Source organism: Xiphophorus hellerii, chromosome 3, assembly GCF_003331165.1.
Source record: "Xiphophorus hellerii strain 12219 chromosome 3, Xiphophorus_hellerii-4.1, whole genome shotgun sequence".
NCBI lineage: Eukaryota > Metazoa > Chordata > Actinopteri > Cyprinodontiformes > Poeciliidae > Xiphophorus > Xiphophorus hellerii.
The window spans coordinates 25,127,414-25,271,592 of NC_045674.1; the positions used below are offsets into that span (position 1 = coordinate 25,127,414).

General features: G+C 40.2%; 6 protein-coding genes across 9 annotated transcripts; 3 read left to right on the forward strand and 3 right to left on the reverse strand.

Moving 5' to 3' along the window:
- Positions 1 to 23,282: 23,282 nt before the first annotated feature.
- On the forward strand, positions 23,283 to 26,377 carry LOC116714861 (fucolectin-4-like). Its single transcript, XM_032555623.1, has 6 exons — positions 23,283 to 23,393; positions 23,492 to 23,569; positions 23,765 to 23,794; positions 23,885 to 24,167; positions 24,599 to 24,744; positions 24,918 to 26,377. The coding sequence occupies exons 2-6, from the start codon at positions 23,536 to 23,538 to the stop codon at positions 24,938 to 24,940; spliced, it is 516 nt and encodes a 171-aa protein (XP_032411514.1). The 5' UTR covers positions 23,283 to 23,393; positions 23,492 to 23,535; the 3' UTR covers positions 24,941 to 26,377.
- A 695-nt stretch (positions 26,378 to 27,072) lies between these two features.
- Positions 27,073 to 30,661, forward strand: c3h8orf76 (chromosome 3 C8orf76 homolog). The gene is made up of 8 exons (XM_032559015.1): positions 27,073 to 27,320; positions 27,488 to 27,589; positions 28,032 to 28,175; positions 28,744 to 28,794; positions 28,874 to 29,018; positions 29,105 to 29,216; positions 29,811 to 29,943; positions 30,037 to 30,661. The coding sequence occupies exons 1-8, from the start codon at positions 27,216 to 27,218 to the stop codon at positions 30,193 to 30,195; spliced, it is 951 nt and encodes a 316-aa protein (XP_032414906.1). The 5' UTR covers positions 27,073 to 27,215; the 3' UTR covers positions 30,196 to 30,661.
- Positions 30,313 to 35,984, reverse strand: LOC116717544 (protein FAM83A-like). Its single transcript, XM_032559014.1, has 6 exons — positions 34,759 to 35,984; positions 34,565 to 34,681; positions 33,894 to 33,988; positions 33,606 to 33,773; positions 33,359 to 33,483; positions 30,313 to 32,742 (listed from the first exon to the last, which is right to left on the reverse strand). The coding sequence occupies exons 1-6, from the start codon at positions 35,054 to 35,056 to the stop codon at positions 31,551 to 31,553; spliced, it is 1,995 nt and encodes a 664-aa protein (XP_032414905.1). The 5' UTR covers positions 35,057 to 35,984; the 3' UTR covers positions 30,313 to 31,550.
- A 723-nt stretch (positions 35,985 to 36,707) lies between these two features.
- On the reverse strand, positions 36,708 to 48,859 carry tbc1d31 (TBC1 domain family, member 31). 3 transcript variants are annotated; one of them, XM_032559012.1, is made up of 23 exons: positions 48,450 to 48,859; positions 48,116 to 48,256; positions 47,529 to 47,644; positions 47,204 to 47,382; positions 46,400 to 46,551; positions 46,135 to 46,294; positions 44,921 to 45,121; positions 44,661 to 44,831; positions 43,637 to 43,716; positions 43,406 to 43,552; positions 43,172 to 43,305; positions 42,950 to 43,083; positions 42,381 to 42,560; positions 42,050 to 42,282; positions 41,096 to 41,168; positions 40,897 to 40,976; positions 40,676 to 40,811; positions 40,461 to 40,553; positions 39,568 to 39,696; positions 39,231 to 39,425; positions 38,971 to 39,040; positions 38,037 to 38,150; positions 36,708 to 37,915 (listed from the first exon to the last, which is right to left on the reverse strand). In XM_032559012.1, the coding sequence occupies exons 1-23, from the start codon at positions 48,518 to 48,520 to the stop codon at positions 37,773 to 37,775; spliced, it is 3,132 nt and encodes a 1,043-aa protein (XP_032414903.1). In that variant the 5' UTR covers positions 48,521 to 48,859; the 3' UTR covers positions 36,708 to 37,772. The 3 variants fall into 3 exon arrangements, with proteins under 3 accessions (XP_032414903.1, XP_032414902.1, XP_032414901.1); XM_032559011.1 differs by having other exon boundaries at positions 38,037 to 38,189; XM_032559010.1 differs by having other exon boundaries at positions 38,037 to 38,192.
- Positions 48,860 to 50,454: 1,595 nt separating this feature from the next.
- derl1 (derlin 1) lies at positions 50,455 to 56,986 on the forward strand. Its single transcript, XM_032556804.1, has 8 exons — positions 50,455 to 50,607; positions 52,531 to 52,642; positions 52,724 to 52,788; positions 53,354 to 53,380; positions 54,786 to 54,881; positions 55,004 to 55,056; positions 55,168 to 55,278; positions 56,181 to 56,986. The coding sequence occupies exons 1-8, from the start codon at positions 50,455 to 50,457 to the stop codon at positions 56,329 to 56,331; spliced, it is 768 nt and encodes a 255-aa protein (XP_032412695.1). The 3' UTR covers positions 56,332 to 56,986.
- A 920-nt stretch (positions 56,987 to 57,906) lies between these two features.
- zhx2a (zinc fingers and homeoboxes 2a) lies at positions 57,907 to 87,443 on the reverse strand. Of its 2 annotated transcripts, XM_032556784.1 has the most exons (13): positions 86,522 to 87,438; positions 69,938 to 70,350; positions 69,032 to 69,751; positions 67,435 to 67,647; positions 66,456 to 66,707; positions 66,101 to 66,316; positions 65,857 to 65,941; positions 65,551 to 65,736; positions 64,205 to 64,611; positions 62,951 to 63,203; positions 62,702 to 62,858; positions 62,384 to 62,500; positions 57,907 to 60,943 (listed from the first exon to the last, which is right to left on the reverse strand). In XM_032556784.1, the coding sequence occupies exons 2-12, from the start codon at positions 70,034 to 70,036 to the stop codon at positions 62,386 to 62,388; spliced, it is 2,703 nt and encodes a 900-aa protein (XP_032412675.1). In that variant the 5' UTR covers positions 70,037 to 70,350; positions 86,522 to 87,438; the 3' UTR covers positions 57,907 to 60,943; positions 62,384 to 62,385. The 2 variants fall into 2 exon arrangements, with proteins under 2 accessions (XP_032412675.1, XP_032412683.1); XM_032556792.1 differs by lacking the exon at positions 57,907 to 60,943 and having other exon boundaries at positions 62,383 to 62,500; positions 86,522 to 87,443.
- Between the last annotated feature and the right edge of the window lie 56,736 nt (positions 87,444 to 144,179).

Below are 144,179 nucleotides of genomic sequence, written 5' to 3' on the forward strand. Positions count from 1 at the left end.
TGTCCTCTCCCTCTATCTTTGCCCATTTCTTCTCTGCTTCCTGTCAAACACAACAACAACAACAACAAAAAACTAGTATGTACAACCACCGGCCACTTTATTAGGTACACCTGTTGGCTGCACATCCATGATGCAAAATTCGTGTTCCACCACATTTGTCCCATTATAGTTCCTCCCAAATGTCTCATTATAATTCCTCCCAAATGTCTCATTATAATTCCTCAAAAATGTCCCATATTAAATCCTCACAAAGGAATTAATATGGGACATTTGGCAGGAATTATAATGGGAAATTTATGAAAAATCCTCCCATATGTCCCATATTAATTTCTCCTAAATGTCCCATTATAATTCTTCCCAATTATCCCATTATAATTCCTCCCAAATATCACATATTATTTCTTCCCAAATGTCCCATTATAATTCCTCAAAAATGTCCCATATTAAATTCTCCCAAAGGAATTAATATGGGACATTTGGGAGGAATTATAAAGGGATTTTTGGGAAATTCCTCCCAATTATCCCACTATAATTCCTCCCAAATGTCCCATAATAAATCCTCCCAAATATCACATATTATTTCTTCCCAAATGCCACATTATATTTCCTCCCATATGTCCCATATTAAATCCTCCGAAAGGAATTAATATGGGACATTTGGAATTACTTATAATGGGAAATTTGGGGAAAATCCTCCCAAATGTCCAATATTAATTCCTCCCAAATGTCGCATATTATTTCTTCCCAAATGTCCCATTATAATTCCTCCCAAATGTCCCATTATAAATCCTCCCAAATGTCCAAAATTAAATCCTCCCAAATGTCCCATTATAATTCCTCAAAAATGTCCTATATTAAATTCTCCCAAAGGAATTAATATGGGACATTTGGCAGGAATTATAATGGGAAATTTATGAAAAATCCTCCCATATGTCCCATATTAATTTCTCCTAAATGTCCCATTATAATTCCTGAAACATGTCCCATTATAATTCCTCCCACATGTCCCATTATAATTCCTGAAACATGTCCCATTATAATTCCTCCCACATGTCCCATTATAATTCCTCAAAAATGTCCCATTATAATTTCTCCCAAATGTCCAAAATTAAATCCTCCCAAATGTCCCATTATAATTCCTCCCAAATGTCCAAAATTAAATCCTCCCAAATGTCCAAAATTAAATCCTCCCAAATGTCCCATTATAATTCCTCAAAAATGTCCCATATTAAATTCTCCCAAAGGAATTAATATGGGACATTTGGGAGGAATTATAAAGGGATTTTTGGGAAATTCCTCCCAATTATCCCACTATAATTCCTCCCAAATGTCCCATAATAAATCCTCCCAAATATCACATATTATTTCTTCCCAAATGCCACATTATATTTCCTCCCATATGTCCCATATTAAATCCTCCGAAAGGAATTAATATGGGACATTTGGAATTACTTATAATGGGAAATTTGGGGAAAATCCTCCCAAATGTCCAATATTAATTCCTCCCAAATGTCGCATATTATTTCTTCCCAAATGTCCCATTATAATTCCTCCCAAATGTCCCATTATAATTCCTCCCAAATGTCCAAAATTAAATCCTCCCAAATGTCCCATATTAAATCCTCCCAAATGTCCCATTATAAATCCTCCCAAATGTCCAAAATTAAATCCTCCCAAATGTCCCATATTAAATCCTCCCAAATGTCCCATTATAATTCCTCAAAAATGTCCCATATTAAATTCTCCCAAAGGAATTAATATGGGACATTTGGCAGGAATTATAATGGGAAATTTATGAAAAATCCTCCCATATGTCCCATATTAATTTCTCCTAAATGTCCCATTATAATTCCTGAAACATGTCCCATTATAATTCCTCCCACATGTCCCATTATAATTCCTGAAACATGTCCCATTATAATTCCTCCCACATGTCCCATTATAATTCCTCAAAAATGTCCCATTATAATTTCTCCCAAATGTCCCATTATAATTCCTCCCAAATGTCCAAAATTAAATCCTCCCAAATGTCCAAAATTAAATCCTCCCAAATGTCCCATTATAATTCCTCAAAAATGTCCCATATTAAATTCTCCCAAAGGAATTAATATGGGACATTTGGGAGGAATTATAATGGGATTTTTGGGAAATTCCTCCCAATTATCCCACTATAATTCCTCCCAAATGTCCCATATTAAATTCTCCCAAAGGAATTAAAATGGGACATTTGGAATTACTTATAATGGGAAATTTGGGGAAAATCCTCCCAAATGTCCAATATTAATTCCTCCCAAATGTCGCATATTATTTCTTCCCAAATGTCCCATTATAATTCCTCCCAAATGTCCCATTATAATTCCTCCCAAATGTCCAAAATTAAATCCTCCCAAATGTCCCATTATAATTCCTCCCAAATGTCCCATTATAATTCCTCAAAAATGTCCCATTATAATTCCTCAAAAATGTCCCATATTAAATCCTCCCAAAGGAATTAATATGGGACATTTGGCAGGAATTATAATGGGAAATTTATGAAAAATCCTCCCATATGTCCCATATTAATTTCTCCTAAATGTCCCATTATAATTCTTCCCAAATGTCCCATTATAATTCCTGAAACATGTCCCATTATAATTCCTCCCACATGTCCCATTATAATTCCTCAAAAATGTCCCATTATAATTCCTCCCAAATGTCCAAAATTAAATCCTCCCAAATGTCCCGTTATAAATCCTCCCAAATGTCCCAAATGAAATCCTCCCAATTGTCCCACTATAATTCCTCCCAAATGTCCAAAATTAAATCCTCCCAAATGTCCCATTATAAATCCTCCCAAATGTCCCATTATAATTCCTCAAAAATGTCCCATATTAAATCCTCCCAAAGGAATTAATATGGGACATTTGGCAGGAATTATAATGGGAAATTTATGAAAAATCCTCCCCTATGTCCCATATTAATTTCTCCTAAATGTCCCATTATAATTCCTGAAACATGTCCCATTATAATTCCTCCCACATGTCCCATTATAATTCCTCAAAAATGTCCCATTATAATTCCTCCCAAATGTCCAAAATTAAATCCTCCCAAATGTCCCATTATAATTCCTCCCAAATGTCCCATTATAATTCCTCCTAAATGTCGAGCTGGTCAGTTGTCACTTTGAGCCCTACACTGTACTCGTCCCGTCCTTCTGTGGCTTTTTCATAGATGTAGATATACCCATTGCTGCAAACGTCAGCTCCACAGTCGATATTCTCCAGTGATACCCGCTCATCCTCCGCCTTAAACACCAGTTCTCCACACACCAGATATGTATAAAAGCTGCTGGTGTCAGAAGTAGTTTCCTGTCTCCGGCAAATGACGGAGGACAGATGATATAATTGAGTTCCATTTTTTACAGGAACGTCAAGGACTGGGTCAGGTATCACAGGATTTCTGATATCGTCTGGACTGTCTGGCCATGGCAGAATCAGGGTCATCACATCAGTTTCATTAAAAAAGCAATCCCTCTTTTTGTTGGACTTGCAGGTGTCGCAACTTTCTGACATTCCACTCCAATAATTCTCCAGAAGAGTTGATGTGGTGTCATTTTGTTGTTCCTTTGGCAGAGGAATGACAGGACCAAGGTTGCGAATAATTCGTGAACACGTCTGACATTGTTCACAGTAGTCAGTTGTATACAGCTTAGAGTTTGTGTAGATGTCACACTGGGCCAGATAGTGCAACATATAAAACAAAAGTACTCCTGGCTTGTCCTGATGTTTTACATCCTTAATCTTCAGAGTTTCAACGAGTTCATTCTGAACAGCAAAGATCTCATGTGGAGGAAAGTCTCTTCCTGGATGGTACATTGCTGTAAAGAAACACCTCGCAAACAATGGTGTCTCTGCAAAAAGCTCCGAAATCTCCTCAGGATACTGAGCCACAAACCTTCTGACAATAGTCAAGTTCATGGTGCTTTGTGTTGTGGCATTCATCCAGCTGTTAAAAAAGGAGTTGGAGAATTTGCAAAAGTACATTCCTGGGTAAATATTTACATCCATGACGTCTAAATCATCGGTGTCGTTCTGATTTCCATCTTCTGAGTTTTCTTCTTCAGAAGACGATTCCTCTGAAGAAGAAAACTTATACACTTCTCCAAACTCTGTCCACATATCCTCTGCATTTGGGCTTCCAGAACAAACTTCCTCATCCTTAGTGGAAGCATCAACGTCCTTAGCGTAAATGCTATCGTAATGGTCAGGTTCATTTTCAATGTCATCTATAGAGCTTTCTTCATCTGAAGACCATTCTTCTGATGAAGAATACTCAGACACTTCATCAATATGTGACACAACCTTTGCAGCATTTCTGCTTCCAGAGTCAGCTTCCTTAGGTGAATCATCCATATATTTAGTGTCCAGGTTCTCAAAGTGGTCTGTGTAATTTTTAATTTCACCCATTGAGTTTACATCAGGAAAAATGTCAAAACCCAAGTACTTTCCTGTCTTATCCTCTTTGAATTCTCCTGAAATTCCATCGTCTTTTACATTGTCTTCTGCGACAATGTCAAATCCAGAGTACTTAATTCGTTCATCTTCAGATGAGCTCTGTGTAGAAACACCACTGTGTTTTACATTGTCTTCGGCAAAAACTTCAAATCCAGAGTACTTAAATCCTTTATCTTCAGATGGGCTCTCTGCTGAGGCATCACTGTGTTTTTCATTGTCTTCTGCGACAATGTCAAATCCAGAGTACTTAAATTCTTCATCTTCAGATGAGCTCTGTGTAGAAACATCACTGTGTTTCACATTGTCTTCTGCGACAATGTCAAAACCAGAGTACTCTTCAGATGAGCTCTCTGCTGAGGCATCACTGTGTTTTACATTGTGTTCGGCAACAATGTCAAAACCAAAGTACTTAAATCCTTCATCTTCCGATGAGCTCTCTGCTGAGGCATCACTGTGTTTCACATTGTCTTCGGCAAAAACTTCAAATCCAGAGTACTCAAATCCTTCATCTTCCGATGAGCTCTCTGCTGAAACAACACGGTGTTTTACACAGTCTTCAAAGAAATCTTCAAATCCAAAATACTTATGTCGTTCATCTTCAGTTGAGCTCTCTGCTGAAACATCACTTTTTCTTACATTGTCTTTGGCGACAATGTCTAAATCAAGGTGTTTTGTACTTTCGTCAGTTGAGCTCTCTGCTGAAATGTCTTCATCTTTTTTGCGATATCCCAGCAACTTCTCTACTCCCTTTGTGACAAGAAACCCAAGGCCCCAACCGATAGTTAAAATCATTTTGAATGCAGTTGAAATGGTTTCTAAAATCACTGTCCGAAATCGTCTCTCTATCAAAGTGTTGTACCTCCAACGGCGTTGAAAAGCAAACTGAGAATTCTTGTATTCCAAATGATAATAATAATCATTTGAACCTTTATGACATCATCGATGAGAACATCGATGATATGATGATGTCAAATGACCTGTCAGGTTCTTGTTTGTTTTAGTTGCTATGGAAACACCAGGAGTTATGTATGAGATAAGACTACTGTCAATTAAAAATGCATGCGTAGACATCTAAATTTGTGAATTTAAGTCAATAAATGCATAAATTTAAGTTTTGTATTTATTGACTTAAATTCACAAGGTGTTTGTCCTGTCTGTCTCTGTGTTGCCCTGCGACAGACTGACGACCTCCAGGGTGAACCCCTGGAAAGGGTTTTCTCTCGCCTCTCACCTTAAAAGTTAGCTGGAGATAGGCACCAGCACCCCTCATGACCCCACTAGGGAAATCTCAATTAAATCTGTGTTCTCCAAAAAAATCACTCATAAATATGCTCATTTCCATGGACTTATTCAATTTGTAGTCCACCTGTATGTATGTCCAGATAAAGTGTTTCACACAACTGGAGGAAAAGCACAAAGTATCAAGTTCTACAGACAAGATGCTTGGTGTTGCACAATCTGCAGCTCAGCATCAGGAAGAGGAAGCAGCTCAGTGTAAGAGACTAAAGGGAGGAGAAAACACCTTCTTAAGGATCAAGAGAAGATGAGCTGGCCACATCACACAAACATTAACAAAACACAAAGGCAGAAGCTGTTTTTCTTCAGCAGCTATTATATTTTGTCATTGATTCAAAGCTGCTGACCAGAAGCTGGTGCATCATTCAGTGTTGCAACACGCTGCATCATAGCCTGTGCCACTTCCACGCCTATGAAATGAATATTTCCACTTCCAATGACTGGTAAAACTGTTTTTATTCAGCCACTGTTTTATGTGTTGAAATTAATTGTTTCTTTTCACATTAAATTATGAACACTGTTGACAGTGATGTAGTTAGAGATGCAGTTTATTATTTTAATAACTAAATCGTTGAAGTTCAGTCTGTCTATAAAGTCAATATATTTCAATGTGTTGAGCAGTTAGCAGCTGCTTGGTTGCCTGTCAGGCTGACTTGTCTCTCTAAGTTCTCCCTAGGTGTGAGTGTGTGTGTACATGGTTGTTTATCCTGTCTGTCTCTGTGTTGCCCTGAGACAGACTGGTGACCTGTCCACGGTGAACCCCACCTCTCACCCACTGACCGCGGGAGATAGGGACCAGCACCCTTCATGCCCCCAACAGGGATAAAAATGTAAGATCATCGAAGGATGGATGTTAAAATGTGAGCAAAAAGTAATAACTCTGAAACAGGAAGAACAGAGGAGTGAATGACAGCCTTTATTCATGCAACCCCTTCTGCAAAACACAAAGTATTTGCATCTCTTGACACAATAACAAAACAAAAAAAAATAAGACACAGTGCCACATGTCTTATTCTTTTCTGGGAGCTGATGGAAATAAGATGCAAAGGTTTGTATTTGACTGATGCATCTAAAAGTATTTCTATCAGGGAATAGATATAGGTCCTTGCAGCAAGGACCATCTGCTGAGTTTAGAGTGGGTATTACATAAACTGAGTTATTTTTTGTTTTGATGAAGGAGGATGCAGGAACCAGCGACAGTCACCTGTGTTAAGAGCAAATATTCTAACCCTTAAAATTTTTCCTAACCGAAAACAGTGTGAAGTCTTTTATTTGGTAAGCGGCTCACATCATTCACATCTAAGCTGGCACTGTTCATATACAATATTTAAATATTCCAGTAAAACAACCCAACATCTTTAGTTTCACTGTGAGCTTATTCCAGCCTCACTTTGGGTTAATCAGGTTCTTGCTTGAAATGTACCACCTGTATTGATGCAGAGGAAGTAGCAGACCCGCCTCTCCTTAAGAGGCGAGCCTATCTGGAGGAAAGATTTTTGAAACCTAATAGTATGACCTTATGATATTTTCATGAGCTGAAACCTGTAAGTGAGACAAACAGATTGGGATCCTTGATGCAACCGTCTGGGCTCTGATTTCTGATGTTAAGATCGCTGCTGCATGTCCTCTCCCTCTATCTTTGCCCATTTCTTCTCTGCTTCCTGTCAAACACAACAACAACAACAACAAAAAACTAGTATGTACAACCACCGGCCACTTTATTAGGTACACCTGTTGGCTGCACATCCATGATGCAAAATTCGTGTTCCACCACATTTGTCCCATTATAGTTCCTCCCAAATGTCTCATTATAATTCCTCCCAAATGTCCCATTATAATTCCTCCCAAATGTCTCATTATAATTCCTCCCAAATGTCCCATTATAATTCCTCAAAAATGTCCCATATTAAATCCTCACAAAGGAATTAATATGGGACATTTGGCAGGAATTATAATGGGAAATTTATGAAAAATCCTCCCATATGTCCCATATTAATTTCTCCTAAATGTCCCATTATAATTCTTCCCAATTATCCCATTATAATTCCTCCCAAATATCACATATTATTTCTTCCCAAATGTCCCATTATAATTCTTCAAAAATGTCCCATATTAAATTCTCCCAAAGGAATTAATATGGGACATTTGGGAGGAATTATAAAGGGATTTTTGGGAAATTCCTCCCAATTATCCCACTATAATTCCTCCCAAATGTCCCATAATAAATCCTCCCAAATATCACATATTATTTCTTCCCAAATGCCACATTATATTTCCTCCCATATGTCCCATATTAAATCCTCCGAAAGGAATTAATATGGGACATTTGGAATTACTTATAATGGGAAATTTGGGGAAAATCCTCCCAAATGTCCAATATTAATTCCTCCCAAATGTCGCATATTATTTCTTCCCAAATGTCCCATTATAATTCCTCCCAAATGTCCCATTATAATTCCTCCCAAATGTCCAAAATTAAATCCTCCCAAATGTCCCATATTAAATCCTCCCAAATGTCCCATTATAAATCCTCCCAAATGTCCCATTATAAATCCTCCCAAATGTCCAAAATTAAATCCTCCCAAATGTCCCATTATAATTCCTCAAAAATGTCCCATATTAAATTCTCCCAAAGGAATTAATATGGGACATTTGGCAGGAATTATAATGGGAAATTTATGAAAAATCCTCCCATATGTCCCATATTAATTTCTCCTAAATGTCCCATTATAATTCCTGAAACATGTCCCATTATAATTCCTCCCACATGTCCCATTATAATTCCTGAAACATGTCCCATTATAATTCCTCCCACATGTCCCATTATAATTCCTCAAAAATGTCCCATTATAATTTCTCCCAAATGTCCCATTATAATTCCTCCCAAATGTCCTAAATTAAATCCTCCCAAATGTCCCATTATAATTCCTCCCAAATGTCCAAAATTAAATCCTCCCAAATGTCCAAAATTAAATCCTCCCAAATGTCCCATTATAATTCCTCAAAAATGTCCCATATTAAATTCTCCCAAAGGAATTAATATGGGACATTTGGAATTACTTATAATGGGAAATTTGGGGAAAATCCTCCCAAATGTCCAATATTAATTCCTCCCAAATGTCGCATATTATTTCTTCCCAAATGTCCCATTATAATTCCTCCCAAATGTCCCATTATAATTCCTCCCAAATGTCCAAAATTAAATCCTCCCAAATGTCCCATTATAATTCCTCCCAAATGTCCCATTATAATTCCTCAAAAATGTCCCATTATAATTCCTCAAAAATGTCCCATATTAAATCCTCCCAAAGGAATTAATATGGGACATTTGGCAGGAATTATAATGGGAAATTTATGAAAAATCCTCCCATATGTCCCATATTAATTTCTCCTAAATGTCCCATTATAATTCTTCCCAAATGTCCCATTATAATTCCTGAAACATGTCCCATTATAATTCCTCCCACATGTCCCATTATAATTCCTCAAAAATGTCCCATTATAATTCCTCCCAAATGTCCAAAATTAAATCCTCCCAAATGTCCCGTTATAAATCCTCCCAAATGTCGCATATTATTTCTTCCCAAATGTCCAAAATTAAATCCTCCCAAATGTCGCATATTATTTCTTCCCAAATGTCCCAAATGAAATCCTCCCAATTGTCCCACTATAATTCCTCCCAAATGTCCAAAATTAAATCCTCCCAAATGTCCCATTATAAATCCTCCCAAATGTCCCATTATAATTCCTCCTAAATGTCCCATTATAATTCCTCCCAAATGTCCCATTATAATTCCTCCTAAATGTCCCATTATAATTCCTGAAACATGTCCCATTATAATTCCTCAAAAATGTCCCATTATAATTCCTCCCAAATGTCCCATTATAATTCCTCCTAAATGTCCCATTATAATTCCTCCCAAATGTCCCATTATAATTCCTCAAAAATGTCCCATTATAATTCCTCAAAAATGTCCCATATTAAATCCTCCCAAAGGAATTAATATGGGACATTTGGCAGGAATTATAATGGGAAATTTATGAAAAATCCTCCCATATGTCCCATATTAATTTCTCCTAAATGTCCCATTATAATTCTTCCCAAATGTCCCATTATAATTCCTGAAACATGTCCCATTATAATTCCTCCCACATGTCCCATTATAATTCCTCAAAAATGTCCCATTATAATTCCTCCCAAATGTCCAAAATTAAATCCTCCCAAATGTCCCGTTATAAATCCTCCCAAATGTCCCAAATGAAATCCTCCCAATTGTCCCACTATAATTCCTCCCAAATGTCCAAAATTAAATCCTCCCAAATGTCCCATTATAAATCCTCCCAAATGTCCCATTATAATTCCTCAAAAATGTCCCATATTAAATCCTCCCAAAGGAATTAATATGGGACATTTGGCAGGAATTATAATGGGAAATTTATGAAAAATCCTCCCCTATGTCCCATATTAATTTCTCCTAAATGTCCCATTATAATTCCTGAAACATGTCCCATTATAATTCCTCCCACATGTCCCATTATAATTCCTCAAAAATGTCCCATTATAATTCCTCCCAAATGTCCAAAATTAAATCCTCCCAAATGTCCCATTATAATTCCTCCCAAATGTCCCATTATAATTCCTCCTAAATGTCGAGCTGGTCAGTTGTCACTTTGAGCCCTACACTGTACTCGTCCCGTCCTTCTGTGGCTTTTTCATAGATGTAGATATACCCATTGCTGCAAACGTCAGCTCCACAGTCGATATTCTCCAGTGATACCCGCTCATCCTCCGCCTTAAACACCAGTTCTCCACACACCAGATATGTATAAAAGCTGCTGGTGTCAGAAGTAGTTTCCTGTCTCCGGCAAATGACGGAGGACAGATGATATAATTGAGTTCCATTTTTTACAGGAACGTCAAGGACTGGGTCAGGTATCACAGGATTTCTGATATCGTCTGGACTGTCTGGCCATGGCAGAATCAGGGTCATCACATCAGTTTCATTAAAAAAGCAATCCCTCTTTTTGTTGGACTTGCAGGTGTCGCAACTTTCTGACATTCCACTCCAATAATTCTCCAGAAGAGTTGATGTGGTGTCATTTTGTTGTTCCTTTGGCAGAGGAATGACAGGACCAAGGTTGCGAATAATTCGTGAACACGTCTGACATTGTTCACAGTAGTCAGTTGTATACAGCTTAGAGTTTGTGTAGATGTCACACTGGGCCAGATAGTGCAACATATAAAACAAAAGTACTCCTGGCTTGTCCTGATGTTTTACATCCTTAATCTTCAGAGTTTCAACGAGTTCATTCTGAACAGCAAAGATCTCATGTGGAGGAAAGTCTCTTCCTGGATGGTACATTGCTGTAAAGAAACACCTCGCAAACAATGGTGTCTCTGCAAAAAGCTCCGAAATCTCCTCAGGATACTGAGCCACAAACCTTCTGACAATAGTCAAGTTCATGGTACTTTGTGTTGTGGCATTCATCCAGCTGTTAAAAAAGGAGTTGGAGAATTTGCAAAAGTACATTCCTGGGTAAATATTTACATCCATGACGTCTAAATCATCGGTGTCGTTCTGATTTCCATCTTCTGAGTTTTCTTCTTCAGAAGACGATTCCTCTGAAGAAGAAAACTTATACACTTCTCCAAACTCTGTCCACATATCCTCTGCATTTGGGCTTCCAGAACAAACTTCCTCATCCTTAGTGGAAGCATCAACGTCCTTAGCGTAAATGCTATCGTAATGGTCAGGTTCATTTTCAATGTCATCTATAGAGCTTTCTTCATCTGAAGACCATTCTTCTGATGAAGAATACTCAGACACTTCATCAATATGTGACACAACCTTTGCAGCATTTCTGCTTCCAGAGTCAGCTTCCTTAGGTGAATCATCCATATATTTAGTGTCCAGGTTCTCAAAGTGGTCTGTGTAATTTTTAATTTCACCCATTGAGTTTACATCAGGAAAAATGTCAAAACCCAAGTACTTTCCTGTCTTATCCTCTTTGAATTCTCCTGAAATTCCATCGTCTTTTACATTGTCTTCTGCGACAATGTCAAATCCAGAGTACTTAATTCGTTCATCTTCAGATGAGCTCTGTGTAGAAACACCACTGTGTTTTACATTGTCTTCGGCAAAAACTTCAAATCCAGAGTACTTAAATCCTTTATCTTCAGATGGGCTCTCTGCTGAGGCATCACTGTGTTTTTCATTGTCTTCTGCGACAATGTCAAATCCAGAGTACTTAAATCCTTCATCTTCAGATGAGCTCTGTGTAGAAACATCACTGTGTTTCACATTGTCTTCTGCGACAATGTCAAAACCAGAGTACTCTTCAGATGAGCTCTCTGCTGAGGCATCACTGTGTTTTACATTGTGTTCGGCAACAATGTCAAAACCAAAGTACTTAAATCCTTCATCTTCCGATGAGCTCTCTGCTGAGGCATCACTGTGTTTCACATTGTCTTCGGCAAAAACTTCAAATCCAGAGTACTCAAATCCTTCATCTTCCGATGAGCTCTCTGCTGAAACAACACGGTGTTTTACACAGTCTTCAAAGAAATCTTCAAATCCAAAATACTTATGTCGTTCATCTTCAGTTGAGCTCTCTGCTGAAACATCACTTTTTCTTACATTGTCTTTGGCGACAATGTCTAAATCAAGGTGTTTTGTACTTTCGTCAGTTGAGCTCTCTGCTGAAATGTCTTCATCTTTTTTGCGATATCCCAGCAACTTCTCTACTCCCTTTGTGACAAGAAACCCAAGGCCCCAACCGATAGTTAAAATCATTTTGAATGCAGTTGAAATGGTTTCTAAAATCACTGTCCGAAATCGTCTCTCTATCAAAGTGTTGTACCTCCAACGGCGTTGAAAAGCAAACTGAGAATTCTTGTATTCCAAATGATAATAATAATCATTTGAACCTTTATGACATCATCGATGAGAACATCGATGATATGATGATGTCAAATGACCTGTCAGGTTCTTGTTTGTTTTAGTTGCTATGGAAACACCAGGAGTTATGTATGAGATAAGACTACTGTCAATTAAAAATGCATGCGTAGACATCTAAATTTGTGAATTTAAGTCAATAAATGTGCATAAATGTAAGTTTTGTATTTATTGACTTAAATTCACAAGGTGTTTGTCCTGTCTGTCTCTGTGTTGCCCTGCGACAGACTGACGACCTCCAGGGTGAACCCCTGGAAAGGGTTTTCTCTCGCCTCTCACCTTAAAAGTTAGCTGGAGATAGGCACCAGCACCCCTCATGACCCCACTAGGGAAATCTCAATTAAATCTGTGTTCTCCAAAAAAATCACTCATAAATATGCTCATTTCCATGGACTTATTCAATTTGTAGTCCACCTGTATGTATGTCCAGATAAAGTGTTTCACACAACTGGAGGAAAAGCACAAAGTATCAAGTTCTACAGACAAGATGCTTGGTGTTGCACAATCTGCAGCTCAGCATCAGGAAGAGGAAGCAGCTCAGTGTAAGAGACTAAAGGGAGGAGAAAACACCTTCTTAAGGATCAAGAGAAGATGAGCTGGCCACATCACACAAACATTAACAAAACACAAAGGCAGAAGCTGTTTTTCTTCAGCAGCTATTATATTTTGTCATTGATTCAAAGCTGCTGACCAGAAGCTGGTGCATCATTCAGTGTTGCAACACGCTGCATCATAGCCTGTGCCACTTCCACGCCTATGAAATGAATATTTCCACTTCCAATGACTGGTAAAACTGTTTTTATTCAGCCACTGTTTTATGTGTTGAAATTAATTGTTTCTTTTCACATTAAATTATGAACACTGTTGACAGTGATGTAGTTAGAGATGCAGTTTATTATTTTAATAACTAAATCGTTGAAGTTCAGTCTGTCTATAAAGTCAATATATTTCAATGTGTTGAGCAGTTAGCAGCTGCTTGGTTGCCTGTCAGGCTGACTTGTCTCTCTAAGTTCTCCCTAGGTGTGAGTGTGTGTGTACATGGTTGTTTATCCTGTCTGTCTCTGTGTTGCCCTGAGACAGACTGGTGACCTGTCCACGGTGAACCCCACCTCTCACCCACTGACCGCGGGAGATAGGGACCAGCACCCTTCATGCCCCCAACAGGGATAAACATGTAAGATCATCGAAGGATGGATGTTAAAATGTGAGCAAAAAGTAATAACTCTGAAACAGGAAGAACAGAGGAGTGAATGACAGCCTTTATTCATGCAACCCCTTCTGCAAAACACAAAGTATTTGCATCTCTTGACACAATAACAAAACAAAAAGAATAAGACACAGTGCCACATGTCTTATTCTTTTCTGGGAGCTGATGGAAATAAGATGCAAAGGTTTGTATTTGACTGATGCATCTAAAAGTATTTCTATCAGGGAATAGATATAGGTCCTTGCAGCAAGGACCATCTGCTGAGTTTAGAGTGGGTATTACATAAACTGAGTTATTTTTTGTTTTGATGAAGGAGGATGCAGGAACCAGCGACAGTCACCTGTGTTAAGAGCAAATATTCTAACCCTTAAAATTTTTCCTAACCGAAAACAGTGTGAAGTCTTTTATTTGGTAAGCGGCTCACATCATTCACATCTAAGCTGGCACTGTTCATATACAATATTTAAATATTCCAGTAAAACAACCCAACATCTTTAGTTTCACTGTGAGCTTATTCCAGCCTCACTTTGGGTTAATCAGGTTCTTGCTTGAAATGTACCACCTGTATTGATGCAGAGGAAGTAGCAGACCCGCCTCTCCTTAAGAGGCGAGCCTATCTGGAGGAAAGATTTTTGAAACCTAATAGTATGACCTTATGATATTTTCATGAGCTGAAACCTGTAAGTGAGACAAACAGATTGGGATCCTTGATGCAACCGTCTGGGCTCTGATTTCTGATGTTAAGATCGCTGCTGCATGTCCTCTCCCTCTATCTTTGCCCATTTCTTCTCTGCTTCCTGTCAAACACAACAACAACAACAACAAAAAACTAGTATGTACAACCACCGGCCACTTTATTAGGTACACCTGTTGGCTGCACATCCATGATGCAAAATTCGCGTTCCACCACATTTGTCCCATTATAATTCCTCCCAAATATCACATATTATTTCTTCAAAAATGTCCCATTATAATTCTTCAAAAATGTCCCATATTAAATTCTCCCAAAGGAATTAATATGGGACATTTGGGAGGAATTATAAAGGGATTTTTGGGAAATTCCTCCCAATTATCCCACTATAATTCCTCCCAAATGTCCCATAATAAATCCTCCCAAATATCACATATTATTTCTTCCCAAATGCCACATTATATTTCCTCCCATATGTCCCATATTAAATCCTCCGAAAGGAATTAATATGGGACATTTGGAATTACTTATAATGGGAAATTTGGGGAAAATCCTCCCAAATGTCCAATATTAATTCCTCCCAAATGTCGCATATTATTTCTTCCCAAATGTCCCATTATAATTCCTCCCAAATGTCCCATTATAATTCCTCCCAAATGTCCAAAATTAAATCCTCCCAAATGTCCCATATTAAATCCTCCCAAATGTCCCATTATAAATCCTCCCAAATGTCCCATTATAAATCCTCCCAAATGTCCAAAATTAAATCCTCCCAAATGTCCCATTATAATTCCTCAAAAATGTCCCATATTAAATTCTCCCAAAGGAATTAATATGGGACATTTGGCAGGAATTATAATGGGAAATTTATGAAAAATCCTCCCATATGTCCCATATTAATTTCTCCTAAATGTCCCATTATAATTCCTGAAACATGTCCCATTATAATTCCTCCCACATGTCCCATTATAATTCCTGAAACATGTCCCATTATAATTCCTCCCACATGTCCCATTATAATTCCTCAAAAATGTCCCATTATAATTTCTCCCAAATGTCCCATTATAATTCCTCCCAAATGTCCAAAATTAAATCCTCCCAAATGTCCCATTATAATTCCTCCCAAATGTCCAAAATTAAATCCTCCCAAATGTCCAAAATTAAATCCTCCCAAATGTCCCATTATAATTCCTCAAAAATGTCCCATATTAAATTCTCCCAAAGGAATTAATATGGGACATTTGGAATTACTTATAATGGGAAATTTGGGGAAAATCCTCCCAAATGTCCAATATTAATTCCTCCCAAATGTCGCATATTATTTCTTCCCAAATGTCCCATTATAATTCCTCCCAAATGTCCCATTATAATTCCTCCCAAATGTCCAAAATTAAATCCTCCCAAATGTCCCATTATAATTCCTCCCAAATGTCCCATTATAATTCCTCAAAAATGTCCCATTATAATTCCTCAAAAATGTCCCATATTAAATCCTCCCAAAGGAATTAATATGGGACATTTGGCAGGAATTATAATGGGAAATTTATGAAAAATCCTCCCATATGTCCCATATTAATTTCTCCTAAATGTCCCATTATAATTCTTCCCAAATGTCCCATTATAATTCCTGAAACATGTCCCATTATAATTCCTCCCACATGTCCCATTATAATTCCTCAAAAATGTCCCATTATAATTCCTCCCAAATGTCCAAAATTAAATCCTCCCAAATGTCCCGTTATAAATCCTCCCAAATGTCGCATATTATTTCTTCCCAAATGTCCAAAATTAAATCCTCCCAAATGTCGCATATTATTTCTTCCCAAATGTCCCAAATGAAATCCTCCCAATTGTCCCACTATAATTCCTCCCAAATGTCCAAAATTAAATCCTCCCAAATGTCCCATTATAATTCCTCCCAAATGTCCCATTATAAATCCTCCCAAATGTCCCATTATAATTCCTCAAAAATGTCCCATATTAAATCCTCCCAAAGGAATTAATATGGGACATTTGGCAGGAATTATAATGGGAAATTTATGAAAAATCCTCCCCTATGTCCCATATTAATTTCTCCTAAATGTCCCATTATAATTCCTGAAACATGTCCCATTATAATTCCTCAAAAATGTCCCATTATAATTCCTCCCAAATGTCCCATTATAATTCCTCCTAAATGTCCCATTATAATTCCTCCCAAATGTCCCATTATAATTCCTCAAAAATGTCCCATTATAATTCCTCAAAAATGTCCCATATTAAATCCTCCCAAAGGAATTAATATGGGACATTTGGCAGGAATTATAATGGGAAATTTATGAAAAATCCTCCCATATGTCCCATATTAATTTCTCCTAAATGTCCCATTATAATTCTTCCCAAATGTCCCATTATAATTCCTGAAACATGTCCCATTATAATTCCTCCCACATGTCCCATTATAATTCCTCAAAAATGTCCCATTATAATTCCTCCCAAATGTCCAAAATTAAATCCTCCCAAATGTCCCGTTATAAATCCTCCCAAATGTCCCAAATGAAATCCTCCCAATTGTCCCACTATAATTCCTCCCAAATGTCCAAAATTAAATCCTCCCAAATGTCCCATTATAAATCCTCCCAAATGTCCCATTATAATTCCTCAAAAATGTCCCATATTAAATCCTCCCAAAGGAATTAATATGGGACATTTGGCAGGAATTATAATGGGAAATTTATGAAAAATCCTCCCCTATGTCCCATATTAATTTCTCCTAAATGTCCCATTATAATTCCTGAAACATGTCCCATTATAATTCCTCCCACATGTCCCATTATAATTCCTCAAAAATGTCCCATTATAATTCCTCCCAAATGTCCAAAATTAAATCCTCCCAAATGTCCCATTATAATTCCTCCCAAATGTCCCATTATAATTCCTCCTAAATGTCGAGCTGGTCAGTTGTCACTTTGAGCCCTACACTGTATTCGTCCCGTCCTTCTGTGGCTTTTTCGTAGATGTAGATATACCCATTGCTGCAAACGTCAGCTCCACAGTCGATATTCTCCAGTGATACCCGCTCATCCTCCGCCTTAAACACCAGTTCTCCACACACCAGATATGTATAAAAGCTGCTGGTGTCAGAAGTAGTTTCCTGTCTCCGGCAAATGACGGAGGACAGATGATATAGCTGAGTTCCATTTTTTACAGGAACGTCAAGGACTGGGTCAGGTATCACATGATGTCTGATATCGTCTGGACTGTCTGGCCATGGCAGAATCAGGGTCATCACATCAGTTTCATTAAAAAAGCAATCCCTCTTTTTGTTGGACTTGCAGGTGTCGCAACTTTCTGACATTCCACTCCAATAATTCTCCAGAAGAGTTGATGTGGTGTCATTTTGTTGTTCCTTTGGCAGAGGAATGACAGGACCAAGGTTGCGAATAATTCGTGAACACGTCTGACATTGTTCACAGTAGTCAGTTGTATACAGCTTAGAGTTTGTGTAGATGTCACACTGGGCCAGATAGTGCAACATATAAAACAAAAGTACTCCTGGCTTGTCCTGATGTTTTACATCCTTAATCTTTAGAGTTTCAACGAGTTCATTCTGAACAGCAAAGATCTCATGTGGAGGAAAGTCTCTTCCTGGATGGTACATTGCTGTAAAGAAACACCTCGCAAACAATGGTGTCTCTGCAAAAAGCTCCGAAATCTCCTCAGGATACTGAGCCACAAACCTTCTGACAATAGTCAAGTTCATGGTACTTTGTGTTGTGGCATTCATCCAGCTGTTAAAAAAGGAGTTGGAGAATTTGCAAAAGTACATTCCTGGATAAATATTTACATCCATGGGGTCGAAATCATTGGTGTCGTTCTGATTTCCATCTTCTGAGTTTTCTTCTTCAGAAGACGATTCTTCTGAAGAAGAAAACTTATACACTTCTCCAAACTCTGTCCACATATCCTCTGCATTTGGGCTTCCAGAACAAACTTCCTCATTCTTATTGGTGGAAGCATCAACGTCCTTAGCGTAAATGCTATCGTAATGGTCAGGGTCATTTTCATTGTCATCTATAGAGCTTTCTTCATCTGAAGACCATTCTTCTGATGAAGAATACTCAGACACTTCATCAATATGTGACACAACATTTGCAGCATTTCTGCTTCCAGAGTCAGCTTCCTTAGGTGAATCATCCATATCTTTAGTGTCCAGGTTCTCAAAGTGGTCTGTGTAATTTTTAATTTCACCCATTGAGTTTACATCAACTGAAGCGGCTTCTTCTGTTGATGGATTTTCAAAGACTTTTTCAGAATCCATCAGATTTTCCAATCCAATCTCAAATCCTTCGTCTTCAGATGAGCTCTCTGCTGAGGCATCACTGTGTTTTTCATTGTCTTCTGCGACAATGTCAAATCCAGAGTACTTAAATCCTTCATCTTCAGATGAGCTCTGTGTAGAAACATCACTGTGTTTCACATTGTCTTCTGCGACAATGTCAAATCCAGAGTACTTAATTCGTTCATCTTCAGATGAGCTCTGTGTAGAAACACCACTGTGTTTTACATAGTCTTCGGCGACAATGTCAAAACCAGAGTACTCTTCAGATGAGCTCTCTGCTGAGGCTTCACTGTGTTTCACATTGTCTTCGGCAAAAACTTCAAATCCAGAGTACTCAAATCCTTCATCTTCCGATGAGCTCTCTGCTGAGGCATCACTGTGTTTCACATTGTCTTCGGCAAAAACTTCAAATCCAGAGTACTCAAATCCTTCATCTTCCGATGAGCTCTCTGCTGAAACAACACGGTGTTTTACACAGTCTTCAAAGAAATCTTCAAATCCAAAATACTTATGTCGTTCATCTTCAGATGAGCTCTCTGCTGAAACATCACTTTTTCTTACATTGTCTTTGGCGACAATGTCTAAATCAAGGTGTTTTGTACTTTCGTCAGTTGAGCTCTCTGCTGAAATGTCTTCATCTTTTATGCGATATCCCAGCAACTTCTCTACTCCCTTCGTCACAAGAAACCCAAGGCCCCAACCGATAGTTAAAATCATTTTGAATGCAGTTGAAATGGTTTCTAAAATCACTGTCCGAAATCGTCTCTCTATCAAAGTGTTGTACCTCCAACGGCGTTGAAAAGCAAACTGAGAATTCTTGTATTCCAAATGATAATAATAATCATTTGAACCTTTATGACATCATCGATGAGAACATCGATGATATGATGATGTCAAATGACCTGTCAGGTTCTTGTTTGTTTTAGTTGCTATGGAAACACCAGGAGTTATGTATGAGATAAGACTACTGTCAATTAAAAATGCATGCGTAGACATCTAAATTTGTGAATTTAAGTCAATAAATGTGCATAAATGTAAGTTTTGTGTTTGTCCTGTTTTTCAACTCATACGTACGTGTAATTTTACCTATGAGAATACTCGTAAACAAATAAATTAATACAAGTGTTTTTGATAGGTTTTATAGAGAGTAAGTATTTTTCTAGAAGTTAGACACACATCAGTCACATTTAGAAACTGGCTCTAAACCATCTGCTTGATCTATTTTGAACTGGGAGTGAGGAGGATCCTCTTCAACTTATCATGTCTTGCCTTAATTACTTGCTCTGTTCATAAGGAAAACATTTAACGACATCTAATAATTACATTATTTTTTTACATTTGAACTCAGTGAAAAGGATGATTCACCGAGCAGATCAGCCAACGAATTTTATGTCTAATCTCACCTTATTTATTTTTATTTTTTTTCTCATTTTCTAACACCCCCATCTCAGCCTCTTCACTGTGTTTTTATGAATCGTCCCTTTCAGAGATCTTCTGTTTACTCTTACCACTGCAGCATAAAGTGACACCCTACCCAAAACATTTGCAATTTAGATTTTATTCTTGAGTTTAGTTCTTTGGTTGTGTAGCGTCCCGGTTGAAAGGATGGTCTCTCAAACTGATGGTTCACAGTCCTTTATTCTACAGCCTTTGTGTGTGAACACACCATAAGAGCTACAAAATATACAAATAAAATACAATTAGTAACTCAAACAGTGTTGTTCTAACCTTTTACCTTAACATTGAATCTTCTACCTTATGTAATTTCTCATGCTATAATTATGTGTTACAATACACGTATTTATTAAACTCTTAACATCCCTGTGTCATGAAATAAAATACAACGTATTTCAACTGCTGACCGTTGACCAAAGAATATTAGCACCATCTAGTGGCTAAACAAAACCGTCACACTCAATAGCGAACTACAGGTTCCGCAGGAAAACTGAACATATATTTACACAACAAAACACTCACATTGTTCCCTCATCAACTAAGCGCCTATTAACTGATTGTCTACACCTAAATTTGAATTAATCCGTAATGATCTCCCTTTTCGCTCCGACTCGTGCGCGCGCTCTCTCCGCGATGACCGAGCAGTTGTCAGTTTGCCACCTTTCCGTTCCAAGCCCTTTCACAATAAAAGCATAGACTGTCATGTCAACAAATACACCTTATTTACATGAGGAAACACAAAATACTAGTAAGGTCATTTACAGATTGCATTGCAAGACCAGTTAATGTGGTTCTTCCAGGTTAGCTGCGTTTTGTCGCCCTCTCCTGGTCATTGTTGAGTAAATGAGTTTTGGTTTTTTCCCTGTTGTGTTATTAAACATGTACAGTAAAATTATAGCAAAAAGTTAAAGATAATTATGAAATTAACTTAAAGTTGTTAAACTAGATAAAAGTGGATCATTCAACACATTTCTCTGGCACTTCACAGGTCATTTGAAACTCAGCAGACAAAAGATGAGGCTCAATTTGAAAGTGCTGAACTATTGAACTTGATCTTCTACAAATCCTGTTATAGCATTGTAAAAGTGCAGATCAGATCTTCCATTTTCATTGAATTGCATTTAAATAATTATTGAATTACTGTCATTTCCTAACACAAGATGTCTCAAAGCCACGTTATTTCACTGAACAGTGTGTGTTTACTAATGATAATATGTCAGATCTTAAACGGATGTTTGTGTAAATCCTGAATCTGCTCCAAATGTTGCCACGTTTTAAAGTTTCTTCTCCAAACTTATTGTTTTCTCACTGGCTGATCATTTTCAACTTTTTCATTCAGCCCCCGTCCTTTCTCTGTTACATCTGATATATATTTTGTTCCCCTTTTATTCAGACTTAAAAACTTTACTGAGCTGGTTATCTGCATCAGTGTTTGGGTGTAAGAATACTGTTCAGGACTATTTGATGACAATCAGTTGTTTGTTTCACTTTTTCCTTTATTCAGAGCTTACAACGTCACAAAGTTCCAAAAAGGCAAAATAAATGTCTTCAAAATCCCTAAATCAGTGTCCGGGCGTTATATCAGTGTTTTCAGACCAGGTGACACTGACTTCAGGAAGTGATGACTACAGCGTTTCTCCACTAAGCCTTTCAACAGTTCTGAGGAGGATTGGATGTGCTGACCATGTGTGCAGTTCCACCAGTGGTTTGCTAATTGCTGTTGGCTAGTCTGTTGGAGCTGGGTGAGGTTCCTCATCATATAAAGACCTTAATTACTTTATAGCTGTGGAATTACCCAAAATAATTTGAGGGGTTTTGTCCAAGACATCTCCCACCTTCAACATTTGCCGGTTGTTAGGTGTTAATGTTAGTTTCTGATCATTAAAATATTGTTTAAAACCAGAAAAGAAACTACTGGAAAATTTCTAATTGAGAATGTTTCAAGTAACCACAATTACAAATGCAGTCAGATGAAGGTTTGGTTAAAGTTTCATCTTATTTTAATGTAGAAAATAAGATTTCAGTTTCAATTAACTACTTAAGGATAAAATAACCTAATTGAATCAATCAGTCAAGTTTATTTGTATAGCACATTTCAGCAGTTCAAAGAGCTTTATGTCGTACAAAAACACAATAAATTATTGCTCAATAAATATAAGTCATGTTTGTTCATTTCTACTTTGTACTACATTTCTATCCAGTCTGGCAGCGGTGGGCCGTGCAATTGGTTCATGGGCCTTCAGAGGGACCAATTTAAGTCACCACTGTAATAAATTGTTAATTACACAAGTCAAACATTTATGCAAATTCAGGTGCACAGCATTTTTGAGGCCACTGTTGGAGGTTGGTATGACAATTGTGATTTGCAGAATTCAGATTCCCAACAACTTTAGGAGAATTTTTTAAAAATCTCAAACTTTGAAAACATGGGACGTTGCAATTTAGGCTGCAGGTTACTTCAATTTAACATTTAACTGTGATTTCTACAGGAAAGTCAACCCTCGGTACAAGCCCTGTTTTAAAAATGTTTGAAGTTACAAACATTTTTAACGTTTCTTTGGTGGTACATGTTGTAAAAATATGAGAACCTCTGTTGCAGATGGAAAGATATAGTCTACCAAAGGCTCATCTATCCGAAACATAATCGCAGAAAAAAAAATGAATGAAGAGCTCTCTGTTTAAAGAGTCTCTTTGTCAACCAGCCAGGACAAATTTACATCTCTTCATGACAGGAAAATGTAGACGAGTCATGAACAGCGGCACTGTCATTTGTTTCTTTTTCCACTTATGGAAATCAGATGCAAACATTTTTTTTATATATATATGTACTTCTGAAGTAAAATATCTATATTTGGATCAGGTTGGACTAGTAGACAACATTCTGTTCCGGCTTAGAAACATTTACAAATAAAAGCCGAGGCGAGAGTGAGAGAGAATCATAAAACAGCAGAGAGTGATCGACGTCGTCCCAAAGGTGAGTGAATTCAACATGACTAGATGAGACAGCTGTTCTTGGTTTCATAATGGAAAAGGCATTTGTACAAATAACTTTTTTCCTCATATCTTATTCAGTCCTGCGATTCACTTATGAAGAACAAATTCAGAAACCACCTAAGATGATGTGGAGACTGTTACCCATCTTACTGATTGGTGAGTTGCTCATTTCATCCATAGCATTTCTATATTTTTGGAGATAATGTGTTTAAAAAAGCATTTGTACAACAGGACAGAGGAAATATATAAATGACACAGCTAAGCAGTGAAAACCAGAGAAGTCAGGATTTTGTCGTTATAAACTAAAAGTAGTTAAGCAATTAAAAATGAGACTTTTACCACACTTCACAGGAAGGCTGTATGTAACTCAGCAGACAACAGGTGAGACCAAATAAGTCACCTTAAGTTTTTTTTTTATTATGTTATGAAATTTTGAAAGAACGGGTCTGATCGTCTCTTTTTTCTTTATAGATTGCTGCAACCAGCCAATGATTGATTTGACTGACAAAAACGCATCTCAGTCTTCGAGCTCCACTAATGAGTACAGCCGACTGACCAACGCTGACAGGGCCTCTGACGGGAATCGCTCCACATGTTCTCTCACCCTGATTCAATCTAACTCCTGGTGGAGAATTGACCTGCAGGGCGTTCACAACATCTCCTGTGTCTGTATATACAACAGGAACTGCTCGAGTCTGAACTTAAATGCTGCCGAGATCTACGTAGGAAACTCTCCAAAGAACAACGGCAAACTGTGAGAGCCTCGTGTTTCCTCGATGTGTTTGCATTTCACATGTTCAGGCTTTAACACGATGTAAAATGCAGGTACAATTCAAAACAATTGTATTTTTCGTCATTTCAGAAAGTGAAACTAATGGAAAAAAATATAGATTCATTACACCAGTGAAATCTAAAGAGGTTATGTCTTGTAATTGATGATCATGGATTATAGATAGTAAAAATATGTGTCTCAGAAAATGTAAATATTGTCAACAAATTTTTTTATAGCATATTTATAGACAGTAGAGTGAATGAAAAAATCAGTTGGGAAAAGGTGGGGGTTTTTTCCACTCCCAACACTTGAAAACAGGTTTCCTAGGTTTTTCTGCATCACTGTTTGGGTGTTTCATTGTTGCTCAAATTGTTTTGATGTTGGTCAGCTGATACATTTTGTCTTTTACTCAGAGCCTGCAACATCACAGAGTTCAACGAAGGCCAGATAAACGTCTTCAAGTTCCCCAAATCGGTGTTTGGGCGCTACGTGACGGTGTTCAGACCAGGACAAAAAGCCATGGTTCTTTGTGACGTGAACATCACTGGCACAGCGTTAGGTACGTTAACGCTGAAATATGGTGTCACACATTACTTGATAGCAACGCTGCTAATGAATAGGTTTTTTAAAATTTAGTTTACTTGTATGTATTTCCCATCACTTCTCCAAGCGGATTATGTATTTCATGTTGACTGGATTTACATGAGGAAACTTTTTTTTTTCTTTTTCAAGAACCTCCATTCTGTGATGACTGATTGTTGTGAAGAATCCCTGAAAAACTGAGGAGAAAATCAGAGATCGGTTCTGAATCCTGGATGGACAGAGGCAGACAGAACGGCCCTCTGTTTGAAATGTTCGTTTTTATTTCTGTCCTTTTTTTGGGTGGTTGGTTTGATTTTCCTTCTTTGAGCAAAACTTATTATGTCATAGTAATATTTATTTGAATTTGTATCGGAAGGTTCTGGGTTTGTATAGTGTCATTCTCGCTGATATTATTATGAAGTATTTGTGACGTTTAATGCTATAAAGCTTGCTGTAAATGACCGCTGATGACCATTGCTTATTAGGTTGTTTTACTGTTTTATCAGAATAAATGGAGAAGTACAGTAAATGTTTATTTTTCATTAAAGTATCAAACATCACAAAGTATTTTACACTGAAATAAATGTCCAATTTTTGAAATTCTGTACGTCACTCATTTAGAGAACTGATTTAGCAGCTTTGAGTGCTTTTTTAATGGTAAAGAGACGATTTCAAACAGTGATTTTAGAAATTACTTCAACTGCAGTCAAAATTATTTTTGCTATCTGTTGGGGCCTTGGATTTCTTGTCATGAAGGGAGTAGAAAAGTTGCTGGGATATCGGATTAGAGATGACGTTTCAGCAGAGGGCTCACCTGCTGACGATGAAAGATTTAAATACTTTGGTTTTGACATTGTCGCCAAAGACAACGTGAAAGACGATGGCATGCTAGCAGAAAGCAAAGAGGACTGGAGATGGAAATACTTTGGTTTGGATGACATTGTCCCTGAAGATCAACAGGACATGGAAGCTTCCTCTAACTTTACCATCAATATGGATTTGACAGTCAAGACATCTGAAGACACTGTTGCTTTGGAAAGCGACTGTGTTCCTGAAATCAAAACGGAGCTGCACTTGGAACATGTGATGAAATCTTTGAGGATTCATCAGAGGAAGAAACCTCTTCAGTTGACGCAAACTCAAACGATGAAGATGAAGCTCTGTCTTACTGCAGAGGCAACCACAGAGATCTGGCCTCCATCTTGAATGAACAGATGCAGACCTTTGCTGAGCTGGAGGCTGAGAAAGTCAACAGTCCCTTCATTTGGATCGGACTTCGCTACACCTGCACTCTGGACTTCTGGTTCTTCTGGTTCTGGGTTGATGACAACGTTGTAAAGTTTAATTGCTGGGATTGGGATGATTATAAAGAAGACTGTGACATGAGTGGAGGCATGGAGAAAGAAGGAGACCATCGCTGGTTCAGCAAGTCTGACTATGAAGAGTTTAATTTTATCTGTCAGTACCAGTGAGATTTAGGACTTCTACTTTATTTCAATTGTGGTATTCCTTTGTGACCCGGTTTTTGTTTTTAAGAATCTAAAACGTTCAAATTAAAGATAAAACCAAGAAAAACAAATAAATCAATAAAACACAAATTTGACTTAAAATACTGAGTGGACATGTTTGTCTGATATCTGCTGGTAGATTGTTCAATAATTTTGATGTCTAATATGAAAAGAAAAAAAAATCATAGTAATGTAAAATAAAATCTTCCATGCCGAAACATCGTCAGTGACCCCTCACACCCCCACCATGGACTGTTCTCCCTGCTGCCCTCTGGAAAGAGGTTCCGCAGCGTCCGGTGCAGGTCCACCAGGTTCCGAAACAGCTTTTTCCCACTTGCTATCAGACTGCTGAACTCTTAACTGGACTGCACTTAAAATCTGGTCTCCACTTTATACCTTGCACATGTACAGAGCTAAGTAACTTCCTTTTTACTGTCAGTCCTGCACTTTATATTTTATATTTATATTTATATTCATATTTTATACTGTATTTTATTTTATTCTGGAGTAACCTCACAACATTGAAAGCTCAAAACACTGTCCTGAGCCGTATGCAACGAAATTTCGTTCTGTATACACCCTGTGCATGCAAAATGACAATAAAGTCAGTCTAAGTCTAAGTTGTTTTATGGGGGGAAAAAAGAAGCAATCCAAAGATTACCACACCAAAGGGTTCAAAATTTACTATAAATAAATAAATAGTGTTTTAACAGAGCTGTTAACTTAGTCCGTACTGTCCTTTATTTATTCGTCCCTGCCCCCTTACTCCCGGGAATCTTTCGTCCCGGAACTATAGAGTTATCAAGTTTTCCGTCGGAGCAGCTCATGACGGACCGAGTGACTGTCGTCAAAAACAAACTCGTGAAGCGTTGTTGAAATATTTGGATCAATTTTTTTTCCCCGTTGGAATAGCATATTTGATGAGGCTTTTTGCTTCTGGATGGAGATATTCGGCAGCACCTTTGATGACTCCGTGTTTTCAGAGGCCAGGGAGCGGGTGTGCGAGTCTCTGTCGTCTTACAACGCCAAACTGTGCGAACCACAGGTGAGACTATCTGCCAGAGGATGATTGTTAACTTTATGCTGGTATTTTGCGTCACAAAACCTGTTATTAAAACGACTGGTAAGCTTGGAGAAATACGGGGAAAAAAAATAGATTGTGGCGCTACATGCTTTCATAATTTCATAACGTCCTCCTGTTTCTCCTCGCAGTGGTTTTGTGAGAGCGCCGCTCTGGATACGGACGATTCCTTGGAGAAGCAGAAAGTGTTCAAGTTCAGAGGTGACCTGGCTTTGAGACAAGGGAACTATCAGGTAACTGGAGTTCTTCAGTTTTCTTTCACTCAAGTGTGCATTTCTCTGCAGAGTTTGCAGAACTCAACTGCAGCTGGAACTGAAATCTGCGTGTAATGTGACAGCATTCTGATGAGGAATTTTCCAAAACTCTTTTTTTTTTTTTGGCTCCTAATTTGAATAGAATAACAGACAGGTGACAGGTATATTTCCATAATATTTAAATAGGTGCTTATGTACAAAAATACAGGATTTATTCTGCATCACACAAAGATTTTTTTTTTAATCAGGCCAAACTGGTTTGCAATCCCTAATCACACACCTTTAACTCTTCTAATTTAAATATGTGAAGTGATGCTTTAGATGTTTTATGCTTTTACTGCAGTAATGCTATCAAATCCAGCAGCTGTTTAAAGCCGAATCATTGCTTGACCTTCATTGTGCCTCATGCCGCCTCGTTCAGAGAGCCCTGGATGCGTACAGCAGCTGCCTGCAGTGGATCGCGGACAACAACTTGACCATCAGGCGCGACGTCCTGGAGGGAATGGCTCGATGCCGCACCAAGCTGGGACAAAGGGAGCAGGCGCTGGAGTTAGCTGAATTGCTGGTGAAGTTCTTTTCCTGCAGGTTTTTCCTAAAATTACCTGTTATAGTTATTCACAAAAAAAAAATAACATCTCTGAATGATCATGGGGTTGGTTTCGATGATTTAAGTCAAGAACAGTTATAAAATACAATATATTTTTGATAGAGCATGAAAAAAATCAACTAGTTTGAACTTTGTATGTGGAGAAGTTTGAATATTAAATAAATCCACTGGGTGAAAACCATAACTGATCATGACATATATGTGCCAGTAAGGTAAATATCTGTTAGAGTTTTTTTTTATCTTTTAAATTAAGGTAGTTATGTCTTCCAGGACATAGAGAAAATTAAATATCTACTTATCTTCATCGGTTGACAGACATTTTAACCAGATTATTTCATGTGCATTGTCACACACCTACAATTCCTAAACTCATCAGGCATCAAGGCATCAAACATTTTTACAGGAATTTGAATACTTTATGAACCCCTGCATTCAGGTCCATCTGGTGTAAAATATGACACATAGTTGTAAGCAGGTATCTCATGTAGTAAACTGCGTTCCTCACACTGCGTTCGGTTTTCTGCAGAACAAAGAAGCCTCCAACACCTGCCACCTGACCAGCCTCCTGCTGCTCAAAGTCTGTATCGAATAAAACCTTTTTGTTCATAATTCAGATTGGTGTGAGTGCTAACTTTAAATCCGAACACGTCCTGAAGGTCAGCATCTACCAGCACTTTGGCTGTGTGGGGCCTCAGAGGTCCTGTCTGCAGCAGCTGTGCAGCCTGCTGCCCTTTAACCCCTGGCACTGGTTCAACCTGGGTCAGACGTGTTTACAGCTGCTGGACTGCGACTCAGACATGGGTACAATTACCTTCTGCAGATAAAATATTTGTATCTACATGTATTTAGTTCAATATTTATTCAGACTATGTGCTTCTGTGTACCAGAACGTTCATCAGAGGCTGTGAATGGGGAGTCTGAGGAGGACCTGGAGGGGGCAGCAGAGCTCACTGAGGACCGGGTCTGGCTGAGAGCTTGCATGTGTTTCATCCGAACACGGTAACGCTTTCTGATGAAGCTGCTGCTTTAACATAGGCTAAATCACGCCCAGCTAACGAGACATTAACTTAAGGCTGGACGATATGACTGAAAAACATATTACAATATAAGCATTTCATATCAGTCGTTATTGATAATCATTGATTAGGTTTGTGTGTTTTCATTCCACACAGTTTATTTTTACGCAGTTGTGAGGCACAGTGGGGAAACCTTAAAATGCTGCTGCGCAAGTTACTCAACAGGTTGTTGCTTGGTAACCGTAGTGAGTTAGTTAACTGATGATACCAATCTTGCTTAGCTGGCAAAGCCTTTGCTCTGCCTACATCCTCCAGAATGCTGTGCGGTTCTGGATTGGAATTCAGCAAAATGATTGAACATTCTATCAGTATTATCTATTGATATTGATCACGTCTGTCGCGGTATATATTGTTATTGATTTATTGTTCAGCCCTACATTAAACACATAAAAACAATCTGAAAACAAAGTCATTTGTCATGTAGCAGCAGCAGGCGACATGAAATGACAGATTTCCTTGGTTTTAGTGTTTATGTGTAAATCATGCACCTATTTTATGTTTTTTTTTTTTCTTAAAGGCTCTTGTTGAGAATCCTGCGCCAGCAGCAGTCCTCCTTTGTGTTGCAGCGCAGTTTAAAGACTCTCCAGATCACAGAAGAGGCTCTGCAGCGACTAAATCCTAAAGAAGCAACGCTGCAGGCTCTCACCGAGGTGAGCCGGATGAGTTTTCACTTTATTCCCAGAGAGTCTAGACTCTAGAGTCTGCTTCCACTAGAACCTTCTGTTGTTGCTTTGACGATCCAGGTGATGTCAGAGGACTTGATCCCAGAGAAGATGAGGGAGGACTACCAGGACGGGGAGAGCCTGACCTCGGTGAGCTTGCAGAGCTTCAGAGAGCGCTGGTGGAGCAACGTTTTACTGGCCGGAGCGTCACAGATTAATGGACCACAGGCTAAACCTTAATGCTGCTGGAATCGATGTTTGCAGCCAAACTGGCAGAGGATTTCAGATCATGCTGAAGATGCTTCAAACGAATATTTGTTGCAAATATAGCATTGTTGCAGTATATTTAGGTTTTTGTTTTTTTTTGGATGACCAAGTATTGTGTTGCCAGTAAGAGTACCTATAAGTATTACATGTACAACATATTGTGCTCTGTGTAAACAGTTTTGTTTATATTTTATTATCCGTGTATTTTTATTTCTTCTTTTCTTCAAAATTGTTATATGTTCTATAAATTAATAAATGTTTTTTTTTTTTTTTGCAACATATTTTGTCTTAAATACTACATTCAAGTTCTGTATGCTTATAGAAAATGTCATCAAAAATGGTCCAAAAAAACCAGGATTCAGATGTTTTTGACAAACTTTGACATTTCTCTGTGAGAGGTGCCTACAGATGACCTTTGTAAATAAACTGAACTGGATTGAATTTAATCAAGTTTGTCCTCACAAACACTAAATGAGATGAGAAACTCCAGCCTGGCAGGTTATTCAATATTTAATGTTGAAGAGGAAAACTCAACACAGCAGAATGTTTTTAGTAGGAAGTAGGAAAACCAAATCATGTTTATAACAGACCAGAAAGGCCATTCAAAGCCATTGGAACTGACACACAGTGTCGTGTTAAGGCACTTTTGAAAGACAGAATCAGATAATCTGTCGATTTGCAAAGGCAATAGCTGAACCAGAAAAACAGTGCTTTGCAAATCGATTCATTTCCAGTGAAGTTTTCCCAGTTTTTCTTCCTGTGAGCTTATTCTCTTTAGGATTTTATGTGACAGTCTGACACAAAGTGAAATGAAGTGGAACCTAAATAATGATTTTTTTTTTTCTAATTAAAAATCGGTTTAGTCTGGTAGACATTTGTATTGCTTCCCTTCAATCAGTACATTGAATGTCTGGAGATGGACATTTTTTCTTTTTTGCCAATAGTTCTGTCTAAACATAATCTCCCATCAACTCTAACCAGCTTCCTTGTTGCTGTCACAGGAAGCATGATTCTACCACTACCATGTTTCGCCATGAGAATGAAGAATAACGAGGTGGAAAACTAACGCTATGCTTTATGTGACGTCCAAAGACCAGTGGTTGCAATAGATTTTATCTTGTGGTATCAAAGTAAAGGGGCAAAGAAGAAATGCAGCATTTTATTACGTTTTTTATTTTATTACGTTTTGAACATTACGTTCAATTTTTCTTGGATTTCAAATCTCTGCATTGCTTAGTTTTTGGTCTGCTTCTTGTTCGCTGACTGAATCTCTCAGTCCAGTGGAGATCTGTTGCTCCATGGGCTTTTCATTAAAACTGTGGATGCATTCATACAGGGTGAAGTCCTGCTCCTCTGTATCCTGCTGGGCTTCTCTCCGTCAGGCTCAGGCTCCTTCGCAGCGACGTGCTGCTGCTGCTGCTCTGCAGGGTTCTCCAGCCTGCCTGCCCCATGCCATGTGCACCGCTGAAGGAGTTGTAGCGAGCCACCGCTCCGGGTCCCGCTGCCTTCTGTGGGCTCCGGTGCAGTCTGACGGGATGCAGTTGCATCGTGGCTCTAACGCCTGGCAGGAACCTCCTGGACTCCGTCTGCTGCTGAGGACCGAGAGCGGTTCCTGTTCCTGCCGGTGCTGGTCTAAAGCAGGAGGTCACTGTGTGAGAGGACGAGTTCAGACGGCCGTGGTGTCGTTCCATGAGCCCTTCCTGCTTGCTGGTTCCTCTGAAGGCGTTGGATTGGAGACTGGGTATGTACTCCCCGGAGCTCCTGAAAGAGACCTGACGGCTGAGGTTTGGTCGTGTTTTCTGTGACGACGGAGGTGAGAGGAGTTGAGGTTGATCACACTGAAGTTCCACCGTCGCGTGAGCGATTCGTGAGGAATCCAGTTGGTCTCTTTGTGTTTGGATGAAACCTGCCGACGAGTTTCTGTTCCTTTGCTGAGAGAAAACTCTTTCACTGCTCCCATCTGGGAGAGCGAGGCTGTTTTGCTTCTTTAAGCCTGACTGACGGTGAACATTTTGCCGCCCGTGTGTTAGGGACAGATCGTTCAGATTGCGCGGCTCTTGGACCTCGCCGTTCTTCTTCACAGTGGTGCTGTGAAGCTGAACATCTGAGAAGGTCTGATCGGGAAGATGTGGGTGACCGCGAATCTGGCTCTGATTCTGCAGCTCGACCTTGGCTCCTGTTCCACTCTCTGCTGCTGTTTGAGCCGAAGGCTTCAGAGGCAGATGTGGAGGTATTTTCTCTCTGGGCTGCTTACCGCTTTGAGGAGGCTGTAGACTAATCTCTCCATGTGAACATGCTGCTGTCACAGTCTTGTGGGGTTTCCAGTTACAGCTGTCTGGATGCTCATGAGATCGGGAGTAAAGGCAAAGACACTGTGGCAGAGAGATGAAAGTGACAAAGCCAGGGACCGGCTGGGAGCTGGAGTGAAGTCTGAGGAACTCCTGATGGAAATGTGAGACCGAGGCACCTTTAATGAGAACCAGAAGACTCTGATGGACCATACTGGACAGCCATGTGAAACTGAGGGAGACACCAGAAACAGGAATAGATCATAAGAAAGAGTTTTACAATATTGGAAGCATTAATAGAGAAATAAAAAACGTTTTCTGGAAGCAGTATACTGCAAAGACACCAAATATTACCATGTATTTTTGCCTAGTTTCTAGTGTAAATATCTTAAAGGGGCAGTATTTTGTCTTTTCCAGACATATAATGCTATTTTATAGCACAGTCAAGTAAATCAAGGGCTGCTCTGTGAAGCAGAAGCTTGGAAACTTGGAAAGTGCAGCTCTGAGGAGGAGCTCAGTGCAGCCGAATGGTTCCCACAGGAGACTCAAGGACTCCTCAGACATGCATAAAAGAGTCAAGGCAACACTCCAGGTATGTTTGTGATGAGGAATGACATTATAACATGATTTAAAGCTCACTTATAAGAAGACATTTTCCCCATGTTGCAGGGGGGAAATCTGCCAGTTGAACTAGTGCTTTTAGCTCCTAGTTCCTGCTAAAAAGTTACTTGTTAAGTTAGTTTTTGTCTTGCTTAAAGTGTCCTAAGATATTTGCACTAAGAACCAGACCACAAATACTTGGTGAAACTGGGTGTGTTTTTGCAGTGTATGTGTGTGTGTAGACGTACCTGTATGTACCAGTCAGCACCTCATCCCAGTCAGCGATGATAAAACTCTCCGCTATCTGACCTGTCAGCTTCCTGCCCGTCTTTGCGCTGTAGGTCTGACCTGGGACGCTTCGCACCGACACCTTCTGTACACACCAACACACGCGCTAACTATCACAAACATGCGGCAGCAAATTTTCTTCTCACAGTCTGAAGCTAAATAACTCCAGCTTTTTTTCTTTTTTTTTCCTGTTTTGAAAATATTTACCGGGAAGTTTCTGCTGATGAGTTTGAGTTCCTGCCACATGCTGACAAACCCCTCCAGGTTAAGGTGGTCCAGCAGGAGGTGAACAGACACGTTTCTCTTCCTGCTCGCCTCAAGAAGATCACACAGCAGCTCCGGGTCACTGAAGGCGTCCATCACTATAGCCAGGGCCTGAACACACACACACAAGTACACACCCCCACCGTCACCCGCATGCTTGCCAACCGTGTGGTACTACAGCAACAGGGATTCATGTCACACACACACACACACACACACCTCCTATCGTACCATTTTAGTCTTTCTGAGGAACTGTCTGACCAGATCTTTCATGGCAGCTGCTGTCCTGTCAGACTGGAGAAACACCTCAGGGCTGGGATCCAGGGCTGAAACGATTAATCGGTAATGAATCGATTACTGAAATAATCTTCAGCTGATTTAGTTATCGATTAATCGCTAACTGGAGAATACAGACTCAGAAAATGCAATATGCTGAGAAAACCCCTCCATATTCAGAGCTGTAATTAAAACAAAATTGTATAGCATACATTTATATTTTACATTTAAAATGACAAAAACTTTTGTTTGTAAATATGTTTTATCCAAAACTTCTCACGTGGCACAGTTTTAGCTTCACCCGGTTTAAATTCACTTTGTTGTTGCGTTATTTACTTTTTTATTTAAAAAAGGAATTTAAATATTTTCTTATATTTTCATATTTTAATGTATTTCTAATATTGTATAAAAAAAAGGCTAAGGTGCTTAAATGAAAAATCTGTACAATGTGCCAATTTTTTGTATACGATTAATTGTCAGAATAATCGATAGATTAATCACTAACTTTGCAGCCCTACTGGGATCGTCCGACACAGAAGCAAAGAATTTCACGTCTGGGGAGACAGAAATTGGAGACTGAAGACTTCCAGGCAGACATGGCTGCAGTAAAGCAAATTGTTTAGTACCTTTATCGATCTTCTGGTCCAAACACTCCACTGCGGAGTCGCTGCTCGTTTGGGACTCACAATGGGCAAATAGGTTGACAAACTTCTTGTCCATGTTATCTATTTCACCTGCATAATCTGTTAACAACACAAGACAGTAAAAAACTGAAATTACAAAAAAACAAAACAAAAAACCCCAGAGAAGAACATCCAACCTGAGTTTGCATCTCTCCCATTTTGTAGGATGTACAGCTTCTCCAGCTCTGACAGGAAGTCCACCTCCCCCTCCGCCTGCAGCACCTGGCGGTATCCGTCCAGGCCCTGGGAGAGCAGACAGTCGGCCGCTAACCGAGCGCTCTCGTTGTGGCTCAGGTCCGGCTTGGTTCCGCTGGCCGTGTGGGCACAATGATAAGAGGACGAGGGGATCCGAAGGTCCTGAACCCGCCGCCTCACCTTCCCCACGGGCTTGGACCTTCTGTATGACAAGACTGAGATGTTGTTGCATCGGTCCATGGTGGAGGAACTTTGACGGAGGTTTTTCTGGCTGGAGGAATGGCTCTGATTCTAAAAGCTTCAGTCTGGATCAGCATAACAAGAGAAGAACTTGCTTCTGGGGTTCTGCTGCAGCTGTGTGGGAGAACTACTGATGTGGAAAGACAGGAGATGGTAGGCCCGCCTCTGCTGAGAGCCAGGTGATTTCCTCAACGTGATGAGATGTGACAGGTGAGTTTATTACACAGCACTTTGCAGAACTATCCACCATACTCAACTTTCATCTCCGTTTTTTGGTATTTTAAGTGCTAGGTTACAAGTAATCATTACCATCATTGCTATTTGATAGTAAACATAGTAATGATTATGCTGTTGTAATAGTGATATATATTAGTAAATCTAATATTCAGTTGAGTCAGGACTGTCTTTTAGCATATATCACCACATCGAGGGACTTTTTGCTACTTTTTCTTCACAAAACAGCTCAGGCTGAAAGTTTCTCAGTTGGATTTAGATATGGACTTTAACTATTTGAGGCAATAATGAAAGAAACGAGTCTGTTGTTCTTTTTTTCTTAGCTGTATGTTTAAGGTTGATATGAAAGTGAAACTCCCATCAACTCTGATCAGCTTTCCTGTCACTGAAACAGGAGAAAAGAAAACAAAAACTCCCCACAGCATGATATTTCCAACACCATGTTTCACAGTGGAGACAGAAAGCACACGTGGTATTTTGGATGTAGGTCTAAAAACTAGATATTGGTCTAAACTGGCCAGAGTATTTGTGTTCAGTACAGCCTGTGGCAAACCTTAAACTGGACTAAAGGTTTTCTGGAGTTTTTAGTTTTTGCCTCCCTAATCTGCAGATTTGCAGCTGTGCCCAGACACTTTCCAATTTTGGGCAATATATTAGAATTATTTTTTTTTTACATGAGATGGTTAAAGCTTGGGAAATTGTTCCATAAATTAACTCTTCTTTAAATCAGCCCAGGACTTTCTTCTGGCCTGTCTGCTGTGTTCCTTGGTTTTCGTGATGCGATTCGTTTTCTAAAAAACCCCAAACATCTGTAATCTTCATAAAGCAGCTGCACAACGTCTCAGTTATGTGCTGCTTTGTGTTGCTCAATCACATTAATAATGAAATATATTAAAGCTTGTGGCCGAATCCTGACAAATCGTGGGGTTCAGGAAGTATGCGTGCTCTTTCAAGGTTCCAAAACAGTTCAGCATCCTATTATGTATGTGAAGTTAATAAAAACAATTGAGAGGAATGTATATCTATGTGTAATTAAATGAAAGAAACACACTACTGCCTGTTTTCTTACAGGCAGAAGGAAAACATTCATGAGTGCCTCCTAATGTGGTTACTAGTTCAGCACAGCAGACGTAGAGTTTTGTTCCCAGGCCTGAAACAGCTTGATGAGCGCAGATTCAAGCTGGATGGACACGAATGAGTGACTGGAATGAAGATGGCTGTCACTTCGGCTCCTGTCAAAGAACGGCTGATTGGCTTTTGGTTCAATGGTAGACACACCTAGACATGGATTAGGAGCAGAGACACAAAAGCACAGGGCAGGCTGTTTCTTACACTGATGATGATACATTTAAGCAGATCTCCAGCTGACGGGCATCTGTTCTCGGCTCTGTCTTCAATGCAGTTTTTTTTTTCTTAACCTTTTTGGAGGTTTTTCTGGTTTGGTTTTGCTTTGCATTGATGCCACCTGTCAGATTTAAAAGTTCAACACGAGTCTTTGCAACAACTTCAGTAGATAATTGTAGCTTTTTGCTGCCCTGCCAAAAGGAGGATGCTTTGGTCACGCAGCGGCCGCTTTTGAAAAATGCTCAGGTGCCGTATTTTAGGTAAAATGTGAGGAAATCATTATAAAATGTGTCAAGATGAGAAAAATGGGAATCAAAAGTTACCATAAAACAGACCCAATACTGGCGACTTTATCAAAAGTGACTTTAAACGAGACAAATATAAAAAAAAAAACACCTTCGATATAATAAAGATAATAAAAGATCAAATTAAAGCACTGGTGCTCTTACAAAAGAAAATATAAAATAAGTAAACTATAGTAGTTACGGCCACTTATTAGGGTTACAAGGGCTGCAAGAGTTCATACTGTACCGTTTACTGCAGCAGAAATCTGAAGTCAGACTGCTCATTGTCCCCCTAAATTATGCTCCTGTGTTTAAAGTTGTTGCTCCTTCCTTGTCAGAGGGTTTCAGTCTGTATATTACACACGCTGAGGTCACAAGTACAGAAAATACAGGAGAAGTTCAGAGTGAGTAGGTAGTGGAAATCAGAAATTCAAACTCAGCACCAATCTGACACTGCTCAACTTGATCCATCTGGACTGCTTGCTCTTTGAAAAGTCCTTCGTCAGCAAAAAACTAATAAGTGTTCTTCAACAAAGACCGTAAAAGATGCAGGAACAACGTCAGGCAGGAGAAGCATTTTATCTTTTGTTCACAAAATGCTCCCCAGAACTGAAATAAATTAAACTTCTAACTGCACTCAATGATGTTGTTAAAGAATCTTCTCATGCATGAGTTCGTCTGCGTGAAGTAAACCCACAACCTGTCAGAGATGGAAGGACGGATGGTTCACAAACACGCAGCAGCCAGTCAGCACGCTCCACGGTCTGAGTCACTGTTTGTGTTTTGCTGCAGTGAGCTTAGGTTCAGAATATGTTTCCTTAAACGGGTAGACGACAGAAGGCAGCCGGTGGTCACTAGGACACAGAGGACGGCGTGGGCACAGACGGTGAGGAGGACTCTCTGGCTTGCGCTGCCAGCTTCTGTCTCAGCTCTCTGATTTCCTTCAGCAGCTCCCTCTCGCTGCTGTCCAAGAGGGCCCGGCCGCGGTCCAGGGAGACTAACAGGACACAAACAGAACCCTTAATTACTATTAAATAATCATTACCACACAAAAACACTGAAGAAGTGAACTAAAATGTATTTAATGTAATGAGTTTTTACTGCTTGAACCGACTCACAGTTGGTGGTGGAGCTCCCTGAAGGTGAAGTGCTGTTGAGACACACCATGCTGGCGCCTTCCTGCCTCTGGGTGGCGGCAGAGCTCCTCGTTGTGGCTGTATTTACACCTTTAGCTGCAACAGAAGCAGCTGGTCTGTGAAGAAGTCTCTCTCCTTCTGAGACAATATAAAATGACCAAATTAGATCTGTGTAGTACAGGTTTTCTGCACATCATTTATGTTAAAATTCAGTGGTGAGTTTTTTTATTATGGTAAAAAAGACTGGAATTGATTATAATTGATTAAACACATTCTAAATATTATTTTAATTAATTATTTGGAAATGTTCTAATTTAAAATCCTGTAATGGAAATGTTTTTTAATCGATTTTGTGCAATACAGCGCATTTCTGTGGTAGTGACTGGCAAACAACTTGATACGACACTGCCACCTTGTGGTAGGGAGCAGTCTGAGCAGAAACAAGTCAGAGCAAAATGAAAGAGTGACGCCTCCCTCCGCGGAGGTGACGGAGCGCATGCGCAGAACGCACGGCTGTAGGGTTTATGTCACTCGTGCACGTGCTGATAATAACAAAAACAATGGCGGATAGCGTTATGCTACGTTGTACTAATAACTGGTTCAGTTTAACACGTTTCTGATAAAGAATAAATGTGTTACATGAGCTCTTCGCTCCTGGGAGACGGAGGCAGGTTATTGTTTACAATGAGGCGGAAACTAATGGTGCGCGTTCGATGACAATCTGAAAATCACATCGCCATCTAGTGGCCTGACATTACAACTACAGCTGACTCGAGGTGTCTTGAAGGTGGAGTTTTTCCCCCGTCAACATCCGAAAATGCAGGCAGTTTCCGGGCAACTTTCTATGGTAAATTTAAAGGCTGTTTGACCATTTATTAATGTCCACCTCTACTGTGACGTGTCTGTGGTGTGTTACCTGTGTCTGCTGTGGACCAGGCCAGTCGCTGCTCCTGTAACTCTGCTCTGCTATTCATCACTTCATCCCACTGCAAAATACACAGCAGTCACTCTCCATGAATAAAAACAGTAAAAAAATTTTAAAAAACCTGAACAAATCCCACACTTCTCAGAGATGAAGCATATTTTGAAGTCTGAGATCAAATTTCACCTGTATTATTTGTTTCTCTTCCACACTGTAAACACTGACAAAAAAAATAAATAAAATCTTATTCTCACTTTTCTTCCTGCCACTTCTCTCACAGTGTGAGCCAGTTTCTCTTCCTCTGCCAGAGTTTTTCTTCGAAGCTCTGCCAGCAGATCCCTCTTCCTCTCCTGCTCAGCTTCGACCTGCTGCAGGCGCCCCAGCACCTCTCTCTGCCAGTCCGACTCTAGGCCCAGCTGGTACGCCTCTGCCAGGGACTCCTCCAGGGCCTGTGTGAGAGTTTATGTCGCATTGAACAGAAGGTAAATATTGCAGAAACTTGGACCAAAACCCAAGTTATGAAGACTGCTTAGTGCTTTCCTTGGAAAACTGTCGTCAGGTGCTAAATTTCCAACGGGGTGTGTGGCTGACCTGCAGGTTGCTCTCTGCGCCGTGCAGCAGCTCTGGGCCAGTCTCATCTGCTCTCTCTGCAGCTCTCATTTTCAGCTGCACCTCCTCTTCAACCTCTCGTCCGACGCACTCCTGCTTCTTCATCAGGTCCTAAGCAGCAGCAATTTTTTCAGGGTTTGTTCGCTATTCCCACAGTTAAACATTAAGCACTTTTCAAGCATTTTCAAGGTAAGTTTTCAAACGTTTCCAGCACCACACTGGAGCAGGGAGGAGGTAAGCTAAAATATAACAACATTTTATGTTTTGAAATGTCTCTGTGACATTCACGCTGTTACACCTGACTGGTCCATCAACAACACACCAATTTAACAACAAAAAACATTTATAAAATATAAGCCAACCTGTATTTCAGTTACACAGATCAGTAAGTAATTGAGTCATTAGGAATAATAAATACTTAAAACTAAAATAAAAACATATATATTCTTGCTATATTTTCTGGTATTTAGCAAATTGAAATAATTTTGGTCATTCTAAGTTAATCTAAAATTTAAAAAAAGTTCTGTCTGATCTAACTCCAGACCTTGAGAAAAAAAAATGTCTGTCTTTCTTTAGTTCTTTAGTATGAAAAGATCTGGTCTCAACTATAAATAACATTTTCCAAATTTAGGCCTCTAATCAAACGTTAGATTGCAGTTTATTACAAAATTGCGCAGTTTGGAACTCAAGCACTCCTTCAAGGATTTCACAGAGAAATCAAGCACTTTCCAAATTGCAAAAATACCGAATTGAAATTCAAGCGTTTTTAAGGATTTCAGGCCCTTGTCCAAACCACATAGAGAACCACGAATCTAAGTGTTTTGTGATGTAAACGGCCCATATGTTCCCCATCAGACCCAAGAGGCTCTCGTCACCTGCTCAAGCCGTTTCCTCTGCACCTCCAGCTCCATCTGTCTGACTTCTAGATCCTGAACCGCTGCGGCCGTCTCTTGCTCCCGCTGATCTATCTGCAGCAGAGCGTGGGGGTTGAGCATCGAGGTTCATCATAAAAACAAAAAAGCTCGACGTCGTGGACGACATTACAGGCACGGCGGCTGGAGCGAGTGCGCTCAGACGCAGAGAAGTTTACCTTCCTGTTGATCTCCTGGTCCAGCCTCTCTATCTGCGAGGCTCGGAGATCCTGTTGGTGCTTCAGGAAGCGCCTTCTGGTTGCGTCCAGCAGGTGTAGCTCCTTCACCTTCAGCTCTCTCTTCATAGCCGTCAGCCTAAACACCGTCAAAACTTTAATAACTAATGTCGCGTTTCTTCTTTTGGTAGAAACAATGAACACAGGAGAGCGTTATTGGATACCTGGTCCTCTGCTGTGCGAGCTTCTCCTCCTCTTGTGCCAGGATGTTTCTGCGCTGCTCCTCGGCTTTCTGAAGCAACTCCTATATTGAAATGGTTTCATTTTTATCAATCTGATTATTTCAAGTGATTTGTATTCAAATCTGAACACTTTGACACAATACAGTCTTCGCTCGTGAGGAAGTCTAGTAAATAAATCCACCTGCTGGATGTAGTAGGCTTTCTCTTCAGCTTGGCGGTTAACAAAGTCAGCTCGCAGTGCCGACAACTCCTCCCTGAAGACGACACAAAAGTCGCTTTAAGTCTGAATTACTTAGGATCAGACTAGAGATGCAAACAATTAATCGACTTATGATTAATTGTCAATTAATGGTTAATTAGTTCCAATAACGGTCTCTTTGTCCATGTCCAAATGTTTTGCATCGAGGGCCAAAATAACCAACTTGAAAGTCCTCAGGGGCCAAAGATTGTTTTCTCCTCCAATCAATAATGCAAAAATATAAAAGAATTTTTTCCCCCCCTTTATCTGCACAACAATAAGTTAAATGAGTTAAAATAAAAAATCAAAAAAACAGCAGTATTAGGGTGACATTTGTCTTAGTGTTTACAGTTATTTAACTTTTTGGGTCAATTAATTTCTATTAAATATTTTTTTATGTTTTGTGGCATGACTATGAAATAAAAATAAAAGCAAAACAAAAGTATAATTTTTTTTTTTTTTTTACATTTTTCATTTAAGATATAAACTTGGAAACAATGAGTATCCATCTGCACCGGCTCCATGAGTCAGAGGGCTAACTTTGAACATTTAAGCCCTTCCTGTTATGGAAAGACGGTCAAGAGAAAACTCCGGCTTTTAAAAAATCTCCCGCTTATTAACCATTAGTCAGTCAATATCAATCAACTTTAGATTAACTCGTTAATGCATCCTTAGCTCAGACAGGATAAATTGTCGTAAAAATGTAAATATATTGAATGTAAAACGGATGAATAAAAAAATCTCCAGGACAGAAGAAAGAAAAAAAAAAAAAGGTCATTCAAAGGTTGCAGTTGGAAAACATAAAAATATGTTTAACTTGCTCTGCTCACAGAGGTCTTTACATCATCATGCAGCTGTGATGATGCGGTTACATTTGTGCTATTGAGATTAGCTCGCCTTTCTTTTAGATACTCCATCTCCTGCAGCCGTATTCGCTCCCTCTCCCTGCTTTGGTATTCCACTATGAATTCTGGGTACTGGTTGAAGATGGGGTACTGGCCGCCGGTGAGGGGCGTAAAGTCGGAGAGCAGGGTTCGGGGGTGGATAGCAGCCGGCGTGCTGCCAGTAATCCTGTAAGCCTCCTTTATCATCGCCCCAACGTCCAGGTTGTTACGATGGTGAAAAAAGTACTGAGGAGGAGAAAGAGGAGGAGGAGGAGGAAGGGACATTTGTGAAGCGCAAACAACAGATCGCAGTGGTGATTAAGATGGAGGGGCAGAAAGTGTACCTCAAAGTCCTTCTTCTGGGAGCACAGCAGCAGAGGTTCCCGGCAGGAGATGATGTAGGCCACACAGGCCATCAGCAGGAAGGACGGATGGTTGGAGAAGACGTTGTCAAACAGCCGGAGCCACTCGTCGCGCGTCAGAACCTCGGAGAACATGGTCTCCAACAGCGGCCACACATACAGCTGGGACCAGACAGAGAGACGGAGGTCAGGGTACGTAGAAATAAACCCGCCTGATCCATTACTGTGATGTGCAACTCTCTGAGCGTCTAGTGTCTGACAAGTCTCCTAACATTCAGTATGTGAAGATTATCAACTTGACCAGACGGAAAATCCTGAGTTGCTTGTGGCACATTTTGACAGAATGAATTGAGAAGATGAACAGATTAACAAATGGTGGCTAATGGACCATCAGATGAATAGATTATCATAAAAGATGGATGGACGGATGGATATTGTGACATTAATTAAAGTCTAGAAACAGTGGAAACTATTTTCCGTTCCATCCCATCCAGACCTGAAACAGCAAAAGTCTCTCTGTGCTGGCCTGTTGTTGCTGCTGCTGCCGTTACCTGCGAGGTGATGCCGCAGTCCATCAGGTGCTGCAGCAGCTCCTTGTCGTGATGAGCCAGAATGTTCTCCGCCATGCTCAGGATGTTCAGAGGAGGGTTGGGGAAATACTCGAACCAGTGCTGGCACCAGTTCACTAAACCAGCACACAGTGAGTCAGCAGAAATGACAGAGGAAACCTGCATTAATCGAATCTTTTAAACACCGCCGCAGTAAAGACGTACCGATAACGGTGGCCACCACCTCAAAGCAGAGCATGGGGTTGTTCTGGAAAAGCTTGACAAAAGGAAACGATAGCAGAGGAATATATTCCACCTCTGCAAAAATGGCTGCCCAGTGAGCTAAGGCAGATAGAAGCCTGCAGACGAGACAAAAAAAAAAAAGATATACACAAAAATCACTCCTGCAAATTTGAGTAACATTTGCAAATTTGAGTAACATTTGCAGGAGAAGCAGACCTTTGCAATCCTCTCTGCAGTTTGTGGCTCTTGATTGGGTACTTGTCATGCAGAGTGAGGAAGGCTGAATGCAGGCCTTTGTCGGTCAGGCTGCTGTACGCTGCGTGGTTCTCTGGGAGACACAGCAGAGACTTCCACACAAACATCCTGCAGAAACCACGCAGAAAATGATTGTAAAGTATCAAGATGCCGTCAAATACGGCAACATCTTTAACAGAAAGAGGTTTGCACCTGTATTTAGCTGGAAATTCCCCAAAAGCTTTCAGCAGAGCTACAAGTCTCTTCTTGTTCAGGCCAGCAGGTAGTTCGTTCTAAATCACAAAATGAAAGAGAAAACCAAATGATCAGTGAATCTTCTTGCTTGATTGAGGAAATATATTGGATGATAAACATTTAGTCATGTTAAAATCAAACTGTGGTATGTTTATCATGAGTTAGACCATCGGAAACTATTTTATAACTGTGAAAATAAAGAATAATACAATTAGATGCCTAAATATTTCATTAATCTCAAAGGGAACCAGATTTCTTCTGGATTTTTTTCCCCCAACAATTGAAACTTTTGTTGGTCTACCACATAAAATAATGATTAAATGAGATTAAAAATTAGGGACGCACCGATCCTAATTGGACGCACCAATGTCTGAGGATTTGGTATCGGCTGGTACCGATAACAATTGTGATAAATTGACGGAAAACATTTCTTCTTTTAAACACAGACATACCTGTACCGAGTTACAATTTTATTTGATAGCTCCGCGTCAGTCCAGCACATTTAAATTCACACTTCACAAGCTTGGTCAAATATGTAAAAACAGCACAACTTTAATTTGTTCAGTCAGAGTGTTTAGGAGTAGAACAGCCACAGTAAATAAATAAAGAAGAAACTGAAACTGACAAAAACAACAGGTTGACTATTTTGGTCAAACATGTAAAAATAAACTGCACCAAACCTTTGAAATTGTTCAGAAAGTGTAATTAGAAATTCTAAATATAATGTAAAATAAATAATAAAGCAAGATGTCGCTCAGAGCACAAGGCATAGAATTAGACTGACTAGATCTGCCCTGGTGGATCAGACACTGATACCCCATCTAGAATTTTTTTTTAAATATCGAGACCGATACAGAGATTAACATCGGATCGGTGCGCTTCTGGTAAAAACAATGGTAGAATTTGCTGTATTATAATAAAAATAATAAACCAAACGTGCAACAGGCATTAATAAAAATGATTCCTTCTGTGTTTCTCCTACCTCTTTGTCCTCAGCTGAAGACCCTGCAGGGGGTCTCAGTATCTTCACCTGTGTTCCTCTGGCTGATCGCCTGGCTGGTCGGACCACCTCTGACCTAACCTTCATCTTTATGTTGGAAAAGTCGTGACCAGCTCCGCCGCCAGAGACTACGGCTACCCGAGACGGAAGAGGCTGTGGCGAGGACGCACAGATGCAAAACAAAACAGCCTTCAGTGACCCAGTGAGAACACGTGTTCTGTGGCGACGTGTTTTACCGTCACCTTGCTCAATTCCTGCGTCAGGCTCTGGACGCTGTAGATGTTGATGCGTCCGTTGTCCATGATGGCTGCGATGTGTCGGCCGTTGGGGCCGACGGCGACGGCGGTGATGGCTTCGTCCACGGAGCCCATGTGGAAGAGAAGCTTGCATGTGTGAATGTTGATGAACCGCATCACACCGTCCTGGCTCAACACCCCTAAAGTCTGTAGAGGCAAAACCCCCCCCCCAAAAAACATGAAAACTGCAGAACTGCAGAAAACAAACAGCAGACAGTTAATAGAAGTACAAAAGAAGGAAGCTGTTCTCTCCAATTGATTCTGAAAACATCAGACGGCCGTTCCAAACATCAAGCCAGAATGATTTAGTTCTTCTCTATTTGGATTATTCCCTCCATTCTAGTACATTTCTGCTTTTTGTCAATCTGCTCGCCTTCAGCACACGATCGTATCTGGACATCCAGCTCATCAGCGTCTGGCACCAGCCAGAAAATATGGCTAAACTTTCTTTTTGTCACCAATTAAAATATTTCTTGAAGTGAACATTTTGTTTTCCTGCCTAGAAAAATAGAAACGGGAAAAGAAACAAAGCTGTTTTACCTCAGAGAGGTCAACGGGAAAAGGAAAACAAAAGACATCCCACAGGAGGTGAAGCAATATGAACAATAAAATTTAATTTGTGCTTTTCTATATGTGTGTGTGTTTGTAATGAGTAACTGGTCAAAAATGTGGAAGTTTGCCATGGAATAATTTCATTATGTTGTGAGTTTCTATCCCGCTTTTCATTTTTGTCTTTAGATATTCTGAGGTAGGATGGACTGATGTGTATGACTCTGAACAATTTGAACATCTTTTTAATAAATGCATTTCAATAAAACACATATTGAAATATATCAGTCAGCTTGAATTCACATTTATTCACTGCTGAACAGCTTCAAAATAAATCTAAAATCTACAACATTAGTGGATATTTATGTCAAATGCTTAAGTTGTTCATTTTCTGGGATGTTTTTTTTTTTTTTTTTTTTTTATCTCTTCAGTTTTAATCAGGACACGATGTGACAAGCACACCCAGAATCTAACCTGGTTTCTAAATGTGGAGGCAAAGTGAAGAACATCGGTTGTGATGGAGGATGATTTTCATGTCAAACTCAGCAAAGTCAAAAGAAAAAAAAAAAAGGAAGATCTTTTTTTTTTTTAAAGTCCTGCTGCTGGTCTACCTGGCTGGCTCCTCCATCAAAGCTTTCAGGCAGGAATTCCAGCTGCCTGACAGTTCGGACCTGAGACGGCATCTGGATCACCCTGACCAGCTGCTGGCTCTCCAGGCACCACAGGTGCAGCAGGTTGGAGCGGCCCCCGGCAGCAAGGCTTTTACCGTCCCTGTCGACACAACACCCAAATTAAACCCTTCTGACCCCTGCAGAGTTTTACTGACAGCCACAAGCAACACTGGAGAGGAGCTCGTGGAACGGGCTGGAGACCCACCGTGTGACGGCAAAGGCCTTGTAAAAGATCCTGGGTCCGGAGTCGGGAACGGGGAGCTGGTACCTGCAGAACAGGGTGTCGCTCTCCCACGCAAAGATGGAGTCGTCGCTGAAACAGCTGAGGATGGTGTTGCTGAGGGGGAGGAAGAAAACCTGAAACGCAGGAAACAGAGCGTCGCTGCAGAGCTGTCAACCTCACAGAGTGACTCTGAGTTGCACCGTAAGGCAAAAAATTACAACTTAGTTAGTCAGAGACAACAGATCACTGTCTTAAACTGCTGACTCCTTTAAATCAGCGCTACAAATGAATTGCTTTATCATTTATTTTCAGTCTCAACTTAGTATTTCCAAAAAATACCCAATTATGTCTCATGTCTTTATGCTTTTATGTGATTTTGTAACAGATGTTGTTTCCTCCTGCGAAGCACTTTGTATTACAAAGTGTATGAATGGAGCCACACAAATAAGCTTCTTTGGTAAGACTTTATTTGAAGGGGTTTCCATAAGACTAACATGACACAGTCATAAACATGAAGGAGTCTTCAGGAACGTTTATGACTGTTGTCGTGAAGCGTGATTCTGTAAATAATGACACTTTTAATGGACTTTTAATGGAGTTTCAAAACACGTAAGGACAAGTTTAAGACCATTACTGAAACCTTGTTTTGGAGTAAACCACCAAAATTGTTGATCATGATTTTTTTTTTTTTTCTTGAAAGAAAAAAAAAGACTTTAGATTTAAATCTAAATCTGCCAGAGGTATGAGTGAACTTGGGTCTATGTGGCGCCGCAACTGTTTGTTTACCTTCTGTATGCCGACAGACTGTCTGATGTTCAGCTTCCTCTTCCTCTGGAAGGTGTCCAGGTCCCAGAGCTGAGCTGTGTCTGATGATGTCGTGATGGCGTATCGGCCTGAGCTGTGGACGGATATGGAAGTGACGGCTCCCTCGTGACCTCTCATCCAGCTGACCAGCTGCTTCGTGTCTGTGTAAGTGAACACACGGCGTGGCACGACAGAGAAAAAAACATCGCCGTGGTGAGGAGATGCTTACAACATGTTTCGGTCCGTCTGTCCTTGCTTCCGGATAGTTTTGCAGCTGAAAGGTAAGAGTCGGAAGAGTCTGTCTCACCTTTGTCAAAGCATTTGATGGTGTGGTCAACCAGAGCAACAAGAAACTCTGTTGTCCTGCGGAGGTTGAATGCCAGAGCAGTACAAGCTTGTCCTGTCCTCTGCACCAAGCGGAACCTGCCCAGAAACAAGGAAGGGGATGTTTAGACATCAAGTATCTAGGCTCTAAGAACTTAGCATTATTGTTCTATGCATACATTTAAAAAAAACTTTCATAGCTCCCTCCAGCACAAACCATCCCTCCAGTTCCAGTTGTGCTGAAAGACGTCCAGCACTGTCTTTCAGTGGGAACGATGCATTCAGGGTAATGTTCATTTGCATGTAGACCAAAAGATTTCAATTTGATCTCCTCTGACCAAAACACCTTCTTGCTGCATGTGGCCACCTGCAAATGGCACTGACAAATCTAGCGCATTCCTTGCACACATAAATCCCAACTAATGACTCCTAATGCTGCGGTTGTGATGTGACAAAATGCAAAGCGGTTCAACTGGAAGGACTGATTTTGTGAGACGCTTTAGATGCTCATTTGTTTGCGTTTTACTCCGCAGCATCCCCTCACACCCAGCGGGACCCGCAGATAGTCACCTGTTTCTACTGATGTCAAAGAAGTAAATGTTGCCATGGTGATCTCCGGCCAGAAAAGAGTCCCCGGTGGTGTCGAAGGACACGTGGAGGAAACGCACCGTCTTGGACTGCTGAGCAGTGCGGACCACCGTCGCCAACACGCTGAGGAGGGGGAAACCCACGGACAGACAGGATGCAACGAATGGAAAAATGACATATTAATGGAAATCAAAACTTTGCCACGTTAAACCGTTATCATGTCTGCTTTAATAACTCCCTGTAAGCTCAGTAGCACTTGATCACTGCTAATGAAACAGGTGTTTTAAAGAGGCATCCTGGGTATATTAAAACCTACCTTTTGCCGGGTGTTGGTTTACGATGCCATACTTTCCCTTCCTCTTTGTTTCCAATGTCCGTCACCTCCATTAAAAAAAAAATGTCTCTGCCGATTAAACAATCACTGGAATAAAATCCACTCTCGCTTCTTTATGTTCCCGACCTGACAGAGGGAACCAAACCTCCATAACGCAGAGGCGAGCTGAACAGAGGCGGAGTAAACAGCGCGAAATTTAAAACCAAAATCTACTGTCGAACTTTATTCTGTAAAAATATCGACGAAAAAAAAACTTTCTAAATATCAGCATAAAAATCTAAATCTAACAAAAACTCGACTGAGCTCTAACAAATGAGCAGAAGTACAGCTAAACAGCTGCTGGTTAGACAGCTTACATGTTTGTTTTGAAGACGGTTACTCGTCGCTTAAAGATGACGTCACTGGCGCTGAATCCTGGGAGTTGACGTTCAATGTGTGGTTCTTTGTGGCGATTGGCATTGACTTATTACCATCACTTTCTAGAATGAAACCTGGAACGAAATGGTTTCAAAAACATCTGTATTATTATTGAGGTTTAATAAATATCTGGACACTTTAATTAGTTGAACTTTACTGACATAAAATGTTGAGTTTAAATTGTATTAATTATAATTGTATATGTTGCAAAAAATACTTCTTTCAAGCTGTTTCCTGTGTTATCACATGCGTTGTAGCGTATTTGAAGACGTGTTAAGGGGGTCTAAACAAGAGTGGGATTTTATAAATGTGTGAAGGATTTGAGTTCGTTTTGAAGCTCTCGTTCTGAGGTGATGTGAAATTAAAAGTGCTGGCCAAAATCAGGACCAGGAAGCGTTCTTGTCAGTAATATCACAATGCAGTTTTTTTTTTTTTTTTTTTTTTTACATGTTAAGGCGAGGATGTTAAATTCCTTTTCATTTAGGGCCACATCGGTCCGGTTAGGGCAAGTTGAAAAGTGACAATAAGTTACACAAATTATTGCATTCACGAATATTGTATTGGACGAGTACCTCTTGAAATTGAGTAATGTTAAAAAAAAATTTCACACTGATGTAATTTGACACTGGATAAATAACACAGATTAAAAAAAAATAAAAGAACAAACGAAACTTAACTAAGGTTGCATTATACATAATTGAAAGCAAGTCTCGTGTTATAACACATTTCTACGGATATTTTCTTTGCGATCTAGATCTTGCCCATATTTATCATCTTCTTTCAGTTTAAAATACTTCTCAGTTGCTGAGTCAACTGGCAAATACACGCCTCTTTCTTTTGCTGGCTTCCTCTGAATGGTCAAGGGGGCGCTGTGCAAATTTGACAGGAAATAGAACATAAACAAAAATCTGGCATTATATATTCAAAATGCATACTAGCCTCTTTACATTCAAATTAAGAGTGGTATTATGTCTATTGTACAGATCCAAAGTATTGATTTTTATAGAAAGTATTTATTATATTATATTATATTATATTATGTATGATCATGTATACAACTAACTGAAGTAAAGCACAAATTTAGAACCCTTTAGAAGCCTGTAATTATGTCACTTTAAAAAAATTAAAATATAGCAATGTATCTTCTGACAATGTCTCAAGAATAATATACAAACAACAATATATATCCGTAGTTTCTGTAAAATCAGCTTGTACTTCCATGCTTCCACATATTACTAAATTATCCTTCTGACAACAAAGGTTTGAAAATTTCACAATTCATTATTTTCGCGTAGACTGAATATAATTTGTTATAATTTTGTAGGCGGATATTACAGGTATAGTTGTTGCCTTTTACGATGAAAATCTGAACCGGAAGTTACCGCTCGGAGCTTTGTGACGTCAACAAATGCAAAACTAGCTCATAGTGATTAGCCACGTCATGTTAACTTAGCCGTGGAGCAGCTGTCAAACAAACCCAAGAAGGCTTGCACTTTAAAGCGAGTTTGAGTTATTTTTAAAGAACAGACTTTGTTTCGGCTTTATTAGTTGGCAGGAGTCCTATGGAAAGATGTCAGACATCGGGGACTGGTTCCGAAGCATCCCTTTGATCACCCGGTATTGGTTTGCTGCTTCGATTGCTGTTCCCTTTATCGGTAAACTAGGATTGATTGATTTTAGGAACCTTATGCTGGTCCCAGAGCTGGTCTTTAGCAGATTTCAGGTGAGTATATTACGAGCGTCTCTTTGAGCCAAAGCGTTGGTTGTTGTTGAGGTTCTATTTATGTGTTCGGATTGTTAGCAGCTGGCTAAACCTAATAGGCCTTCTGCTGCAGCCAATCAGAGGTCTAGACGTAGGTTGGAACTTCCGGAAGCTTTGAAAGTGTCCCCTAATGTGCGCGCACGAAAATACTCAGTGAACCGTGTCGTTCTAAAGTGTTATCAGTGATGAATTTAATGTTTTAATTTTTCCACGAATGTGATAAAATTTTTTGTTTTAGAAGGCTTGTAAATATGTTTATTTTTAGGGTGTTGTTCTGGTGTAGTCCACAAGGCGGCGACTGTACGACAGTAATCACGAAAGACGTTCCGCTTGAATTTGTGCCCGAGGGCAGTGTAATTCAGACAGGAAATGATTTTTAAATGCAGCATTAAAAAACCCAATTAATATCGTTCTTCATAATTATTTATAGAAAAAAATATCTAGTAATAATAATTGTATTGACATGTTCTTTTAAATGATAGAGTTTAACAGTAAACTGACATGTAATTTACATATTATATACTACAAGAGACTATATCATAATATATGCTTCAAAATGAAGTATTTTGCAAGTAAAGAATAAACTATAATCATAACTCAGACACTCTGTTTACCTCACGAGTGTGTGTGTGTGTGAATGAGTATAATAAAACATTTCACAAGGGCACGAATACTTGAAGAATAATACAATCCACATTCATTTATCCATCAAATGTCATGAGCTGTGGTGGTGGAAGCGGTGAGGGAAACGCAGCAGACCCAGATGAGATGAATGATGGAAGTTTAATGATGAAAATAGGCTCAAATAAATTCCAAAAGTCCAATAAACCTGGCAGCACAGTTGAGCGGAAGGCTAGGGCTCAGCACTGGTAGCAACAGGCTACATGCATGGACAAGAACACATTGACAAGGACCCCACAGAGACGCTGAGACACACAGGTGGCATTAAATACACAGAGTGTAATCACAGAAACGAGACACACCTGGGAATGATCAAGGGGAGACAGGACGGCTCAGGGACTCAGGGACACAGAAAACTCAAAATAAACACAGATAAAAACACATATCACCACATCAAAAATGTAGCCAGTGTGCCTATGTTTGTGTGGATGTGTGTATTTTTTTTTTTTTATTTGAATCTCAATCTTGACAGACACAGGAGGTGCAGTTTGGTGTGTATTATGGATTGGAGTTGCCAAAAAAGACCCATACACGCAACACAAAAATGAGACTAACATATATCTGTTTAAGATCTCACCAGATTATTTTTTACATCAGCTTACACACCTGTTTGTATTCAACTGTCAATAAAATAATAATAATACATAGTTTTATGTAAGGAGATGGTTGTAACATGTGTATAACAGGTGTTACAACCCACTCCAATACTGTCAGCCATGGCTCAGCTAAAGAATAGTTTGAAACTAGCTTGGGGGAAAATGCATTAAATCTTGCCCATTAAGATACAATTTGATTCCATGTAAGTCATATGATTTCTATCAGTTGTATTAGTACCAAACAAAATTTTGTGCTGACCAAAAAAAATATATACATATTTCTATCTCATAATTTGGTTTCCATCCTTTGAGATCAAGTTGGAAATCAGTAAATCCTAAAATGACCAAAGGGCTGCTGCCGTCTCATCCCAGATTAATGGAATTGTTGGTGCGACAAAGAGAAATAATTTTTACAGGTTAATAGCTAAACCGATTAGCGACAATTGTTCCTGGACTGTTCACAGAGCTCTGTCCCTTTGGCACATTTTAAACGCCGTGTTGTTCCGATCGTTGCCGCGAAAGATCTATTAACACGGATAGAGATGGCTGAAAATGTATGATTTGTGATCCGCCTCGAGTCCGCATCCCTTTTGTTTGTTTTTTTCAGCTCTGGAGGCCGGTGACAGCCACCCTTTATTTCCCCATCACCCCAAATACTGGCTTCCTCTACCTGGTCAACCTTTATTTCCTCTACCATTACTCCACTCGGCTAGAAACAGGTGAGGCTGTCGGGCCGCTTACACTTTCTGTCACCCTTTTTTTTTTTTTTTTTTAATGTCTTCTTTCTTCCCAATCGTTAGGAGCGTTTGATGGCCGGCCTGCAGACTATGTTTTCATGCTCCTTTTCAACTGGATCTGCATTGTCGTATCCTTTCACCACCGTCGCCAAATTAAAGGACTGAAACGCTGAAAGTTGCAGCCCTTTGTCGGCCTGTTTTCCACAGATCCACTGATGCTTTTGTTCCTCCTCTCTACCCCATCTCTCTGTCTCTCTCTCCCTCTCTCTGCAGCAGAAGCATGCCCATGTCAGGGTGGCTCTGCGCCAGTGGCCCAGTGTCAGTCTACCCTCTGCAGAGCAGAGAAACTTAATCTAGGTCACATGCCGCACCAAGCGGCTCTGCAGTCCGGCTCGGTTTGTTTTGTCAGGAGTTCAGTGCTAATTAATTGACACCTCAGACTGAGTCACACAAAAATCGGGAGTATGAATTTTCCAGTTTTGACAACCTCAGGTAAAAACAGCAGGAAGGCGTGATCCGTCAAGGTCGGCTCCTTTGCTCCAGCGTGAGTGCCAGGTGCTTTTAGAGCTGAAATGGGGATTTAAGTGGGGGATTTTTTATTTTTTTCCCCCCCTCCATGAGTACCCTCTCCCTAATCCTGAGGCTGAAAACGAAACCGCCTACAGCTTGTTGTCCTTGACTTGGCGTCTCTAGATAACCGGGCTGCTGATGGACATGCGGGTAAGAATTCTCGCTGTGTTTACGCCACAGTACAGGTTTGACTGTGCCGAGTTGTTGAAGCGTGCAGTGCTTGTTTCCAGGTAACACTGAAAACCCAGGATACTGCTACGATAAGCTGCACAGTACCTTGCAAAAGTATTCACACTTCAATGAATTTTTAGAAATGTTTTTGTAACAATACAGTCACAATCTTCAGTGGGTTTGTTTGTAATTGGATTTTATGTGACAAAAATCTGAAAAGTGTGGCATGCATGTTTATTTGATCTCCTTTGATTGAATGCTTAGAAGAACCCAATTTGGCTCTTTTTACAGCCGCATATCAGACATGGATACATTTTGTATGTTTATTGTCCTGCAACCAACAGTTATTTTAGTAATTGATTATTTTGAGGATTAATCAGATAAAAGAATGTGCTCATTCTGCATGTTTTCCATTTAACCTCTGAAGGCTTTTCATGCAATCTTTGAAATGCGTTAAAGGATCCAAATAAACAAATAATTTGATTCCTTTTTTTAAATAAGAAAATCACCATTTTATTGCCTAAGATTCACCGATCGAGTTCCTTCACTGTACATTCGACATCAACAAGCTCTAAAGCTGAGGCATTTCTGCTCGACTTAACATCAACACGGCATAGTGCTAATCTGTCGGGTCGAATAGGATTTTTTTTTCTTCAGAATTTGAACAATGCCACAATGTTTCAGGGTTGAATACATTTACAGACGGCTTTTTTTTTTAATCTTAAATACAAAACGTATACATTTTTATACAGTTTTGACTTAATTACTGCTCTGAGTGTGTTGTTCTCTCAGCAAATAGCCTATTTTTAAAAAATCTGCACATTTTAGTTAACGATTAATCACTTCCTAAATTAGTTGACAGTTATTTCAATAATCAATTAATCAGATTAATTATGTCAACTCTAATCCGGTTTTGGTCTTCTGGACACATAGCGTTTTGTACGTACCGCCTTTGTCCCACATTTGCTGTGTCCCCTACAAGGTTTGTGGCAAACTTGACGTATTTTTGTGTCTAGTTTATTTCAAGGTATCAAAGCTGGGGGAAGAACACAAAAGCACGCCACACTTTTCAGATTCGTACTCCATCGTTTACCGTCTGCTTTGCAGTTCTATTCCATTTTGTGTCGGTTTGTCACGTAACTCCTCTAATCTCAAGGTTGTAACCTGACAACGTGTAAAATGGTTGACTGGAGCATGAAGACGTCTTGCAGTCGGATGTGCTCACTGGTCACTCGGACTCCTTTGTTCTGGTCCCAGTCAGGAAACGCTGCAGCGTTTTCTAGATCAGGGAACAAACTCCAAGCTTTAGTCGTGAAAGTTTACTTTGCGAGCGCCTGACTTGGCATCGCCTTTTGTTGACGTCGCCTTTTGTTGACATTTTCAGCTGCTGATGATCCCACTGATCATGTCGGTGCTGTACGTCTGGGCTCAGTTCAACAGCGAGATGATCGTGTCTTTCTGGTTTGGAACTCGCTTCAAGGTACGCGCCTCGAAACCTCGTTCGGCTCAGACACGAAGCCGATTGTTGGAGGGACTCCTGGTGGTTTTGCTGCTGCTTGCATGTAAACGCCCAGTTAAAGATGTCTGCCGCTCTGTTTGTAGGCACATTATCTACCTTGGGTCATCCTGGTCTTCAACTTTGTCATCGGAGGATCGTAAGTACAAACTTACCCGTTTTGTTGGATCCCAAAGGGACGAGCCGGACGTGTCGCAGCGGATCGGTGGTGTGAGGTCTCTTTAGTCTTCCTCTCTTTGCTTCTGTGCAGATTTGTGAATGAGCTGACAGGCAATCTGGTCGGCCACCTCTACTTTTTCCTCATGTTCAAATACCCCATGGACCTGGGCGGACGCTCCTTCCTCTCCACGCCGGAGTTCTTGTGAGTGTTCAAACAAAAGATGAGAGCAGAAACGCACTGATCCGTAACTTTGCGGTTCATTTCTAGTTTTTGTTAAAAAGGTCAATTCCCCGTCTAATTTCTGCATTAAATAAAATTGGGTGGTAAAAATGTCACGGTTGAAAGTCTGCTAATACAGTAAAATGCTCCAGGTTGTGGGTCAGCTGTGTCTGGACGAGTGAACTCAACTTTAAAGGATTATAGCGTTTTTGTAGCAGCTACCTGAAAATGTGCATCCTACGCTGCAAAAACACAAAATCTTACCAAGTCTAGTTTCTAGGGAAATTATCTTAGTGCAGTTAAAATAAGACAAAACTAACTTATAAAAAACTTTTCAGCAATATGTAGGAGTTTGTTTTAAGTCAAGAATTCCTTAATACTGATGGGTAAAGTACTAGTTATAAGTGAAGTCTGCAGGTAGGACAAGTGGAATAATATGGCAGATTTTCGTCACTTTTATCTTGTACTTTTTCCATCAATATTCCTTCTATTTCCTGCTGAAAAGTTACTTCTAAGTTAGTTTTGTCTTATTTCAAGAGAAGTAAGACATTTGTACTTGAATTAGACCTGGTAAAATGTTGTGTTTTTGCAGTGTATCGTAACATGAGTCATATATACATCCTCTCAAAAATAAACATCTTTAGCTAAAACTGTAATTTATAATGTGTCAGATTCTTGAATCACTCATTAACGTTTCGCCTTTTGATGATGTATCATTAATTTTCTGGTGCTTCTCTGAATAAAAACGAATGAAAGCTGTTCGTCTTCGTCTTAAAGCAACAACGAACCAAATAAAGTCGGGAATCTATTCTGACCTCCAGCTGGTTGCGGTTGTTTGTAGCCTTCGATGTTCAAGAAATCGCCTCTTTGTTTTCCTCCTCCAGGTATCGGTTCTTCCCTAACACCAGAGGAGGAGTGTCGGGGTTTGGAGTTCCTCCGACCAGGAGGCCGGTTCCCCAGGAGCCGCCAGCGGCAGGCGGGGGAGGAGGAGGCCGTCACAACTGGGGACAAGGCTTTCGCCTCGGAGGAGAATGAGATCCACTCTCCCTCCGCTCCCTCTAACAAACAACTGAGCAGTTGACTTTTTTTTTTTTTTTCTGCCTGAGATTTTTGCTTCCTCACAATTTTCTGTTTTGAGAGAGAGAGAGAGAGAAACTTTACCTCAAGTTTTATTCACGTGTGTGTGCGTTAGGTTTTAAAAGATGCTGCAGGATGAAACCCGTGAAAGTGTGTGTATGTGTTTTAACCGGAACTGCTCCGCTCTGCACTACCGGACTCGGACTCTGACCGTAGGCTCGGTTCATGCCGTTTCTACTGCTGCACGTCTCCGGCAGACGGAACTTATGAAAATAAATGTCTTTTTTTTCCCGTGGCGACCCCGAACGCCTCCCGCTCATTTCCGTCTTTCCTGTCCTCTTCCGCTGTTTTCCTCCACGACTCGACTGTCGACACGAGAGATGTTGCAGCTGCACGCTGTTGATTCGGACTCCTCCCTCCCTGTGATGCCATATCGGATTACATTGTAATTATCACTGCCGAGTGCGCCGTCGGCCTTCCTCCAGCAGAAGAGAAGGGAAGCTACAGCGCATATAAAAAAAAAAGAAAAAAGTATTCACCTCCTTGGATGTGTTGCCCTCTTTATTGCTTTTACAAATCAATCATGATCAACAAAAGTTGGCTTCACAAAGAAGGAAAATCGATCTGTCTTCTACAAAACGACAAACACTTAACATAAATATTCACCCCCCATTATATCGGCTGACCTAATTTAACAGAGATCCAGTCAATTAGTGCCAGCAATCTCACGAGAAGAATGGAGGTCACCTGAATGCGGGGACTCTAAAGTAGCATAAAGTAGCCCGTAGATGGAAGGTCCAGTATTCCTGCCTGTCATGACAACAGGAAGAGGAACACTCCAAGCAAATCAGAGTAAATGTTGCTTAAAGTATAAGTCAGGGGATGGATATAAAAAAGCTTCAGCCGCTGAAATGGTAGAGACTGCCTGTTTTCATCACTTAAAAAGCACAGGCAAGTGACAATGAGAAAGCCACTGTTGAAGAAAATTCATATCTAGGCTTAAATAGAGTTTGCCAAATGGTACAAGAGCGACTCCATGGTCCAGTGGAAGAGAGTAATTTAGAGTGATGAGTAAAAGTGGAGCTTTTCAGCCATCAAACAGGACGCCATGTTTGGCACATCGCAACACTGCACATCATGTGCATGATGGCGGCAGCATCATGCTTCTGGGCAGGAAGGCTAGTAAAGGCAGAAGGTAAAACGAATGCAGCAAAATAGAGAGAAATGCCAGAGAACAATTTGTTTTCATCTGCAAGAGATCTAAGAAACTAGAGCGACACAGCGTGGCCTAGTCAAAGCCCAGACTCTGATAGAGAATTTTGTCAGGACTTGACACACGATCCCCAGCTGACCCCGAGTATCCTGACGGAAGATTGAAGACTTTTGACAAGAAGAATGGAGTAAAACTCGCAGAGTCCAGCAAAAATCACGTCTACTAGATAATGACTTCAAGTGGTGGATGTGTGCAATCAGTTGTTTTTTTGTTAAAAGCAGTTTTCCCACAGTCAATTTTTTTAAACTAAAACATTTGGCTTTTTTTTGTCAAAAAGGTCAAATTTGTAAAACATCCAAGGGGGTGAATACTTTATTTTATATAAAGAAACTGTATTTAACTTGTGTAGCTCCCAGGTCTGAGCTTGTAACATATTTTCGAGCCTTTGGTGCAAAGAGCTGGAAGTTTTTCTGACATGAGATTTAAATGAGGTAAAAAGAAAAAAGAAAAAGAGCTATTGCTCTTTTTTTTTGTAAATACAGCACATTATTGAAAAGATGAGTCTGGGTGTGTTGATTATTTTTTATTGTTGCCTTAATGCAATACTTTGTTAAAATAAACTATTAGAATATGTACAGAAGGAACGGTTGAGAATTGTTTTATTATTACTATTTATGTTTCTCTGCTCTGGGACACAAGTGCTCGTTTTCTCCTCTAAAAGAGAAAACGCTGACATTTATTGCCCTCCGAGTCATCTTACATTGTTGCATTGATGTGGGCTGATTATCAGTTTTGTATCAATACATCGAGTAGAAGAGATGTCCGTCTAATGGGTCATGTTGGTAAGTGGTGCTGGAAGCAAACCTAAATATTCTCAAAGAACCCTCAAGCTTAGAGTTAACAGCAGTTCTTCCATTATGCTCAACATGGCTCTCTGCCTAGGGCGGCATGTTTTTTGGGGTGGCACAAGAGCTTGTAGAAAAGCGAAAGGAATCTGCACACATTTAAGTTGGACATTTTAGTTCCGTCTCAACATTGTGAGGCATCAGTCAGGCATCAGGTGAGCAGATTTATTTGATTCACATCAAGGAAGGCAAGAAATTAGATGAAATTCAACCCATTTATAATTAAATTTGCATTTATTTGATACAGTCCATATAGTTTCATTTTCCTTTTTGCCTAATCTAATGTTTTCCTTTGGTGTGCATGTTCAGTCTAGATAATTATGTATACATTCGCATTACATTTCTTGTTTTATGGATTGGGACTGGTTCTCTGGGCCCAATCTGCTGCATGGTTTACCCCCAGATACGACTTGTAAGGCCGACTTCACGTTTCAATATGGCCGCTCCGCGGATGAAGATTAGGTGGAAACATATTTTACAAGACACGCATGTGAAAGTGCGTCTAGAAATCAATCTTATATGTAGCGGCTCAATCTCCACTACTGATTGGGTCGCTACATGCAAGATTAAACTGAACATATTTAAAGTGGTGTCTGCTTATTAAAAGTGAAGCTTAAAATGTTTCTAAGAGTTACCACGAACAATGCCTACATTCATCGCCACGCTGAAATTCAGGCTTTTTAACTAGAAGCCGTTACCTCGGCTCTGACGCCAAATCTGACTCAGAGTTCCCAATTCATATTTGAAAAGTGTGGCAAGCATTTTTTTTTAAAATCAATCTAATTAGGTTAGAAAAAAAATTAAAAAGTGTTCAAATACTTATCCAAAGCACTGTGTTGCTGTGTTGGCAGAAAACAAATTGCAATGAATTCACATATCTAGCAATTTAAATCCTATTGATCTTACTTTTTAAAAAATCATATTCTTCATTTTATTCAGACTACCACCGCATTTTGCAGTCAACTGTGTTTTTATTGAATTGCATCAGACTTAAAAGGTAGAAAATGAAAATGCAAGCAGTAATCCTGTACACGTCAAAAACAACATGTTGAGTTATTTGAGACGGTGGACCCAAAACAGCAGGAACCAACATGCAGCCACGCATACAGCCATACAACCTGCTGATGCCGAATTATAGCACCCTTCCCTCCTTCTGTGACTGAAAGAAAAAAACAGATTTCATTCTTGTAGAAATAAAGACGTCAATTTAAACAGCACTTTCCAGGATGAGTTTAAAAAGAGAAAAACGCTTGAAACTTTGTGACGGCTTTTGACTGCCGTGACATTCCAACCGCCTTTTACAGCTCCGCTTTTGTATCTCCGACGTTCGTCGACCTCCGTTTCGAGCGTGTGCGGAAAATGAAGAGGGGAATTAATCCCACCTCGACTCTAAAGCGAGGAAGCCTAGATAGAGGACAAGACGTATTTACAGCTAAACAAATGGATATATGTATGAGAAGGCTCAGATAAAGGTGCTCAGGTTATTTAGAGTGCATGTAGCATTTTCACAAATAAAAAAAAAAAAAAAAAAAAAAGGCTTTTGGCAGGTTCAGCCGAGAAGATTTACAACACAGAACTGTGTTGCTCCACTCTGCTCCCTTTTCTTTCTTTTTTTTTTTTTTTTTTTTACAAAGTAGACAGGAAACAACAGGTATGAGCTGGAAAGGCAGCATGGTGTCCAACAGACCCTGCATCCTCCGGGATTTATCAGTTCTCTGTAGAAATGTGCACATCATGCTTCGCATCAGCTTCAAGAAACACGCCTGAAAAAAAAAAATTGCTTAAACAAGCTGCGGATATTTTTTTTTGTTAAAGTATTTGCACCACTGCTGCTAATCGGGGTGTGTGTGTGTGTGTGCTCGCTGCAGTTTGTTTCCTCAGCTCCACACTCCTCCTACTCGCCTGTTTTGCACATCTGAGTCAGCATTGTATCACCGTAAAGGCATTTGAAAAGCGGCCTGATACGGGAACATCTACCACTACGACAAGAAAAATATGCAAGTGCCATCAAAATCTACTCATAATGAGCAAAATGCAGCTAGTTTTTTTTTTTTTTTTTTTTTTAAAAAAAGGAAATTTCCAGCAAATAGACTATAATACATTTTTGTTCTTATTACAGCAACCAAAAACATTCCAGGCTTTGGGGCAACATTCATTCATCATGAAAATAAAAATTCAAAGAAAAGCTTGCCGCTCTGCACCTGAACAGACCGCTTACTCTGTATGACAAGAATATTTACAGAAATGAAAAAGAAAACTAAAAGTAGTAGTGGGAGTTCTGCATGAAGTCCAGCTTTGGCACTCCTCTTCACATCGGCGTCCGCTCTTCACCTCAGTGCTGCAATCGACCCTGGCGCTTCGTGATGACATCACAGACACACTGCGTCTCTGATTGGTCGTCTTGACTTGCCCCATGATGGCTGGAGAATCAGCATTTAAAGATTTGCCTTTCCTAGGACAGGAAGAGAGTCATATTTATAATATTGGCCAATATTTTTCTGATAACCGTTAAGAAGTCTCACTCTCTTTTTGGAGATCTGTTTTTTTCTTTTATCCAGTACGCTCTTATTTACATAAACAAACCTTCTCTTTGCCCTTTCGTGACCATAATTATCTGCTTTTGTCTGCACATTTGATGCTAAATGGTGCATGCCATCATTTTGAAGGACCAATCGGACGTAATTACACACCAGTAACTTCCTGGATGGCTGCAGAAGCGCAGCTGTGCCCTCTTAAAGGAACAGTTCACCATTTAATTTCAGCCAAGTCACAATCTGTTCCTGCCACCCATTTATTCTCTACAGTTCGCCCTGTCAGGAGTCACGGAGAGCTGGAACGTCTCCCAGCATCCGCAGAGGAAAAAGCTTGGCAACGCAGCAGCAGCGGCGGCGGCATCAGCAATAACTGATTCTGAGGGCTGCAGACTAAAGCAGAAAAGTAAAAGTTTGGTTTAAAAAGTGAATCAAACTTAAATTAACCACATCACTTTGTCTATATATCTGCAGGTATATAGACGATGGATTTTACTTGTCGATCAGATCTATTATGTTCAAATTTCTAGACATTTAAGGGGCGGTATTATGTGCTTTCTATGTAGTCCCATTTTATAGCACTTTCTAGTAACTATGTTACCCTCGGTTGTTAGAAAAAGTCTATATATATCAAATATGACTTTGTAATTTAACAACTTGAAATTGGGCTTCTGTCTCTTTAAAAACTCCTGCTCTGTCACGCCACGTTCAGAAAGTCATTACAACATGGCTCCTCTATTAACCCTTTTACAATGTTTCTGTCAGCGTGGCACTGAGAAGTAGCTCCTATAACGAGCCCAGCAGATGTGCAGCACCGCCAGGTGTTTGCTAATTGGTGCTGGCTAGTCTGAAGGAGCTGAGTGGGGAAGTCACGGTGGAGGCCTGCTCTGTAATGCAAACTGCTACAGGGCATCCTTCCTGCCCACAGCCATCACCATCCACAATAACTCTTTGAAAAACCTTATTTGATTTGAAACAAACATTTAGTTTGCCTTTGGCATCAATAAAGTATTTCTGAATTGAATTGAATACATAAAACTATGTACAACCAGTTGCATACAAGTTAACAAAACAGATTTGGATGTAACTTAATCTCACTGTTAACCCAGTTATTCTGTGCAGGGGTTAGGATGGAATACAAATGCACGCCACACTTTTCAGATTTGTATTTGTAAAACCGTGTATCCTTTCGCTTCCAGCTCATAATTATGTACCTTTTTTTTGTTTATGCTCAACCACATAAGAGTCTAATAAAATTAATTAAAGCTTGAGATCGTTATGTGACAAAAGCCGAAAGTTTTCTAAAAGTGAATACTTTTAGAAAACGATTTAAAAACACACAGCTCTATGGCTAAACCTACCATCACCCTGTCACTCTTCCTGGTTGCTCCATAGTCATAACACCAGTGTCGGTGGCCAGTCTCTGTCTCTCCGCTCCTTCTGTCTCGTCTCCAGCAGCAACAGTGACCTTGACCCACCTGGCAAGAAAACATATGAAAAAGAAAAACCCTTAATTTAAGCTGTGCATTATTAGATTTTATTGACACGGAGAATAAATTCAGATCGAAGAAATGATGGTTCACAATGTCTATGAAGAATTACCTGATCTGCCTGTTTTTTATGCAACCAAATGTGGGTCAAAATGCTTTTCTCCAGTATGAAACCAATGTTTTTCTAACCTTCCTTTGTCGGATGCGCCGCAGCTGTTCTGGTCCTGCCCGGTTCGGCTCAGATTGCTCACACCCTGCGCTAGTCGCTTGGCCAGCCGGCGCCCTTTGTCTTGGCCGGACAGTTTGGAGTCTTCCCCAGCTGCTACATTCCCACCAGACTCCTCGACTAGGATCAACAAGATTAAATTTTTAGAGCCTCAGACTGGTGGAATAATAATGAGTCAAACAGAGAACAGAATGTCCTCCGGCGGGACTCACCATTCAGAGCCTTGACTTCCAAGGAAAGGGCCTGGTTGTCGTTGGAGATCTGGCCGTTCTGGTGCTGGCCCGCGTTCTGTTCCTCGGCGAGGCTTTGCTTCTGGACAGCGTCCATCCAGTCCAGGGTCTCGCCGTTCTTCAGGGCCGAGCGGTGGTCCTTGAACCAGCGGACGATGTTGGTGCGGCCCAGTTTCGTCTGGAGCTCCAGCTGGCTGTACTCCTCGGGGGAGGGCCACTGGGTCCGACAGAACATCTGTGGGTAAAAGCATAGCATGTGCATCACTAAATAAGGGCGACGTCTTTAAACGTCGCCAACAAATGGATCCATGGGCGTCAGTAGCTGCGTTTTCATCGACCGCATAATTGCACACATGGGAATTACGCGGCATGATTTTTAACGATTTACTGCGTCAGCAAGCTTATTCACGTAAAATTTTAGTTTTTATTTAACGATAACACGAATATTTTAAAAAACCGTTCAATAGGAAGATTTTGCGCTAGGACGAGGTTGTTGTTCAGTCGTATTGAAATGCGTTCAACAACCGAATGCTACCACTAGCGGAAACGACAAAGAAGACAACAGGAAGTGGTAGGAGGGTGATGACGTGGCATATTTTTAACAACTTATCGCAATAATTTAATTGCAATTGTGGGGGAGGGGGCAGTTTTGACATTAGCGGAACATCAACAACGTTTTTTGCACCTTTTTCATGGAAATGCGGCTAATGTTTCATTGTTCTGACTAAAAAACAATAACATCACATCATGTTACTACTGGTGGAAAAGACAAAGACGACAACAGGAAGTGGTAGGAGGAATGATGACGTGGCATGTTTTATAACGATTTAACGCATCAATTTATTGTGAAATTGTGGGGAGAGGTTTTGACATTAGCAGAACATTGACAAAGTTTTGCGCACATTTGTAAGGGAAATGCAGTTAATGTTTCATTGTTTTGACTAAAAAAACAATGAAACATCGCACAAGTCATGTGATCATGTTTCTACTGGCGGAAAAGATGAAGGAGGCGACAGGAAGTGCTAGGAGGATGATGGTGTAGCATGTTTTTTAACAACTTATAGCAAGAACAAACTTATGTGATTTTAAATGCCTTATTTAAGGGAAACATTGCAATTACAAAATTGTATCTTTTTTGATATTAGCGGATCATCAACAAAATACTGCATACATTTGTAATGTTTTGGCTGAAAAATAAATACAATCCATTAAAGACATGCTTTCATTGCTTCTCACCTCCCTGAGAAGGGCGAGCGTGCGACTGGAGATGGGCGTTGGGCTTGAGGAGACTGGCAGGAGGGGAGGATGGGGAGAGGACGAGTTGAGTATGGGAGGAGATCTTGAAGAGGAATGGGTGGGAGGTTGAGGGGAAGATGCTGCAAGCACAGGGGGGGAGGTAGAAGACGAAGAAGAGGAGGAGTAGGAAGGAGGTGGGTGAGGAGAGGAAAGAAGAGTCTTCCTGTCCTGCTCTCGGTGAGAAGCCCCATTCAGCAGCGCCCCTCCCGCCCGCTCCAGCCTGTCCTCCGTGTTCCTGCAGGCCATGGTGAGCAGAACCTTCTCCATGTTGTCTCTCAGGGCGCGGCGCTCCAAAAACCAGCAGTCCACCTCCGTCTTGGACAGCCTCGTCTCCTGAGCCAGCTGGTCTGTGGCAGAAATAAGACGATGAGGAAAAGATGGTCGTTCCCCTTTTGACAAACCGCAGGATTCAGTCACGCTTCGGGGGGACTTGGAAAACGGGGCCTCATTAAAAACATTGCCGCTATTCCCGACATGGCTGCAGCCACGAGGGAGGAGCGCGCAGCTCCTCCGGGGTGAAGGAAAAACAGAGTCACATGCTGTGGACTTTTGTAAATGAAAGAAAACAACCTGATTTCTTTTAGTGATGTAAAAGTCTAATTCATAGGCAGAAATGCCAGAGACAGCAGGAGCATTACAAGTTGCCAATTAGGCCGACCGGCATGCAAGAGAATAGATAGCAAAACTGTGATTTATTTAGCACAAAAGTGTTCACACCTTTTAAATTATTTCATATATTGTAATGTCGTAACAACAAAATCAGGAGTTTTGGCTGTATGTTCTGTGTGTCTCTGTCGCCCAGTGATGGACTGGCGACCTGTTCAAGATGTACCCTCCTTGTATAAGAGGGTATAGAAAATGGATGGATGGATTAAAGTTTTTAATTTTGCAAAGGTTCCCAATTAGATTTAGATCTGGACTTTGACGAGGCCACTCTACCAGTTGAATATAATATCAACTACACCTTTCCCCTGCAGCTCTGGCTGCATATTTAGGGTTATTGTCCTGCTGGTAGGGATTCTCCTACCTGAGTTAAAAATCTCTGCTGCTCCTCCAGAGCGTCTCTAGCCTCCTATAACACCTTCTAATTATTATTACTCTAAAAAAATGCCATCTTCTTTTTCATCTCACAATTATTCACTACTTTTGTGGGTCTTTTGTATGAAATGTTAACACATTATGTTTGAGTTTGTGACGTAACTAAACGTGGAAAAGTTTAAGAAGTATGACTACCAGGAAGTGGAAGTAAGAAGATGAAAGTTTATGCGCCTGTTTGGGCTCCTTACCGAGCTCTTTTTCCGTCGGAGAGCTGCTTCTCTGGAAACTCTCCTCCAGCGCCTTGAGCTGCTCCGATGACTTCCCCTTCACTCTCTCCAGCAGGGGGAACTGACTTGGGACGGCTTTCTTAACGGGGCCGTCCAGAACGGCCGGGGCCGCCTCTGCTTTCACCAGCACAGGTGGAGAAGCCACGCCTCCAAGAAGACGCACACAAATAAACATAAACTACATTTGCAAAAAGAACTTTTCCATCACGTAGAACAAGAAAACACAGATAATATATTGTTTAGAGTGAATTTTCTATGCTTACATACTTTTGAGATTGAGCAGCCTCTGTTCACTGAACCACTTCTTTATCTCTCCCCTGGACAGCCCAGTGGTCTCTATCAGCCTGTAGATCTGCCACAGTAAATAGCGTTAAAGTAAACAGTAACTGTGGTTTACCCCTACTGATAGGTGTGGATTTAAAAGGAAAAACACTAAACTGGGAATCCAACCATTGGAGAAACAATTATGTTTATTACTGCACAAAAAGATGTCATTCCACTCACTTCTTACCTCATCTTCCTCAGGGAAAGGACACTGTGTGTAGCTGGAGCGCAGCACTGACAGCTGCTCGGCCGTTTTGTTCGGGTCTGCTGTGAAAGTCAACATTTTGGGCGGCGCCAGCTTCGACGTGGCCGTCGACGCATGGATGGTCTGAATGATGGACGGCCGCTTACTCTCAGTTGCGATCACCGGAGTGGCCAGCGTCCGCTTGAGCGACTGTGCCACCTGCAAGAGTCAAAACGGCTTCTCTCACTGATCAAGTTGCGACAAGGTACTCCTAACGGGTCCAATCAGAATCTGCTGTAAACAACATTCACATTCAAGTTTTGACGTTTAAATGTCATTTCCACTGTTGGTCATCTACCTGGCTCGCCACTGTGAGCGCCAGTGGTGTGCATGTGACACTGGAGCCGTTGGCTACAGGAGTCAGCACCAGGCTGTTCTGGCCCAGGATCTGACAGGGGAGGGACTGCAGGACAGAGGCAGCTGACGGCAGAGGTTTGGAGGCGGTGCTGTTGGTGGATGAGCTGGAGCCCAGCTGTGAAGCCACAACAGTCAGAGTCTGAGGCACTGATGAGATGGTGCCGTTGAACATTTTCTTCCTCGCTTCTTCTACCTGAGACATAAAGAATGAGATCATTTGGAACGTTTTGGATCAAACTGAGCAAGGTTAGCAGGGTCAAATTTACAAGAACCAGGGCCCCTGGGCCGGAGCCAGATTTGGTGCCCTATCCGCTACAAAAAAATTATTCTACTAATGCAAATTACAAAACATTAATAGAACAGAATTATGAAGAAAATTATGGTATAACAGCAGCAACAGATATAAAGGTTCACACAAAAAGTTCCTGAAGAGTTAAAAATAATGTATAAAAAATAAGCTTTATAATAATAATAATAATAATACTAGAATAAGTGATCTTTTACATAAATTGATGCATGGTTGGTTTAATGCATCTCCTGAGAAGTAGCTCCATGTTGTTCCCAAAGAAATTACTGTAACTTCTTCATTTTTAAATACTTGAAATTTTTTTATGTTCATAAAACCCCCAAAATATTAATAGAACTAATCTGATATGGGACTATGAGTTTTATATAATGTACAATGCAAAACATGCATTCATTTAAAAAAAAAAAAAAAGTATCGAGATGCCCCCCAAAAATTGGGCCCTGGGCTTCGGCCCAAGTAAGCCTTTTCTATAGTCTGGACCAGGTTGTTAGGTTTTCAAATTAGGTAAAATTCAGGTGTATTTACTGTTGCTTATCTACCAACAGCTCACAGCTGTAGTAAAAACAGTAGCAACACAAACAGCAAATTAAGATAAAAAAAATGATCATTGCACCTCTTCAGGTGACCAGCTGATGCCCTGCTTGAGCCGCTGAGTGGTGAACCAGACTTTGATTTGCTCCTCCGGGTGTTTGGAGGCTGCGGTAAGCCAGGAGAGCTCAGCCTGCGTCGGGTAGGGGAACTTGTTGAAGGAGGAGATGAGCGTCAGGTTGTCGTCCAGGGACGGGTTGTATTTGGTTGTGTTCAGGGGCACTGCGATCTTCGGCACCTGAAACAAAAACGAGTGAAGAGGGCAACCGGAGGATATTTCTTTCTTTTTTTTTTTTGGTAAATTCTCACTATTACCAGTTAAAGGAATAATGACTAATGAAATACTATTACCTGATTCTGGATCGGCTATGAAAGTACCCCTATCACATAAAATATAGTTTAATTTGATTGAATGACTTTCTGAGTTGGATGGTGGAGTGCAAAGTTTACACCGTTCTGAAATTTCCCTTAATAATTGCCAACATTGTTAGGCAATATTTTCACAAAATAACTTCACAGGCAATTCCAAACCAATGCACTGCCAAGTAAAATCATTCACACACTATAAACGTTTTAATATCTGATCAGGCCACAACCTCAAACTTAATAGCACTTTGCTTGGATTCAAAGTGATACACAAACTAGAGTATGAGGGGAAATGGAAGGGAAGCACAAGAATCTGAGAAGTGAAATGTGCATATGCATTCACCCTCCTTTACTCCGATACCCCAAAATTAAAAAGTCACCTATTTGGTAACTACGGTCTAATATACTAATTGAGACAATTGCAAATTCTGCAAGACAGGGCCATCTACCTGAACGGAAATGCAGGGCAAGGAGCGCATCAACTCTAGATCAGCAGCAGGTAGAAGCTGTTCACAGGACAACTATTGGCTGGGCACTGCACAAATCTGGCCTTAGCAGAAGCACAGCAAAAAAAAACAACACTGTACCAGATACAAAAGTCCTTTTTAATGTACCAATTTATGGGACACAGTTAATATTTCACATAAGCTGCTGTGGTCAAATGAGACCAAATTGAAGTATTTCTTGGCATATTTTGACTATTATTTTATACTATAATCCTCCCTGAAGCTTTCACTTACTCTAGCCAACTATGTTGGGGTCCCAAATAGAACCAGTGACGCCATGAGGTAACTCCTACCAATGCAAAAGTATCATTGAGGTCAACAACTGAGTGTGGCAGAGTGACTTCCTAACAACAATGATTTTCAGCAATGAAGCCATAACCAATGATTCTACCACAGCAACTACACTTTACAACTAAAAACTCATTGGAAATTGTGAATTTGTGGCAATTTGATGCTCTCTGTTCATTCTGGCTGAAACTGAGCTACTTTGTAAAGAAGAAGACAAAAGAAGTACAAACTCAAGGTGTACAAAGATGGTAGAGACATTCATATCCAAAATCACTTGCAACTGTAAAGGTTGTAAAGGTTAATCCTACAAAGTACTGACTTAAGGAAGTTTGATAAATGCAGAAAAGGCAGAAAAACCTATCTAACGAATATATTTTCTGTTGGGACGATAATAAAATCCCAATAAAATATATTGAGGTTTGTACATGCAACATGACAGCAGAAGTTTTCCCTTTGTCCTACCTGGGTATAATTTATAGGCTGCTGTAAAGAAGGCATGATGTGAGAAAGGCTGTCTGCTTTGAGCAGAGTCGACTCTGGGATGATAACGGTCCCGTTCACATTGAGCGCCGTTATTGGTTTCTTGGCGAGCTCTGGGGTCAGTTTACCCATCTGCAATTCTGTCCGTTTGATGTCTGTAGACAAAGTTTTTGGTTTAGCAGTTTTTACTGTGTTGGTTTTGCTAAGCGAGGAGCTACCCAGTCTGTCCCCTTTGCCAGGAAGCGAACCCAACGTGTTGTAAATGACTGCATTGTTGCTGCAGCCCTCTATTGTCTGTTCCAGGATTGTCTGGTTGTTCATTTTGATGCGTTTGAATTTGAAGTTGCTCTCCCCGGGGTGACATCTCTCGTTGTGCTCCGTTAGGGTATCGAACTTCTTAGTGTTGAAGTTGCAGACAGCGCACAGGTACAGTGGGTTGAGGATGACATTTGGATGGTTGGAGTCCACATGTTCCTTGAAAGTGTTAAGATTCTGTGTGGAAAAGGTGCAGTATTTGCACTCGTAGCCCCCCTGCTGTCTGCGCTGAGGTTTGGAGGGGTCTGGCGGCTCCTTTTGTGGTTTGTCAGGACCTGTGGGAGCGTCTGAGGCTTTGCCTGTCCCATCTGAGTCTGTCGTTGGCTCTGCTTGTATCGGATGGTCTGTATTCATAGGCACCTCCTCCTGAACATGGTTTTCTGTTACCTAGCAGAAAGAGAAGGCAAAAGTCATTAGATTAGCTTTTTAACTTGTATATAAATATTTAGTTTAACCTTTTGCTATATAAATGATTGTAATTAGGATCTTCTTCACATATTAAATCCCACCAGGGCCTCCAAATGTGTAGTTCACATTACAATAAAAAAAAAAACAAAAAAACAATGCTCCTGCCTCCATATTGTGCGATTCCTCCTCATCATCATCCACCTCCAACTGTGTCTGCTCTGGTCGGATCATGCAGGGAGTGGAAGCTTTGCGTCGACTTGACATGATGCTTTTAGGTTGCGGGTCAGGAATGTGCTTAGAGTTGCTTTTGTCTTGGCTCAGGATTCCAAGATGAAGAACCACTGATTAAATACAGAATGACTGTCTAAAGCAGAGCCAGACAGATCAAACGCAGACCAGAACGGGACTTTCTGGGACTGTCAGAAAGAGACGCCAAAGAAATGTTTTGGTATTTGTAGAGAGACCAAATGCGATGATGGGAGATGAAGGACTGCTTGTAGAGCAGCGTGGGCTGGACTCGTTGACAGTGTCAGCTCCAACAATGGCGGCTCTTCTGGGTCTTCATGACAGGATGCTGCCTGGATGGGAGACAAAAAAAGTCATCAAATGAGAACTGATCATTCCCAACAGTAGAAAAATGTTTTCACGCTCGTCTACAGTTCTTCAACCTCTGTGCGAATAAAATGAAATCTTCTGCATAGCATAAGCAATGACAATGCAATCATTTGAAAGCAAAAGCCAAGATTAGGTGTCTGAATGTTGTCTGGTGTAACAAATTACTACAATTTTCAAGTTTCAAGCTGAATGTCGACAGGTACAAAACAGTAGCTGGCAAATGAACAGCACAGCAAACAGGAGGTCTACAGGTGGTCTGCTTCAGAAAAGTCTTTGAACAACAAAACAAAACTGCAACAATGCTTTATTTTTGCACAAACTACTGTGCAGGCAACAATCTTAAGGAGTACCTGTGGTGAACCACTGGAAGATTAAACAAAAGGTAGTGTGCTGCTTAATGAGCATTTGTTGTTTCATGCTGGGAGACTGGTGGAAAAGAATATGACAAAAAAACCCGAACAAAAATAGAAACCTTTTGACAATATTGTGAGTCAAAACTCCACAACTTCAGGCAAAGCACGAGCCAGAGGTAATACTGGCTGTAAAGTGTGAGGAACAACTGACAGAAAACGTAATGTGCTAATTGAATGAAAAATGATTAAGTACAAGGCTGGGAAAGGAAAATTCAAATTGAGGGTATCAACTACTTGAACATTATAAATATTATTGTTTGTAAGTCAGATGATAAAGATGGTCTTATGTTAGGTTTTGGTCTGCAAATCTGCAAATCCACATAATAACTCTGTTGCATCAGATTCACGGTGGCGATACAGTAGCTGGGATGCAAATATATTCAGATCTGCTGCTGTCAGGAACAAGAGGACTGTCCAGAGTAATGCTGAATACTTATCCAGCTGATTGGACCACAAAGTGTGGATAGAATGACAAATCAGAGATAAATCAGATTCACATTCGCATCTTGAAGAGCCAAGAACAGCTTTATTGTGGAAAATGACACCCCATCAAGAAGGAACATTCAGAACCATCAGAGGAAGTGTGAGCTGAGGAAAGTTTTCTTGCAGGCTAATGAGAGAGAAGCTTATCTGACTGAAAAGACCTATTGATATTCTGGAGGCCTCTCACACAAGCTTTACTCTCATATTCACATGAGTAAAAATCAAATGAGTTCATGCAGCTGTGGTGCTCTTCTATCGGGACTTAATGAGGTTCCATAAAACATGGCACAGAAGAACGAGTCCTCATTTCAAATTAAAATCTCACTTACACAACAGCGCTTTATTGCTCCAGTAATAAAGTAAAAATAAACAGAGGAAGTCTAGCAGAGACGACCCGATGCAGTTTCATCAGCTCTGGATTTACTTTGTAATCACCTCCGAGAGTCACAATCTCGATGCGAACCTCTCCAACATCTCCTCCATTTAGAAGAGCATTATAGCCTTTGAGGCCTAAATGCTGCCATCCCAGTCACTGTCCCAACGGGTCTCAAATCTTCCTACGTCCCACTGAAGCATCGGCAGGATGCAGCTGCATTGCCGTGGTGTCGCTATGACAACAGTGAACGTAAAGTACCACAAGCTGTACATACAGTACATCGTCCAACTGCATTCAGGTCTGTTTGCCGTATCTTGGAAGCAGAGGAGGAGTTAGAATAAACTAATACACCGGTTATGAGGTGGGTGGTTTGTGAAGTCTGGATGGTAAATTTAGCACAAAAAAAACTCCCATAAATGATCATTAACAAATTAAACAGTACACAAAGTGGCAACTTTATGCTGTGCTTTCAACCCAAACCAAGTAACAGTATATTTTTGAAAGGAAGTCAACTTTTCATTTCTGGAGGCAGAAAGGTTGAAAGTCTTGATTCATGTTTGTGTACCTACAATCTCCTTCCTGTACAACTCTACTTCTGTTGATGTTCCTACTATGTAGCAGGTAGATTTTCTACGCAGCGACACCTACCATTTAATAAAAGAAATGTGGCAATTGTAGCCACCGACAAGTTGCTCGCACCAATGCCGACATGTGGTTCTGGTGTCAATATTTTACAGACTAAAAGCCAGATTTGTAATTGGCTGATTACAGCTGGAAAGTTTGCAGCATGCGGATTCAAAAGCTTACACCTGCTGTGGGCAATATGCTGACAGGTTTAGTTTTATTTATTTATTTTTTATAAAAAATGCCAATACGACTGAAATGCCAGTTGCGAAATATTATGAAACGCTCTCGGAGAAGTCGCTGTACAAAATGGGGCGGTAATGAGATCTTGTGTCACAAGATATTTTTGCTTCACTTTTATTAGCCACATCCAGGTCTGGTTATTGCCAAATAATTTAATCAGAACCTGCATGAAAACATGAAGTAGGCAAAAAGATCTTAAAAAGCAACACGTCTGAAGAAACAGTTAACCCAATTCTGTGTTAAGTGGCGACGGGACGTAATTTCCCATTGCCACTGGTTACAGTATATAGTACACCATATAACTCCAGCATAGAACTGCATACTAGTGCACCATACACCATTCGCCCCTTGAAAAGTTTGATTAGTTTCTGTTGAAATCCAGTAAACATCTGATAAGGAGGAATGCATCTGTCAGCTGCGACTGAAGTGCCACTTCACATGACCTCCTGAACTTCAGCTGCCACACTGCTGACACAGCATGAACCCTTCTCAAAAGTGATGATGGGAGAGACAGAGCAAGCGAAGAGAAACGTCATTGTGCTGCAGATGAATGTTTATCTCCTACAGTGGATCTATGTAAGCTGAGAGGGAAGATGAGCCATCCCCTTATGCAACACCTTTTAGTCACAGGAACTTATATGACAAGCACTTAGTGCTGTTGTCGTCAACAGGATGCACGGAGGAGAACATCAGACACTGCTTTATGTAATAAAGAAGTTGCTACCGTGCCACTTGAGTAAAAAGAAAGTATTCAAAACATGTCCGATTTTGAGCAGAAGTCAGAAAGGCAGACATTATCTTACACAATGTAAATACAACTCAATATACAATATACTCAGCCAGTTTGAATTGTGGCAGTCAAACATGTGTGCCCACCATCTCAAACAGGGAGAAAAGCCTGAGCAAACAGATGAACGCTGGAGATAGACCAACACTCTTCTCTTCCTTTCTCAACATTTTCACTTGAGGAGGGGCGGCTCTCCTGCTGCTTCACCAAATGCCATTACAAAGAATCCATGTTGTTAATCATATCATATCTGCAGCCTTTATCTAATTTAATCATCTTTGTAATACACTAACAAACAGACTTTCAGTCTCAAGGTAAAATAATACTAAGGGTTTCTTGTCTGATGTCCTTGAAAAAAGATTTTATTTTTTTTTGGACTCTGCAATCTGTTGCCTGAGTTTTAAACACCAGAAAAAGTCTGTTCTTCAAGCTAGAAAATGTTTATTAACTGTGATCTTTGCTCTAAAACTTGAGCTGCGTTCATAAGTTAGGTCAGACTGTCAGCCTCCCACCTGTTCCATTAGTGTGTCTAACCCAGTCAGCCAATGTGTGCAGAGTGAACTCCGTGCCAGAGCCACAAACTCCCTACTGTCTGGATGCTCATTAAACTTGTATGAATACTGAGCCTGGCTGCCTCTAGCCTGGCCGTCTGTCAGTTTGTGCTGTCCTGTTGTTTGGCTGCCTGGTTGGCATCATAATAATGGAGCCATCTACCTGAAAATGTTAAGCAATGCGATGAAGAAGGACGGACAGTGACAAGGTTACGCTACAGACAGTAAGACAACAGGAATCAAGACAATGCCATCCGCAGCCGCTACTCTGACATATGAAGACAGGACAGACGATCCGATACGTCAGAAACACAATAGGGCTATAGGAAGGATGTGCTATCAAACAGCACGGAGAGGCAAATGACACAGAACAGATGAGTCACAGCAGTACACTCAACTCAGTCCCTATTTCTGTGTGCCATTAAGGTAATCTCACACTGAGGATGGACAGATGCTTCTCACTTGCCGCATACAAGATCTGCAGCTTCAAAGAGGCGATTTAGCTGAACCTGTCGTCATAAAAATACCCATCACAGCTTCTCTGTGAATAAATATATACAGCTAGATCTTTATGTTGTTCTTCATGTCTTAAGACATTTTACTTAGGGATCACTATGGTAACTGCTGCCAATGTGACTAAGATGTTCTAGGAAAAAGTTGCTAGACATTATTATCTTGTCAACTTGTGCTACAAGGTCTCAAAATGTTACAAACACCCACATTTGCAGTCAAACTCAAGTCATCTGGCAGTGTGTGCTTTAGGCTTGTATTTGTTGAAGTAAAAAGGACATACTTCTTGAAAGGCCTAGTTGTGTTGAGAGAGGTTACGAGTGAAGACTACTAGTCTACTAGTAGTCTTCACTACTAGTAGACGAACTAGTAGACTACTAGTTCGTTTAAAAACACTCAGTTGAATTAGAATCGAAGAAGTCTCCCGCATGTGGAAATGATCAATCCATCTGTCCATCGAACATGGCACCACGGGGGTAAAAGGTGCAGAAGAGAAACCCAGACATCCTCCTGACATTCTCCAATGCAATCTGGAGGATCGCAAAGGGTTTCTAGGCCAAAAGAGATATATAGTGCCTCCAGCAGGCTCTAGGTCTGTTGAAAGCACCTCTTAAGGGAGGTGCCCAGGAAGCATCCTGATCAGATGCCTGAACCATCTCAAACTTTTTACAATAATTTCCTGGATGGCAGCACTCCTTACCCCATCTCTAAGACTGGACCCAGCCACCCAGCAGAGGAATTTTTTTTTTCTGCCACTTGCACCCAGTATCTGGTTTCTTGGGTCACGATCCCCATCTTATAACCAATAAGTAAACGTTAGAACATAGCCAACCAGCAAATGAAGGATTGCACTTTTTGGGTCAGCTTATTGTTCACCACGACAAACTGGAGGAAAGTCTGAACTACTGCAGATGAGCCCCAATTCTCCTTATGCATCCCATCATCACCCCTGTACAAGACACTTCAACTCCTGGGCTACAGGCAAGGGCAGATCTGTGACCCAAAGGAAGCAATCCACCATTTCCCAGTTAAGAACCAGTTGTTTGGCAACAGGTACTCCACAGACAATTTGTGAGCACTGGGAACACTCTGACTGGGAAACCGTGGCAACAATGTTTAAGTTGCCGTTTTCTTTGGACATTATCTACTGGCGCAAAAATAAAGGGGCAGTCATAACTTTTTTAATCATTCCTAATTCGAACTCTAAAACACAGAAAGAAGCATTTTGTGTATGTTTGACAGTAGGATCACCTTAGAATTAGACAAGCACAATAATATATGGAAACCAAACGGCATTCTTGGTATTCCAACGAAATATTACCAATTTCATCCTCATGAACATGAATACATTCCTACACTCCTTGTGAACAACCATCCAGCTGAAAATTTGGTTGGGTTGCAAAAATCTCAATAGTGAAATCAAGGTGGAGAATTAACAGTAATGCAAAGATTAGCGGGTCAAGAAAGACAAACACAAAGGCATTTAAGTGAAGCCTCTCCGACTCCTGGGCATGAAGAACAAACCAGCAGGTCACACTAGAGCGCAGAGCAGAGTGAGAAAGCTGTCAAAATCCTGAAATGACTCCTCTGTTTCTTTAACAAACAAAAAAATCTCAAAAACCTGATAAGCTTAGACATATCAGAAGCCATTTTTCTTTTTACTACAAACAGAGGGCATGCCCTCCCTGCTCTGGTAGCTGGGCTCGGTGGGGCGTGTCCACCCCATCTCTTGTCCTTTTTTTGGAGCGCTTTTCCCCTCATGATCCACAAGTGAGCCACTGCAGCACGGAAGTACAATGAGTGTGTGACGGCAAGACTTGTGTGGGTGAGGAGAAGCTCCGGCACAAACGCAACGTGTCCCAGAAGGAGGGAGATGGAGGCTGAATTTCGGACTGTCGCAGAATTAATTTAAATCTCATCACGCGGCTCCTCTGGAGCAAAGCGAAGTGCTGCACTGTGTCTGAGTGCTCACTATGTTCTGCATAGCAACAGAGCAGTGCTACTTTTTACAGGCCTGCTATGAAGACTACTGTAAATGTGACTCAGTAGCAAAAAAATTATATTTTCCTAGCAGAGTCTAGTCTGGAGCCGGTATTTACTCCAAATGACAAATGAGAAAATATGAAAAATAAGAAGAACATGCTGTACCAAGGGGCATGGTTTTACAGTACAGTGGTCTCACTAAGATGAGATGTCAATACACAAAATAATCTTCAGCAAGATAAGCTTGTCTGGTGTTCATATGGATTATTCTTAGATACATAACATCTAACAATTACTGATGCAGATCAAACACAGATCAATGGTTCTCTCCAGCGGCAAAGTTCTAAATACTGCCAAAACAAAAACTGTTTGTTCTGACGTCAAACATCCCAATCTTTTGAAAGGCTTATTAAACATGAAGAAGAATCCTTTTGCCTCAGTCCAAAAGACAGTAGATGTGGAATACATAAGGATTTTTTTGAATATTGTTCTGTTTTCCCCTTATTTAAAAAGCTGTTTAAATTTGACTCAAAACTTCAGGGAAAAAAACCCACCCTGATTACTGCTTCACCTTTACTAAACCAATCTATATTCAGTGTAGAGGAAGCATTTTCCAAAAAGCTGCTCCGAGTTGGATCCGAAACGTTCGTCTCTGCTTAATCTGGCTTAGAAAAAAATAAAAATAATTAAAGAAAAAACACTATAAACAGACTACTTCTTCCTCTTTTCCCTTCACTACCTGTCTCCTCACAGAACGCACAGCTACACTGGGACGCATATACAGGGCAGGCTATAAAAATATCCAAGTGCGGATGGATGGGTTACTATGGCAACGCTGTAACCAACAGAGAGCGTGGTGTGCGAGTGTGTGCTTCCATCCTGGAGCAGAAACCCCGCAGAGGTCAGAAACCGTCACGACAGCTGCGATGTTTGAAATCCAGTTCAGCTACACCTTTCAGCGCGAGAAACCCGCAGCTTGCTCTGAACACTGACAACTTCATACGAATCTGCCTAAATAACTTGATCGCAGGTGAGGAACATCATGTTCAACAAATCAAGGCCACAGCTATGAGGGAGACTTAGTTTTCTCTGTTTCCCTGTTTACATTAACGCCACCTGAGGCCAGGGTTTTGGTGTTTTTCTGCAGCGTCTTGAAAAAGTATTCACATCCCTTTGATATGTTTTGAATTTTGCTGTTTTACAGCCACAAACATCAGTGTTTTACAGTGGGATTAAAGGTAGCATAATTACAAAGTGGAAGGAAATGGTTCCGCTTCAGAATGGTTCTGATTTTTTTTTTCTCATACAAATCTGAAAAGTGTGGCATGCATTTGTATTCTGTCTCATTGAGTCAAAACTTTAACACAGGATAATAATATTGCACTTTAGCTCCCATTTGAAGCTGGAAGAAAAACCTCCATCCCGGTTTCAAATCTTTAGCAGTACCGCCCCGAAATTAGAGTCAAGACCAAAACTATTTACACCCTTTTTAAAATTCCTCATCCTATTTTTGCTTTTCAATTATTTTTTTTATTACAACTCATCTTTTGCTACGACTTCCAAGTCTTTGAATTTTAAGTTCCTCCTTTGCCATAACCCTAATCTTGAGTTCCCTGCAAAATTCCAGGATTCCCCATGGGATTCAAATCAGAACTCTGACTGGGCTTCTCAAAAACAATATTACTTCCGATCAGAAGAAATGTTGATAAAATGTAAAAAAATACTTTCAACAAAAGTATGTGAAGAACATTGGGCTTAACCTCCATATTCCTGTCGACTGACCCACCTTAGCTGTCCCTGCTGAAGTAAAGTATCCCCACAGCATTATACTTCCACCACCATGTCACATTGAAGATGGTGTGTTTGTTAGTTCGTTGTCAACCACACATGTTGTTTTGCATTTCAATCTGTCATAACTTCACCTTATGTCGCTTCATGTTGGTTTTATCACAAAAATAAAATAAAGTTTTAACAAAGAATCTAGCAGTATTTCCTTACTGCTAGAATTAACCTTTGCTTCCCTTACAGAAAATGACCCTGATGAACAAGGTCAGCATAAGAAAGCAAGACTGTAAAGACCTTGTTCCTTTGATATAGTTCTGCTACAACAAATCCAGAAATACTGGATTAAAGCATTCTTGATTTTTTTTTTCTAGAAAAAAATGGGGCCTCCAATATAAAGAGCCCCCCCCCCCCCCCTTGACAAGGCTCTGCAATCTTATTTCCACCTCCTGTTGTTTAGTCGAGCCACTCCTCCATTCTTCTTTTTCTCTCTCTCCCACGGCCTTGTTCAAGACCAGCCAGCCACAGCAATACTGCGTTATTCTCGCTTGATGGTCTCAAAGCAGTAATTTTTTTTTAACTGCATAACCCACCCGAGAATTCTCCGCAGTGTCTTTTTCCAAAGAGAATCTGACTGTTCAAGTTTGTAGAAACATTATCTAGCTCATTTCTATAAAATAAAGAGTTTCATAGAACTTCACTTGCACGTTTCCAATAGTTTAATCCCTGACATTCATCACTGCAATACGATCCAGTGTTTTTGGATTCCAGGTAAGCCCTTTGTGTTTTCCATGAACCTCAAACAGCCAGCGTCCCTGGGGGGCCGAATTTCCCACCTGTCAGTCTATGCCTTCGCTGCAGTAGGTGGGGCATGTGAGCGAAGGTTCCTAGCAGCTTCTTATTGGCCTCAAACGGACAAAAGGTGCAGTTGTAAGTTTTTTTCTTTTTCCACATAGTCCACTTTCCACTTATTTGGTAACTTCTAAAGACAATTTGATGCCATGTTTTTTTATTATTTAGGGTATGAGTAAAAGCATGTAAAAGGCTATTTTGTTTATCAGTTAAATAAATTTGGACTTAAAGACTTGGCCTATTGCTTTGTGATACGATTGTGATATCAATAAAAATTGACAATAAGAACTATTTGTTACTTCTTCTTTAAGTAACTGGATGGCTGTGAATGCATGGCAAAGCAATTATAGCTCCCCCCAAAAAAACAAAGATGGTGCTCTTGAAAAATATATCCATTTATGATATGCTGCTTTGGGACGCCAGTCACATAAAGACTGCACACAGTAATTTTTATCATATCTTCAAATGTATTGATATTTGTTGATATTCTCAATGGAGAAAATAGTAAAAATAACAGTTCAGACAATTAGCAGTTGATTTAACATTTAAGTTGAATTTATTTTGACGACAATAAATCAAGATTCTTATGACAAGAAGTTTTCCATATAAATAATAAACAATGCGATTGTTTAATGTGTTTAATTACATTCCAAAGAACATAGATTGCACTTTGTGGTTGAAACGTATCAGAATGTGGACAGTTCATACCGTATGCTTCAGAAAGGTAATGAAACATGGATTGCTGTGATGTTAATGAATGACCTGCTGGTTCGGTGCAGACAGCACAGCAAGAACGTCCACAACACTGCTGTGAATATGGTGGGAAAAAAAGCTGCTGGGTCATGTACAGAGGGGAACACGACTTTAATACATGACTACACACGCATTTTGCTGTGCAAACTCCTCTGCACTCTTCTGCTCAAATACAACCCAACCCCACAGTGAAGCTGGAAGGATTTTTAATGTATTAAGATGCTCCATAGCTGATGAAGAACCCGGCTCCAAACACTGAACCCGAGTGGGCGACCGTTCTCTCACAACAACAGTCTCAGTCGACTCTCGTTTCTCCTTCATGCTGCTCAGACATTCTGACTCCGGTGACTTTCTTTGTCCCTCCATGGCTCACTCAGAGTCACCTTTAGCTCGGTTTAGGGTTTTGAACGCGTCGAGAAGCAGAGACAAAGATCTGCTTCTGTAGCAGAGACGGCGATCCCAACCCTAGTGAGATCTGCACTGCGTTCATGGACATAAACTGTTGTGGCCTTTTGTGTATTTTACCTGGAAATGTTGATGTGATGGAGCACTTCCAGGAAGTCTGGAGCCAGCATATCTAAGCCATTTACACCGAAAATTGACACCGACATGAAAAACTGTGTTTAAAGGTTAAAGGACATTAATCTACTTTTAATGTTTCCCCGTTTACCACCACGCGTGATCACTTTTACAAACAGCGGGGTAATTGTCTCATCCTCATTTCTCTCATTCTCAAACATCACACCTACTCCCAGTTGCAGCCTCCACCGTTTGACCCCCCCCAATCCCTTCCAGCTCCACCTATAGGTGATGAGCTCATCTCTGCGGTTGCCTTAGTCACCTAACAACACGCCTGAGAAGCTGGCAGAGAGGAAGACCTGAACCAAAAAACGCAGGAACAAAGCCCCGTGTTAGACGCCAGTGATGTCATCACGAGGCCCGGGTGAGCACGGCAGGCCATGATGACAACAGCCTCCATCCTCCGAACCCGTGATGACTCACTCTGGCGCTCCACAGAGAGAAGGGGCAGCCATTATACAGCTCGGGATGAGATGTGGAAATCTAATGTGTGGTTATGAAACAATGGATGGTTCTAATCAGTATGCAAAACAAGAAAACATGTTCAACACCCCACCACCCCCCATTAGTTAGACAGCAGATTATACAAGCACACAATATTAAAAGAGCTCCGTTATAACAATCTCTGGACGCGCTCCATAGCTGTGTAGGATCAGAGTTCTGGATAAACGGTTTGATGTTGGAGACGCTCAACTTTTTATCCCAATCTGCAAAAATAGAAGCTGGCCTTTCAAACTATGTATATATGCTGTTTATGCCAAACAGAGTTCAAAAGTGAACACACCACGCTCCAGCGTAAGGATGTGCAAGACCAGATGATAAACAAAGTCACTGACATTTATCAGTTCTGAAAGAGCTACAAAACCAATTCTAAGGCTTTGAGTTGCCAGAAAAACATATATACTGCTCAAAAAAATAAAGGGAACACTTCAAGTGTTAAACACCTGTTTAAGTGTTCCCTTTATTTTTTTGAGCAGTGTAGATTATTATGCCGTAGTAAAAACACTCCCAATGACAGAAGGTCACAAAATAACCAAGAAAGACATCTAACGCACTGCCAGGGTTTCTGCAGGCTTCACCAGCTCAAATTTAATTCATAATGGTCTTAAAAAGGTCATAACTTTAAGCTCTGCATATTTTATAAAGTAGTGGCAAGCTTTTTTGCACAGAATGCCCGTAGCGTCATATCGGTTGGTAACAGAAGTGAGACAGTGGCAAAGACAAACGCCGTCCAACCACCTGGCAATAATTCACACTTACCAATGATAGTTGCAAAAAAGCTAAGAGGCTAGCAAGGGTTTATTAGCAGCTAGTTAGCAGGAATCTCAACTGCACCAAGTCACAGAACGTAATGAAGAGTTTGAGTCTGCATGGGACTGAAGTGTTTGCCTGACGGAAAAGTCTCACAAGAAAAATAAACTACACACAGAATATATAAGCAAATAGTCCTGAAATGGACAAATGTAAGACCTGTGATCAGCGTATTTAAGGTCAACTTAAACTTTTTTTATGAATTTCAGACATTTTAAGGCTTAATGAATTTAGGACTTTTTAAGGATGCATGGACACCCTGACTGCGTGTGTTCACAGTTAATGCAGGACTCAACAACAAGCTCCCCAAGACTTTAAGGAAAATATTCTGTGGACTGACAAGACAGACGTAGGATTTACAGTACAACGGTGGTAGTGTAATGCTCTGGGCCTCCTTTGCTGCTTCAGGACCTGGATGACCTGCTAAGCAATGGAGTCATCAATTCTGTTCTCTACCTGAAAAATCCTAAAGGAAATGTTCAGTCAGCGAGGTCACGCTTGGGTTTTGCAGCAGAAAACTAGTACAAAACATGCTAGCATTCCACCTCTGAATGATTCAAAAGTACAAAACGTTGATTTTGGAGAGGCCTAGTCAAAGTCAAGCCCTAAATCTGATACAGATCCTGTGGGTTGACTTTAAACACGCAGGTTATGCTTGAAAATCATTTAGTGTGAATATTATAAAACAATTCAGCAAAGACGAGTGATGGCCTTTTACTGAATCATGGCTCTAAAAAGTGCTTCTCACATTTACTCATTATCTTTGATATTAAAATGTATTTAATAATTTGAAACATCTAAGTATGACTAAAAAAACAAAAAATCTGACAGGAGGTAAACACTTTTTCACTGCATATTTCACACAATATTCAAAACTGAGCAAACAGACAGGAACTGTTTACTGTACATAAACATGGTTCTGTTTCAGGTTTTAGTCGATACCCGGATAAATAAAAAAATCCATTATAAAACTAATCGTTTTGACTCATTAATTTCTGAAGTTAAAAGAAAACAGTTTTTCATTTAAATTACTTAAGTCACACTGATTGCATGAATGCTACACTATTCTTTGCTGCCCTTTGGCATTCACACAAATACACACATTGCTGTGTTGCTTCTCGAGAGGGATTTCCCCTCTCATTCTCAAATTCTCTGTTTAAAAATATGTCTAGTAGTGAAAGAAACAGCTCGACCGCCAGATGGGAACTGCTCACTCTTTAAGACAACAATGCTATGAAAACGAACAAATCTGCTACAGAGTCTGTCCGTAAAATAAACAGCTCATCGCAGGGCTGCTAATGGCAGCTTAAAAGTTCAACTAATTTCCTTTACTGAACTTCCTGAAGCTAACAAAATTCAGAACATCAGAATTTTAAAAAGAATCTGAAACATCAAGACGTTTTTTTTCTCAATGGGTTTTTTTGAGAAATAATAAAAAGTGACGAAGGAACATTTTGTGCTGAACGTCTCTAAATCTGTACGTAAATAGGAAATGTAATTTTGATGAAGTAAATAAAAACCCAGACTAGTGGAAGCTAACAAGTTAGCCACATATATTCTGTATGAATGTGCCTCATTATTCAAACTAATTGCATTCAGTGCTTACAAGTACAAGATCCTAAAGTGAGTTTAAAATTGTTGTGGCATCACCTCTGCTCCTGATATAAATATTTTGTGACTTCTCAGTGGATTGAAGACTTGAAGAAAATGCACCTTCACACATCATCCGAAAGTTTTAAAGCAATAACTCAGAACAAAGCACTGCTGCAACTAGTGGTACAGTAGGAAATCGGCAATAAAACTCTGATCTTTTATCAAACATGGTCAATGTGTTGCATTATACAGTTATGTAATTTACACTTGCCATATAGGTCATCATATGATCAAAGTCCTTCAAGGAATCTGGACCTAGTTGTATGCATCACAACTACAGAAAAATTAAACAGTTTGCATGTTCTGCATTTAGAATACATTTCACAATTGTAAAATAAAAGCAGAGCAATGAAAGGAATTTTTATGACACAGTTTTCAAAATAAGAAAAGAGTTTTGGGAAGCCATACATTTTAAAAAGCTGTGCTCAATCAGAAGGCACACATTCAAATCCTGTTAACTTTTTCACTTGTCCTCTACTTCATAAACGTATTTTAAATCTCCCTCGAAAACAAGGCCTGATGCCTTATCGATCTCCGCATACGTTTCAGCAGGTAAACTTCCTCAAATGATTGACACGCGAAACATCCGGCTGCACGGCAACCATCAATCATCTCCTCCTGCAAATCGCACTGGACTGGATTGGACCTAATCTTCTAGCAGGAGACGCAAAAAAGTCTTAAACAATAAAAAACAAAGTAGTTCTGATCACTGCAGGAGTTTCACGAAACACGAGCCCTCTAATCTACTGCTGTCAAACACAATTCCAACTTTGATTTAACAGCTTGCCTTTGGACTGCCTGAATAAATATGCCTAAACAGAACAATTTCTGTGTTTTTCCCCTTCCTTCCGCTGCTCAAGTCTGACATGAGTTTTTGAAGCCGTTTGATCTAAACAAATGTGACAGAGCGAGTCTTGTTCATTTTCCACCATCTGACTATGGTAAACGGATAAACGCCTCTAGGAACAAATAGAGTAGATAGCTTCACAGCTGGATGTTTTGACTGTGACATTCTGAAAGAGCACAACGTGTTGAGAAAGACCACATGGTTGGGTACAACTGGGAAAAAACCCCCCAAAACATTACAATAAAACAAGAGGAAGATTTGTTTTTACGGTGCTTCAAAAGGAAGCAACCTGATGTAAATAAAGCCGGAAATTTTAGGATGCATAAGGCATTTTTTACTCCCGGCATGTAATGAATATTGACTAAAAAGCTCCAAACAGCCCAGAAAAAAAAGATAAAAGTGAAAAAAAAATCATACATACAAAATACTTAGCATTGCTTTCTCATGTACAGAACTTGACACTGAACAGATGGTTCTCTAAATTCTGCACAAAAAAAAAAACAACCTTGGATTTTTTTTTTTTTTTGTTGCACAATTTCAAATGGAGCCATCTGATCAACCGAAGCAGGTACACGCTTTTATCGTTTTGCCCCCCCAAAAAAACGTCACCTATCGTTCCACATTACATAACATCATCTCTGATGTAGAAGATCAAGCAGAAACCATGTGAAGAACAAACACGACCCAAATTTCTCCTCACAATTGAAAAAAACCCAACACACACACACACACACACAAAAAACAGGAGTTCAAACCTAAGCGAGCGCAGCCAAGTTTATCCTCAAGGGAACAGCTGGTAACGGGCCTGACGGGAGGGTTAACTGCGCTGTGATCAAAATCACTTTACATCTTCTAGAGGGAGGGAGAAGGGGGTTGTTGATCAGAAAACGTAAAAAAAAAAAAAAAGGCAAAATACAGAATAACATCAGGTCATCCAAGAGATGGGAGGAAAAAAAGACATTGGATGAACAACAGATTTCGCATGACGCACTGGATGAGAGCTTAGAGAATCAGAACTACTATTTTTTCCCCCTTCTGTCAAAGTGCAATGAATCATCTTAACCATCACGTTTAAAAACGCTTCTTTAATTTTACTCCCACAGGCTGACTGAAGTAGCATTAAAGGCCATAGCTGGCGTCCTTGAACATCTCGATTACCGTTTTGTTTTCATTTTGAAAAGGCTTTATATATTCTTTACATAAATAGACAAATTCCAAGTGCTAGATGAAATATAGCTTTCAATAACAGGATGTCAAAACATGTGTTTAGTAAAAGAAAAATGTTTTTAGAAGTGCACTGATGACGTAGTGTGTGTATTATCACTACACACCACAGGAAGTTTGATGGATTTTACAGTAAAGTCTGCTCAGTGGCTTCATATAAAAAGCTGTCGCATCCTCCTTATTGGAGGATGAATGATGACAAACCTGAGACCTAAAGCGGTTCCAGTTGTTATGGAAAACACTTGCAGGAGGTGATGGGCGGCAGGTATTGTGGCTGTTTATGTCACCTCTGTGACCTTACCTAAATAATCCTAATGGATGCAGCGGTGCCACCATGACTCCAAAATGTGTCACTGGGTACATTGGGTACACCTTCCCTCTCCAGGAGGCTGTGTGACACCGAGTTCACCACCAAAGTTGATACAATGGCAGGAAAATACAGAATCAGGGAGTTTTCGGGCTGTTCCTAGATCACTGCAGTGAGCGGACCCACACTAGCGGCGCCGTGTGTGTCGGTGGGGAGGAGGCATCACCAGGGGTAACGTTCCGCCTACATCACAGAGCCTCCCAAATCAAAGTCGAGAAACAACCTCGGAGTCTAAAAGTTACGGTGAAACCTCAGCACCTCCAGCAGAGAGCCGCTGCACCCGCCGCTTTGCGGACTTCGCCGGCTCCTTTCCGCCGGGCCCAGGCGAGACGTGAGAGTGGGGCGCAGAGAAACACGTTCTCTGCCCCCTCTCAAATGTTCCCCCTCTCGCCACCGACGTAACAACATGTCGGCAGAGACGGCCATGTTTTGCTGGTTATGTCGACACGGGGGAGGAGGAAAAGTAGACACGATGTTTCTCCTCTCTGCCTGCCGACGCCACAGTCGCCGCATATCAGAATGAAACTCTCACACGGGGCTCGAAAATGTCCACCTAACTTCAGGAGGGGACACGTTGTGTCCCCCGGCGTACGCAGGTGTAAACGGCAGAGCCACGCAAAGTTCATGCGGCGAGACAACTTAAAATGTTTACACCGCGGCGTGTGGACGTCACGAACCGCCGAGAGGGACGCAAACAAACAACAACACGCAGCTTCAACTTGGGGGGGACTTTTTGATAAAACAGAGCCGCGGCGAGTCGACAGAAAACCAGAGGAAGAGTTTAGCCGTTTCTTACCTGCCCACCCCGTTCTTGACGCGACGTTCAGGTAGCGCCGTACAATCCCGAAGCGACCGCTGGAGCAGCAAGCTCGCCGAAAGGGTCGGAAAGAGTCTCGCGGCGGCCCAATAGCCGACGAGACAACAGGCGACAGGGAAGGGAAAAAATTGGCGATCACAAGGAGGATCTACGCCAAAAGCCACATGATCGCCGACGTCAGAGTACGTATTTGCATGTCGTACCGGAGCGCCGGTGTCCGTCCACAGCGGCTCCATAGCGATATGGCCGCGAAAAGTTTGGCCGCCGGAGCAGAAAAGTGGGACAACTCTGCTTCCCGATTTCAGGAGGGAACCTGAAGTGTCGACCAGGCATGTCCGCAGCGCTGAAAATGAATGAACTGCGTGTTGTTGCCGTCAAGTTGCCCCTTGATGATGTCCTCTGCTCGGAGCTCATTGAATATTACATCCAGCGATGGGGCGTTTGTTACCACCCAAAGTCCCACCCTCCATCCACGGCCACGCCCACCAGCCCCATCCCTCAGAAGCAGAGCTGCTGCAGTGCTTTCTCAGCTGGAGGCGGTCTCTTCCAGCATGCAGCAGGGGAAACCCGCATTCAGCTCTGCCTCTCCTTCATTCAAAGTTAAAAACGCGCTCCCTGCTGAATCTATAGAGGTTAGTGTGAGGTCAGATGATAAGTCAGGGGAAGTGACTTGAGGTCACAAGCAGACATGCAACACTGACCTCCTCTGGATTCATGCAAAAACTGCTGACCTGTGCTCAGGCATAGTCTATTTGATGATACGTTCAAGGATGTACTAAGGATGTGGTTGTGTAAGAAAAACACAGAACCAAAACAGTGAGGTGTAATATTACAGTAAAGTTTGAAACCTGTTATTTTCGCTGCAGAGTAATGACCAGAGTGTTACCTTTTCTCCAGACAGGTCTGCAGTGCACTTTGTGTCTGAAAGTAGTCTTTAAGAAATGTAATAAAAACAAAAAAACAAAACGTTTTTCTACAGGTTTTCAAGTTAAAAATGTTGAAATGTCAAATAAGGTTGTTTTTTTTTTATCAAGGGTGGAAATTCACTCAAGACCATTATAGGTAAAAACTTAGGGCTAATAAAATAGCTATGAAACAGAGGGATGGATTGTAAAAGGAGTAAAATGACCCTGAGCTAGCCCAGTTGGGTGAGGGTTATCTTCCTCTTCACCACTCTGTGTTGTGTCTATTTATTGTGTATACTTGTATCACAGTGGCTCTCAAAAGTGTGTAGAGTGCTAAGGAAAGTTCTGGAAAACCTAAATAGGAAAGCCACATTTTCTGTCAGGTGATTCAGGTTTAATATTACTGTTGGAGCTTGTTAACTCAAGAACACTTTCATGAAGTGACTCAAATGGTGCTTTATCAAAAGCTGGTATGTACCCAGTTTATTGCACCCTTGTTGTTTTATTTAATTCCAACAGATTTGCTTATTTTCCAGTTGAACGGCACATGGAAAAAGCATTTTTTTTTTCCTGGCCTAATTTTGTCTACATAGACTAGACTTTATTGTCCCCAAAGGGGAAATTCTTTTCCACAAACCAGCCCCCGCACTCCCATCACCACGAAGACAATAACAACTAAGAGCTAGGTAAACAATAACATGCAGCATGAGTCAAAACATAGCGAACAAGATTCAACGTACAATGATATCCTTAGCGTGTGCTATTGTTTAGGTTGGCTTTCATCAAAACGAGCCGTCCTGGACCGCAAAGCCCTCTATGTTTGCCCCAAGGGCAGTAAGGTGAACTGTTCCTGTACTGGATGAGTAGAGTCCCGTGTTATTGATAGTACAGTGTCACTTAGTTCAGTCAGTTCTGCATTTTTCTGATTTTTTTTTCTCCAAACTTCTTCATCATTTATTGAGAAAAATAACCGTAGGGTAAAATACTTGCATACATTGTTCGCTGGGTCGCTAATGACTATGAAGAAACAAGTGAATTGTTGAACTGACCCACATCAGACAGAAGCATGTTTATACTCAAGGAAGACAAAAGTATTATTTTTAAATAACCATTGTTCTGAAAAGCAACAATCATTCAGTTTAAAAATGCCTTAATGCCGATGCTTTTAAATGAAGATCAGGAAAGCCTTGGATAAATATTTACAAATGCAATACAAGATGGAGGATGGCTTTTATTTAAAGGATCATATTTTGTGTCAACAATCCAAATGAGGTTAATTATGGTTACATGCATCGATGACAGAAAAATCTTATTTCGAGGTGGAGTACCTCTGACCCAAAAAGTAATTGTGCCATATCCTTTTTGTGAATTGAACATAAATAAGGCCTAGTTTCAATTATTAGTTTCAGAAAACGTTCTCTATCAAACATGATTTCTGTGTTCTTCACCCAGATTTTCAATGGAAACTAAATGTTTAAAAGACTGGGTTTTTTTTTTATTTACTTGTTGCGTTTACACGTGGCGAGACTCAACATATACTCTGATCTGTGAGTTAAATAAAAGGTCACTAGATGGTGCCAAGTGGCTGCATTGATACACACTGCACTGAACTCCACCTATGTTTTCTCAATGGATTTGGATCAACAAACATAAATATGAATGACAAGTCTAAGGTAGCTTAGACTTTTAAATTAACCAATGCAGATATCTTGTTTATCACTTTTACCACAAGCTGACTTCTAAATACAACTGATTACGTGTCACGTAGACAATAGGAGGTGAAAAATTAAAAGACTGACTGGGGTCAACGTCTTTCATAAAACAATAACATAGGCAGCATCAAATGTTGTTTTAATTACAAAATGTCTTGCTGCCGTAGTTTGCTCCGAGCTGAAGTGACAGTGTCAGCATGTGGTCAGATAGAGGCCTGCAGGCAGGACATTTTCCTCTCCACTTTTCTCCTGTTAAGTGACCTATTAAAGTTTGTTTGCAATTTCAGATGTCACTTGGCTGTTGACATTTTTAAAGGCTTTGGATTTCCAGGAAACATTCAACTGGACTCTGTGGGTGAATGTAAGCATTTGTGAGCCCTTTTGTTTAATTTACACATAAAACATGCCACCAGCTGAATTTCATCAAGTATTTGTTCTAAAACTGTAAATAATAAGGCATGGGACTTCCTCTTGTGTTTATTCAAACACACAGTTTTCAGTTCTCAGTATAAAAACTGCCTTTACAGAAATCTACTACAGCTAAGGCCAGATTTAATCATATCATTGGCAGATATAGATAAACAGTAACATTTTATTTTAACCAGCAAGTTTAAAAGTGTGGGAGTCCCAGTCGCTTTATGATTGATCATCTGTACAGGGACCTACATATGTATCAACCTTAAAACTTTTATGTCATTACCAATGATACGTTTTTATAATAGTATTAGAAACATGTGGAAATATTGTCAACAGTTATAAGCAGTATTTATTGCCATAATGACAGTGAAACACTTTCCCACTTTGGTAAGGGTGTAAATAATTTTCAAAGTGCCAATTTTAACAGCTAAAATTGTAAATAAAAGCAGATATATGGTAAAACATTTTAACTGTTTGAATTTATATATATATATACTGTATATATACATGTATATATATATATATATAAAACCTATGAGAAACAAACTTTTTGACTGAATGGACATCATTTAAATTTAACTCTGCCACGTGTATGAATAGTTTTGGGTTTAACTAACACTACATTCAGATTCACTCGCTATAGTGTTGCCCTGTGATAAATGTGAAAGCCATGCTGTACTTGAAAACCTGAATAATGAGTATCTGAGGATTTTAATTTTGGTTGCTTGGAAACAACAACTCAAGAGAGTTCACCAAATCACCCATATTGGTTCTGATGAATGGCTTGGGGTCAGTTAGGTCCTTTGCTAATTTGTTACCCCATTTAGTATAAATGCATTGCTCTTTGGTTCCTTTTTACTTTCTTTGAAATCTGAAAACACTCCATTTCAAAAACGATAACCATTGTGAATCAGTCTATTGCTCTGAAAAAAAGACTCATCAAACTGATCAGATCTCTGTTTGACATTATACTGGTTGTTTTTTAAAAAAAAAGATTTTAATTAAACCCATTTCTATTGACTGACAACTGCAGCCCTGCAAAAATCATTGCTGTTTATTCAAAGGAGAGTTCATATTGGTCAGGCAGAGAATAAATCAGAAGAGCAGCCTTTTTATCTCTGAAGAAGTTGTGTGTCACAAACCTGGCCTTGCAAAAAGAAATAAAAAACAAAGGTCATTGTCAAAAAAAAAAGCTATGAGATGTCTCGTTTGTAATTTCCCACAAGCTAAATAAGAGACAGCAAACATGTGCAAGAGCTACTCAGGTCAGATGAAACCAAAATTGAATACCTTACTTGCATACCTGCAAAATGCTATGTGCACCAGAAAGCTGACACTACACAAGCTTCCTGAACACACCATCCTATAGTAAAACATGGCAGTCGCACCATGCTGTGATGTTAAACATACAGACAGAGCTACTAAATGTTCATGTAGATTAAAGCATGTTTATTTGTTTGAATTGCCCAGTCAAAGTCCAGATCAAAATCCAATTAAGAATTGCGATTTCAATTGAAAAATTGCTTTTCCCAAACACTTTCCACCCAGGATGTGTGTGCTTGAACTATTTTGCAAAGAAAAATATTTTAGTCTTTAAAAGAAGACCTGAATGCTATAATGCTATAATAACGCACTTTTGGCTTATTCATAAAAAACAAACAAAAAAACCAAACATGTTCCATTTTTATTTTAGCATCACAATTATCTGCTTTTCTAACATGTACAGGAACATGTTAAAAAAGTCAGTGGATGTGGTTGCCTTTGCAGTGCAGCATGGCTGGTAATATAGCTTAATATTCCTATTATAAATCTTTGTACCAGTTCAGACACTTCCTCCTAGATGTGCTCTGTTGCACCAGCTCTTGTAGCTCTGATGAAAGCAATTGCGCATTATGAAATGTGTGTGATTGTGTCTTCTTCTTCTTCTTCTGCATTTGGATCCCTGGTGAGCAGTGCTGGACCTGTCAGACAGCAGACAGTTGGAACACCATCAACAGACTGTTTAGGTAACATTTCCTTGAGAGAGCACTGGGAACTATCAGTCCTGTTATCGCTGTAGCCTCAGCCTGACTTCTCTTCCCACGTTCAGGTTCAGGTTCAGGTTCAGCCATGACACAGCTGTCGGCTGGGGCCGTGATAGTGCAAACAGAGCGGAGTGGAAACAAGCTTCACAGGAGTAAAAGAACAAGATGACGTTGTAGATAAATAGATTATCATGTCACTATTCTTCCGTTTGTTCTTGTATAGTAGTTTTCTACTATGCAAGAACATTTTAGACACTATACAAGTGTCTAAAACGACAGTTAAGAAAACAGCACAAAGAGTTTCATTGTTATACATGTTGTTGTAGAAAAACGTCCTCTTAAGACATCAGTTTTCAGACAAAATTCACTTGGAGGCTCTTGTGCCTCACTTTACATCACTGGAACTGAAGATTTTGTAATTAGGACAGAAATCCTTAAAGGGATAGGTCAAATTATTTGAAATGAGACCCAGGTTGTAATCCAGATTAGTCGGTCTCACAGACTGAAGCTAACAGATAAATCCAAGAGAGGCCAGGACTAGATTGATCTACTACTGTAAATCTTTATGTTTTTGTGATTATTTACACAAAAGAGAATAATTATTTACATGTTCCTCTCATTATGTGTTTCACAAGGGAAGATTATTCGTACCTCACCTCTTCCTACGTCCATTTTTTTTTTGTGTAAATAATATTTTCCTTCCAGATAAATAACCCTCCACTTCAAATTACGACTTCTGTTTTGGTCTTGGTCCATCTCGGATTAGCTTTAGCCTCTGTCTCAGGGCTCAACTACATAATTTGAAGTTATAAAAAATGAAGACGCTAACATCGATATCTACTGTAGGTGAAATATTAACTGCGTATTATCTTGATTATTTCTTTAAGCCTTTGCCAGCATATTCCACTGTCAGATTATGTTTTTCATACGTTGCTTCGAAAGTAAAGGAGCTCCCCCAACCCTGACCCCATCAAACTCCTTTGTACAATACTCTAGAAAGTATTGTACTAAAACCTATAGGTCCCAACATACACAAGCATCCATTTAATTTGATCAATTCCTGAAATTCAGCAAGTCATGATTATAAAAAAAAACAACCAAAAAACATTTCAGTGTTCCTTCTTATGCTCCTCTCATCTTTCTTTGATTACAAACGTACGTAATTCCTTTGTTTCGCAGGACAAAACGAGCATTCTTTTGAACTGAGCAAGGCAACAACACAATACACAAAGCTTGGCATCGTCATGATTTCCCAAGGCACACAAAAAGAGTGGAAGAGCGAGCGTTTTTTTTTTACGAGCAAATCCTTTGCTCATTTCCATTTCTGTGAAATACTTATCCTTTGCGGTTCAGAGTACTGTCACTTCGCGAAAACCATGATATGAAAATATTCACTGCAGCGATATTAACCGGGAGGAGATATGAAACTGCTTCCACTCCGTGTTTCAGATTGTGCGTCTTTAGTCTGTAGTGGGCCCAGACCGGCTGCACGCGTGTGTGTGTGTGTTTGTGCGTGTTGGCGTGCGCGCATGTGCACGTCGGTGGGTGCCACCTCCCTGCGCTACAGTAAAGGTTCTCAGAGTCTGACAGAGCTGCCACTGTAATGATCAAACAAACACATGGTTGCAATTAGCCCATATGGCTTCCAACGTCTAAGGGAGGGGTGGGGGTCGAAAAAATGGAAAGCAGAGATAGGAGAGGCAAAATAAGTGAAATTACAGTAATGCATCCAAGAGAGAGTGAGAAAGAGGAGAACAAAGGGATGGGAAGGAGATTAAGAAGTAGAGATGAAGAGGCTGGAGTTGGAGAGACGATAACAAAAAGCAAAAGAGTAGAAGGGCGGGGAAGGCAAGGGGAAGTTGCAATGAGAAATGGGTGGTTGCAGCCAAATTTTCATTCATATTTACTTTTGAGAAGAGGCTAATTAAAACGTGGAGAATTTGCTGATTTAAGTCGGCTTGGTTGTGTTGACCTCAGAGGGGGTCGAGAGCTAGACCGCCTAAACAGATGAACCACGCTCTCGTGAGCTTTGTTGCACCATTCACTTCGACTTAATCTCTTCCATGGGGACATAATCTGTTCCAGGGGTCTGAATGCAGTTGTAAGATAGGGGTCAATGACGCAAATCCATCTTCTGCATAAACCATAACTTTGCAACTTTTGGGAAAAGACCGCACATGGAAGAAGTTTGTCCTCAAGGCTTTCTGGCAGAACGCCTCTTTGTTTTATTTTTTTGTTTTTTCTCCATTTTTTTTTTAACAATTGTGAAGTTGTGAAACAGTCTGGATCTTTTCTAAACCCATCACCCTACACAGTTCACAAGCCCATTACTGTCACTTGGCAATAATAGTAAAAAACGCCATCGTAAACTGCAAGTTAAAAATAAGTGAACAGTAATTGGACTAAATAATCTCATTGTGTTTGATAGCGGAGCAAGACCGGTTTTCTTTGTCACTCTCTATACGGCATAATTGTTTATGCAATGTCCTTTTCTCATTTTTTTACATTTTAAACAGAGTTAGCGGTTTATTTTTGTTATTCAGTTTTCTTTGACTGTACGGAGCAGAGAAGGCCAGCACTGCTGGCCAGTCCCTCCAGTTGTTTGCAATTCTGAGATGAAGGAAATTTATGCCAAATCAACAGATCCTGACACTTTTGCGAGCAATTGCATGATTATGGGTTTATTGCAAATTTTCTGCAAGAATAGTTAAAGACGTTGCTAACTCCCACCTGCAGGTGGGGGTATATCTGACCACTACTGCACAGCTGCCTCATCTTTCCTAGATGCCAAGTTACAGTCAGCGATCGATATGGCAAACAAAAATCACATTTACTGTTATATATAAGTGCAAATATAGCCAAATGTATTTAGAATATTTAAAGTAGCTCCACAAAATCAAAAAAAAAAAAAAAATTACCATAAAATCCTGGTTTAACTGCTTGGTCTAAGAAGTGAAGAAATTTGCCTTTCTTCACTTAGTAGAAAGGCAAATTTGGCTGTTTGATATTATTATCAGTCACAAAAAACACAGAGAGTCATGTTGTGAGAACTAAAGGAGTTCTACCTGTTATTCCTTTGAAGGTATAATCAAGATTATATTCTGTTTTTTATATTTTGTTGCTTTAGTGGCCTTCATTCGCAGTAGTCAGACAGGAAATGTCTGACAAAGTAATTCTGGTCTTCACGGTATCGTAAATAAATTACGCTGATGGTTGCCAAAAACGTATTGTGCTTAAGATAAATGTTCCAAATTGTGGTGATTGTACTGCAGCAAAAAACAAAAAAACTGTCTAGGACTAGCAAGAATCTGTATTAAGATAAATTATATTGCAGCAGTTTTACTTTTCAGCGTGCCACTGATGCTTTCACTTACTTCGGTTTTAGTGTGTATACTCTGGGTTTACACATGCATGATGCAATTGGGTTGTTGGTCTGTAATCAGAGTATACAAGGACAACTTTATGTTCTCCGCTGCAATGTACTCGCGGTTTATGGGGGATGTTTCCCCCTTTGATTTTGTTGTGTATAGGATTTCAGAGAGAGTCCCTCGGTGATCTGGCCAGAACCCAACATACATCCTGCAGTAAAAGTTCGACAGCTATAAACAGAGCCATGCTAGTATTTAGTAAATATGGACCTCAATAGTTCTTTGAAGTTTTATTGCAGGCCTTAAGAATCAGGGTATAATCTCCCGAAGAGCAGTACATCATCACAGCATTTATCTTGGTAGTTTCTGACTGTTTTTATACACAGTTCTCATTGAGTCATTTAACCGTTTCCTGCTTTCGCAATTCTCCTTTGTTATTATCATACCTCCAGATTTTTCAGTAATTCTGTGTTTTTTTTTTTTTTTTGCTATAATCTTATACCACAATAACAGATACTTTGATTCTTTCTCACAGTTTCAGCAGAGAGCAGTGGTGATATTCTGTAATAAAACATCACAAAAAATACTAAAAACAACCTTTTTAATTCACTGAATAAGCCTTTTTTTTTTTTTTTAGAAATCCTCCACTATGGCAAAAAAAACAACAAACAAACAAAAAAAACCCCCAAACATCTCAATCAAAATATGAGATGTATTACTCCCGTTCACTCTCTCAGCATTGTCCTTCCTTTGTCATCACATTTCTTTTTCATCTATCCCACAGCATCAATTGTGGTAACTTCTGCAACAAAGAAATGACATTTCAGTCTTTAATTAGTAAGCAAACACCACACAATAATAGACCTTGCGAGATGAAAAGACGTAAACGGTCAAATGTTTTTGAAATCTTTCCACATCTTGTTCCCCTCATCCCCTTCTCCTTCTCTTTGACTCTTTGTCAGAACCCAAACATGAGCCTTCCAGCTGAGCGTCTTGCGTGTCAAGGAAAACTAATGGGGCTAAAGTGGCTTAATGAGCCTGTGGGCTAATGGTGTCCATTTACGGCCGAGAGAACCAAACCCAGCAAACGGGTGAACGGAGGCACTGCTGCGACCACAGCCTGAGCTGGTCAACTTGAATTGGGCTCAGTACGGAAACGGGATGGATTCCAGCCACACTGGCTTAGATTTGATGATTTAATTGAATGTGTGACCAATGGTCGAGGAAGGTAGGTTAAACAGCTCGTTTGAAGCGTGGACAGGAAAGGGACTGAGCAGATCTGTGGTCACCGAGGGGGAAAATTGCTTGAACCCTGTGAACACTGTTTGATGTCCAGTATGGGATCTGGCGTGTTACCTGGTCTCATGCTGTTTCCTTTTGGTGTTTTGTGGAAAGTTCAGCTTCTGGCTGGTTGTTAAAAAGGTGGCAACAAAGTTTGGAAGGATGCACACGCAGCACTGTATGTTTTGCAAGTGCAGTGCTAATTGTTTCAGAGCACATTAAAGACACACAGACCGGGGTCCATAATAACCGATGTCTTGCTCTGACTTCACATAACTTGAATGGTCATCAAAGTCCTGTACAAAAACTATATGCACACATGCTTTTAGGAAGATTGGTAGTACATTATTTTGTTGACATGTCAGTCAAGTTGATTTCCTCCACACTGTGACCACCACCACCACCACCACCAGTAGCCTGAACCACTGAATCAAGGTGGATTCATTCATAAAAATGTTGTCCACTCTAAATTCTGACCTTACCAGCTGAAAGTGTAAGGTAAAATCAAGAATTTTGTTTTTTTTCCCAAACTGTTGGTGCATGTCAGTAAATTTTAGCCTCAGTTTCCTTTTCTCAACTTACACTAGAGGTGCCCAGCGTGGACCTAAGACCTGTACATTCTCAGTTATTATGAAGAAATTTGGTTGTTTCCTCAAGCTGGCAGGAAAAAGAAGAAAGGTCCTTCTGGTGGTCTTTCTGTTCATATTTCTCAAGACGTAATGTGTAGACTTCCAAAGAAGACCTCAAGGTCCCTCAAGCTTTGGATTGAAGTCTTTGGCATTCAGAGGTAGAGTCCACATTTGTTGTAAAAATATTTGCTACTGTGTGTAATATTGTAACATCAGCTTTTGATCTAAAACATTGGCCCCTGCTTATTTGCCATTCAGATTTTCCTTTGCAGGGTAATGTCCCATTCAGCTTGGGGAGATGAAATATCAAGGTACAATGCTACTCAACCTGCTATTAGCTTTCACAAAGCCGTCATTTATTTTCCTCGACAGTCATTGGTTGTGCCTCAAGCTGCAGTAGAGTTTAGCTGTTAATGTATATTAGAATATACATGGTGTTTGAATTTTTGGAATAAGCATTTATAGGTGTTTTCATTATTAATTGAGTTGCATCATGTTCTAAATGTCACCAATACAGTATGCAGTGATGTTTATTACTGAAATGCAAGATATTAGTGTTAAGTAGAGAATTACAGAGTGAAGCAATGTTTGTATGAACTAAATCAGATTTAAATAATCTCTACCAATAAAAAAGTAATGATTTTTTTGCATTTATATTTATAATTATTTATAATATTTATTTATAATTTAAAAATGTACCTAAAGGATGTTTTAACAATGCGTTCTTCCGATAACTACTTTTTCTAGACAAAGACAAATTGGGAATCCTAAGGCTAACCGTTTAATTAAATAAAACTAAAAGCAAATACTACTGAATTAAACTCATTAAAAGTTAGCTTTCTAGAATACATGTCAATCTCAGGTCTCTTGTGACTTTTCCACTCTTCCCTGGAGGAGTTTGCTGCCTATTCATAAATAAACTCATGCAGGCTGGAGCTTTGTTAAAGAGACCCTAACTGACTTCCTGAGAAGGAGAAGAGTTTGCCAAAACCAAATTTTATCATCTACTGTGTGGAAATCATGAATCTTTATGTAACTGCGGTTGCTCCATTATGTTTTACTGTCACTCATATGAGCTTGCATTTGTTTTTTGACAGGAAGCCGAAGCCAGATGTTAACTTTTGTCGACTTCATGTCATCTCGGAGGACAAACCAGGGACTTTTTGAGATTAAAATTTTTGTCAGGTTTAAGGCTAGATTTTGAGGTGAGTCATTATAGCTAGACTCGAGGTAGGAGTCAGTGATTCAGACATGGGTGATAAAGGTAAGTGTAGTGGACTGGGGAATGTACGCTGTGTCTGCGTGTGGGTTAGAAAAAAATGTACTTCAGAGAGATTCTGGTTTCCTTTCCCCTGCTCTATAAAAGTTGCGAGACCATTTGTTAACTGTCAGTCGGTTAGCCTCCATTCCCACTCTAACCCCAATATAAAAACCATTGAAATCTACACCAGCTTTTGAGGAAGTGAACTACCCCGATGTACCCTCACCATCTGGAGCCTGGAGCATTTCAGCCCACAAGGTGATTTCTTTGATCCTAAGTGCTTCCTTAGCAAAGAGTAAATGTTCCACTCCTCTTTCAGAAATTGCATTGCTAAACCAGAGGCAGAGCATTGCAGTGAAGCGTGAGTCATGTCCTTGTTTGGTATTTAAAATAAATTTTTTGGATGTGCCTGGTGTCCAAGCATTCAGATTACCAAGAAAACATATTTCAGAGAAAGCCAAAAATGTCTCTAGACAGCCAAATGACCCAAGTATGCAGTAGTAGTGGCTTTAGGCAAGTGGTTTATAGTTTATTATGGCTGTGAGAGGCTTGTATACTGCAGGTTCTGCTTTCCCTTTGCTGACTCTTTGAAAACTTACTGTGCTTGAAGAAGTTTGAAGAGGTATTGATGATACACCTCAGGAAATTGGAATATTTGTTCCAACGAGGCTCAGTTGTCTGATTAAAAAGTACCATTTTAAAATAAAAACTTTTAAGCATAACTTTAAGCCCACATTTCTACATCAAAAATGTCTTTTGTTGGTCTGATGCAACATTCTGTATTAACAAAATGTTGTCTTTTCATTTGATTTAAAGTTAGGTATTATGCAAAATGTACTTTTTTGAGCTTCATGTCATGTTTTAGTATATTTTATGTTTTACCAGAAACATACCCAGACTGTTCTCTCGACTTATTCATGCATGTTTGATAAATCCCTGAATTTTCTGTGGCAGTCATTAGAGGGTGCCTTAATGCCTGCTCTGTCTATTTACTGTCTATGTACCCAAAGCTCCTGCAGACTAGCGGCAGCAGCAATGATCAAACACCTGGTGGAATTGCGTCTCCCCTGAGCCTTACCTTGCAAACCGTAAATGCTCCTCAGAATGACTTTGAATGAAGAATCATTGTTGTGACGACGTGCTGAAGGGGAGTGTTGGAAATGGAAGGTTTCTAAAGATTTCAAGGCATCAGATTCGGCTGTGATGCAATATCAAATTTCTTGCCAGTTGTTCTTGTTTGTGTGATTAATTAATAAAATGTGAATCTGATTACTAATATAAATAAACTTTTTAATAATATTCATGCGTCTGTACATTGGTGTCCCTTGGACTGCTGTATCATTCCACTGTGAAGCACGTTGTAATTTAAACATCTTGAAAGTTTGTGTTTAAATGAAGTTAAAATTTTTGTTTTAAATTGCATTTGCATTTCTCCTACTTGATTCTTTACTTTGTACAACCACTCTTCACGTAGGTCACAACAAAGTCTTTTGGATATGTGTCTAATGATTATTTTCAATGTCTTGGAACATCAGTCTTTACTGGGTTCAAACTGGATTTTGACCGACCCATTGATGCTTTGAGCTATTGTTGCTCTGGTTGTACATTTTGTTATCCTGCTAGAAGGTTAACCTACTTACACTTTCAAGGCTTTACCGTCCTTAAACAGGTTTTCTTTTATAAATTCCTCGTATTTAACTCTATCTACCTTCCTGTTCAGCTTCTCTGTCCTGATTAAAGACAAATGTTCACACAGCATGATGCTGCCACCATCATGTTTCATCACGGGGATGGTGTCTGTTCAGTGTTACTTTTTCTAAACCAAAAAAAAAAGCCAGTGTGGGATGTATGGTGAGGAGAGCAATAAACATTAGGAAATATGTTGATAAGCAATATTTTTATGACAAACTCTAGATCATTTGTAGCTCAAATAATCGCTGTGAATACATTCTGAACAGATCTCAGCCCTTAAACCACATAAAGAATATAATTTACTGACACTTTTGTAACAAATGTTTTTAAAGCTTTTAAAATTCAGACCTGGCGCTTAAACACATCCTGCCTGATCAAGTAAGTTGACATGATCTACATGATCAGACAGGAAGGCACACATTGTGGAAATATTCAGATTCAGAAAGTCAAAGTACATTTAGAGGAGGAATTGTGACATTTATTACACAAGTTTCAATGAAAATGTGTCCTCGGTCACCATGAAGAACTTTTGTTTTACCCCTCTTCTTTTAATGTGCCTTGGCTCAGAAATTCGGAATTTATTTGCGCATATTTCTGGTTTTCACAAACGAGCAGCACTTATTCATTTCCAAAAAATCCCACATTTAATCATTTCAGACAGAAACATGAAGATTCCTGACATTTTTGACTGAGGGCTCGACTGACACGGAACTAAAAAAAGAAAAGAAAAAGATGGTCAAATAGTTGATAGAAAGCTACGTGAATCCATCCTAAAGTTAATCAGTAAACCAAAGTAACATGTGACAACTATTTCAGAGCTCAAAAATATGTCAGTTTTTTTTTTTAAACAGAATTCTGATGTTATTCATTTTGGCATCTATGGCCAACAAAATGCAGAAATGCGTCCCCTTAGCAACACAATTATTGTTTTTAATCCAAAAGTAGAATAACTAATTTACTGCATTAAACCATAGTACAGAACATAGTCAGTAATAATTGTTCTAATCTATTTTTCTGTCTCTTGCACACTACTTTGACCTAAATTTACATTTTTTGAATGAGCTACAGATGTTCAGTTCTGCAGAGTTTTCATTTCTCATATTGTGTTAGAGAGCATGCAGACTGGATCATCGGGTGTAGCAGATGCGAGTGGAGAGGTTTGAAATGAATGCAATGCGCTGGACCCAAGGGGTGACTTTGTTTTGACCAAAGATGCCGCAAGAAGTTTGCAGTAAATCTGAAACTGAGTCACAGTTGTTTGTCGATCTGGTCAGCCCTTGTCGCCTTGATGTGCTGGCACACCAGCAGGGATTTTACTGCAGTCCGAAGATCTGAAGTGCTGAGGTTTATTAAGCAACACTCCATCTGCATAACTTCTCTAAACTCTCTATGGTTCTAATAACAAAGGGAGACATTTTCCCCTGACGACAAATTTTTCATAAGCTCTTATCTTTTCGCGTGCAGTCCTCTTTGATGTTATGTCTGTGACAGCCTTTGTTTAAACAAACGACTGCATGACAAAGTGAGACAGGAGATAGAAAGGGCGGGATGCTCATCCCAAATGTATGGTGTTGAAGCTTATAATGAACATTGGGATGGTCTGGTGGTGTGGAAACCTTAAATGACTCAATAATTAGTCATCCCCAGGCGAACCTTGGCCAATCAGTGAGGGGAAACACCAGTGACCAGGAAGAGAACCTGAGTTTAATTAATGATTCATAAATGTGTATGATGTCACCGCGTTGCGAGCGGTCACGGCGCAGCAGTAAAAACAACCAATTAATGGACATCACAAAGTCAGGTGGGGTGACAAAAACACATGCTCATCTGCTGCTGGTGAAAGAAATGTCAACTGAGACAATTACGTCATTAAAGATCCAAACCTTTCAAAACCATATGGGATGAAATATAATTTGTAACACGAGGTTCTTCAGTTGTTTAGCGTCACGAAAAATTCTTTACTCACGTTAAAATGATTGGTAAGGATCTTTGAAGAGGGTTACACACAATATATATGTACATATATACTCATATACATATATATGTATCTTTGTACTGTTTGATGAAAATTGCTAAAGTTGTTAAAGATTAAAATTATGCTGATTATGCTAATCAGCATAATTGATTTTTATGCTGATTAGAGTAGTTACTGTAAGAAGAGTTTCATATGTTCTAAGTACGTGTTTCCCATAGGTAGGTTGTTGTAGCAGCATCACTTCCACCTTAAATTTTACAATCCTTCCTGGTAAACAAGCACCCAATACCAATGTGCAATACAATGGGTTTAAGGTTCATAAATGGGTAAAAAAAAAAAGAAAAAAAAGAATCATAAACCTATATGATAGTGAGACTGGAGTTTTTGTTTTAAAATGCTACAAGTGCAATCTTGTGTTAGCCTCCACTGGACTAGCAGTTAGCTTTAGCCTCCATTACCAGCTAATTTAGATGTAAATGAAGACGCACAAAATAGTTATTCACTTCAGGTGAGATATTAACTGCTTATGACATTTAAATTGATCATCCCCATGAAAATGATGAACTATCCCTTTAAAATGAATCATCAATGGGACAACTATAGATCTAGCATTCATTCTGGTTTGTGCTCATTACACCCATTCAGTAGTTTACAAAAGTCCAAATCCCATGTGCTCCAGTGGACTTTCTGAGTAACTATAGGTGCTTTGTTCAGTGTATACGTCTGAAAACACATGGGGAACTACCTTGGAGGTGGCATATTATAGACAGAGGCAGTGGGAGGCTAGGTACACACACACACACACACGCGCGCACCCCCCCCACACACAGATGCACACACACACACCCATAGAGTCCAAACAGAAAGGTTACAGGAGGTAATTGTGTCAGCAGTGTTTGGTGTTAGGAAGCTGGGTGAAGAGGGGAGCAGTGAAGGGAGAACAGAGGAGGCGGGGAAGGAGGGAGGTAGATAAAGAGGAAGCCAGAGCCGGAGGGGGTTGCATGCTAATTGGAGCCATATGGGCAACAGATGAACCAAAGTGGTAGGCAGTGTCGACTCGACACACTCTCGATCTCCCCCATTATTACTCTGTCCTTTGAAATGTCTTTCTGCAAAATTAATTTGCTCTTTTCATTACCAGCCTTGGCGAAAATTACACATTGCAGCCTGCGAGGACATTCAAACGGACAAACTCATTCAAATGAAGAACAAGTAAAAACTCAGTGGGTTTGTGGCCAGGTGATAAGTGGAAGTGGCCTAGCATGGTTTGAAACCCATTTTTGTTTCCCAGTGGTTCACTAATTCTATAGCTGCACAATGAGCCACTGTTTTGCATGTACTTTAGTTAAGATGGAAATTAGGTTTACTGGGGAACTGTTAGGTTTGTTCGCCTCACTTGCAGGGTTAATGCTCAATATCACCACCTATGCTCATGCATACCTAAAATGCAACCTCCATCAAACCCAGTCAAGTGTTGGTAATGCAGTCTAATGGCTCTGGGTAGGAAGCCTCCACAATGTAGGCCGTGCTTCACACAGACACTGTGCAACATTATGCGACCCTATAATGTTGGTGCAATTTATACAGGCGGAAATGAATCTATTACTAATATGTGTGGAAGAATTCTGTATAGGGATTTTAGCCACAACTTACTGTCGCTTTTACTTCCCATTGCTGCCAATCAAATAAGAAGAACACCTGCCGGGTAGAAAATAACTTAATGAGCCCATGAATTTAAGACTAGTCTCGTTCTTATTTGTATTTTGTGCCCTCTAGGAGCATAGCAACCAAATGATTATGTTGTTTTATGAGTAATAATGTGTGTAGACTTGCAAAGTGTGCTGACTTTGTTTTGCTCACAGTTCATTTTAATTTCCATAATCTGCTCCTTTTATTTGTTGATGATTCTTTTTTTATTGTATTGTTTCCCTCTTTTCATTCTTGCGTGACTTTATGGAGCAAGAACATTTTAAAGGTCTGTGGTTGTTTTAAGCTGTCAGTTTGTTTGGGAGAGATTATCACCACCATAATGTCTGTCTAAAATTAATAATGTCTGGTACACGAGTTACTAAGAGGCGTGCATGTCGGATTATTTCCTCTGGATGATGCATTTGATATTTAATTTAGTCAAAAATCAAATTACTGGTTGTCCTATCTGCTTCTAAACAATGGTAGTCTTGCAGAATGGAAGAATATGGGAGTACCTGGTTCACATGCCAAACCCCAGGAGACATTTGAACCAGCAAGCCTCCTAAGCTGCAGGAAACAGTTTAAACAATAATGTCTCCTAGGAGCATAGCAACCACTTGGTTGCTATGGTCCTAGGATTGCATTAGAACCATGCAACCAGGATCTAAAATAAATTTATATAAGCTTTTAAAGAAATATTCATAATATAGGTGAAATTAAGTGAAATATTTAGGAATAATTTGTGATTTCCCTATCAGGATGTTGTTTTCAATACCAATCTGATATAGTTAAGGTGTATTGAGGCCTTGAATATGGATGGCAGCCTGGTAGCTCTGAAATGAAATGAAGTCAAACACTACATTTAATCAGAGACTTAGAGATACAGTTTTCTCAACAACAACAATATCAACTAGATTAAGAAAATTCCTTACAGCTACAGTCTTTAAAAAAATCATGTCTGACTCCTGGCCATACTTGTGGAGTATTTGCCTGAAGTTGCTAGGCTAATGCTAGCATGTATCCTCTCTGTTTTGATATGACTCTTTGATTGCATAGCATATTTCAGTGCACCTATCCGTCCTTCAATCAATAACTATATCGAACAGTTACTGAGCAAAAGGGGGGATTCACCCTCCAAGTTAAAACTTGGACAGAAAGGTTTTCCCTCGTTTCCCCTGTGTGATTGAGATTGAATGCTACATATTTTGGTAAATCTTGCACAGCTTGCAGAACAGACCACATGGTAGACATCGAGTCACAGCAACCAGTCCTTTCTCTCTTTCAGTTTAAGAGTTATAAGGTTGTACTGGGTGAAAAATACTTAGGCCAATAGGGAATCCTGGATTTATTTGCTCAGCAAAATAATGTACACAACCCACAATAAAGCTTTGGGAGTCCAGCAAATCAAAATAAGCAATTACCTTTAAGAAGCCGTGAAAAATCTATTCACATAGGTTCTGGGTGATAAAATCACAGACAGCTATATTTAACTATTGGAATTATGATAAGTTTCATCAGGGATTCCTGTCATTTGAAAAATATTTCATCAGAGAAGCCCTCGTTACCTGACATAATATTTTTGTTTCTTCTTCTGTGGCTCCTCTTTTTGCAATCAACTGTCGAAAATCTTAAGGAAACATGTAAATAAGGGTAAAAATAATTTCCTGCAATGCACGTAATTTTTTTTCGAGTTCTAAATCCTTTATACGTTACACAGAAAATGATATACAGTACGGACCAAAAGTTTGGACACACTTTCTCATTGAATTCAATGAGAAGGTGTGTCCAAACTTTTGGTCTGTACTGTATATTAAAGATGAATTTAGAAAATAGGACACAGATCAGTTTGGTCAGCAATACTAGAATTAAATTGTAGCTGGAGAACAAGAAACTTTTCTATAAAAGTTTCTATATAACTAGCATGTTTACTGGTTTAAACATACTGGCTAAAACCAGCATGTTTTAGCCAGTAAAACATGCTGGTTAGTGCATCACATGCTATAGGCACATGCAATTTTAAATGTCTATATGTCTGCTAACATAGATTTGTAATAAATAGTACTGCAAATGAATTCATAGGAACAAACCCTTGACTTTAATAAGAATGTGACTAATTGTGTTGATCCAATTAGGGCCCGGCTTGCAGTGTCAGAGCCAATCAGGACGTAGAGCACCACGGGATCATTAGTGAAAAAGCAAAGGCCAAACAATAATTAGCCTGTTAGCATTTAAATCCATCAGTTTCTGTTTGATGAGGAAACATGGAGAGCAGAGCAGCCACACAAGCATGAGAAGTGCTTCCTTTGCCTACAACACAGACACACTCGCCTCAGCGAGAGCGCAGACACCACATTCACCTGCTGTGTGATTTCTGAGAAACACACATAATCCACCGGTTAACGCTTGACTTAGTAGTCGGGTTAAGCCACGGAGGGCAGCCACCAAAATCAAACGAAACACACTGAGTCTCAATGAAAAGTGTCAAAATTCGGAGCAAAGAAAATGGTGCTAGAGGTTGTTAGCAAACATTTAAGTCTTTGTTGTTCCAGCAGATGCCACAATGGACTGCAGTGCAAACCGCTGACATCCAGCAAAACTGAAGCGGCTGTCACGCTGCTTCTTGTTTTGCCATTTGTGTTGGCATGTCTCAGAAAATATTTGACATGTGTCTAAGCACAGAGACATGAATCACATTTTTGTTAGACATCTATGAAGTATGATGCATTTCTTTTTATGCATCTTGCTTGTATCAGGATGACTGTGACATTACTGCTTCGTCTTTTTTTTTTTTTTTTTAAATCTAATGACTCCTTGACCATGTTAAGGCTAAACGTTTAATGCTCTATACATTCTCTATGTTGATCAAATGCTGAATGCTAGTGTCAAATGCGTAGAAAGTATGGACTGATATTTCTAGTGTAACAAAAATACTGCATTTGATAAATTTACGACAAAGCGTCAGACGGTGCCTGTACGTATCTTTGATGACTATTTCTGTCTGAAATTTCACAGTAAATTATTTACAATTAAACTACTGCAACTGATGCTTCAAAAGAAGCATTAAGGGAAGCAGTAAAACATATTTTTTCTTCCAAAGGTTGCTCCTGCGTCAACAAAGCAGCAACCAGAGCCCATTAAATTAATCACTTAAAACAATTCTTACAAGCAGTTGTCACTTTACAACACAAACATTACTAAAACAGCTCAGTGTTTATTCACTGCTTTGCTCTGGAAGTGAATTTATTGCCCGACTGGCCTGCAGTAACCAGCTTAGTGCTCTGTCAGTGCTGTGTTGTTCCCACATAGGTAAACTCTGTGTGAAATATTCCTAATCTCCAACGCTAAGGTTTGCTCATCTTCTCAAGCGGGGGAAGTCTCCGCTCACACGTTTCTTTTGTGTTTATTTGTGTGTGGGAGTGTGTGTGGTCCTGTCTCTCCGTCTCACTGTGGCACTTCCAGGATGCAGAGGTCATCAGCGGTCAGACTAAGACAAATGATCTATAGACTGGTTATTTACAGTGATGGCTCCGTGAACGACGGCGTAAATATTTTTCTTTTCTTTTTTTAGATTGAAGTACTAATTTTAGGTTAGATGTATATACTGTGAAAGGTATTACTATTCAGGAACAAAAAAAAGAGGCAAATAATCATAAAATTAAACAGATTTTCTTCTATTAAAACATGTTTTCTTAAATATCTAATGTAAAACAGGAAAATAAATATAAACTGCTAACATTATTCACAGCATCATATAAAATAACTGAGGCTGGAGTTCAAACAAAACTCAGTGATTAATAGACTTGATAGAGAACGCTTTGTAAAGCAGATGTAAATGAATACATGTGCAAAATATGAACAAGCTTCTTGGCAGTATGCAAGCTTTGTTGTGCTCTGTTTATGTTTATCTGCAAACGTGTGTGTGTGCAGTGCTCCCCAATAAGAAGATCTGGATGGAAGCCTAGTCTGCAGCTGTGTGTGTGAGAGACAGAGAGAGAAAAGGTCAAATAATGGGAGGGGTTTTATAAGGGATTACAGACAAAGTATTGGGACAGCGAGGAAACATTTGGCTTCCTAGCAACGTTTGGGTTAACAGCTCTATTACTTTGCTATAATCAGGGCACTGCTGTTCTGCGAGAAAATGTGACCAAGATGATTGTGCAATATTATGTGTAATTTAAAGAGCCACTGCTTTCCCTTCACAATTTGTGACTCGGTTTCAAATAGCCTAAAGCTGAGGCGTAAACATCTCTACTGTACGCTCAAAGGAATAGTTTTATGTTTTGTAAGGTTTTTCATGTGCAAGAACAAGTTATGTGTTGCTGTAGATTTGCATATGTCAATCACATTCAGCACTACTTCAAAGTCTAAAATGGATATCAAAATATCAGATGTCACATCCAACATATCTGCTAATGAATTAGGCTTTGCTCTAGTTTCGCTCTATTTTTATACTTTGCTCTATGTTTGAGGAGATCTCCAGTTCAGTTCTCAGACCTTGCTGTGTTGAGTTCTCTGTGTTCTCCTCAAACATGAAAAAAAGTTTTCTTTTAATAGTTCTTTCCCACAGCACAAAAACATGCATGCTGAGTCAGTTGCAGATTTTTCATTTGACAATGGAAATGCATTTTTGCTGTGTGATTGCATTGTTAGCTTTTTTCTTTCTTTTTTTTTGGTCAGATCTGTAAACCCATTGAGGATATATAATATGTGTCAGCCAAAAAAAATGGGTAAACAAACATTTTAAATTCTTTCTTCTGTAAAACCAATGATTCCAGTTTCTTGTGTGCCTTTTGAAAAATGAGGTCCATTTCTCAGAGAGCCAAACCCAAACGGCCTTAGCAAGTTATGACAGGAAGGTGATTTCAGGCCAAGAACAGGATTATTGAAAAATGACTGCTCTTTGTATATAAAACATAATCCTTATGTACCTTTGTTGCACGGACAACGCAACAATGAAAGCACACCTACACATTTTTCAATAATTCGTCATTCCACTCTAAAAACACACATTTGTTATTTTTTTTTTGCAATTACAATTTTTATATTATGACTGAAAATGTTAGTGTGTGTCAGCAATTTCTTATGCAAGTAGGTTTGTCCTAAAGCTAGTAAGCCTAGTTGTCCTACGTTTACTGTCCTAACACGTACTAGAAAGCTAGTCATAGCTAACTAGTAGTAGCTAACTAGTACTAGCTTACTAATGCTAGTAACCCTATATTACTAGTAAGCTAGGATACTAGTAAACCTAGAGAGCTAGGTTCACTAGCTTTAGGACCTCTGTGGTTTATTTAGAGATGGTAATTCTTTGAAAAATTCATATTAGTTTGTCATTTTCATATTAATTATATTTTGTTTTAGAACATAAAATGTCCTGGTTCTCTGCTTAACTGTAACTGCTTCCATCAGCCAAGTATTTTGTCACTTCATGGAACAGAGACAAAATATTTCTCATTTTATTATTTTATTGAAATCACACTCTGTTAACTGGTAGTTTAATCAAATTTGCATTAATGGTTGCCATCCTGGGGAGTCTGTTTTTGGTTGGCAATAGTAAAACCTGCTTTGTAATTTTATCTGCACCTAAGTAAGTGTATTACTGCATTTACTATACAGGACCTATGTGAGTTCCCAGCAGAAAATTGCAATTTTGTTCTTCTTCATGGTGTGGTTTGAGCACATAGTGCGCATGTGTTTTGATCACTTTACTTCACCTTCTACTTCAGAGGATTTTTCATGCCATGGCAAGTCCCACAATATTAACACAACAGCTAACAATCACCGCGCACAGATAGGGTAGAACGGACCGACATAAACAGTTCAGGAAGTATACCCTTTCTGCTGGCAGATCTTCTGAGTGTGAATTTAAACCATGATGAATTGTTTGGTTGCGATTGCCCGAGGGTGATGAATCTGTGCAATCACACACAACAAGGCCCCTCAGCCGCCTGGCCCTCATGACGACAAATGTAGAGACCCAAAGTGTTTCTATACTGTTTCATTGCTTGTGGGCTGAGAAGACTGTAATTACATTGTGTATACAACCCACTCAGAGAGCCGGCGCAGTGCAGAAGTGTGAGGTAAAGGAGAGAGTGAGAGCAACAGGCAAAAACAATGAGAGCAAAAACAGACACAATGATTTTATAACAAATTTCAATGCTTTAGTTGCTATGTCCCTTATGCTGGTAAGGTTAGAGGGTTTTTAGATTATTTACTTCACAGAAGTTTTTATTTTTACTGTCCTACTGGGACTACTTGTATTGTTCCTGCTGGGTAACACTTCGGCGCCAAGTGTTTGTTATGAGGTGCTATGTAAATGAAGTTGACACTGACATTAACAAATCAAAGTTCTCATGAACTGCTGCAGGACTTTGAGACTTGAAATGTTTCAAGATTAAAGAAATGTGCTTCAGTGCTGCGTAACACGCTTTTGGCTGCCGTTTGCAAAGCAGCCAATCCAGAAGTGGCATTAATTTTCCTTGGGACTGATTGGCTGTACCCCCAAGAGCAGAGATAAGGAAGACAGTAAAGATTAGCTTATGTGGTACCGCTAAGACAGTTTCCAATATTATTGCATATTAAGGTATATTTGGAGTTTGAACTATTAAAAAATGCAGTTAGAAGAAACTTTAAGGTCTCTAAAGTATGTGCAGATTTTCGCTATTTGCAAGTGGTTGTGGTCCTTTACTCCCTCCATGAGTCTACTGTATTTCAGTGTCTGCATCAACACTGATCAAGTCGTAAACACTCCCTTAAATGTCCTTATGCTACAGATGTTAAAGGGGCAGCATTATGTTTTCCAGCCACATAGTATCATTGTGTAGAGCAGTCATGTAACTACGTTACCGTCAGTTGTTATAAAACGCTGCATATATCACTAATGACTTAAAAGAAACTTGACTTCAAAATTTAATGCATTGAAATTAGGCCTCTGTCTCTTTAAAAACAGCTGCTCTTTCTGAAACTCCGCCTTCAGGACGTCATCACAACATCGCTCTTCTATCAACCCTTAAGCAGCGATTTTACCAGCTTTGCACTGAGCAGAAGCTCGTATAAAGAGCTCAGCAAATGTGCAGTTCCACCAAGGTTTTGCTAATTGCTGCTGGCTAGTCGGAAGGAGCTGAGTGGCAGAGTCACAGGGGAGGTGGGTGCTCTGTGAGGCAGAAGCTCGGGAGTTTGGAAACTGCAAACTCCCGAGGAGGAGCTTCATCTCGAAGGCAGCACTAGGTCCACCCAGGGTTTTTTGCACAGCTGACTGGTTGCCACCGGAGATTAAAGGATTTCTCAAAGCAACACCACAGGATGTTTTTTGATGAGGGAATAACATCATAACATGATGTAAAGCTAAAAAAAGTCAACCGTGCATAATACTGGAATCCATCGCAGTCTACATCATGATTCTGAACTGGATTAAACGGGTATAAATATTGGGAGGATGGATTGAAGTGATACCTCCCCAACACATGATGTCACTTTAAGTAGTGAGGCAGCAGACAAAAACTGCTACCATCTAAAGTTGGACAGCTGGCCGCCTTTATACCTCATAAAAGACTTGCCGATTTGACTTCATTGCATTTCAAAAAGACTAAAATGTGATCTCAATTGGTTTAACTTATAACCCCATAACTAAATTCGATTCAATATCAAACTTAGATAATTAATCAATTCAGAATCCTCCATGTCCGCATCGTGATGCTTTGAAAGTTTGATTTCATCTCCAATCTTTATCGTGCAAACACAACGCGACATCTAGGAAAAATGTGGAAACACTGAGTGACCCATTAATTGGCGCCGTGCCAGCTTTGATTTGCTCCTCAGGAATTTAAGAAGCAGAAATATTCAGCAGAAAGCAACAGGCCAGACTAATTTGTCTCCAACAGTCTGTGGTCCTCACCACCATCCGCATGGGTGAGACATGACTGTGCCGAGGCAGTTATGGGAATCGTTTCTGACGCTTGATGAGTTTTACCACAAGAGCAGGACCTGAAGTAACGTGAGTGAATTTGCGGTTGCCATGACACTACGCGGCAATGATGTGCATTTGAGCCTCCTGCGAATTAGCCCACACACCGACGCATGTAAGGACCAGTGGGAGAAGTCTACTCAAATAATTTGTTTTTTTGTTTTCCCATTTGGCTAATCCTTGTCACGGAAAGTAGCACACAAAAGCAACATGAAGCCTGCAGGAAAATAAAAACCTGGAAAAAGCGAGAACAAAGAGAGATCTGTGTATGCAGATATATTAAGTGAAGCGGTTTAAAATCGAATGCCTCAGGCCGTGTAATTATTTTAATGCTTTTAATTTGTGACTTAGGTTTTACTCAGAGTGCACTCCTGAAAACTCCCATATGCTAATAGTAAACCAATGTCTTGGCACAACAATTTGTGGCCAGGCTTGCTACTTTCTCCTGATGCTGTGCAACATAAACACCTAAAGAGCACACAGCAGTTCCATATGTGCCTTCTGCAGCTTCGGACTTGTCGCAGATGGGAACCGAGCGACGGAGGAGGCTAATAAAATTACTGCTGTCTGTGCCTTTGTCGAGTTTGGTTTGTGGTTTAACAATCTGTGCACGATGTTTTGGTTCTCTCTTCAGTTTTCATTTGTAAGCATTGTACGAAGCGTTTTTTTTTTTCTGAACATAAAACTAAACTAAGGCAACTAAAACATTGCCTTCTTGTGTATGCTGAAAAGTTATTTTAAAAAAGACATTGTTCACATAATCTTATGATCAATTGTAAAACATTGCATGAAACTTGTTCCCCCTCCCCCAAATGTTCCAAATAAAATTACTCTGGTCTAGTCGGGTGGCACGATGCACAGTCAATGTTTTCTTCTTTGTTTTTTTTGTTTGTTTCTTTCCCCGGTTTTTGAACTAATTTCACCAGTTTTTAGAACAAGAGAGATCCAATCTAATTTTAACCTAGCTGTATTTTCCCAAGATAAATCATTATTTACGCTGACTAATCTGACTCCTATCTGTATGAACTGTGCGTCCATGACCAGTCTCCTTATCCCAAAGCTTCCTGTGAGCCAGCCTTAAGGGTCACTAACAACGCTGTGTTATTAGTTTGACTAGGATGAATAAGATACATGGGATGTGTCTGAGAATTTAGTGACGTATTCCCGTTGCAGTAAATTTCACCTTATCAGATGACAGCTCGGCCTGCGTTTCCATAGATCCAGCGCACTGTTTTTCTGTGTTCAACATTAGATCAAGATAATCGGACAGCTTCCTGTGACTCAAATGTTTATGCGCATTTTGAAGCTCAGCCAGGATGCAAAAGAAACCGATAATGTGTTCATGCTGGAAAGTACATGCTGGCCTTTAGAGAGCACTGAATAGACCTCTTGTGGAAACTTTAAAATGTTTATATTATAAAACATGTGCAAGTATGTAATGAAGGTTTAGGTTCTATTCCTAGTTTAAAGAAAATGTGATGTCCACCTCTGGTTCCAGGTGCTGGGTCAGGGTCGGTAGATGTTTGAGAAAAGGCTGACAGATTTCCTTGTTTTTGCTTTCCATGAAGCCAATTCTTACATTGGACAAAGAAAACAAATAAGTCCTAAATGCCATTTACAAGTGATAACTAATTTACTAAAGTAAACAAAACAAACTGTAAAATGTAAAGAAAAATGCAAATGATGGAAATGCTACATTCTTTTTGGTTTATATTGATAATAATAGAAATATTTGACGATGTCTCACTGAAAAGCACTGAAAAAGAAAACCTAGTAGTTCTTATTTATTTTAAATTTTATGTTGATGCCTGGGGTTTGTGTTCTTTTCACTCCCGCAGAATGTTGCTGATGTTTGGGTTGGTTTGGACGATAAACCTGAGAGTTGGTGTTTGTGAAATATCCGATGGTGGTTTGGCCCGAAGCTCTCTTTCACAATACTAACCCTAAATGCTGTAAAGTATCAGCAAATCAAACACCCTGAAGCACAACACAATCCAAGGGGGGTCCTGAAAAAGCACGAGTATCTTTTGCTTTGAGACTGAGCTCACTCTCCTGAAAATTAGGAACATGTACTGTATTGATTCGTTCCAAGTGCTCACTGAGGTCAAGAAATTCTAATAGTACAAGTGTTTGTGGTCAGCTTGAATCCAGATCATCGACGCTCGCGGCGTTATTTCACCTTGAGGACTGTAGAGGAAGACGGTTTTTTGCCCAACTTCTCATTTGAGCACATGCCAGACAGCAACGTAATGAAGATTGACGTACTGCACAATGCTTATCCACTGGACTCAACGGTGGATGATGTCACCCGCCAAGTGTTTCTTACTTATAAGATGATGGGAAACACCTGTGCCTTAAAGTTGCAGTATGTAGCTTTTTAAAAATAAATAAATATTTTTTACATATTTGTTAACGCTGTCACTGTGTCACGACAGATAATCTGTTAACCCCCCTCCCCCAAAAAAACAAGCTCCTCTGCCTTGTCCCAGTGCTAAGTAGAAACAACCAATCACAGCCAGGAGGAGGGTCTTGGCACTGTCAATCGCAATCTTGTGTGGCGCTGCTCATCCCTCTTCCTGTCTTGTTCTCTGCAGTGGTGCAACTTCATCCTAACTCTGTCATGAATGCTACGCTAGTTAGCATGACCACCAATGACAGAGGATAGACAATTTTCCTGTAATGCTAGGTTGTTTTTCCACCATTGCCACAGTGAGTTAGTATATGATGCTGATTGGCAGCGCTAAGGCCCGCCTACTGACTCCGATTGGTTGTTTTTGGTCGAGAGCGGTGCATTTCTTCAGACACCATTAGCAGCTTAGGGTGGAGGTGGAGGAGACCGATCTTTTCACTTATTATCTGTCTCATATCACACTGTCAGGACACGGTGGTAGTTTGAACAAATATGTAAAAAAAACATATTTGGTCAGCAGTCAGTGAATATCATAACAGATTTGTTTCTATAAGACTCAGAAAACCGCAAGTGAGAAAGTAAGGAATTTATAACGCATTACTATCAGTAAGCAAAAACTCATTTGTGCTGCAGTGCGATCTTCTGTGCTTTGCTTTTTCTTTCCTGAATTCTCAGTTTGATGTGGACAAAACAACATAATGACAAATCACCTGTCATTTTACATCCCGTCAGGTCCGCAGACTGACGTACTGTACATTTGGCTCAGAGCGCTGTTGCTTTATAGTGCTGAAGTGTTGCTCAAGCTGTTTCTAGAAAGAGAAAGAAAGAAACAGAGGGAGGGAGGGAGGAGGAACAAGATATTTTCCAGGCTTGTTCTGTTTACTTGCACTTTTTTTTTCTTCTTTTGCTTCACAACGAACACATGGTCCCTGGCAGCGCTGGGACTCTCTAGGTCCTTTAGCTCGGCCTTTCGTTAAGCTCCGTGACTCAGACAGATACAGAGTGCTAACAGACATCCAGGGTGAGAGTTCATTTCACGCAACCTTTTTCATGCAGCCGTTCAGAACCACTCATGGGCTGGAAGAAAGGACTCTAAGCATGCTGCTCATAAATCAGTTTGAGATACTATAAAGGTTGCGGTCTAAGAAAAGGCCCATAATTACATAAACAGGAAATGTTATATTATCCCAGAGGTTTTTTTTTTGTTTTTTGTTTTTTTGAAAGAATCTTTGCCATTTCTTGAGGAGGTTCAGGTAAGTTTTAATCACACGGGATTAGCTTAGTTTAAGTTTCACATATTAGTTAGCTTGTCATCTTCCTTAGCCTCACGTCTAAAATATTAGTTGTTTGCAAACACAAACAGAAAATCAATTAGTCACTTGGCAGCACTCCAATGCATGTAGGCATGACGACGTAGAGAACGTCACTTGCTGACGTTCAATCAGAGCATGAGAATGAAACAGAAAATGTGGCTAATCATACTTAATTCACAATTTTATGACTCGGATAGTCACTTTTTCATGCTGGTTGGTTTGATTAACTTTTGCCATTAGAAGATAAAATCACTAGTGGAAAACTTTTTTGAATTTACTTGTCTGATATCAAGATTAATGTGATGATCTGAAAAACTTAGGTTTGTCGGTTTCAGCACAGTCTCATTCTACACTATGCATACTCTCTGTCTACACTGACAAATATTCACTCATTTTTGGATGTTGAGACCTTTAAGTGACTCCAGCTGACAGCAGTCTAGCCTGCTTTTTGATTAATTTAGCTAAGAATCATGTTGCCCTTTTGGAGGACTCACAGACTGTGCATGAAGCAATGAACTTTCGGCCCAAAATGGTCAGGCAAAATGAAGTTGAAGCAGTAGCAAAGTGTATGTTTTACACCTGAGTGCATCATATGTCCTTAAGACATATCTTGAGGATGCAACAGGACCATGTTGTAGAAAATGCACCAAACATGCCCACATTTAGGTCCATGTAAAACCCGTTTTTACACAGAAACATAACAGTCTTAGAGACACGCAACCAAAAATCTTTCAACTCTGATATTTTATTCCCAATCTTCCATGTGCATGTGTGCAACAATTTGAAGCAGAGTCTTTTATTTGTCAAAATATGAATTTGAATTATACATTTTTCCCTTAGAGACAAGAATGTCAGTCAAATATGGAGAAATGGACCAGTGCTATTTAAAGGAAGTGAGCTGCTGCGTGCCATCTGTATTTATGTCAACCCAACGTTTTCCAGCTTTCCAGACACATAGATATACTCACACTAAGCTAACTGCTGTCTGCCTATGATATTTCCCCCCTCTATTCTTGAGGGTTTTCTTATGCTATGTCCAAAAGTCACATAAATAACAATAGGATCTTAAAACACTCAGCTCACACAAGTGATTTGTGATCATGAGTGAGATCAGACCTCTGCGTGGGTTATAATGTAAGAGCCATGAGGGAAAGAAGTGCTGCAAACAAATTAATCACAGAGCCTCGAGGAGCTCAACTTCTTTAGACTTTCAAGTTCAAGTTTATTTGCATAGCACATTTCAGCAACGAGGTGCTTTACGTCATGAAAACACAAAAACACAAAGTCATAGAAAGCACAGTCAACAATTGAAGCATTACATTTCACATTTCATCAAGTGCCATCGTTGCACATCAGAATGTTTAAACATTTGTTTAAATGATCAGAATGTGGGTTGTTGCGGTACCTTTCAAACTTAAACAAGGTCACTTTGATTTCAAATCATACTTTTTTGAAGCTTCACCACCTCATGCATCACAGCGGTAAAACAAAAACTGCTCACGTTCAGTTTAGCAATATTCAGAAGGCTTACAGTGTGGTTGGATTTGGACTGACATTGCGGTAAGGTGTTTTTGGATATCAGAGTTATCATTTCTATACCAAATGTGCCAAGGAAGAGGTGAGAGTGGACACTGAAATAAACATATGTACACTGTATGAACCACTGAAGAAAATGACATAAAAACCTATGAACAAGACATTGAATGCAACTTCCTTCTTTATGAAATGGCATCAGATTTTAGCGGTTGTATGATTTTTCTTTTGTCTTCTGCAAAAGAGAAAGTCATTTTGCTCGTTAGCACTAATGTTTGTTTTGGTTGCATTTACCCAGAATTCCCTGTAATGTAGTCCGCTTCCTGCTTTTGGATTGGTCTCCGATCTGCTTGGCGTCCTCATATGAATTCGAACCGCACCAGAGTTCACCGAACCGAGTCGTAGGTTTGTAGGAAGAAAAAGAATTTGTTTTTTTGGTTCACATCAGAGCTTGATTATGCATTTTGCGACTTTTTAGGGAAAAAATACCCAGAATTTCATTAAAGTGGACTAAACAGGACTGGTGTAAATGCACCCTAAGATACAACGCTATGAAACAAAGTTGATCTATATATTTTTTCAAGCATAAAAAAAACTAATATTGTTTTCTGGGAGTATTTTTACTCTGCCTATTGCTTCCATGTGTCATTAATTAGAACTAAGTGATAGGGACATTCTGATTTGCAGCCCGTGATTTTGTTGTAGGTTATTCTACTTGTCTCTCATGAACATAGTAACAGCAGACAGAGCAAGAACAGATCAGATCAGACACGGCTGACGACAGCGACACAAAGTTTTTCCACCCAACATCTGGACCTCAATCAACCCAGAATTAGTTGTCTTCAGATTAGCTGCTGGAAACACCCTTTGACAAAATACTTTGAGGATAGAATAGTGACATATTTTCTTCACAGGGACTCTTGTTTGCACAAATCATTTAATTGATACTGTAAGCTCCTTGTAATATTGTGTGCTTAAAAATTTTGACTTTGACTGAAATATTTAAAAGATATTCAAAGTTAATTTTCTTTCAGGAAGACAAATAGAAAAAGCGAATTAGATTTTAGGGTCACTGGAGGTGTTATGGGGTCCATAATTGGTGGTGCTAATAACTATTCACTAACTATTTACTTTCAACTTATAATTTTGATGGTAACTATTGTGAGGTGCAGCTTCGGTTCATTTGCATTATTCCAGTAGAAGAGCACATGTTGTAAAGGTGGGTCTTTCATTCACACTCTTTTGGACTAACGTTCTGTCTTTTTGGGACACATTACATCATGACACAGTGACGCAGGTTTGAAAACAATAAGGGTTTGGCAGCTCTTAAGGTTTGGCCAACTTTTCTGAGGAAACTAAAACATCTCAACATCAGATCTGAACCGACTAAGGCAAGTTGTTTGTTCTGTGCTGACCCAGTTTCTCCGAGGGAAAACAGAGCAAAATCAAAAGTTGTGATTCGGTTTTTAAAAGCCGTTTCCACCCTGCTCACTGGTTAGTATTTATTCTCCTATTGTAGTCGATGTAGTGAAGTCCTCTCAGTCCAAGGGATTAAAAAGGACTTCCGTCTCAAGGGTAGTCCACAGTCAATATTGCTCTGTTGCGATTTCTTTCTCTTGTCTCAACCTGCAGCACCATATTTGGTCTTGATCTGTGCTTCATATGTGTCATGCAAAAAAAATTCTCTTTAGAAAGATGAGGTCATTCAGGTTTTTAAGGTGGAAAAAGAGAGAATATGGTTAGTCAGTGAAAAAAATCCACCATCTTTGGTGTGAGAGATCATGGTGAAATAAGTAAAAAAAACTGCTTTACTACTTCAAGGAACCACAATCCATCTCACTCAGTGTGTTGTAGCTTTTATTGCATTTTGTCCCAAAGAACACTCAAAAATCTTTAAGCTGGTGAGATCTCCGGTTCAGGTGAACCAGCAGGTTTTCTATCAGTTGCTTTTTTTAAGGTTGTCTCATCTTCAGAACTTCTTGCTGTCCCAAGCTCCAAGAGTGCAACATTAAAACACTGGAAATGTGATTAAATGTTACAGTTTCTACAGTATATTGTCAGAGTCGGTTAGAAATCTAAACAGAAGCAACAGATTTGCTTTTGAGAAGTTTTGATGTTAAACCTGGAGATTGCGCCATTAAATTATCCATACTGTACTGCTTTGCCTATTAAAAGCTGTTAAACTTTTTTCACATCTCACATTTCAACCACAAGCATCTAAAGATTTGGTTTACAAAAAGAGATTGAGCCAGAGTATGGCGGAAGCAACAAGACTTTTTTTTTTTTTTGTACAGAAAAGGTTTTGCTTACAAAAGATTCAAAAAGTTTGACAGAACTTGACGGACAATACAAGACCGGTCCAGCCTGCGCACAGAAACAAAAATCTCTTTTCTAATGACAAAATGGCCGCCTTAAATAACTTCAGCTGTTTAAGGACCAAACCATTCTTTGCTCCCAGGGGAGTTTACCAAATTACATCACCCATCTGTATACATTGCATACACTTTAATAAATACAAATATATACATTTTACCATTAACTTTTTTTAAGCAATTAATATTTTAACATTACACCTCAGCAACCTTATGTAAATACACTGACAAAAAAGGCATATATAGAAATTTCTCACAAAATTATGTCATCCTCACAGGCAACCATCACTTTAATGAGGAGCAGATGTAAATGGTCTGTAGCAAGAAGCTACATGCTAAAAGTTAAAATACTCACATATTCAATAAATACTTAAAACCTTTCATAAATATTCATAAATATTTATGAACTTCTACTTGAAGAGCAGTGCTACATAAAGGGCTAGTTAAAGTGTTTTTAATTAAGTGAAAGGTTACTCTTAAAGTGTTGTGCAGCTTACCACTAAAAAAAACGGCACCAGTAATAAAGACCTTTTCATTACAGTTAGTTCATGATAAAATACATTTTTTCTATTTTCAGTGTGGCTCCAATTATTTGGTTCTCATTATCACTCTGGATTATTTGTAAGTTGATTTATCTCCTTTTGGCCTTTGACATCTCTTAGTTGGACATAAAATTACTGATAAAACTTGTCAAAAGATCTTAAGTGGGTTTTTTCCCCCATTCTATGTTTTCTCCTATGTCAAGTCACGGGAATGGAAAAAAAAAAGATTAAATGCTTTCGCATGATGTTAATTTAATCAAAGCCAGTTTAAGAAAGCAGGCTGAAGTTACTGCAGTAAGCACAAACGTAAACTACAAGTGATTTTCTTATTGAAACATTAGTTTGATAGTGTGCCAAATAGTGTCTTTCTTAGAATTAGTTTTCAGAAAGGTAATCACAGTGGTGCAAAAAATATTAGAGAATAGGAATAAAAATGACTCCACCCTTTGTTTGCATATCAGTGTATTGTCTTTAATCTTTTCTTTTATACCTTTCAAATTATTTTGTACCTGCCTTTTACTTCAGAGGTGTAGGAAGAAATGTTGGGACGTACCGGCTTGGTATGAACTGTAGTAACAGTTTTATTACCAGGCTGCCACAGATTTATATATTCTGTACCATGTATATAACACAAAGTGCAACAATTACGACTCATATATTGTAGTGATGATGCAAAAATAACATTTAGCTCAAGTTAAAGTAAGCAGACAATTAAATCCTTGGAATGCTAGGTGTTTGAAAGTGAAAGTTAATAGCATAGCATGAGGGCCTTAATGAGTGGATCTTCAAAATAAAAATTAAAAAGTGGAAAAAATACAGTCAAAAGTGACATACTTAAGCTTCACGTAGCACAACACTGAATTTCATACTCAGAATATATGGCAAAATAGGAAATCTTAACTCATGTGTCTCTAATCAAATGTTCTTCCTGAAGCTCAAATACCCCAATCAGACCTTTTCCCATTACTGTCCCAAAGAAAGAAAAGGCAGGAAGCTTGGAAGGAAACCAAAGTGAGATATACACTACATTTTTAGCCAAGGTTCTGAAAAGATTTTACTCGTATTGATAAGGGCATGAGTACATAAATGTCTGTTTTCATGTTATCTGATTGTAAGTATTTGTTGTAGCAGCTTCAAACAGAATGTTTTCTCTTTAAAAACGTAATTTGGGAGACATCTGTCCAAAAAAACCGTCTCCCAAACCCTTCTAAACATTCTTCCCTGACATCAGAAGGACACAACTAGTATTACAAAGCATAAAGAAAGAAAGAATGAAAGAAAGAAAGATAGAAAGAAAGATAAGGGAAACATTTATTTGATCAGCTATTCTTCCTTAGTGATTGTGAGTGTTTCATGATGAAACAGTTTTATGCCTGGTTGTTTGAGTAAAATAAGCTGTGGCACCCCATAAACATTGCGTCATGGCATGGCCCCTTTAGTGCAAAAACAGTTGACTAAATAGCTTTTCCACAAAGACATTCACAGGTGTGTAATATATACTGTGATCGCTGTGTATATGTTTTACCAAAGACCCTGTGCTGAGGTCTACGTTGGCTAAAACAAGAAAACACACGGTTTATTTAATCACGTCAACTTGGAAAAACCTTCTTTTTGCAGAGAAAAAGGTAACTGGATGTGTTAAGAGTTGAGTCTCAAACCACAGTCTCAATTAGGATTGGAGATTTTTGTGATCTTACAATTGTCTTAGCCATCAGCCAATTGAGTCGAACAGGAATGTAGCCAACACAGGGTTACCGGAAGCATAGCCACAGTAAAGAGTCCACTTTACCCGCATGCCGTGTGATTCAGAAATGACTAAGAGGAACTCACTGTTGGAGCCAAGAGCAGGAGGCAGGCTGGAACGCGTTTACATTACTACTAACTTCAACTATTACCGATGCATAGCGTGAAGTTGATGTGTCATACTGACTGTAGGATTTAGATCAGAGCTCAGAGGAGGCCAGTTCTATGAGCTGGCCGTAGCGGAACACCCTTCCGCTAAGAGATATTATTTATTGGAGTCACATAATCTCATTTACTTACAATAGACCAAAAACACAGTATAAAAATCATTTCAATTAATAAGGAGTAAGAGTAGGAAACGTCCTTCCTAACTGATGCACGGTTGTCGCAAACTGTACCCCAGCAGACGGCACCAAAAGGTTTGTGCAAGAAATTTCCACAACTACTACATTTCTTAATTTTGCATCTCTGACACTTGGCCTTTCTTGGGGGGCTTTATTTATGTGTTTTGGGTCATTGTCCTGCAACGGACACTAGGCTGATACCTCTCTCTCCAGAATACCTGGATAGTCTTGCACACATACCCTACACCGATTCGAGACAGCTTGTGACAGATGTAGCAAAGCAGCCCTAGAACGTGACCGAGTCTCCGCCATGTATGAGCTGCAATGTTGTCTTGGTATTTCCCAATATACCTTGACCTTGGAGTTGACCTTTGACTTCGTTGGAGGTTATTTGGGGCTCTTTGGTTGCCACTCTGACAGTAAACTAAGTTCAGTCAGGATGGTGTTTGGAAAAACTAATTTGGAAGAAAAAAAGACAAAGAAGTGGCATCTGGAAGCAAGAAAATGATGGTAGGATTATCAAACTGAAATATCTATGCATGTATGCTCAGTTTCTTGTTAAAATCCTGTATTTTGTTATAAATAAATAATGAATAACCAAAAGCTTTTATGAAAGCAATGGAGAAAAAAAAATACTTACAAGTTCACAAGCCATTTATTTTTTAGCTAAGGTTAAAATAGAAGGCTCGAAATCATGCTACATTAAAATATAATATTTTTCATCTAAGTACATGATGTATATCAGTGTGGAAATGAAGGCATTATTCATCCACCATCAAAACTGCAGCATGGCCTTTTACTGGTGAGTGATCTGAGCAGGCATCCGTCTTGTTTCATCTGCTAATATTTTTACCAAGTCCCTCATGGCTTATCCTTTTGATTTTTCAACCGGTGCAGGCTAACGAGAACATGGTGTTGGCTCTCTAACCCTTTAATATTAATCAGTTGTTTGGTAAACCGGCAGCAAAAGCAGGTGGGACTGAGGAGACAGAGGGATAATTGACCCATCTTCAGGGTGAGTGGGTCAATCCTTTGATTCTCCAGGCCAGACTATTTGAGGTCAACTGAAAAAAATCAGAGAAATAGCAATAAAACATGATAGACAAAAAATGTGATAACACTCCTCTGTTAAAGTAAAATAAAGTTAGTTACTTTAGTAGGGACTCTGCAAATTTAACTTCTTGCCACCATTACGTTAATATGTGCTTGTGCTTCACATGAAAATCCATCCATCCATCATGTTCTGCTTAATCTAGAGGCAGGGAGGCAGGGCAAAAAGCTTAAGACAGCTGGAGGGTAAACCACCTTTTAAACAGCTTTTCTGTTTGAGGAAAATATTTCAGATAAAAAATCTTGATTTTATATTCACAAAATAATAATAACATGACTCTATTCCATGTTACCCTATGCAAATGCTTTGTCTGCACCGATGAAGATTCACTGTTAGATAATGTAAATGGCAAATGACTCGTATACGTATCGCGCCTTATCTAGTCCAGAGGACTCCAAAGCTCTTTACTCTACATTCAGTCATTCACCCAGACACACACACCCCCCCACACACACACACCCACACACTGATGGTGACAGGCTACTACACTGTAGCCACAGCTGCCCTGGGGCAGTCTGACTAAGTGAGGTTGATGTAGCAGCCACAAGTACATGCTATAGAAAACAGGGGAACATCATTTAGTGTCTACATTAGCATAGTGTTCATGGCGTTATGCTGAATTGAAGCTTTCGTCTGTTTTTAATCAGAAATGCTAACGGTTTGTTGAGCTTGTAATTACTGCTGTGTATCCCTGGACTTGATCTACCTCTTAAGAGGACACAAGTGCCTTCGGGCATCTCTCAGTAATGTGCCACGAGACAATAAGTAAGTTCAAAAGAAAGAGACAGGAAGGACCATAGAGGGTCACAGGTGGGTGGACAGTCAGCCAACCAGCACGCTGTGCAATTATCAATCCAGACTGCCAGACAGACAACATACCCTGATACTGATCTTTCTCAAGGTGAAACGGGTCAGCGGCTCATGAACGTGAACTCAAGTGGAACACTTAATTATTGGTGGTGCCTGAGAAGCACACAGCGCAGTGTTGTGATGGATATCCCAACCGTCTGTCTGGAAAACCCGTCCTGCACTTTGACTGAAAAGATTGCTTCGAGTGGCTGCAGTCAGTTCATTTTGTTCAGCTTCTTTAAATAACTGCAATCTTTGCTCCTGAGCCACATCTTTACATTTGATATGTTCATCGTTGTCTCTCTTCCTTTCTTCTCACATTTTCCGTCAGTCAGCAGGATGTGCCTCGTAATTGTGTTGAGCAGTGAATGTCAGCTTCAATTTTTCTTCAAAAACACCAAAAATATACTTCAAAGCTAGGATGATGAAGAAAATAACCCTTGAGTGTCGCCAATCAGCAGAAAGTTAAGTACTCTGACTTAGGCAGAGTACTTAATAACACAACAGACAATTCTTCCTCTATTTGCGCCACCATTCCTGCTCACTGTAAAACATTTGAAGGTGGTTTAAGGTTTAACTTGAAAATAAAAGTCCACCTGTTTCCTTGAAAATGCAATTTAAGTCAACAAGAAACTTGCATTGGTTTTAACACAGAAATTAAAGTTCACAAAGTCGGTTTAATAACAGGAGACAATTTGTCTAAACATTGTTTTTTTAAGTTCTTTATTCTTGAATTATGAGTTTTAACTTAATGCTGCAATTTAAACCAAATAATTATTTCACAATATGCGAGAAAAAAAACTGCCCTCGCCTGGTTCAAGAGCACATATTTCTTTATTATTTTTATTCACAATATCAAGTTATGATATGTACTTATTTAACTTTATAATAATTTAAATTCTTGTTTCAAGTTTCATGAACAAAATTTCTGATCTGATATTGAATTTCACTACAATGAACTCTGCTCAAAAACATTTAGTTTAGCATTTTGATGCAACCAATGATGCCACTACGAACTCTGGGAAATAGTTCCCACTCCTGTCCTTTTCTTCTGTTTTTTTAAGTGCTAACCTAAAAACTCCAGTTTATTCGACTCTTTGTTGAAGTTTTATAAAAGAAAAAAACATAACAAACTCACACATTTAGGTTCAAAACCTAAAACTGGCTAAATTTATTTGACTTAAAGAACAGCAGACGGTAGACACAACTAAATGTGGCTCCAATGTTTTACAGTGTATAGCCCTGGCCAGTCCCATATCATGGCATCGATTAGTGAGTGAAGTGTTAGGCAGCAAAGTAGAACTGCAGCATTTTATTTTCAATATGATATTACAGGACTTACATGCGAGGTACAATAAAGGAAAAAGCGTGCTTTTACCGATCTTAAACGGTGGCTGGGAATGCAGACCGTTTCTTTCGGCCTTTCCTTTCAAGACTCTAGCTGCCATTTGTGGAAAACAATAAATACCCAGCTGCACAATGCTGTCAAAACGTGACGCCTCTCTCTGAGCTGCACAGTTGTTGGCAGGGCGTACTTAAACATGAAAAAACAAAAACGAATGTGAGCAATTGTTCTGCGTTGTCCCTGTGGACTTCTCCTCAAGATAGAGAAAAAAAAAATTAAAATCTTGTTCTCAGTCACGTTCCCCACGCCCAACCTGTCAGGCTTTCTGGGAACTTAAAGGAGATGCATTCCATGCAACTGTCTCTTCTGCAAATCATTTGGCTACTGCCGCCGCCAAATGCGATCCGGTGGTTGGTTGTCATCTTCTGATTCAACCGTTAAGGGGGAAGCCAGGAAAGCAGCTGGGATCTGTAGAAGCTTTGTACGAGGTTTTTCCATGAGTTCACCAGCCTGCGGAGGATGAAAGTCTTCTGTGAACCTTGTTCAATGCTGACACTTCACTCTGAGTGTTCTTTTTCTTTTTGTTGCTGTCCAAGTGCTGTGATCTATGAACGACCATTGTGATCAGGCGGTCATGTCTGTAAGTTCATTTGTGCTTAGAGTTCCATTAAAGACTCAAAGTGTGACTTTTTTCAGAACTCAACAACAACAATCCAGACAGTGCTTCATTATTTCAGGATGTTTTACAACTGCAGAAGTAAAATCTTCATCAAATATAACTTTTAAATGTCTCTCCTTGATGACAGCATAGGCTTAAATCCCCGGGGGGGGGGGGGGGAGACTTTTCCAACCTTGGAAAAGTCTAGAATTGTCCCCCCATGGAAACACCCTCGTCACCCCCAAGGATGGATGGATGAAACGGGTGGGAGGGGCTGAGCAAGTGGACCCAGCTTAGAGTGTGGGAGTCGAGAACAGATAGAAAAAACTAAAAGTTATGGCTTTATTTCTCACTGTCTTCAACGTAGAGCCTTTAAAACCACAAAATAAAATCGGAATATTTCATAAACCCTGGTGCTTTAAGTGTTACGTTTAAGTTATGATACTCCCCAGATATTCATTTCCATCTACCTGCTACCTGCTGGTTGTCAGCCATCCAGGACATGGGAAAACTAAAATAGGCTTAAAAATAAAGCAACTGAACAAGTTATAATTTAAATAGCCCATAACTTGTATTGGGAACCATTTCAATAAATCAATGTTTATGAGAAATTTTATCAAGCGCAGTTACTCATTAAAGCTTTTTTTATTTAGAACCTTAAATTTTTGTAAAGGTGTAGCAGAGATCAGTGAGACTGAAAAAACTCATATAGAAGCAACATCTGAATTTTAGCTTTACTTCTTAGCAGGTTGCTTACTGAGAAAAACAAGTGTTTGATGTGCATTATTAGTCATTTTTGGTCCTGCAGCTTGAATGTGGTTTAAAAAGCTTTTAAACTTTTTAAACCACATTCATGTGTAACATTTTACGTTACATTTCACTGTAACTTTGCCGACACCCCCCAAAGTTGGTCTTAAGAAATGTTCCTGTTTATGGTCCCCCCCAATAATGAGATGGGGTTTACACCCTTGGATGACAGGAATCTGTTAATGGACATTTCACCTCTATCCAGTTTTTGAATACCTTGCATTATTTCCATTAATGTCTTAGATTGCGTACGTGTACTCCAAGTGTATGAAAAGATTGTCTCAACCACATTGGAGATGTGTTCAGTACCGGTACATGAATATCGATTGACTTGTGGAATAAAGAATCAACTCATAACCTGAGTGACAACATGAATTTGGCTAAAACATCTCACAAAGCAAGACAAAATGGCCCGACATAAAGAAATTCAAAAACATTTGAGAAACAAAGTCACTGGCATCGTTCCGTTTGGGTTTTGGGACTTCAAAGAATCATTATCTGCAAATAGACAAACATAATAAATGAAATAGCAGTGAACCTTCCCATGGATGGCCATTCTACTAAAATTACTCAATTGTTGACTCATTCAGGAGTTCGACAAAGAATCCAAAAAAACATCTAAACCATAGACCTCCCTTGTCTCACTTAAAGTCAGTGTTCATGATTAAATTATAAGAAAGTGACTGGTTGCAAGGCCACAACCACTTTCTTCTTCTTCTTACAAAGACAAAAACATCTTCTGGTAAAATATATTGTGTAGACCCGAAGCCAAGGGACACAAAAGTAAATGTTTCACTCCAGTTATCGTTTCAATGGAGACAATGAGAGCGGCTCCGATCCCTCCTGTGGCCGTCCAGATGTCTGCTGTCTGTAGAAAGAACTTGAGCTGGTGATGAGATAATGACGCTGCCATTTAGAGGCAGGATTTGGCAGCCTAGCAATCAGCTCCCGCCTGCACAAAGGCTGATGTTGCATCTGTTTTATGTCCTTACAAACTGCGGTGACCACAGTGAATTGTTCCTAACGCTCTCGTTTGCTTCCCTAGATTGTCCCGACATGCCCTGTGCCAAGGCATTCGGGTTTTGCCTCGTCTTCTTGGTCCATCTCCGTTAAAAGCACCATCATCTCCTTTGCCTTTTGTTGGCAATCACTAATTGTGTGGTCATAAGGCAAATTTTGACAATTCAACATGTTCACTTTAAGAGCCAAATAAAAGACAAACGGGACATTGCATCAACACTTTTACTGGTCTGTTCCAAGTAATTTTGTCATTACTTTCAGTAGGAGAGTAATGACAAACTCTCATTACAGACCAGACTATCATTACTCTGAGATGCTGGAGCGCTGTCCTGGGTGACAGATCGTCCACGTTAATCCACAGAGCAGGGAGACTTACAACTGATTTCTGATTAACAAGCTTTTGCTGAACTGCAGTTATGTGAATCAGGCGTAGTAAAGCAGGGAAACAGATGGAACATGCAGTGTGCAACTCTGGTCCTTAAGGCACAGGTTAATAATAATAATAATGGATAGCTAATCTAACCTTCTATTACACACACTTGGATGTCAGGATTTTGTTTGCAATACCTGTTATTAAGAAAGTATTGCCGCGCCAGAACACAAATTAAAATTTTTCCACTATATTTATACATGTATATTAATGATTTAACCATTTTCTATATCTATATTCTATCTATGGGGCAGAAATATGTTAGTCTTTGTATTGCATGTCATTCAGAAAGTTTCTGTCTTTCCCAACCAAACCCTCAGTAAAAGTTTTCTAGCTGTACCAGTGTTGTGTATGGATGGAGTACGTCTACACAGTCATAAGCCGAAAGGTGGGACAAACTCTGGACAGGTAAACAGTCCATCATAGAGTTAACTCCAGACAACTCAATACACACACAAAATCTCACCTTTTTGTGTGTGAGATCCATTTGCAGCTGTGATGGACCGAGTTAAAAACAGGAGGAGTCACAGGACATATTAGAAAAATAGGTTTTTTTTATTTTAACCCAAAGATTATAAATAACAAAAGATAAACTGAGCTCATAAAAGAGGTCAAAGAAACAAAACTGAACTCAGGCAAAAAATGTAAACAACTGGCTGCACACACAAACATAACTGACCTAACAAAGAAATGACACACAGGGGTTATATACTGGCTGATCAGACCAATTAAGACACAATAGGGGTAACTAAACAGAATACAATTACAAATAACACAAAACAAATAACAGTACAGCTAAGTTTGGCTAAACTAAAGACCCAAAACTGAAAATCAAAAATATTAAACTTTAAATACTAATTTAATTAAATACAAAACTTATCTAAAGAAAGAAACTACAAATTCCCCCTGCCAGCAGGAACTAGTGGTGCAGTCCAATCAGCATGTAAGCCTGCTGAGCCCTGGCCCCCATCCTTTGTCTGGCAACTCCAAGGCAGGTAAGAACCGGTGGGAAACAAACAGAATTAATCTTAAGCAAACAAAATTAACTTTAAGTTGATATAAATACATATGCTAACTAAATGTGCGCGCTAACAAATAGAACAGATGCATTCAAATCAACTAATAAATGTTTTTATTGAAACTAAAATGTTGTTGTGTTTATATGAAAAAATAAACTGTGCATAAAAAAAAGAGTTACCGACATCAGAGTGTGGCCATGGATTTGGCCATCACAGCAGCACTAATTAACATAACGTGGATGTTTAATAGACTATAGGGACGAACTGCAGTACCTGGAGAAAACCTCGCTGTTTCACATTAGCCCTAACAATGTGCGTCCCAACCCATAAACCTTTTTAAAGGCAGCTCCACTCAAACCTCCTTGAAGACTGTTAAATCATCTCGGTTTTCTGCTCTGGCCGTCCAACTCTTTGTTCCACCGGACAAAATAATCTGCCAAATGGCCAAAGATTTTGGCAGCTGCTGTTCTGACTTCCTCTCGCGATCCCTCAACAGTAAGCACGTGATGAAAAAAGGCACAACAGTGACTTTCTCTTCTGAGGTATCTAAGAGTCAAAGCAGGCTCATGAAACCCATCGCAGACATCTACCAGTCCACAATGGAAGCCATCCTCACTGGACACATATACTTTTTGGCAGCGTCGCAGCATCAGACCACAAATTACCGAGAAGGACTGGGAAATAGTGCTTCTATTTGTTTTACCCCAGTAACAAGACGAAGCAGGCTTCAGACCGACAGCAGAGTTTCAAAAGATTCGTGCAACATAGGAAGCAGAGTGCCGTGGAAAACTATTCAGATATATTGAACTTTTTTTTTCACATTTTGTCATGTTACAAAAACAAATTTTGAGTTTTAATGACGGACTAACAGAAAGTTGTGCATATTTGACAAGATAAAAAAAGAAAGCGAATCATTCATTTAAAATTTTTTTTTGGTGAAATGACTATGACTATGTATGCACCCCCTTCACTCTGATACCACAAAATAAAATGAAGGGCAACCAATTTCCTTAAGAAGTCTAATTATTATGAAATGGAGGTAGTTTAGTCTATTTGCTAATGCATTTGAAGACCAAGAAACACAGCAGGAGTAGGCTATAAAACAATCTTCAAACATCCCAATTAAATAATCTGGTCGGACACATTTTTACACCAATGAAATTGAACAGGATAGAAATAACCCTTATTGTTCCACAGTGGGGAAATTCAGGAGTGCCAGCAGCATGCATATTCATACAAAGGTAAAAAATATGTAAAAATAAGAGTAAGAGACTGTACCGGAAAGGCAGACATAAGAAAAATAGTACTGTGCTGTTGAATTATAAAATTAGCAACTGCATAATTTAAAGAAAAAGAAAAATAAGATAAGCATGCATCTTTGTGCATATAAATGCAGGAAAGTCATCTGAAATGAGAAAACTACAAATAACAGCAAGGAGATTGTTGATGGTTGTAAACTCTTTCAGCAGGCCGAGAGGAAGGATCTGCAGTAACGTTCCTTTGTGCACGTAGGATGCAGCAGTTTGTCCATGAAGGAGCAGATCCAAGATTTTCAGATTGCAACACACTCTTCCCATTGAGGGACATCCTATTCATTCACTTCACGAATCTGACCTTTTATAAAAGGACCAAACGACTGTTTAAAGAACCCACAAGATGGCGCACTTTCAGTTTACCACACAGCAAACATCTGAAAGAAAGTGCTCTGGACAGACGACACCAAGAGTAAACATTTTGACTTATTGAAACCATTTTAATTGGCTATAAAAATCTGTCCAGCACATCATCCCCGCAGTGTTGGTGGCATCATGATGTATGCTTTCTTTTCTGCGGCAGACGTAGTGGAGCCGGCCAGAATCAGTGCTGTATTTGGAGCCATATACAGCACAATCACACATGAAAATGTTTTGAGGCAACAGAAGACGTCTGCGTCTGCGACTTTGCGATTTTGGGTCGACTGCGATTCCAAAGTAATCCGTGTTCGAATACGTCGAAATGTCACGAAGTTGTTGTGAATTGTTTGATGGGCTTTTTTGTTATGCCTCGACTTTAGAGACGTTTTTCTATTGCCTCACTGGATTATTTATTGTGATTTTAATGTTGCTTGACTTTCTGAGAAAGAGCAGAGTAAAACATATTTCAAGTAGATTCCATTTAATCCCATTTGATGAGCGAAAACTAGTAACAGTTTGGACTTATCAGGCTATTACCTTTTATTGCATCCTCCATAGCTGCAGTAATCTTGTTGGCCTGAACTTTGTTTTCTCCCCATTTCCATGGCAATGCTTAAGGCTCCAGAATTTGAGACCACCTTTAACCATTTAACCCCACCACACCTTAGTCCCTCAGCATCGCTGGCTCCCTTCAGAGCCATCACACAATGAGATTACCTTAAAAATTAAGTGTTAATCGAGTGATAAATGATAAACCCAAACACATGCGGCATAAACTGAAAATTGTGCTGGCTTGCCTCGAAGCATGCTCGTCTTTTACACTCTGGCACACAGAGACAGTTACACACTAACAAACCACACCTTCACACAGAGAAATCTGAAAAGTCATCTTTTTTAAATTAATTAATTTATTTTTTATCCAGGTGTTGTCATCAAGAAAGAAACAGGTGGGAACAACCCAAACATAAAGTTGGAAAACAATCTATTTGGGGGTTATGAAAAATGCAGGAAGCCAAAATCACTCAATTTAAAATAAGAAACTTGAGACGACTTTTTAACAACAAAAGAATCACTTGTGATTAAGCAAGACATATGGCTTAGGGATTTAAAAAAAAAACACTTTCTCAGAAGTGATGCACTGTTGACTTTTTTCTTGGACGGTGGAAATGCAACCATGGAAACATTTTCTATTTGTTGTGTCAAGCCTAAACCCGTCAGAAAAAAAATATATGTTGAAAAAAAAGAGAGGGTGGAGGAAAAATAAAAATAAGAGGAAGATGAAAACGACAGGCAGAGAGATAGCGTTCAGCGAGTCGGAGTCAGCTGAGCTTCAGACACCTATGACACGTTGCTGTTTGCCTCCAGATGGAGGTTTTGCCCTCACCACACTCATACTGCGTTTTAATTTGTTTTTGCAACAATTTTCAGAATGAGTAACAGAACGTGAGGGTGTAAATGATGTAACACGCAGCAGATGTGTGAACTGGACGTTCATTTTCACTGCAATTTCAATAAGCTTCAAAACTATCGACCCAGGAGGACTTGGGGGGCATTCTGCTATGAGAAAATGCCTTTATTTCCCTCTTTAAGTTTTACCCCGTGGTTTCATGGTTTCGCTTGCCTCCTCCCTCAAGTATACCTGGAAGTTTCAGAAGGTTTGTGAATTTAACCACACAACAATTATCAGGGGATCTTATCTGCCAGTTGAACCAAAATTTGTTGAACAGAACATTTTGGACTGTGTCCATCCAAAAACACAGGGCCTACAAAATTAGCATGTCATTAGTGTCCCATACTTTACAATCAATAGAAGAACTTCAGGATCCACGTTGTTGTCTTGGAGCTTGAGATTATTTAGAAATCTGCCCATAGACACTGGCTTCTGTCTAGTCCAGGGGTGAACTATCATGCACTACTTTCTTATTGCAGCCCAACGCAGATGCCTCTCTCATGGCTCCTCTTTTCTCTTGATAGATTGTTGATCTCGGCGGATTCTCATGTTACAATAATACTCTGGGTGCTGTTATGAAACGTGAAAGCCAGGAGAAACTAACGTGACTTTCTAAATGTGTTTCGATTGGTTTTCCCACATAGGTCCAGATTGGTTTTGGATAGCCTTTTCCCTGAATAAATGAAAGAATCATTAGAAAAATTATAGATTGTTGCCATGGCAGTAAACTAAGACATGCCCATCAAGGTATTCTCATTTGACCCAGCTCAGTTGCTGTGTGTGCTCTGATTTATGTGTGCAGGTTAGAGCACACATAGCATGACCGTGTGTACACAAAAATGCTACAAAGATCCAGATGTGAGGATTTGCTTGCGGGGAACACCCACCGTAAATCAGAGAAGCTTGAACAAATGAAAGGAAAAACAAAAGGAATCTAATCAACAGAATTCAGGGCACAAAGAAAAACAAAAAACCCTACTTTTGTAATTTCTGTAAATCACTGCTGAGGTATTGATAAGTGATGGACCAAGACAAAAGTTTGTAGAGATGGGAAGTTCAGAGAAAATGTTTTCAAGTATTTTCAAAGTCACATGAATTTCATGGTATGTTTCTGCCAAAGTGAACATTTTGAACATTTCCTTGAGCTCAGTAAGACTGACTGGCAGACACCAGCGAACAGCAATCTTCTGTTCTTTCCACAGATTCTGAATTTGATCTGTAGTGTTTATGGAGTTTCACCTGTTTAGAGTTGGACCATGATAAATGAAACACTGACCAACATATTTGATGTGTATTGATGATTTTGATGATGGCACTCATCAAAATGTGATGTGTGCTTCTGGTTTTCCCAATTCTTGTCCTCATGGTGTCTTTTATGACTTTGTATTTTTTTTACATTTTTGTGTTTTGATGTAAAGCACTTTGAACTGCCTTACTGCTGAAATGTGCCACACAAATAAACTGGATTGATTGATTTATTGAATTGGCCTCTCTAAATTGCCCTGAGGTGTGTGTATGTGTTGTTTGTCCTGCTGTCATTCGGCTTGTTTCATGTCTGTTGCCCTGTGCACTGGTGACCTGTCTCGAGTGCATTCTGCCCCAATGACTGCCAGAGATAAGCAAGATCCCGCAAGGACAAGCAGGTACAGTCAATTGATGCAAGTGTGCTTGTAAATCATGTAAATTGTAGATGTTCCATGTAAAAAAAAAAAAAAGAATTTGATAGAAAACAGGAACTCATCTCCATTCAAACAAAAGCTCAGTTTCCCTCACACTGTCTATGACTTCCTGGTGATTTTACCACAAGATCATAAGGGTGATGCTGAAACCTTCTCCTGTTAGTCTATGGAAACTTTGCAGTTCAGAAAAAGTATACAATCGAATCCACACAGGGGAAATTACATGTTGTGCAACATAAATCAGAAACTATTAGGAAGCTGCCGTTGAGCTTCTTTCATGTACCTATTTTGGCACAGAACTACAGAAACATGAGTCCATTATTGTTCTACAGTATATGGGGAATTGTTCTGGGCCCTAACCTAGATTCCTGCTAAGAATTACCACACACTACTGAATTGGATTGTTCTTATCTGACAGGCAGGATGTTGATCCTTTTTTCTAACAAATGAATCTGATTACCTTTAAGAAGGTCCTTCAACAGTAATCTCTGTACAGCCCACTGTTAGTTGCAGACTTCCACATGTTTCTGATGCATTGATTTTCATGCTCTGAGTCCATTTCAGAGGCTTGCTACGACTCTAAACCAAGCAGGAGTTATGGGATAGTACAGTGGATTATCTCCCGGACGATGGTCATGGTGTCCTGTGTTACATGTTGGCATGGGGATCATCCCAAGTTGAAGAACGATTTCTCTTTCACGCAGCGCATCGTAAATTCAGTTAATATGACTGCAGCTGGAAATACATAGATATCATTCCAACATGTTACACATGGTTGGTTCTTGGAATCAGATTTGCAACACAAAAACCCCCAGAAGAGGCCTCAACCTTTTAAATGTAACCAAACTGGGTCAAATATTTTCATATAAAAGACAATAAGAATTTGATTGGTCAACTGGACCAATGCTAATCCTGTACATCTTGACAAACTAGTCCTTGTGGCTCTGTGATAAAGTTCAAATTTAGTGGCAGCCTTGCAAAACGTATTTACTTCGGTCGCTGTTTTCCTGCACAGCATTCACACTCCTTCAACTACTTCACATTTGATCAAATTACAACCATGGACATTGTATTTTTATTTATTTTTTTGGTGATTTTATACAACAAGCCAACACATTTCAATTGTGAAATGAAGGACTTTCATAGATTTTGTTGATTTCATGTGTATTTCTATGCCCCCTTGTATCAATACTTTATAGAACCACCCTCTGTTCATGCGGTACGTTTACACCAGCTTCCTCTTCTTTGCCCATTCTTCTTTGTAGAAGAGCGGAAACTCAATCATGTTTGATGGATGTTCGCTTTGCTGGTTCTGCTGTAAGACGAACCTCCAGCACAGCCTCAAACAGCTTTCCTTCCTGGACTGCCCTGTATTTTTGTCTCCATCCATCTCCATCCCCGTCCGTGCCGATGACAAGCATCCTCACAGCACGTTCACCACAATGGAAAGGCTACAATCAGGATGATGTGTGGTGCATTTTCTCCACATTTAGCATTTCGAGTTATGGTCAGAATGCAGAGTTTAGATGTCAGCTGAGTGCAACACCTTCTTCCAAATGTTTAATGTCTTGTATCCATGGTAAATGCCAAACCAAACAAACAATTAAATGCCTTGTACTAAGCAGCAGAGAATTGTAAATAACTAACATTTTTAGAATTAGTGAAGGAAAACTAAGTCATTACAGGCAATGGTTTACATTTTTAGATTGTGTTACATTTTTTACAGACTATGTGACATAACTTTGAACATAGAACATTGAATCCTTTGCTACGCTCACAATCCTGACACTTAACTACTACAAGTTACAGAGTAATCTGTGCATATCTGCATGAATGTGTGCATGGGTAAGTGTGGCTCTAGTGTAAAAGGTTCAACGCATATAACATTTCAGTGCAACAAAATAGCATAAAAAGATGAAGGGAAAGGTGAAGAGCCCCATTACGGTGTTTTGCCTCAGGCCTTGAAATAATTAAATGCAACTACGACAGAAGGCCCGGCGCTGTCATCACCACCGGGGGCAAGACTTGTCACACTGATAACCAAGTTCATGCAGAGGGAAAAAATAAAAATAAAAAATTGCTTCTATCCATTGTGCCAGCATGAAATTTTTACACATTTTCTGCCTCCACTGCATAATCAGGCGGCATGAGGTCATGATTTGTGAAAGATCCTTTGCATTGTGCTATATATTAAAGTTAACAAAAACCAATCGTTCCTCCCAGGAAAAAAATTAACCTTCCATAAAAACAAGAACAAAATGAGTCCGTCATGTTTATTCTATTAAGTGGTGCCCATGGCACTGATGGATTAGGGTGATATTACGACAAGATTCATCGCCAAATGTTTTGTTCCTGGACATGATGCTGTGACAATGTGTTCGCAATAATGGCAAAGTAAAGAGGAAGTATTGCTGTTTCCCCTTGTAGCATAAAAATAATACTCTTCCTTGCATTTCAAAGTTCTGTCTGGCATTACAGGGGTCAGTCATTGTGCTACGTAACATGAAAAATTAACTTTAGGTTGAATTAATAGGACTCTATATTCACCTATATCTGTGATAGTTGTTCAATAAATATAATTATATGCAAGTATATTCATTACGAGAGTCTTCAACCATCATATCATTCATTCAGTGACCCAGAAATGAAAGTGTGTTGCTGTACAGAAGACTTCATCTACAGTAAAACAAGTTCATTACCAACTCTGGCTGGGAAGCTACTCAGACAAAAAACAAAGCAATTTTTCCGAAAGCAATATAAAAAGCAGGATTACCGCGGTTACACTCAGGACTCAGTTTTTGCACATATTGACCGTTTTCAGATTTAGAGGAAAAACAGAGAAGATCTGAGAACACCATCCCAGCGGCAGAGTAAGGGAGTGGTAGCATCATGTTGTATGGGAGCTTTGGTGCTTTTCATAAAACATATTGCATCATGGTGAATAAACATTATGTGGAAATACTGAAGCAACATCTGAAGACGTCAGCTACGAAGTTAAAACTTGGACACAAAGGGACCGTTTAGATGGACAGTGAGCTGAAGCACACAGTCAAATTAGTCAGGTTAAGGACAACAATATTTTTTTATAGTGGCCGTTACAAAGCCCTGATCTCAGTCCTATGGAAGGTTTGTTGGGAAGAGCTGACGAAGTGTGTGTGTGTGTGCAGGTGTGTAGGCGTGTGTGTGTGCGTGCGATAGGCAGTCTACAAACCCCACTCAGAGGAACGGGGCAAACTATTGCAAAAAGATTGTGGAACAATGTTTGACCAAAGTCATGAAGATTTACATAAACGTTGGTATTCAGGAACATTTAAAATATGTATAAAAATCTCTGAAAGGTTTTAAGAAATATTTTGCCAATTCCAACTAACTGAAAACAGAAAAGGTTTAGTCAGATTGAATTTTGGACAGTAAAGGGGAGAAAAAAAGGTCTTTGCAACATACATGTAAATATCCAGTTTCAACTGTGTGATCGTCCACGGAACGGCTTTGCTTTGTGGCTTGCTGGGAGTATGTTCACTAGTTTTATAGGCCACAGTAACACTGTAACTCTTGCTTCAACCAGAGGCTTCAGTATCTTTTGCTAGTTTTTATTTATTTTATTTTTTTTGACTCACCTTTTCAAATCCAGAGTATGTATGGATATCAGAATAACTCACAAGTTAAAGATTTACAGGTAACTTACAGGAAAGCATGCTAAAATTCTTCTTATTAACACATTGTTTGGCAAGAGTGATGGAAGATTTTCTTTAATTTGCTTAATTGTGTAAATTGGGAAAAGACAGAAACGCATGTCAAAGATCTGCTATTTGATTTTGGAGTCCCCCTAGAATATTTTGCCAGAAAAAAAACATTTATTCAAATGAAAATAAATCATATATGTACAAATATACTGAAATAAACAAATATATATATATATATACAAGCAAAGATGAGGAAACGACGAATAAAGTGATCAGATTATAGAAATCTTTTACCTAAAAGTCAAAGAAACATGGATTTTTGCAAAGACATTTAATTTTCACAGTTGGAAGAATGGACGACGGAGAATTATTGCTTGGGTTTATTTTGTTTCTTTGGGCACAAATCAGTTTTGTATTAGTGACTGAATACAACAGTTGGCGTACAAAAGAAGGCAACTCAGCTTCATCTGAGGTTGAAGTGTTTTGATTGAGAGTATCGTTGATGTAGGATTAAAGGATCAAATGTTACTCATTATTGAGTGTTTTTGAATGTGAACACTTAATACATTTGTAAGATTTTTTCTTTTAAATTTCCTGATTGGCTTAGTTGGCTTGGGAATCAGATCCAGGATTCAGCTTTCAATACAGCCTCATCAGAGTGAAGGAACACAAACCCATTTTAACTCTATGCTTTTAAGCAGCCGCGCAAGATTGTTTCCATTTTTTGAGTTAATATTACATGTGATCCAACTATTGAACCTTTAGCATTTCATTATGAGTGGCAATGTACTAAAATGACATGAATTGAAAGTTGAAAATTGCTCACCAACCTTAAAATCCAATATGACTTCCACAGCTAACGTTAGCTGCTCTTCAAGGTACAATCTCTTTATAAGCATGTTCGTTGAGTGTATAAATGCATAAGATTATACATTTTTACCACACTTTTTGCTAATAGCAGTTAGAAAATATCACTTGTTTTTGAACTTGCAACAACATTAAGCTAGGTAGAATCTATGTGCTGGGTAAGTTACATTCCGGCTCAGAGAAGGTTGTCCTGCTGCAGCTGCCTGATGAGGGAACCACTGGCAGGTGTGTAGCCAGCCAGGCGTCAGGCGCACCCTCCAGCAGAGGTCTTCTCTGAAGGACGACTCACCCACACACACGCACACTGGTGTCATGACAGTTGAAAGAGATTGCAAAACATGATTTAAGATGATGTCACAAACGTGGTTTACGATGTGTTCGTTGCTAAGTCCTCGACGCGTGGCTTTCCGGTCAGACTGACATTTAATCCTCGTTGGGTGAGTTTTATAACGCAAACACGTTTGTGTGGCCCAGAGCAGCCGACTGTCGCTGAGGCTTAGCTCGATGTGATCACAGTTGCTTCGACAACATCAATCCATCTGTCAGCGACGTCCCATAGTAATGTCCACTCATTTATGACTGGGCAGTGACCGTCAGTGGAATCTCAGCGAAAGGGACATGAGCCTCGTTTTGGCTGTCGAGCTAAAAGCGGGTTTACAACTCACAATGAAGTCACGCTAGTCCCAAAAAGCTGTTTGTGTTCTCTCTTCCTTTCCTTTTCTCTTCTGGAGACAGTTATAGTTTGGCAAAACCTGCCTTCAGTTTCTTGGTCCTTTAATGTTAAATAAATCATCTGATTCGTTTAGCCTTAAACTGGTGTCTGTGTCTAATTGTCTCAAAGTAAGTTGTCCCGCAGCGGTAAGTGAAAACAAACTTTTGTGTCTACAGAACTACTTGTGCATTTTGTCAGTTGTTGAGCTGGGAGACATTTAGGATGTTGGCATCTGAATTTTGTATGATTGGAAAACATTTTGAGCAGAAAACACACACACACACACACAGGCCAACTAGCCTTAAAACTGGAGAATAATCAGCTCACTATTCTGTACAGTTCTCCACTGCTCTCCAAGTAAGTTCCCAGCCTCACATCACATGTCACTATATGTTTCTGCGCCTCACACAGTTTCACCGAAACACACACCAGCCATGTGGGAGATGAGGATCTTGGCTTCGGGAAGTGGGTTCTGTAGTTGGGGCTCCCAATATGTAGTAGAGGACATCAGAAAACATAACTAATGAAATGTGAACGTAAATATTATCCTCAACAAGAGCCTTGACTTTGCTTTATCTCTGACGGTGTCAGGTTTGACTTTTTTTTTTTTATGTCAACTGCTTCTTCCATCTGTCATTGTTTTATGTTTGTGGTTTAGAGATTTTGAAGTGTTTTGTTCTTGCTTTATTTACTTTTATGTCTGGCTGTTGCTAAGCACTTAGGATTTGTGAATCTGCGTTTCCCATTTTCATCGATCATCGTGATCCTGAGGGGGGGGTGGCGTACTTTCTTCTCCTCCTGTCCCCTCGTGTTCCTGTGCTGCTCATCTTCCATGAGGACAGGGATGGGTCCTCCTGTGTGGGTAAGCCACGCTGGGTGTTTATCATCTCGTTAAGCCTCGGATTTAAAAGACCAGGACCCTGTTTCAGAAGACAGGATAAATGAAAAACCTGGGTGGGTTCTGGGGTAACCATGTGAATATCCTGGGAAAGCCAGATTGCAGATATCTGTTATCCTGAGTCAATCTTCCACGGCAACTTACTCTGTGAACAAACTCGGCTCGGTAGCAGGGTTGGTCGAACAAACCCTGAGTTTGTCCTACTTTTTAGCTAAGACCTGGCACAACGTCAGAAATGGCATATCCTTCTCTGGGGATGTTGAAGAGTAAATACTCTGCCGAACTCTCTGTCAGCAGAAGGTGATCATAACCCGATTGGATGTTTCATCATTCCCGGGTTAATATATTTTCAAGCGTTACCATTTTTCGCCACAGTCAATTTGAACACCACAAGGAAGCATTATGTCTAGTCTCTCAATGAAATTTCAGCCTGCACATCACTCATATGATAACAAGGACATTCTTTGTGCTGCACTTTGTTTTAATGCTCCTGTCAGAAATGTTACTGTAGCACCTAAACTGTTAATGTCATGAGGTGCGGGTGGTGAGGTGGTGAGGCAGAGGCAGCGGACCCAGGAATGATGAATATGATGATGATTTAATGAAGAATAAGTCAAACAACGGACAGCAGGCACACGGAGACACTGAAGCTAACATTGACGACGACTAGACTGGACATTGACGAAACATAGACGAGGACCCGACGAGGAACAAGGAACACAGGTGGAGTTAAATACACGGGAGGGTAATCACAGAACGAGACACACCTGGGAACAATCAAGGGGAGGACAGGACAACGAAGAGACTCAAGGACACAAAAAACTCTAACTAAACACGGAAAAACACAGATCCTGACAGTACCCCCCCCTCAAGGGCGGCTACCAGACGCCCAAAAAAAAAAAACCACAACAAGGGTGGGCGGAGGGGCGCTGGACGGGGGGCCAGAGTCCAGAAAAACAAAAAACAACCCACCATCGTGGGCGGAAACACAAGAAGGGCCAAGAGTCCAAAAACAAACAAAAAACTACCCACAGGGTGGGCGGAGGCAAAGGAGGCAGGAACCACGGAGGTGGTCCGGCGGTCGTCCGCGGCGGCGGGAACCACGGAGGCGGTCCGGCGGCCGTCCGCGGCGCTGGAGGCGGGAACCACGGAGGCGGTCCGGCGGCCGTCCGCGGCGCTGGAGGCGGGAACCACGGAGGCGGTCCGGCGGCCGTCCGCGGCGCTGGAGGCGGGAACCACGGAGGCGGTCCGGCGGCCGTCCGCGGCGCTGGAGGCGGGAACCACGGAGGCGGTCCGGCGGCCGTCTGTGGCGGCGGGAACCACGGAGGCGGTCCAGCGGCCGTCCGCGGCGCTGGAGGCGGCGATGATGAGTCCCGGGGGCCGCCCACAGACGGCGACGACGAGCCCCCCGAGGCAGGGTCTCTGGTGGAGCACAGGGGGTCTCAGTGGGAACGCCGGGAGTCTGAGTCGGAACACTGGGAGTCTTATGAGGAACGCAGGGGGTCTTGGTCGTCGGGGTCTCGGAAGGAACGTAGAGGGTCTCGGGAGTCGGTGTCTCGGAGGGAACGTAGAGGGTCTCGGGAGTCGGGGTCTCGGAAGGAACGCAGAGGGTCAGGGTCTCAGGAGGAACGCTGGGGGTCTCGGTCTCAGGAGGAACACTGGGGGTCTCGGTCTCAGGAGGAACGCAGAAGGTCAGGGTCGGAACGCAGGGAGTCTCTGAAGGAACGCAGGGAGTCTGAGTCGGAACACTGGGAGTCTTATAAGGAACGCAGGGGGTCTTGGTCGTCGGGGTCTCGGAAGGAACATAGAGGGTCTCGGGAGTCGGTGTCTCGGAGGGAACGTAGAGGGTCTCGGGAGTCGGGGTCTCGGAAGGAACGCAGAGGGTCAGGGTCTCCGGAGGAACGCTGGAGGTCAGGGTCTCAGGAGGAACGCTGGAGGTCAGGGTCTCAGGAGGAACACTGGGAGTCTCGGTAGGAACACAGGGAGTCTCTGGAGGAACACAGGGAGTCTGAGTCGGAGCGCTGGGGGTCTGGGTCTCGGAAGGAACACTGGGAGTCTCGGAAGGAACGCCGGCTGGAACGCCGGCTGATTCGGCCTCGGGTGCGCCGGCTGGAACGCCGGCTGATTCGGCCTCGGGTGCGCCGGCTGGAACGCCGGCTGATTCGGCCTCGGGTGCGCCGGCTGGAACGCCGGCTGACTCGGCCTCGGGTGCGCCGGAGCGAAGCCTTGGAACCGGCCGCGGAGGCGAGCCGCAGCGAAGCCTTGGAACCGGCCGCGGAGGCGAGCCGCAGCGAAGCCTTGGAACCGGCCGCGGAGGCGAGCCGCAGCGAAGCCTTGGAACCGGCCGCGGAGGCGAGCCGCAGCGAAGCCTTGGAACCGGCCGCGGGGGCGAGCCGCAGCGAAGCCTTGGAACCGGCCGCGGGGGCGAGCCGCAGCGAAGCCTTGGAACCGGCCGCGGGGGCGAGCCGCAGCGAAGCCTTGGAAACGGCTGCGGAGGTGAGCCGGAGCGAAGCCTGGGAAACGGCTGCGGGTCCGGAAAGCGACGAGGGGCCGGGTGCACCGGCGGCTCACGTCGTTGTCTCCGAGCGGGCAGCGGAGGTGGCGGCTCCGGAAAGCGACGAGGGGCCGGGTGCACCGGCGGCTCACGTCGCTGTCTCCGATATGGCAGCGGAGGTGACGGATCCGGAAGGCGACGAGGGGCCGGGTCCACCGGCGGCTCACGTCGCTGTCTCCGGGCTGACCGTGGAGGTGGCGGCTCCGGAAAGCGACGAGGGACCGGGTCTGCCGGCGGCTCACGTCGCTGTCTCCGAGCGGGCAGCGGAGGTGGCGGCTCCGGAAAGCGACGAGGGGCCGGCTCCACCGGCGGCTCAGGTCGCTGGCTTCCCGGACGGAGGTATCGACGGGGGCCATATCCGGGCGGTGCCAACACCAGTCTTGTCCCCCGGAATAGCTCCCGCTGCAGGTCGGCGAGGGCTTCAGCCAGCTCCCTGTCCTCCCTGCCGGACCTCCGCCTCGGGCCGCTCTGCCCTTTAGGAGGTAACCTCCTGAATGCTGGGTCCATGTTAGCCGCCTCACCGATCGGTATGGTCGGGTCCTTCTGTCATGAAGTGCGGGTGGTGAGAGTGGTGAGGCAGAATGCAGCGGACCCAGGAATGATGAATATGATGATGATTTAATGAAGAATAAGTCAAACAACGGACAGCAGGCACACGGAGACACTGAAGCTAACATTGACGACGACTAGACTGGACATTGACGAAACATAGACGAGGACCCGACGAGGAACAAGGAACACAGGTGGAGTTAAATACACGGGAGGGTAATCACAGAACGAGACACACCTGGGAACAATCAAGGGGAGGACAGGACAACGAAGAGACTCAAGGACACAAAAAACTCTAACTAAACACGGAAAAACACAGATCCTGACAGTTAACATACAGCAGAGGCACCGATGAGGTGGATATAAATCTATCACTCATTGATGCAACAAGATCAATAAAAAAGATCCGGAATGCTGTTATTAAAATAGAGAAATACGTATATCAAAGGGGGTTTAAATTATTTGTTGGAAAAACAAAGGCTATAATGTTTACACGGAAAAAACAGAGAGTATTTTGGGTGGTTTATTGCATTGTTTTGTGTTGCTTGTTATGTGGCAGCCATGTTGTCTTCCCCAATGTATCAATGTGGTTTAGCTTAACCTGTATTTATGTCCCCTTATGTGTTATTTCAGGAGGTCTGTTTGTGTCAGGATCTTATGACGTTTGAATTGGTTTTGGGTTTTGTTAATTTCTGTGTTCCTCAGTTCTTTTTCTTTGGTTAGATTACGTAACTTTTCAGCAGGGTATAGGGGCTTGTTTTAGGTCAATAATTTCACTGGCAGATTTTTTCCACTAATTATATTGGAAAGGCGTCTTTTTATGAGTGAAATAATTTGTCTTTTTGTCAGGTAAAAAACAAAATCTGACATAAAGGATCTTATACCACTTCCTTTTCTACAAAAAGGAAGTGGTATTGAAACAGAAGTGACAACAATCCACTTTGGTGAATGAAACTGAGTTAGGGTTAATATATTATAAATATTTGTGTTTCTACACCATTGCCAAATATTGTGTTCCATCTAATAGTCCCAATGTGCATTGTTAATGAAATATAAACAAATAAAATGCTTTGTAGACAATTTAAAGTGGATGTGTTATTGGTTTCATTTATAAAAGCTTAAGAGTAGCCACATTGTGTGGCAACTCTTTCAAGAGAAAACAG

Coding starts and splice junctions, on each gene's coding strand:
- LOC116714861 (XM_032555623.1), top strand. CDS start 23,536: ATGATGTGGAGACTGTTACCCATCTTACTGATTG. Junction 23,570..23,764: donor GTTACCCATCTTACTGATTG/GTGAGTTGCTCA, acceptor CACACTTCACAG/GAAGGCTGTATGTAACTCAG. Junction 23,795..23,884: donor TGTAACTCAGCAGACAACAG/GTGAGACCAAAT, acceptor TTTTCTTTATAG/ATTGCTGCAACCAGCCAATG.
- c3h8orf76 (XM_032559015.1), top strand. CDS start 27,216: ATGGAGATATTCGGCAGCACCTTTGATGACTCCGTGTTTTCAGAGGCC. Junction 27,321..27,487: donor CCAAACTGTGCGAACCACAG/GTGAGACTATCT, acceptor TTCTCCTCGCAG/TGGTTTTGTGAGAGCGCCGC. Junction 28,795..28,873: donor CCAGCCTCCTGCTGCTCAAA/GTCTGTATCGAA, acceptor CACGTCCTGAAG/GTCAGCATCTACCAGCACTT.
- LOC116717544 (XM_032559014.1), bottom strand. CDS start 35,056: ATGGACCGATGCAACAACATCTCAGTCTTGTCATACAGAAGGTCCAAG. Junction 33,774..33,893: donor TCCTCAGAAAGACTAAAATG/GTACGATAGGAG, acceptor GTGTGTGTTCAG/GCCCTGGCTATAGTGATGGA. Junction 32,743..33,358: donor GTGCTGACTGGTACATACAG/GTACGTCTACAC, acceptor TGTCTCCCTCAG/TTTCACATGGCTGTCCAGTA.
- tbc1d31 (XM_032559010.1), bottom strand. CDS start 48,520: ATGGAGGTGACGGACATTGGAAACAAAGAGGAAGGGAAAGTATGGCAT. Junction 47,383..47,528: donor CATCAAATGCTTTGACAAAG/GTGAGACAGACT, acceptor TCACTTACACAG/ACACGAAGCAGCTGGTCAGC. Junction 40,812..40,896: donor CTCGCACAGCAGAGGACCAG/GTATCCAATAAC, acceptor GACGGTGTTTAG/GCTGACGGCTATGAAGAGAG.
- derl1 (XM_032556804.1), top strand. CDS start 50,455: ATGTCAGACATCGGGGACTGGTTCCGAAGCATCCCTTTGATCACCCGG. Junction 52,643..52,723: donor CTCCACTCGGCTAGAAACAG/GTGAGGCTGTCG, acceptor CCCAATCGTTAG/GAGCGTTTGATGGCCGGCCT. Junction 54,882..55,003: donor GGTTTGGAACTCGCTTCAAG/GTACGCGCCTCG, acceptor CTCTGTTTGTAG/GCACATTATCTACCTTGGGT.
- zhx2a (XM_032556784.1), bottom strand. CDS start 70,036: ATGTCAAGTCGACGCAAAGCTTCCACTCCCTGCATGATCCGACCAGAG. Junction 64,612..65,550: donor TCCGACGGAAAAAGAGCTCG/GTAAGGAGCCCA, acceptor TTTCTGCCACAG/ACCAGCTGGCTCAGGAGACG. Junction 62,501..62,701: donor GGCGCATCCGACAAAGGAAG/GTTAGAAAAACA, acceptor TTTTCTTGCCAG/GTGGGTCAAGGTCACTGTTG.